General features: G+C 38.3%; 1 protein-coding gene and 1 pseudogene across 1 annotated transcript; one reads left to right on the plus strand and one right to left on the minus strand.

The window, feature by feature from the left end:
- Positions 1–22923: 22923 nt before the first annotated feature.
- On the plus strand, positions 22924–37104 carry LOC128362976 (solute carrier family 4 member 11-like). The gene is made up of 19 exons (XM_053323855.1): positions 22924–22966; positions 23881–23976; positions 24609–24652; positions 25025–25244; positions 25372–25453; positions 25625–25748; positions 26293–26502; positions 27623–27707; positions 27840–27965; positions 28139–28252; positions 30124–30256; positions 30571–30644; positions 31234–31486; positions 32568–32674; positions 33008–33173; positions 33358–33531; positions 34030–34225; positions 34584–34753; positions 36750–37104. Exons 1-19 carry the CDS (start codon positions 22963–22965, stop codon positions 36814–36816), a joined length of 2445 nt encoding a protein of 814 aa, XP_053179830.1. The 5' UTR covers positions 22924–22962; the 3' UTR covers positions 36817–37104.
- Positions 37105–54963: 17859 nt separating this feature from the next.
- Positions 54964–119083, minus strand: LOC128362816 (ecto-NOX disulfide-thiol exchanger 2-like; annotated as a pseudogene).
- Between the last annotated feature and the right edge of the window lie 2813 nt (positions 119084–121896).

Consider the following 121896-nt stretch of genomic DNA (forward strand, 5'->3'; position numbering starts at 1 on the left):
AAGAAGCCTTCATGTCCCTGAGCAGGACAGTGTCAGAGCGGGAGCAGCTGGACAGAAATAACTACCCACTATTCACCAATCCTTCACTTGCCTTTACCCCTATGGGCCTCGGCTGGGGCCTCATGGGAGACCACTAGATTGCTCGATACTTGAAATATTCCCTGTGGAGACCATTTTCTGAGCAAATTCCCCTCCTCCAGGGGCACTTTCACTAATACTGCCACAGTATTTCACAGTGGTGCTGGTTAACAATTTGTATACAATGCCATGACTCACGATCACAGTAACATGCAAACCTGAATTACTGCCTACAAGTAGAGAAATGTGGCGATATTCTAGACCAGTGTCCCAAGGAATTAGATTCAAATTGGACAATTTGGCACCCCATGAATTAATGTCCACTACAATGCAGAGAATAGTGTGCCCTTTATATAGTGAAGCCAAATGTAAAAGTGTGGAGATTGGGGTATTTTAGTGTACTCTAACTACAATTTTTCCATAACTTTAACTAATTTCTTCCATTGCCTAACATTATTGATCTCTTGGCCGCTTGGGGCAATGCGATAAGCTGTTAACACAACATTGACACATTATCACCATGTATAAAGTTGATATGGCAAACGTGTTAGCAAACAGTTGCTAATTCAAACATCCAGCAGACTAAGGCTGTCCGAAGCTGTAAACTTTTACAGTCCGTCCCTGACCACTAACTCAAAAGGGAAATATCCAGCTCTTTAACTTAAATGCTCTACTATGTTCACCAGCTAGTCACAAACTTTGTCTGCTGTTTGATGCTGGGCAGGATGCATATAATTGGCTTTATCAGTGACAACAGCTGCTTGCAACAGCTAGAAACAATGCTGATGTGAATGGTGAGAATGGACCATAAAAGTAAAGATGCAAGTAAAAATAACAACAAAAAAAAACAATGAGCTGAAAGAAGCTCAAATCCTCTGTAAAACCGAGGAGATCTGCAGAGTCAGAGTGATTTCGTCAGGGTTTCAGCACAACAAACAACACCTTTAAATTCAATTGTTGTTATTTGATCTATTCATATAAAAATACTGATGAGAGCATAGCACATATACTGCAGATGCAAATCTTAGCACTGAATTAAAAATAAATGTGATCACTCACCATAATCCAGGGGTCCCATATCAACATTCATGTCAATAAGGACACAATATTATTATAAGCTGAGAAAATAAAGCAAGTATCCAATATCAATTCCTCATCCCAAGGATGTGAAGATTTGAAAATTTATACTTCTTGATAATAGCTTGAAATCAACACAGGGAGTATAGCAGGTTATCAATAATATTTTGGTGGAACATAACAAATACAGTGCAGGCATATAATAGAAAAGTATCTCTGTAGGATGTATTCAGCCTCCGGATATTGGTTATTCTGCCACACATCGACTTTGAAGAGAGATTCTGAATAACACATAATTCTACTTTTATCTGAATGTGCAGTTACAGCATAAACAAAGACATGGTCTCTCTGAAATTCTCTTTTGTGTCCACAACAGCAGCGGCAGGAAGTATCCATTCCCCAATTCAAAACACAAAACCCCACTGAAATGAAATCCATACCCCTGATAGTCTGATACCACAGTACAGGGATGAACTAAAGATAAGCCAGCTGGAAGCTTTGCACTTCTCACCCCTTTTGACATTTCAAAAATGCCACCCCCAATCATCCCTTGGCTTAAATCATGTCCCACCACCATGAAGTCACTGCCGCCCCATAATCTCTATGGGACAGCTGTTTTACATAAGCGAATTATTGTGTAAGACATGAATTCGAAATATGGGCACTTTGGACTGCATTTTAAAACCATACATGCATAATAATAATAATAATAATAATAATAATAATAATAATAATAATAATAATAATAATTATTATTATTATTATTATTATTATTATTAATAATAATATTAATACTAATATTACTACTAATATTAATCATTAATAATTATAAAAAAATATTATTATTATTATTATTATTACAACAATACAATTTAGATTAATCAATCAAAAATCAAACTGAAAAAGCAACATTGATTTGCAGGCAACATAAATGAAGGCATAATGATAAATGCAGAATTTTAATCATTAAATTGCTGCTTCTTCCTTCAACCACAGTGGCTTTACAGTGAGTCAGTGTTGCACAGTTTGTATGTGCAGCTGCAGTTTGTATGTGCAGCTGGTGATCTCAAGTGATTCAGTGTACAAAATCTCAGGAACTAACCATTTCTCACTTATTATGAGAGGTAAAAACTATTTTCTAAAGTTTCCTATTGACCTCATGTACATCTTTACTGTCAGGGTTTAGGTGGGTATAATAATATTAAATCAGCCAGGGATCACAGCTCTCGCCTGTTCATCATGCTCAGCATATTTCACAGAAATACCCTGCCAACCATCGTATTTTTGCCTAAAAATACAATAAGTACAACATACTTATGTTTGAGAATGAACTTTCCTACCGAGGGTTAGTTTTTGGTTTCGTAATGAATACTGTGGTTGTTCTGCCTTATGTTGAAGTATATTCATGTATCAGTATATTTGACAGGTGCCTTCAGATTGTCTCTCTTTGAAAGGTCCTATAAACAGCAAACTGAAGTCCAGCTGAAGTGCAATAATTAAACAAAACTCTTCACCCATGGTTATTTCTAGGCCTGTGGGATTTAATTAGCGTGTGCTATGTTTTGAAAGAAAGACGGAAAGCAGAGGCAATAGAAGCATAGCCTCTGGTGCAATAAATCAGATGACCTGGTGATGAAAAAGAAAACCGCAACATTGTGAAACAGTGACTCTTGAGTGGCAGAGTGACGATTCCCAGACTAACTTCCATTAAACCACTCCATTACAAAATTTGTGCAGAGGGTTTGGGATGTGATTAATCATCCAGCATATTGTTAGACATTACAGAGCTAAACTTGTTGAAACACCCCATTACACATCATACCGCCAAATGACATGTGTGCATGTGCACTCTAGAAGTGATACACACACTTTCTGCGCGAACACATGCATACAATTGCGCACAAAAACACACAATCCCAGTGCTTCAAAGTGTTGACCTTGGACCAATTCGCTGACAGTAATCTTTCAGAGCATTTCTGCCTGTATTTCTGCTCTGTTGCTAAATGAGACGTTCTGAAGGCAACAGGCTGGTGGGTTGAGTGTATGAGGATGTCAGTTCATATCCACCTCTGATACCAGCTATGCCCTCACTCAGTCACTCTCATTGTAATAAAGCCGCTCAGACTAGAAGAAGCAGCAATTTGCCCTGAAGAAAAGTCTCTGCATGGGCAAAGATATGGGCGAGAGGTTGGCATGTTCTCTTTCTGTCTCTCCCTTTTTCTTGCAGACATCTGCTGAATAACTTTTCAGCAGCTTTAGTTCCAGATGTAAGTCAAGTTAACACCTGCCCGATGGCAGCGTATCACCTGATCCAGTCAGCCTTGAGAAAACCACCTTTGCATTCTTTCTCTTCATCTTTGCCCAAAACAACACAAAGGTATGAAAATCATCATGTGCAAAATTTTTACCATTATTGTTCCGTTCATTGTGAAGTATTTATTATTTATTTATTACATCTCTTCAAAGCCCAAAATATTCATTTTACTGTGCTATCATATTAAAGATTATTTCAGCTCTAATTATCATTACCAATTTGTTTTTAGCAAATCTTTAATGTTTTTGATAAACTATTGGTTTTATGATGTTCTACATTAATATTAACCAAAGCAAAAGTGCACTCTGGTTAAGTAGAGGTATGTGTGAAATGAAAACCAGTGTGAGTGGAGCAATTAGCAATCAAAACGCAAAGCAAAGCAATCAGTAGAGGACCTCACACAATCAACCACGCATAGTCGTCATGTGCTTAACAAAATGTTCTGTACCACTTCATGCTGCAGTCATTTCATCAGTATGACAGCAACAATAACATTAGCATATCTTCCTCTTATTATCTTCATATTCAGTTCAAAACATTGACAAACAAAACTAGAAATTAACCATTACTAGTTAATGTGGTAAAAAGCTTCTTGGAGAGACTCTGACCTGAGACAACACTGCCCCCTAATGCTTTGGACAAACAGTACATAGTGCATAAAAGCCCCCTTCACCCTTTGCAATTGCTGTTTACAGTACAGCTGCATTAGCATTGCTGTCACTCTTGGACTCACTACTAGTTAGTGCACTGACTGAGAGTTATCCTGTGTGTCTTTTGCGCTGCTGTTCTCTTGCAGCCGTCTCTGTGGGAGGTCTGGTGTTAGGAGTAGGCTACTTTGAGCAACCTGCCATAATTGAGGATCTCTGCAGTCATGGCAACCCTTCGGGACACATACAGAGAGTCTGCATACTTATAAAAGAAAATGTCAAGTTTCATACAGACCATGGGGGAAAATGGCAAATGCAAATGTCATATATTAAGTTATCCTAATACCTACTTCAGCATTTGACAGACTGAAATAAAATTAACACCTGAAAGAAGAAGAAAGCTCTTTTATAAGATAGAATATGTAAATATAAGCTGGCAATGGCAGTGAAAAGCACAGTTTAGTGACTTTAGGGCATCATACTGCATTGTGTTATACCTGTAAATTGAGCAATACAATGTGAATACCATGAGACAGAAAATTACTAAATATTTTATTAAATCACTTCCAGCATTTCCAGATGTTACTTTGGGAAAATGTCATGGAAAAGTTTAATGATAGTAAAAATGATTGTTAGCAGCAGCCCTAAAATACTTATTCTTTTGCATAGTTCATACAAGTACAGGAGATGAGTAAGGACTATCATCTTCGAGGACACGGTCAGGTGCTTATCTGTCATTATGAAGTCAAGCCTGCTTGCTCATGTTATCCTTGTAAGCAGTGCATTTTACTGCCTGAAAGGAAACCAAAGCCTCAACATAAAGCTTTTAATTAAAACCAAAAAGAGAGAAGCTGATAATGTTACCTTTGTACTTTATGGACAAAAGACTCTGGCGTTACAAACTTGACAGCAATTTCTCTAACATTTCTATGCAACTGAATAGTCTCTAACACAACCAAACTACCTTGATCCAAGTCCTCCCTGTCACCTTATTAGTGCAGCCTCACTGCCTCGGGCCCGCTCAACCAGAAAATATGTTACCTATCTGTGTCATTATGTCCCCATTTCTGTGAAGCTCACAGTTCACATCTCAGTATTGCCGTGGTCTATTATCCTGTTCAAGTTAGACTGCTGGAGACAGAGCAGTAACATCTCTGGCAGGGTCAACATAATCCAGGGTCATTCATTACCTAATTGTTGCTCATTAACTCCAAAGCACCTGTGACCTCTTCTGTCTTCAGAGCTCTTCTTCTTTCTTATCAGAATACCCAAAAAGATGCAATGTGGCCTTCAAGTCTCAATCCCGTGCTGATCACTGCCATGCTATGTGGTTATATGACCAGCTTTCTGTCATTACTAATATATGCAAACATATGAAATACTATAGACTTAAACCATACATTTTCTCTTTTATGTCTGAGTTTCAATTGTGTCACAACATTTTGTGAAATGTTCTTCAATTAACTCATCCATTCATTTTTTAACCAGCCAGCATTATTCTCAGCTAAAGTGGGTCAGCACCACTATGTGACACCACCTTGAACTAAATAGAGACAGAAATTGACCATGATCTCACGGGCCTGGATATAAGAGATTCTGTTGGTAAAGTTGTCATATGGGCACTGTTAGTTAGATAAAAACATGGGTCCATATGTGTTCTCAGTATGACCAGGCTGGAGTCATGAAATACTTGCAAGGTGTAAAGTATGAACACATTAAGAGAAGAGAATACAATAAAGCATTTCAATAATGACTGTGTGATCAAATTCCTTAACAATTCAAAATAGATAGGAGGATAGAATTAATTTAAAGAGACATTTCATTGATGCTTCTTGTAGTCTTTCATCAACATGATGTGTGTGTAATTACACACAGGGACACAGTTGTGTTTATGAAAGAAAGAGGGAGGGTAGAGAGTACAGTATGATTAAAAAATGTCTGATTTCATAGAAATATTGAATGAAACAGAATGAGTACAAAACATACCTCCAGGCTCAACTTCATAATGACAGATAAGCACCATACTGTCCTTAAAGGTATCAATCCTTCCTCATCTCCTGCACAGTAATTGACTTGTTTTGTCTCCACATCTTCGACTGGTTCTGACTGTTGTCCTTGTTTTTTCCCCAAAACATAGATGTTGCAGTGTCTTGTAGACTTTCACACACTCTTATCATATTTATCTGCACACATTATCTTGGATCACAGCTGACAGGTGTCACCAAGACTTTAAACTCTTTGTGACACAGTGTCATCATGATGCAACAGAACAAACAAAACATTGGATTGATATAAGTATTTCTTCTAGATTCATGCTGTAATATGGAGTATTTTTTCATTGAAATGCAAACTGATCTCACAGCTGCGGAGTGCAGGTGCAACCGTGGAAAAAGCTAAGTGAGGTCATTCTGTGCCAACTGTTTTCTTCAATCGCCACATGAATACTGCATTTTAATTATCTCCATGAACTGCACAGTGGCATTTAAAAACAAGTTATGCTCAAAAGCTGCAAGTTACTTTAAGACACAAATCTCCCCAAAAAGTCCAAAGATCATGTTCTGTTTACTTTTTAAGCTACAGGTGAGCACAGCCTGTATGTTATCTGTTCACTTGGCTGCTGTGTTTTGCAGGCATGTGGTTGTGGGCACAGTAACCTTATTGCTTCACTACCTGTGAAAAATTATTGGCTGGGATGAATTCTGTGGGCTTGGTGCACACTAAGTAACACTAATTAACCCCTTAGCATCCACCTGTTTTGGGTAATTTTCGCCTATTTGGCATACCCAAATGGAAAAGCTTATAACACAATAACTGCATTTTACAGTCTAAATAAGTCTAAATAATCAGGCCCCCTCCCCTCCCCTCCCCCACCACTCCTTGGCTACTGTGTTGTTTTGATTTAGTGGCTGGCAGCCATTTTGTGAAACGCTACTTTACTGTACTGTTTTCACTTTATTCTACTGTACTTCTGAATAAGCAGCCCCCACCCACTAACGTTGATTCAGCTTTCATTCATGGGTAAATGAATAAATAAATAAACAGATATAATCTATAAAGCATTATCAAAGATACCATTACTCACCGATCTAAGATGTAGTGAAGTCCGTCAGTAAACATCTCCTCTTTCTCAGAGTCATATTCACTATCTTCACTTTCTTCAGATACCATAACCATCTCCAAAAGCCTCCAAAGCCTCTTCCAGTACATACGTTGGTCCTCTTTGTAGCTTTCGGCGTCGTAAAATATCCAAAATAGCCGTAGAAAAAAGTTTAAATGTCCGGGCGAGCGTGCGTCACTACTACGCTCATGAGCTATGCTCTGAGAAGTGAGACTGCAAGACAGGTTACGCGACGTCATAATGTCTCTGGTCATACTAACCCCCCATGGACATGCCTACCATCGTTGGAAAGGTAAATTTATTGGCTACAATCCTGAATGATTGACATGTCAATAGCCAATAAGCCTAGGCTATACTAGGGCCTCAAAGAACAGAAGACCGAGCCTATTGGTCCTCCAAACTGGGAGCGCTTGGTGTCTTTCACGGGGTGTACCGGGATGAAAACTCAACAGAAAAAGATAGGGACACTTTTGTTTTGTAGGTAAGAAGATAAAGAAAACAAGCATACCCAACAACACTATACAGGAACTAAGAAAAATATCGCTAAGGCTCAGGAAAGTTTGGATTTTATTTGACGAACAAAGTTGGCAGACGGTGAACAATGGACTTTACAGGACAATATTCATAAGCTGGAATAATTTTATGAAAAACCATTTTGATACCTTTGATCAGTGGATTCTTATGAACAGAATGAATATAAACAATTGAGGAATGGACACATAATTGGGCTTCATGACCGCTTCAAAGGTAGGGAGTCGCTGTTTATTTTATGTACCTCACGTTTACCATGCCGGTAAATATGAATGATTTATAGTTTGGTGCTCATGATGTCTGTAAAATGAACTGGATGGTTGTCTTGTGGAGACTCTAACCTTTCTAACGATGTATAGCATGTCCATATTGACGGAAGTTGAAGCTGTATTGCTGCATATCATAATTTCAGCCGCGGGACGGGCAAATCGCCCGCCGGCGGGCGAAGGATGTTAAGGGGTTAAGAAATATATTCATGTGGACGTTGAGCATGTGAAAATAAAAAAGTGCTTTATGCTTTGATAAAAATCCAATGTTTGTTGCAAGCTGCCCTTTTCTCCTGTCAGCAAGCTTCACCAGAGTAGGGCAAAGCTCCTGAAGGTCTCAGCATGTGTATTTGCACCTATTAGCACCACACAGACAGTCAGGTCATTCATGTGAAACACTACTGGGCATCTATGGCTACCCATCACTAGTAGTGCCCATCCAACTCCCAGGGCACCAAATATTGTACGGTTTACTGTCATAACAATTTACCAGCTACAGCATAAGTTTGTGCAGTAAATAATATTGGGCTTACTACTAAAGCACCACGGCTTACCCCACAGACCTGCTGTAATTAAACCACTGCTAATGGACACATTCTGCCAACAGAAAATACAAACATAAGACCTCATTAAGACCAATGATGACCAATTAAGCAACAGTTCAAATCCAACAAGGGCAAACATTTGTGTTCACCTACTGGATTGGTTGTGCTCAGTGCTGCCACTACTGGCAGATAGTGATATAACAACAACATTATTGCCCACTTGTACCTATGTGGATTTTCTTCTGAGACCGACTGTATGTTTCAAGTTTCTACGGTTAGGGTTAGGGTTAGGGTTAATAATGGAAAATACAATCTGAGCACTTAACAACAATCAAACAATTAATATTTTACATTACAATATTTAACATTTTTGATGAACCCAGACCATGAAAAATGTTAATCCAGACCTCTACCCACATTCAACAAAAAAAAACAACATTAAAAAAATTGACTGTGGTAAAAAAATACTCAGTGTTTCTCTCCAAGGTATTCAAACCTTCATCTCAAACTCTTCCACTGGGAGTAGGCTTTCCAGTAGCAGCCACATCTGGACAATGAGTACTAATGACGTCAGGGTCCATTTAGAAGCAGAAGTCATCATACTTGGAGATAGAAGAATCAAACGCTTTTCAGGTTAGTTATTCATTCAATCTTTTTGGAGGAATTAAGGAATATGAGTATGCTGTTATGAAGCTGGAAATCTGCACTACATTCAAATGATCCATCTACAATATCTACAATATAAAATGTATATCAGCCTCCAAAAAATATACGGCAAGAGCCCCACAACAGTGAAATATATGCAGTCAAATATATTTTTACAAATACTGTGGAGCACTTAGACATGGAGAGGAATTTGATTTTGTGCGATCTCCTGGTTGTGCAACATGCATGCAGTTATAGTTTTTTACAAGATAAGAAAGACAAGATAAAATAGCTGCTTTACAGTGACCATTTTATAAACTCGAAGATTGTTTTATAACCAAACCCTGAAAAGGACAAAGGGCATCTACTGCAAGACAACATTTACTTTTTGGAAATAAAACTCACTGCTTACACCCCTGACAGACCCTGGATTACTCAGTTATCCATGAAATAAAAGTGTGGAAATCACTGTAAATCAAAACCCTGAAGAGATTATGTGCTCTGTATCACAGCAACTTACTTAGTTCTAAACTATGACTTAGAGAAATCCACTGCCAATTAATTATATAATGAGGGTGCTCGTTATCATGTGACAGGACAAACCATGTGATGCCAGGTCATTTCAATTCCCAGAGACGGATTAAATGAAAATCTATCCCAATGAATATCTCATCTGGTATGGTTGTCTGGTTAGATTTGTGCACATAAATCAGATGTGGAAACATGCTCTGAATATATCCAGCTGGGTAGAGACTAAAAGTTTGAGATGTTCTTTCGTAATGAGAAACGTGTACTATTGTACTAATGCACTTTGTAGTCACATTCATATTTATTCTTTATCTTTGCACTAAATGTTACCTGATTTATATTGTTTGATGTACTGTTGTTGTGTTATATGTGCCTTGTCAGGTGTCCTTGAGTGCTTTGAAAGACACCTTTAAATAAAATGCATTATTATTATTATTATTATTATTACTGCCCACAACCCGATTGTATGAGTCTGCAGAAGAAGTCACAACTTCATAAAAGGGTCTTTGATATTGTTTACAGTTGATCATGTCCTGATTGTCCTGAGATGATATGTAAAAACACACAACACGTTATATGTTACAATACATTACAGGTATCCACTTTTTAAACTGATATATTTCATGCATTCTCACATATTAACATACCATAATTTTTGTTCCAGACATTAGAAAAATATAATGAGGTACAAAACTCAATTGAAGAAATGAATAAGAAGGATATTTTCTGAGAGGAATGATTTTCTAGTGAAATTTCACAGTTTCTAGCTGGACTGCCTGACTCTGTGTGATGGCTTGCACCAAGAAAATGAAGCTGTAATAGCCAAAAGCAATAATCACATAATAGTTCAGATTTTAATACAGTCCCATGCAAACCTATATGGTCTGGTTGTACTGAATGTCTGTACTGTGTACTATAATCAGTTTTTTTAATGATTGCTCATATGCAATTGTGTGTTATAATTCATGCACATGTATTTTTTTACTGAAATTCTCGAGTTTCTTTTATTACCACACAGGTAAAATGGTAGAATTAACCTCAGTTCAGATGGAATAGCTGTAACAATGTGTCACATACATCACCAATGCAAACATAAAGTACATACATGTAAAAGAAAAAACAAGCAGTAGCCACATAGCTGCACATAACATACAATACAATCAGACCAGTATTTGTGTGTTCACCAACTGTACAGCTCTGGGTAAAAAACTCTGGTTAAGACGTTTTGTCCTGGCTCCCGGTGACCTGTACCTTCTGCTTGAGGGGAGTCACTGAAACAGATGGTGAGTTGGGAAAATGAATTGATTCATCATCTCGACCATTTTTAAGCAAAAATGCCAAACATTATCTAGTTCCAGCTTCTCAAATGTAAAGAATTGCTCATTTTCTTTGTCTAAGAAAGAATTTCATTCACTGCAAAAAAATGTTGCCCTCTTCTTAAACTGGTAAATTCAAGCATTCACTGAAGAGATTTTTAAATAATTGATGATTAATTCTGTTGGTACTCAATGAAACGTGCGTTCCTAGACAGGTGAGAGGAAATACAGTTCAAAATAAAAAATAAAAAGTGAGAATCAGGTATAACAAAAACAAACAAACAAACAAACAAACAAAAGTATTATTGGAATAACTTCTTAAACAGGGGTAATTTGATACAAAGGGATTTTAAATTAGTGGAAAATATGTGGGAATTCATTCACTTTGATGCATGTGATTTTTGTCTGGGGAAGCTGACACAATAAGTGACAGATTACACATGAAGGTAGATGATTGGTGTAAATTCCTGTGGAGAGTGCATATGGAACTATCATCTGTGTGACATGATGTATCTCATATTTCCATAGACTTTAATAACATGTACCACATACTGTGTATAAAGTACAATCTATGACCCACACTAACAGATGTTATCTGGCTGTGTATCAAGTGATGGTAAAGTTACATCCAACTGTGCATACATGTTCATAAGCAAAAACGTGTGTCTCATTTCTCACTACATGACCTGTTGTATTAACAACACATTTTCTATGAATACATTAAATAAGTCATCTTTCAAATGTTTTACATGTCTTTTTTTTTATTTTTTACCAAGGCTGTAGTAAAAGAAAATGTATTCTTGCTTTAAAGTAAAATGCTTTGTTGTTAAATGCTTACAGGGTCTATTTCTTTACAGAGTTGGCATTTCTGGAAAAAATTCTCTAACTTGCCAGTGGATGAAGTAGTGAAAAAAGTCTGAAGAAATCAAAACTCCAGCATCACTTATAGCATAAATCATTTTGAGGGCAAGGCATCACAGCGTCATGGCTTTGTGAGCCTAATGAAGGCCATAAAATCAAATGTGCCACTCTCACAATAAAGCTGTTCTTAAAACTACACATTTTGCTGGATAAAATGTTGTTTGATGGATAAAATTATATTTAAAATTCTACAAAATAACTAATAAACCTTCCACTTGTGATAATATGAACAAATGAATTATTTTCTTGCTTGAGAGACTTTACAAGGGACTCTTGTGCAACATGTGCCTTACTGTACTTTCATCTTTATGCAATATGTATAAAAGCTGTATATGTGTGTAGCCTGTCTTATCTGCAAGGTGCACACATATAGCTTCCCTGCAAAAAGTGTTTAAAGGTGTGAGTCAGCAGATCAGTTGCCAGGGATTAAAAAGGTGCGTTTGAGTACATGCCTGTTTAAATTGTTGAACCATTTACATAACATGAATACTGCAATGAATCTTAAAGGGAAACCCCTCAGGAGACTTTTCCATGCTTGCATTCATGATTTAGCATACCAGCCAAGTGGTAAACATGTTACAGGACAGTTACATTAAAATATCAAAGACTCCCAACAGGGGTTAAGAGCAGTTTCCTCGCACCTTCCTCCCCCATCGCTTTGTTTTTGCTTTCCCCAAAGCTCACCTTCCTTATTACCTTTTGCACATAAGCCAGCTTGACTGTGATTGGCAGAGAGGACATTAAGGTGTTATTCATTGGTAGTGACTTTGTCCCATCTACCTGTGGTTTTGCCTGCAGGACCACTCATGCTGTAACTCACACACAGAACCCACATTATCCCCTGCCTGCTCTCTACAGAGTTTCCCTTTATGTTAACATATCCAAAGTATCAGATTTTTGGTTGCACTGCAAGAAACTTCGCTCAATGAAGTCTAAAAAGGAAGCTGAGGAGACGTCAGGAGTCACAATGAATCATTTTGATGAAGGTAAGAGTGAAGAGAGACCTGATTCTAAATAGTATTTGTAGTATTTGGGCTTGGTTGGTGCACCAGATGTCAGGAAATCAAAATGAAAACTGTAGGTTGTAGATGTAAAGGCCTTCTTGGACAGAGGCCACAATGTGATTGTGATGGTCAGCAGTGTGAATTTATACATTCAGCCATGAACAGAAAAGCACTTATGAGGGGCCCATAGTCCAACTGTTGCATCACTACTATATAGTGGACTAAATTAAGTGTTTTAGTCATTTTTTGTCAGACAAATGTTTTTTAAAGTATGTCATATCTGTTAGATTTTAGATAATTTAAATTCATAACAATATTTCGAGAGTAAAATATATGTGCCCCGACAAATTCAGTTCTTCATTCAGTGTTAGCAGGACATGAGCAATGTAGATAACTCTTCATTCTAACAGTCACACATTTCTTGTTGGAGAATTTCTTCTGTTTCTTCAAAATGAGTAATAATCAAAATGCACAGCTTGTCTGCACATGTGCCCATATTTAATGTTTGACTACAAAAGAGAAAAACAGAACAGAAAGGGAAAAAAGACAGGATGACTGTAAGCTTTGCACCCTGTTGTACATTTATTGCTCTGTCAGTCAAATATTGTCAACAAATTCATTCAGTTGCTTTCATATGTCATCTACTACTGAATTATGGACTTGTGAGCCTGTTGCTACTACTGTTGATCACAGGCCTTTCTGTAGATTTTAATTAGGTGTCATTAAGGGGGATTATGTTGGTTGCTTTTATAACCAACAATGCAAACGTGATACTTGTGTTTGTGTTTTCTCTGATAATGGCCTCAAGTCTTCTCATGTGTGTGTTTTTGTGTTATCCCTAGTTATGCACCTGAGGCGTTCTTTGAGTTTGATTAATGTTTCACAGTAGAATAAGCAAAACCCAGTGCGTCCTTGCAATGGACCCTTTGACCGCAGAACATTTAGTTTCTTAATGCAGTGTTTCATTGCTTCCACAACTCCTTTGTGTGGTCACTGTTTGACCAGTACTGAAGATGAAAGTCCATGTTACATATCTTTGTGTATGAGTGGGACAGCCAGTTGAGATTTGGTTATTTGAGGGTAATGTGTGCTGCATTTTCCAGGTAAACAACAGAATACTAGAAAGCAGTGGTACATAAGCTCGGTGAGCTCAGAGCTGATCAGTAATTAAATGAGGATGAAGAAAAAAATGCAAAAAAAATAAAACTACTTTTGAAGTATGTTGTCATGTCGGATGATAGTCACAGCTAAAATCTTGCCAGGTTTACATGGCCAAGTGTTTACCTGTGGCGTGATCTATTCTGATCTGGACTTTACATGCGCCACCACATTTATTCAGAACAGACGTTTTGCAGCTGTGTGACATGCGCAGATTGATGTTAACATCACGTGATTGGCCAAAGATGATCTGTCAACTGATTAGCACAGTAGTTGCTGTTGTTGTGACATTTTTATTCAAGCATGTTTTTCTTCCATCTGAACGTGCAATAGTATTTAAGTCTTTTAGAGTTAGAAACAAGCTCTCTGCTGTGGACCAGTTGTGCTGCTTGGAAGCCACCATATCTACAAGTGAGGAAATGTCACTGCGCATTTAGGCTATGTCAAGGCCATGTCAAGGCATGATACATGATAAAATTTTACCTTTGATCCGTCTGGGGAAAGGAATATTGAAATATGAAATTCCGGTTTCGGTTTGGGCCTGTTTATTCCGATTGAGGTGTTTACATGGAGCATTTTCATTTGGTTTGTGCTTCTAATCCGATTCTAATCGGAATATTAGGCTCCATGTAAACCCAGCTACTGATGATTTAAGACCTGCATGTGGCTCTTAGTTTATTTATTTATTTTACAATAGTTTCTGTTATAAAAACTATTAACCAGTAGGTTTACAGTTACTCTATTTGGCCAAACATTTTAAAAAGTATAAACAAGCTAGTTAAATACTTTTTCTTTATTTTTGTGAACTAATACGACATAAAGCATATACGGACATACATGCATGTACACACACACACACACACACACACAGATGTAGTTGCATTACATCAGAGTATCTTCAGAGGGAGGTGACTCAAAGAACAAGAAAATAAAGAGAAAAAAGGGAGAAAAAATTAAATATATAATATCTATAGTCATAAAAAATATATAATTACACAATGTATAATTAGATAAATACATTCTCATTAATGCAATGAGGTCTGGAATAAGTAATATAAATTAAAAAGTATAATATAATATATAAAAGCATACCATTTTTGTCTTATTTTATTAATCAAAAATAGCATTTGTGACCACATGATAATTATTTATAAATGACAAAAAAACAAAAACAAAAAAAAACAACAACACATGAGTACATCCTCGAGTTATGGTACATTAAAATTACAAATCATTAAAATACTTTTCAAATTCAAATTACACTAAAATTCAGAAATTAGTTTTTGGTCACAACCTCAGAATATCAAGGACATGATTTGTCCTACAGCTCAGTTTCACAAGAGAGACATTTGAAATGCAGGGTTAGCCTGTATAACCTAACCATTTCCTTAATTGTAGGTTCTGTCCTCGTTCGCTTTAAAGGCTTTGCCATTATCCAATAGAGACTTAAAAATGGAAGGAAAAAGCACAACTTGTTTCAACAACCTAGATTAGACAGGCACACCAGTGAGAGAGAATTATGTTCACTTTCACTGTCAAGCATTTAATTGGCCTCTTTCACCAAGAGGACCACCGCTTCGATCCAGCTGAGAGACTGAGTAACCTTTAAAGTCAGTATACAACATAAGAAATAGAGTTTGTATTATTTAGTCCTCAGCAGAGTCAGGTTCTGACTGATGCTGCTTTTGAACATCAGACTGCGCTGCCATCTCATGGCAGACAAGGGAACAGTCGAGCCTGCGCTTCCACTTTCATCCTTGTTTTTGTCTTGAGGCCAAGTAGTGATTCACTGTTGTCCCAGTTCTCTTACCCATGTAATCAACATGCAAGAACTTTTCCTATCTGGAGACTTGGTTTGTTTTGTTTGCATCCACCCACCCATCAAACTCAAGCTGCTCAGTATAAATTTATTGAGCACCAAGGTGTGTCCTATAACTGCCTTTGATATCGATTAAAAAGAGCCTGTTAAGTTTTATAAGGCTTGTAACTTCTAGGAAAATAACAAGAAGGTATAATGTGAGTAATTACATCATGCAATTAGGAATTCAGGGAAAAGAGAATCACCAGCTTATACAACACTATTTGTTTTGGATGCAATGTTATTTCCCTGCAGAAAGTCACTTACTCTTGCAGAGTAAAATTTCTTTCTTCTGTTTTGATGCATGTATTAATATTCCACTCAGGCAATTAAATCTGTCTCTTAAATTGCCAGATAAAAACACAGCATTCCAATTCCTCGTACATTCCAGCCAGTCAAAAGAAATAAGTGGAGTTTTTTCCTTCAGGCTAAAATGAGCATTCCTCTGGGGTCAAACGCAATCAAAAACATCACAGTCTGCATAATAATAATAATAATAATAATGTATTTTATTTAAAGACGCCTTTCAAAGCACTCAAGGACACCTGACAAGGCACACATAACACAACAACAGTACATCAAACAATATAAATCAGATATGATGGTGCCATGTTGTGAAGGATCTTGAACGCATAAGCAAGTGATATTCATGTCACATTGCCTCCATCAGCTCAGCTTTTTTCAGTCAAACCAGCTCTTATAAGAACTGTTTGTCTTACACGTGTCACTTCTAGACTAAGAAGATGACAACATAACAAAAATGTGTGTTTTTACTCACGTCAGTATTACCATTTTTGTCTCACCTAACTGACAACTAAGAACAATAAAATTGTAACAATCATAAATGACAGAAAGCAACAACATTGGTCTTTTCTTGACATGGCAGAGTGTTGCGGGATCCTCACACAGTAGCTTAATCTGGCTTGAGTTAGGAGCTGAAATATTTATTTAATATTTATCAGAGGGAAAGATTAATTACTGAAATGAATAAAGTGTGGTGAATGAGTGAGCTTCTCAGTGTTTCTTGTAAAGGACTGAAGTGATATTTATAGTTAACTGTGGAGATGTCAACTTGTGGTGCAATATGATAATTTTAAGTGATTTTTATTCATTAAAAGGGGACATATTATATATTATTTGTGAATTTCTTTCTTTATATACTTTTATGATGTTGAATGTCAGTAAAAGTTCCAACACGTGAGGTGAGTGTATGAAAAAATGCTCAACGTGAGACAAAAGCCTCTGAACGCTTGCTTTCTTTAACTATAGATGAAGGAATATAGAAATCTATATCTTTATCACACTGAATATCTTGAAACTCATGCACACAATATGCGATACAGTCCTGCAGATGGTTGCTTTCTATTCAACTGTAAAAAAAAAACCCATAAAACATGCAATTTGAGAAATAAAAATAAAACCCAATAATAGTAAACACATGGAATCATTAAAACATACAATTAACCAACATTAAAACATACAATTCGGAGAAGTAGAGTCAGACTAGTGTAATACCACAACACTGAATCCTGTGTACTTCCTCATTTGACTCATGTTTCAGTTCACGGCACAAGGACCCAGCAGAAACAAACATCTCTCTCACCCTTCATGCCTTCTCTTCCTGCCCCTCCCTTTCTCTCCCCAAAACCCACGTGCTGCTGGAGGAGGTGATTTAACCTCAGCATGAGTGTGTATGTGTAGTATGTGTGTGTGTGGGAGGGAAAGATACTGAGAAGGAACTACCAGTGAGCGCAGGGTGTTAGGGAGCAGGGCAAAGAGAATGATGATGGGTTGACCTTTGAGAAAGCATCTTACCTGAAAACCTGGAGAACATGGAAGACAAAAAGGTCCTCCATTTTGTGCCAGCTGGTAAGTTTTACAGGGGTGGAGTGGGGTGAGGAGGTCTCTCATGGTGCAACCTGAGCCACCTTGTGTCAAACACGTGGAGAAACTCTCTCTACAGTATGTATGAGTGAGTGTGTGGTTGGGATTTCTAAAAATAGCTTCTTTTAAAGGTTTCACAGCACCTTATGGGCATTCATCTTTACAACAACAATGATTTAACAGCAACACTCTGTCTTCTTTTGTCCGCCTGCTTCTTTGAGTGCTTTTTCATTGTTAGTGTCTTCATGTTCTTGTCATTAAAGCCGCTGAGTAAGAGCAAGATGCCTGCATTGCCAAGAGAGCTAGAGAGTCAAAAGCAAATGATGTGGGTCAATATTTACAATATGGCAATAAATAGTGTCATGGGATATTTTAGTAACAGATCTGCAGTACATGTTTTAACTCTTGTAGGAGGGAAAGTTTCCAAAAGTACATTATTTTTGTCTTTTTTGATCAAACCTTTTCATTGTTGTATGAAGTAGGAAAGTTTAAAACTTTATAAAACTACAGTAAAAACACAGACTATCTAAACCTAGAGCTGAAAAATTGCCAACTATTTTAATTAATTTATGAATCAATCACCTTTTTATCAGTTCCAGCTTCACAGTTGTGAGGCTTTGCTGCTTTTCTTTGTCTTATGTCACAATTAACTGAATATTTCTGTTTTTGAAGATTTAACTTTGAGCTTTAGGAAATTATTTCCCCAAATTTCTGACCCACAAAATAAGTGGCAGATTGATCAATGATTAAAAACATCTGTATTTTCTATTCAGTGGCACTAACGGGTTAAAAAGTCCTGCTTGAATTTTCTCAGGTCAAGGATTAAGAAGATTATCTAGCACAAAAATGTCTTATATTCTAATCTGGCAATTTTCAAGGCTTTCCACTCTTGTTTAAATTCTGCATTCTGTGGTTGAAGTTGATCAAATACAGTTTTCCCATTCATTGTCACTGTATAATTATAGTTTTCGGGCTTTCAAGTTTTATCTTATCCACCAAAAACATTTGGTGTTTTAAAGACTTATGTCTCCCAGAAGATTAGTGCCATATGTCACACTGAATTCTCTGATGTCTATATGTAAAAACACTCCTTTCAAATGCGTGCTGTTGCTTGAAAAGAATAACTTGTGTGCATATGATTACTGTTGCTTCAGTGGCCATATTCATCGTACTGGATAAACAAACATAAGGTAGTCTTTATTGTCAGTCTTTGAGGTGTTGAAGTGGAATGAGCTGTAGTTCCTCCTTCCTGTTATTTGCTTTATTCCAATATATGAATGTGTACATTGCCACTGAAAGTACACACATTGTTCATGGTACAACTGATTTAAAATTCAGTCTTCCAAAAGGGTGATTGAGCTTAAACAGCATGTGTGAGAGTGTTATCTATTTGATAGCATAGCACTGAATAAATATTTTACTACTATGGCAAATCTGAAGTAACTTTGTATTTAAAAGAAAAGTTGCAGAGCCCACTAAAAACTTCTGAAGAACATCATGTCTCTTCTGCCTTGATGATTTGACCTTGTACAGTTCAGCACAGGAGAGTTTTCAGCTTTGTAGCGAGTTGTTTCTAGAGAACCAACATGTATTCTTCTGTTTCCTAAAGCTCAAGGACATCCTCTGCTCACAGATAAAAGGGTGGAAGTAGTTACTAAAACATGTCTTATTCAATTTTAAGTCAGCCTCGTTTATCCAATGAGAAAGTGGTATTAATAGAGCAGAGTTTCATTATCTTAGGGTTAAAGAACTGTAAGATATGAATTTTAGATTTGAAAATTGAGATTAAAATTCAACTGGTGATTCATATATTCAAGGACCATGGAAACATAGCAAGCTAACAACTATACAACTATTTTAATAATTTATTACATTTTGAGTCAGTCCTTAAAGAAAAAATACCAATATACTGAAGTTACAGCTTCTTAAATGTGAATATTTTCTGGTTTCTTTACTTTTCAACTGCTGGTCCGGACAAAACAAGACATTTGAGGTTGTACCTTTTGTTTTGATAAAACCTGTGATTGACATTTTCTTAATTTTCTGTCATTTTATACACCAAATGAATAATCAAGAAATTGAGAAAATAATCAAGAGATGAATCAATGATAATCATAATCATTAGTTGCAGCCCTAATCAGCATGCCAACATACTCAAAATGACAATGCTAACATGCTAATGTTTAGCAGGTATAATGTTTACCATGTTCACATCTTAGTTTAGCATATTGGCATGCTAATATTTGCTAATTAGCACTAAACACAAATTACAAGTTGATGGGAATGTGATTAGTTTTGCATTTATTTGAGTATAAACCAAAACATTGTACAAACTAATATTTTGGTCAAGTAGTAACCAAAGTTATTACAATGAATCCTGAGGGAGCATTAATGTGTGCTACTGTTGAATAGAAATCACGAAAAAAAGTATTATTTATATTGTCTGATGCACATTTTTAATCTCTAGAACATCAACAAAAACAATTATCTTACAATGAATCAATACAACTAAAGTTAAAAGGTAAACCTCTTTTGCAGTAGCTCACAAGCTAGGTCGGGGGGTTCAGAATGGAGACTATTTTGAGTAGTTGTTTTGGTGTCATAGTCACAGCGCTGCTTGCGGAAAAACTCCAGGCTTGACTTACAACAGTCTCTGTAACTGTCAGTTTGCTCTGTAAGGAAGAGGAAGTCAGTCCGCCTGCTGACAGGAAACTACCGTAACCCACAGGCCCACAGAAAGGTTGTAAAATATTTCTACTGCAGCAGTCCATACTAACTGAACAGTGACTGGTAGAGCAGACTAACTTCCAAATTTCCCACACTGGTTGTCCTGTCAGCTTTTATATGGAGCATAAATGTAATTGGTCTTCATACAGTTTTAGTGTTGGAAATGATAAGAAAAGTGGTCAGCGACTGGCTGAGTGACTATTGTTGATCATGCTGCTGATAAGATAAAGCTGAGAGTATTTATTCTTAAACTTGACCTTTATCTTTATGAGGCAAGACTGTAAAGGTCTCAATGAAGCAGACAAAATCATCCCCTAACACACTCTGCGGTGGTACAAACAGCTTATTGTATGAGCTGTGAAGCACCCTGGTGTCTGTGCAGACTCCTGTGAAGTGGAGGAGGCCTGGGAATGTTCTGTCTAATCTGCTCTGAGATATAGCCTCTCTCGGTAGCCCCTGGAGCCAAACTCTGCCTCAGGCAAGGAAAAAGCTCATCTGTACAGCTGCAGCAGCGTCTCAGAGATACATGACTGCCTATACAAACATTAGACACAGCTGGCGTCAGATTTTTGTTGTAACTGAGAGTGAGAGGATCTTTTTCCAGCTTCTTAATAGTGTTGTTTTTATTGTCCTCCTCAGCATGTCACTTTCTATAGCCATTTTCTATTGTATATTGTGTCGCCTCACTTTAAAGATCTTAAATGTCTTACCAACTCTGTCAGTTTTAAAATTTTATTAGAGTGCTGTATGTTTAGCAACAAAAATCAATCACTGTGTGCAGTGGGAGCAGCTGCAGGAACAGATTTCCACAGAGCAGAAAGCTGGTTTTCTCACTTGTTATATGAGAGCCACTGTTGCATAGGGCAGAAGCAACAGGGTCAAACTGTGTCAGTCCACAAAGAGTCCAGTTTCACACAGTTTTAGCACCATGTGCTGGTCGGTTTAACTGTGTCAAACGTCTACATCAAAACATAGTGAACAGTGGGTATGCAATGTAGGGATATCAGTGTGTTCATTCATGTGTTAAAGTCCTGCCGTCTCTCCTACACAGCAGACACCATAAAGAACGTTTCTAACAGTGTGAATCAATCTTTTTTTTAATTGGCCTAAAGGTAGTCACATTTTATACCCTTCTAAGTTTAAAATACTGGAATCAGCCTGTAAAATACTCACCAAGTTAAAGCTGCAATAATCTACATTTGTATAATAACAATATATGTGTAATGTGAAAGATGTCATTCATAGTGAAGATGGCAGGAATTATCATCCGAACTCTGCAGTTCCACTCTACAGAGCATTTTAGTGTCTTTCTGCTCATTGTTTTGATTTTATAGTCAACAACGTTACGGTTTGGTTAACTTTCACAGCTCTCACCAGTGTCATTTCCAGCAGCATCAGCAGTCGCAGACTGTTTTCAGTTAAAAAAAAAACTTTGATAAAAGCATATCAGCAGACTAAGCTTGCTTAGTCCAAAAGAATGCAAATTGTTTGCTTGATGTGTAGAGACACAACTGTTTCCTAAGAGGTTTGTCATATCATTTTTATTAAGTGACAATATATGTCTGTGCTGTGCTAAAAACTTGTTCCACTGCCCCCAAGTGGCACAAAAATGTATTTCCACCCAGAAATGTGTTTTTCTTGTTTGAGCTTCACTGTGCAGAATGATGAGTTTGACACCAGAAGCTGTTTTGACATTCATCTGTTGAAAGTGGAGCATTTTTTTGTGCTCACCTTCAATCTCCGTTTAACACATGTACCCACAAACATTTTTTGTGTCATCACAACTAGTTTGGAGCCAATCATGGTTCAGTATAGAACTTACACAAGTGTGATGTGAAAACTTGAAGCCTGCACTGCACAAACACTGAGAATAGATGTTTCATTGAAGTAGAAGACATCCCACAGTTAAACTTCAGAGATAAAATATATTTTCAAAGATTGAGTGAATTAGATTCTGTATTTTTCAATGATGGAGGAGGAGCAGATGTTATTTAAACAATTGTAACGAGGCAACTGAACTTTTATGGCATAAAACCATAAAAGAAAGAAATTATTATTCAAAGCAGAGTGTATTTAAAACTGTAGAGGGGGTATTTACATTTTTAATTTTCTGTACTCTGATATGACCCTCATAACTGTTTTTATTTCACATGATTAACATTTTCATAATGTGGTTGAAGTGCTAAAGAGCCTCTTTGTAAGTGGATACAAACCACTGCAGGAATAATGAAACACTTGATGTAAAATACTTAATCACAAAAAAAAATGGAAATGTCATGTTTTTTTTTCTCCCTGCAGAGGCTCCATCAGCCGGGAGGTCCAAGAATGGATATGTTTTCCAAGAGATGGGTTAGTAGCTGGAGTTATACATATGATCCCTACCTTGATTACTTTGCTCAGCATGGGTCCTGCTCCTTTCACGTACTAAATAAGATCTGCTTTGCAAACACACTGAAAACATTATTCAGGGTTTCCCCTTCAGGACACAGTACGAGGGGAGATTACAGCAGTTTTTCACATGGAAATGTATTGCAACAGTTATTTATGCTAATGCCAATGCTTCTCACTGATGATCTATTTCACATGCTGGTGAGCACAGCCAGTCCCTTTGCTGGTGTGTTGAGAGGTTAATTAATGGGTAAATAACGAGGCAGATGATCTCTGAGTCAATGATGGGAAGAGGGAATAATCATAGCACAAAGCTTTGCTCATAAAGGGTTAAGGTTAATTCTCTAATTCTTAGGCTGTTTCTTCTCCCCTCGTAAAACCTGTACCCGAGATGCCATATTTATCTTCTATAACAATGAAGGAATTTACGAGGAGCTGCTATTGTTATATTGCTTCAGGTCTGGTTTGAGGGGGATTTTTTAATGGGTCCCCCTCTCTCTCTCTCTCTCTCTCTCTCTCTCTCTCTCTCTCTCTCTCTCCCTCTCCCTCTCTCTCCCTCTCTCTCTCTCTCTTGCTGTGTGCTTGTCAACAGATGGCGAAGTGGTGGGAGGGCAAAATAAATTGTCCCCTACTGGAGACACTGTTAATGTGACTAGCAAAGCATTGTAACCTTGATACAAAGAACAGTTTTATCTCACAACAAGGCTGCAAATGACGTTGTTTGGCTGATCTATGAAAACGTCTTAAATATTACTGGTTATTTTATGTGATTCACTCAATTTTATCAAAGCATAACTGCAAAATCTGCTATTCTCACAAGAAACAGTGTCACATATGAACTGAGACTTGGCTCTGATCATCTATTTAATCCACAGAGCTGCAGGATGGGGAACAGGAGGATTATGGGCAGGATTCACCTGTCACTCACAAGGATCACAACTATGACAACCAAATCCAGATCAGTGCGTCAGGTGTGTTAAAATGAGTTCAATGTTATGTGTGTGGTGCCATTTATATTAGAAATACAAAGGATTAGCTCATTACAATGTGCAGCAATACAGGTTATGTTTAACTTGATGTTTTTTTAAAGGGCCATTATAGTGACTTTCATTGTCTGGGAATAATTTGCTGCCTCTGCAATTAGGAAATCATGTGTGTCGGCTCTCATTTCCTGAGTCAGGACAACTGAGACCGAGTTCATGGACATGAGCTGGCAGCTAGTGCTCCTTATTAACTATTAATACTATAGAGAAGTGAAACTATAGAAATATGAAGTGAGTGGGCAGTAGAGCATGGATAATGTGCTGGAGACTGAGTCTGAGAGCAATTACAGTGTGTTCACATAAAGATATTGTGAGTTTAAGTGCAAATGCAAAATCAGTGACATCTTTTAAATCACGTCCTTAAACCTACTTGCAAAGAAGCATTTCATTCATTGTTTATATATCTTCTTTTACTACATTTTGGGTATTTTATTCTCTTTCTTTAATTGCTGCATTTACTTTGTAAAGCACTTCATAATTATTTTTAAAGATGTTATATAAATAACGTTTATTATTAGTCTATTATTTGTTATAAATGTACACGTTGCTTTCATTCACAGATCCTGAAGGCCCTGGGTTTGGGCTTTTAAACACAACAAGAAAAGTAAGATCTGTTTTTCCAGTCATTCTTCCATTGACACGACGACAGAAAAAGAAGCATTTTGCATTTCTTTAACTTTTTTTATGCTGAATTTGCAGCCCAGAAAAGATCAATCCATTATTTCTAGCAGTTCTTTCTAATGTATGTTTCAAAGCTTGCCTCTACATTTCTATCCAGTTCACTGTTGACTGAGAACTGTGATAAATGATAAATAAAGTGTCTGCAGTAAGACATGTGGGGATTTAGTGCTGCTGTTTGGCACTGTAAGAAAATCACAAAGTGAACCTTTAACTTTTCATCTGTTTGGACAACTTTGCTTTACCAGCAATCAAACTTCCCTTTCACTTCAGTTTTTCCTGCTTTGTCTCTCACCAGTATGTGAAGCCAATGAACTTCCAGGATGAAGTTCGTGCCCACAGAGACCTGGACAGCTTCCTGGCCGAGGCAAGCATCCTCTTGGATGAGAAAGCTGCTACTCTGGATGAGGTCCTGAGACGAATGTTAACCCACGTGGCGGAGGACGGACACGGGGGCTATGATGTGGACGTGGTCATGAACTCGCTGTTCACAGACGCAGGAGGGAAGGAGTGTAACGGTAAGCACAAATGAAATGAGCAATATTAGGTACTGGTGATTTAGTTTATATACTGTTACCTCTAGATATATAAAAGCTATCTTGACTAGTCATTTGTTTGTGTTTATTGTTATTTATGCTCCCACAGTTCACCTTCTGTCAGAGACCATTCAGGGTGTGACTGCTACTTCCACTGGCATTCGTTACCAACAGTCCTGGCTTTGTATTCTGTAAGTTCATCTCCAATAAGATTTATGTGCAGTCTTTAATTGACTAGTTCTTTCAGGGTCCAGCTCAGTACATGCATTTTTTTTTGTCTTGGAAAATCTCTGTCAATTTGATGATGACTTGATCGATGCTGATACAGGGGCGCATTCATTTATCATTTTTCTATCAATCAGCTCTAATGTGAGGACACTACAGAGACGTCACATCTGTATTGCCCGTCTGGAGAGGCCGCAGAATTGGGGAGTCAACTGCTGTGAAGCTCGATATGTTGTCCTCATCCTGGCTCCTCCTAGAACGGTAAGGTGCAGGTCTTCCATACAGTTATTTAATGAGTTAGTTTATATTTTTTGGAACAAGTGGTTCGCTTGAGGAAGAAGACTTATAGTGTTAAATTTGAAGTTTTTAAAAATGTCACCCATACCCTCATCCTTTCTGCTACTCTTGGCAAAAATACTATAAAGTGAAAAAACATCCAATTTTCATTATGAGATCATTAATACTATGATATAAAATACATGTATTATTCCTTATTACATTATATCACCAAAATTAATATATTTCATACTCTACACAAACACAAAATGTCTCTACAAGATTTCATGAAAACATTTATATTTATAAATATTTCGAACCAAAGTAGTGGATAGACCGATTAACAGATAGCCATCCATTGAGCAATGCTGCTTGCATAGCTAAAAAGGATATTAAGTGTGCCATTTGGTAGGAGTTAGCCTAAAAATGCAAATTAGTGATGTAATACATCAAACATCCAGGCACAATCACACATCTTGCTATATATTTTTGGATCTGTCAAACTTCTCTTTAACATCATCCTTTGCAGAAAAGCACCAAGACGGCCATCGAACTCGGCAGAACATTTGCCACAATGTTCTCCGACATTTCCTTCAGACAGAAGCTTCTGGAGGCCAAGACGCAGGAGGAATTCAAACAAGAGCTGGTCTACCAGCGACAACAGCTATCCATAATCACTGAGAAGCCAGAAGTAGAGGAGGTGGAGGACTCCGATCCACGTAAAGGGAAACCACTTAAGGTGTGGAAAGACTAAAAGTTCATGCACTGCTCTGACAGCAGCTCGTTGGTTCTGTGCTATCATAAAAATATCAGTAAGAGGTTATACGACAAACACAGCTTTGGTGTTTTGTAAAATGTATTAAATAGTGGCAATACCCAAAAACATAAACCTGGAAAAGAAACACACCTCCATTCAGCAAAGGATACTCTCTTATAAAACCAACATTTAGATTCCCTACAGACTTTTAGGTTTCTCCACATGTGGAGACCACCCTTGTGTTTTCCAACTCCATCCAGGCATATAAAGATGCGGTGTAGTAAAATGAAGTAGTTGAGCCAGATTATCTGATTATCCTGTTTCCACACTTTATCAGCCCGGCCGGAGGAATGAGAGGCAGCTGGGCAACAGACTAAAAAAGCTGCCAGGTCTGCCATGGATCTGGCAGCAGAATGTGTGCAGCCCCATGTAATGATAAAGTACTTCATTATGTCCAGTGTTTAAAATAAGAGGAAATGTGTGTGCTCAGCAGGGGTTTGGAAAGGAGGGAACACCTAAATACTGCCTCCAGAGAAAGCATGTATTTAGGTTGTAAAAGACCAAAGTTAACAAGAGGGTTTTAGTTCCACCTGATGGCCTGTTTAAGTTCAAAACAGCATTTAAATGTTGGTTTGTTTCCAAACCAGCTATTTACTTATTATTATATAATAGTAAAACAAGACAATGGACAATTTTAGACTAGGTTTCAGCATTTTATTATTTATATGCAAATTCTGTTTACCTTCACAATAATTGAGACACGGGATAAAACAAGTGTCACAGGAGGTTTTTATAAAACTGTAAATCTGGCAAAGATATACCCGTAGAACCCCAGAATATAAATATAGACCAGAAAATTTGCATGATACATCCCCTTTAAAACACATCTCAATGTACTTACTACGCTGCTCCACCAGCTGCTGGACACTTCGGTCAACAGCACATTCCATGCAAGTTTCAGTACAATTTCAATAAAAAAAAGTTTTTTATTCTACAGTCCCATTACAGGACTCTCAATCTAGCTATATGAAAGTATGTATGCTCCTTCCCTCCCACTGACTAACTGACTGTGTTCCTGACTGAATTGTCTTTTTCTTAACAGTGCAAAGATTTCTTCAAGGTCGGTTATGGAGTTTACAAGGACCTCCGTCGGAGACTTCCTCTCTACCCATCAGACTTCACAGATGGTATTACATTACCTTACAATGCTGCTTTTTTAGTGGGCACATGTTTTCATTCATTTGTTCTTTTTTAAAACCGTTTTTTTGGTTGGTTTAGTTTCTATATCTTAAATAACCCTTTGAATATAATTCATTAAGGTATAACAGGGAAGGACCGCTGTCTGCTGAAGTATACTACCACTGCCATTTTCCTCTACATCGCTATTCTGCTGCCTGCTATTGCCTTTGGCTCACTGAATGATGAAAGCACCAGGGGAGAGATAGGTATGGACCTGTCTGTCATTATTGTCTTTATCTGGAACATCCTGTTATACTACAATACAATTACTTCAATGGAAGTGTACCAAAGTATGCTGGAAATAAACCACAAAATAATGTGATTCAGATGTCAAATAGCTTTCACAAACACAAGTTTTTTTTTGTTTTCTTTTTGACAGATGTTCAGAAGACCATTGTTGGACAGAGCATTGGTGGAGTGATCTATTCTTTGTTTGCTGGCTCGCCACTTGTTATACCACTGACCACTGCACCATTGGCCATTTTCATAAGCGGTGTGTGTATTGAGTGCTATTTTTTTCTTTTAAAAGGGGATAGAAGCCATATTTGTAATAGGTGGATACATCTGTGGATCACATTAAAATAAACAAAGGAAAATTAGAAAAAAATAGAAAATTAGAAAAAATATTATACATAGAGTATAACAGGACAGGTTCCCATTTTATACTGTTCAAAACAATAGTCACATGTCAAAAGAAATACTGACATGTTTTTGTTGCTGTAATCATTCCTCCTGACCATTAACAGATGTTGCATAATGCATTTTCAATGAAAGTGAAAATATGAAAAAATGTATTTAAAAGTTTGCTTTACTAATGTGATGTTTCAGTCTTCCAAATTAGTCAAATCAAGTGTTTCTATTTTAGCCTCACTGTCTTTTTAGTGGCACATTCCCTTTTGTTACAATCAAGGTCTGACTGGGGACGAAATTCGGTCATGGCCATTTTCGTCTGGACCAGCCCCATTTTTCCCCACTTATGAGTTCCATAAAGCAATATCAGGCTATTTATAACATATAGGCTAAGACATATGTAGCCTATCAAGTTGACACCCTAAACAAAGGTGTACTTAAAGGGTTTCATTAAATAATGTAATAAATAAATAAATAGCCAAGAAAGGCCTAAAAGAAACCACAAGGGGCGCTCTTATTTTATTTGTTTGACAACTGATATCGGCAACCCAGATCTCAGTGGACTTGTGCTACAATTCATACTTTCACAAATAGTATAATACAATTATATGTCATGAATGTAATATATGATTAAGACATGCAATGCTGTCATCATGAAACAAAATATAGCCAAAACTTAATGTTCACACCGGACAGAAGCTTTCCTATGATGATCAAGAAATGTCAGAGCATTTATAGTTAGTCATCCGAACATTATGTTCACAGCTGATCTCATGTAATTTTAAATCAAAAATCAGGATCACTGGTATCCTCTGCCCTAAAAATAGATGTCTCAGGACCAAGTCAATATGCAACTGCTATCGTGATGTTATCAGCAGGATCAAACTGAAAACACAAATGAATACTTAAATATAAGTGGGTTATCTCTCCAACCTGAAACAGCAGCATAAAAGCAGCAATGAGAATAAGGCAGGAATGTAGGTAAATCAGTCTAGATTGATCTGTAAATGAATGTGGGTGACCCTTTACTGCCCACAGCCGCTTAATACTATATGAAAATCCTCCTTCAGTTCATTAAATCCATTCAACATCTGAATGCACCAGAATGGATATGATGATAAATCCGCAGAGAACTAATGTGCCAGAGCGCAGTGCTGTTATGCACAGTGTTTCAGTTTAACTGGTGACTTTCACGTAGGCTAAGCTAATTGTAGTTTTTGAATACATACTCATCAGTGTTTAATATATATGTTACATTAACCATTTAAGTCAAACTATGTTCAGAAGACTCATGCATTCACCTATCCTAACGTATCTTGTAACGTGAGAAAGTCACCACTTAACACGGTCACCAGTTAAACCAAATGAATGATTATAGCCAGCAAATGCTCACATGGGTGCCTGACTGTCTAAAGTGAGAAATCTCCGTCTGTTTGTATGTATGTATGTCCTTCACAAGTCTTGAGAGCCGTTCCAACCTACGCTTTACCTGGAAGGTGTATTGCTGGAAGTGTAGTGTGTAGTGAGAAGTTGTGTGGATTGGGGGTTCTTATATATAATACATTGTAAACAACATTGCTTATGCTTCTTCTGCACATGGAGCCAACAAGCAGAAATACAGACAGCACCGCTCTGCAAATTGTAGTATAGACCAAGCAGTGCAAGAGGAGATGAGTGAAATAGTTGTTAATCCTAATGTGCCTGTGTCTGTGTGTTTTTATGTATGTTCTATAGTGATCAGGGGCATCTGCGATGACTATGACCTTGACTTTGATTCCTTCTATGCCTGCATCGGTTTATGGAACAGTTTGTTCCTCATCCTTGGAGGCCTATTCAATGTCAGCCTGCTGATGAAACTGTTCAAACGGTGAATACACAACACCTCTTTCAAATATTTGTTACTATGACATATCACAGACAGAAGCCCCCATACTTGCAACATTTTTTTTTAATCTACTTAAATACTGAACAGTGAGGCCAAGCACTAAAGTGAGGTCACTGATAAGAAAAGACAAATTTGTTATGACTTCCTGTTTTCAGCCATAGTCATCAAGACTCTTGTTATCTTCACCATCATTTCCCCTTGAATTGGTTGTTATGGCTGTGCTGGCATGAAAAAAACTTGTTTTGATAAAACATGAATGATCACACCATGGCTTCTTTATTTCCATTATCTCCCAGCTCAACAGAAGAAGTCATTGCATTGTTCATCTCCATTGCATTTGTTGGGGATGCAGTGAAAGGCACCGTCAAAAGTAAGTCAAATCAAGGTCAAACTATGTTTAACGTGTTTTGAATGCTTCTCCTGCAGAGCAATTTTACTTCACTGTAGGGGTATGTCTAACATCATCCTGTCTACAATTTGTTATAAGTACTGTAGCCTGGAAAATCTACAAATCCATCATACAGTCTTTAGAGGAACAACAAGCATGAAATCAAACTAGAACCCCTGTGTATTGTGTTATAATGCTAATGTGCTGTAGTCTTTCACATTACTTCTGTTTATTTCTTTTTCACAAGAGTTCGTCACAGGAAAGTAAAGAGCTTTCTTCTTTCCTCTGTGAGCCTAAGGCTGTTGTATGCTGCAACTAAACTACACCAAACTGAATGCAGCGCAATACCTGAATGCTTGAATGTGCTTACATGCAGTGCACTGTCTGAAAGAATGACAATGTAAAAGAGAGTTATATTGAAAAAGTGGTACAATATGAATTTGAAGGAGTCATACTGCGGTTTAATGTGTCCTGTCCTAGAGAAAGAATATTTATGTTGGATCTTTTCTGGAAATACTCATTCTTGTCCCCAGTGTCATTTTTTCTTTCTGCTTTCCTCCACACTTCCCAGTTTTTCAGCACTTCTACCACGGGCCCATACTGGCTACCACAAACAGCACGCTGGTGCTCCAGGAGATTACAGAGATTCTCGAGAAGATGAAGAACCAGACGCTTCATAATGAGACGGGACACACAGAAGGACATGCATCCGTCTTCCTGCCTGAGTCTCTGGTGTTGTGCACGAGAGAAAGGCCCATCCTCTGCCTGCTGCTCATGCTGGGGACTTTGTGGCTGGGTTATGCCCTCTACCTCATTAAGAGGAGGTACTTGCTTTATTTTACGGGTGCCTTAATTTTTTTTTTACTAATTTTGGAATACTTTTTGGGACATTTTACAGCCTACTGGTTACTTGCTTTAACACTTAAAGTTAATCTTGCTCCCACGACTTTCACATAAGAAAAAAGGACTTTTACATGTGATGGAGTATATTTAACATTGTGGTATTGCTACTTTTATTTAACCCTTACATACTGTTCAGGGTCAAATTTGACCCATTTTCACATCTGACATCAGTAAAAAAAAAAAAAATTAAAAGAAGGAAATATATTCAACACATATTCATCCAGAATATCAAATATGTTCATTCTTCACATTTAATATCTATTGTTGAAACAGTTTCTCCTGTCTCATGAAACATTAGTCCATTATATAGTGTTTACATATAGTTTTTTCCTCCATAAAAACTAAAGAATTAACTCTTTCTGTTGTCTGAAAGCTTAATTAAGGATTAATCTCACATTTATCTGTGACTGCTGAAGTTTTTCTGAATGATTTGTGGTTCAGAAGTTTTTTATTGAGTGTAATTATATGAGGAAATATTGTGACAGGTCAGAATATGAACAGTATGTGAGGGTTAAATAACGGATTAAGTATGAAGTTACAAGTAACAAAATTGGAGAACAGTATGTACAATAAGCTGCTTAAAATAGTACTTAAGTACTTGGGTGTAAAGTTAGTTTAGTTTCTCCCACTGCCTGTAGTAGCTGCATGTAAATGTACATATTGCAACTTGCATGAAACTTGATGGATCTGACAAAGAGGAAATGTTCACAACCCAAGAGTCAGGCACAAGGTTACAAATCTTGTACAATGTTTTGCACCCTTCAGGTATAATAATGTAATACAATAGGCGGGTAAATGTGACTCAGACATAGTACATTTCCACATCTGACTCCAGTGATGTCATCCTTCTTTCCCCTCAGCGGAAAACTTTCAGCATTTGACATGGATTATTTTTCAAGCTAAGAGACTAGCTCCTGTAAATATGGTAGTAATACTACCTGCAGGATGTATTACATCAGAGTTGCACCATATTGAAATATGTACTAATTCTTTTCCCCACAGCCCGTATCTGAATGGAAAAATCAGAGAGGTGGTGTCAGACTGCGCTTTGCCTATCTCTGTGGTGGTATTCTCCTTCATTGGCTCCTACCTTTTCCTTGATATACAGCGTGAGTACAGATCTCTCAAATAAAAGAACTGATAGAAGAGTTCTCTTGAGACTTGATGCAACAATTTTGGTACAGAGCACCTTTCACTCTTTATAAGTCCTCCATTGCAAAAACAAGGAAAATATATGCTTCCAGTGGGCTTTAAACCTAGTGTGGATTCTGGATCAATGTATGAAAGACACAGTTTCCTGTAAAAGAAAGCTTACCACCATCAAAGTTTCACTATTTCTTCTATATTTCTTTTATCAAGGGTGTGATGTCAACTTTTTGTAAAAAACTTGAGATGTCTATATTCTATTTTATGTTTTATCTTGTATGTTGCTATCTTGACAGTTCCTATGTTCAGTGTGCACGATGGCCCAATCTTCAAGTATCCTGCATTTGACAAGCTGACAGGAATGAACACACTAAGTGCTGTGGGGCTGGGTTTTCTCCTCGCATTGCTCATCTTCATAGACCAGAATATCGTCATTTCACTTACACATGTACCAGAACACAAGTAAGACCCTAATTTGTGTGTTTCAATTGCCAAATCATGTCAAGAAATGTACCAATCTACTTTTATGTTCTTTATCATCTGTAAACATCATCTCTGATGTTTCCATTTGAGGCTCATTAATAAGAATAGAAGTACTTTTGCCTGTTATTCACTGAAAACTCACTTGTGTGAATGTCTGTACCAGGCTGCTAAAAGGCACAGCATTCCATTGGGACTTAATGCTGACTGGCTTCATCAACATCCTCATGTCCTGTCTCGGGTTGCCATGGATGCACGCTGCCTTCCCACATTCCTCCCTACACGCCCGTCAGCTGGCCAAGGTGGAACAGCATGTAGAGAACGGACACCTCTACTCGACGTGAGTGAAGTTAAAACAAGGACGAAAAAAAGAAAACAAGCAAAGTTTTAAAAGACATTCAGTGTGCTTCTGAAAACAGCAGTTTGTCTAAATCCTCTAAAATAGGAGACAAAATGCTGACATCAAGGATTTAAACAGTTATTTAGTGACATTGACCTATCTAAATGAAGTTGGTACATTTATTTTAACTTGAGACATAAATATAAACCAACAGATCGAAGTTGGGTTTATTCTTCACAGCTCAAGTCACTTGCAGTTACTCTACTTTTTTTGTAACTGTTTCCACTTTTTTTGTGAAATGCTGAATACTTTTTCTTCTTTGAAGCCCCTCAGATGATTGGGATTAGGGGAAAAAAGCAAACATTACTTTATTTTAGGGTGTCAAAGGCTAAAAAAGTTGGGAAACAACACTCCATGGTAACTAATATGTTTTCTAGTCAGATAAGAAAGGTGCATGAATATCCTGACACTGTTCTTCTCTGCCTTTGTTCCCATCAGTATCGTCAGTGTAAAGGAAACACGTCTGACTTCACTTGTGGCCAACATCCTCATCGGCTTGTCCGCATTCATGCTGCCCATCCCTCTGCAGTGGATCCCCAAGCCTGTCCTCTACGGCCTCTTCCTCTACATCGCAGCCACTTCACTTGATGGGAACCAGATGGTGGACCGCATGGCCCTGTTGCTAAAGGAACAGGTGAGTGAGAAGGACATAAGAGACTGTGGTTTGATTGGTTGCCTGTTCGCTTGAATAAATTTCACATGGCAACAGCCCTTAAGATGAACTTCAGTATCAAGATATTATTAAAAACTGTGATTCAATGAGCAGAGAAAGCACAAAAACACGAACCAGAATTTAATTTGACCAAATATAGGGAAATCAGCAGGAAAAATGGGCATCTGTTTTACTTATGAGCTTGTAATTTATGCAGATACAACAGATGCATTTTCCACATATAAATCTTTTTTTATTACAGCTGCAATGTGCAAAATGTGAAGCAAAATGACACTTAAAGCAGCTTTTAAACATTTTGTACTCCCACTTCTCTGTGCAGACGTCCTATCCTCCCACGCACTACATTCGCCGGGTGCCTCAGAGGAAGGTCCACTGCTTCACAGGGCTGCAGATGATCCAGCTCATCATCCTGTGCGCCTTTGGGATGTATCCTCTGCCCTACATGAAGATGGTGTTCCCCCTCCTGATGATCCTGCTTGTCCCTATCAGGTAAGATGACCCAGGCCAACAGGACACAGTTGTCCAAAAAAACTCATGATATTCCTTTCACAGCAATGCTTCTCTGATTATGTATTTTGTACTCTTGATATTTATTGTATCTCATTATTTTATGGAAATGTAATATTTAGATCAAATTTTGTACAGTAGAATAATAGTTGCTATTGCCTATTAATACTGACTTTTTGAAGTGAATTTGAACCGGAAAATGAGATACTAATCACCACCTGATTATTTATAGTCACACCTAATGGCAATCCAGCACAGGGCATTCTGATGAAACAACATGCAATATGCGTAGTGTGCGCTTTTTGTTTTGATTTAATCTGTTAATAAAATGTGTCACTCCTAATATCCTGGTGTGCGCTGGAATATAAGAAGGTTTCCAGGGAGCAGAGTGGTGTCATGGAAACCAACACAGTACTTAGAGTGTGTGCAAACACTTCTTTAAGTTAAAATCTAAGCTGTGATGTTTAAAAAGAGATGGTTCACCGATTCTGCACACCAAAATCAGTTTACTAATCAAACAGAGTTATTGAGCAGAGCAGTCCTATTCTGCCTGAAAACAGTTGGATAAAACCTTCTGCAGCTCTAGAGAAAACTTTTTACAGTCAGAAGAAAATAACATGATATCTGGGTTATCTTAGATTGGACTTGGAGACTATAAATTTAAATGGAAAGTCTTTTTAAACTGGGGATGTGGAATTTGAAAGAAACTACCATCACCACTGAAGGAGGAAAACATGCATTGACTTGAAAGTGAAGGAACACACATTTTCAGGGATTGACCCACACAAACGACTAAGTCATGATATATTTCACTCTGTTGCCTTGATTTTGATTATTTTTCCAAACATCTGCCCCCCCCCCAAATTATTAAACTGCTAAAGATTATAGCATAAAAACATTGTTTCTATTCATGTTTCGCATTACACTCAAATTATAAATTATAGTGACTAGGCAAGGCAAGGCAAGGCAGTTTTATTTATATAGCGCATTTCATACAAAATGGCAACTCAATGTGCTTTACATAGAACAGACATTTAACAGTAAGAATTAGAAATAAAAAAACATAAAAACATGCAATTTGAGAAATAAAAACCCAATAATAGTAAACATATGGATACAGAAAAATAGAAAGAGAGAGAAATAAAATACTAGAATAGAGCATTAAATATAAGATTGCAGCATAAAATAATGATTTGCTTTAAAATCATTAAAAGGACATAGATTGCAAATGTAAATTGCTTTGAAAAAGCTCAATCATAAGCACAGCACAAGAGAAGTGTTTTTAACCTGGATTTAAAAATGTTCACAGTTGGGGCTGATTTCAGTTCTGCTGGTAGTTTGCTCCAGTTGTGTGCAGCATAACAGCTAAAAGCTGCTTCACCATGTTTAGTTTGAACTCTGGGCTCAACTATCTGACCTGAGTCAGTAGATCTCAGAGCTATACTGGGTTTATATTCTACTAACATGTCATTTATGTATTCTGGACCTAAACCATTCAGTGATTAGTAGACCAGTAGCAGAACTTTAAAATCTATTCTATAGCTGACTGGGAGCCAGTGTAAAGACTTTAGAACTGGAGTAATGTGCTCTGATCTCTTTGTTCTGGTTAAAACTCGAGCTGCAGCGTTCTGAATGAGTTGCAGCTGTTTAATGCTTTTTTGTGGGAGTCCAGTCAGAAGACCATTGCAGTAGTCGAGTCTACTTGAGATGAAAGCATGAATCAACTTCTCCTAGTCTGTTTAAGACATAAAACCCTTCACTCTGGATATGTTCTTAAGCTGATAGAAGGCTGTTTTGGTGATTGATTTGATATGACTGCTGAAGGTCACTACATAACTACATAATTATCAATTTTGTATTTTGGTTGTTGACAAATTATTCAAATGTTTGTTCTTTGAAGGATTTTACCTTTTTAAATACTGTTTCAGGTAAACAGTACACTGACTGCATTATGTATTATCTCTCTGCTTTATCTCAGGACCAGTCTGCTCCCTAAAGTAATCGATGCTAAGTATCTGGACATCATGGACGCCCAGCACATGTAGAACAACAGCCGCAACCTTATGAGAAGATTAATTACCTCCAGTACAAGGGAAACGGACTCAGAAGGATTGATTGTTAATGACTGAATGAAGTGCATTTGGACTGCAAGATTTCAATGCAAGCACTCTGCTGGTGGCAAAAGTGGTCGGATGACCATTTACACCCCTCATTTGCTTTTTCATTTACCGTCAGTGTAGCTGACTTTAATATGTAACATTCCTACATTGTATTCAGCTATATTTTCTTCTGTTTTGCTTCTTTTCACATAAACACACAGGTTTAGTTAGGTCACTTTTGGGGTATTCACATAGACTTATATTCATCTACCGAGACGTACCCTAACTTTAACCGTATCACTACCTTCCTAACCCTAAACTTAACCACTGACCCAAAATAAACGTTTTACTAATTGGGACTTTTATCCTCAATTGCATAAGCCATCCTCAATACGCCGTTCTTAAGTCTGGTTTGCGTCCCTGAAAGTGACTTAAGTCGTACCCACTCATATACACAGACACACAAAAGTTTGTGCAGCTATTCTCATTACAACATTGTTTTGACTTCTATTCATTGTGGACAGCCTAACCCAAACCCTAACCCTATATTTTTAACCGTAAATAATTCATGCCAAATCCTAACCTTGACCTACTGTAACCTCAATTCACACCCCACCCCTAACCATAACCAGGATCTCAGAAATGACATTATATGGTCCCCATTAGGACTACTGGTTCTGACAAGGTTATTGTTTATACTGGAAAAGGTCCCAATGAGGTGATAAAAATGTGCACACACACACAGACATACATCTGTCTTGAACTGGTAACTGACAGGTGTATGAGTTAATGTCATAGACATTTTTTCTAATATTTAAAAAATGTAAATCATTTTAGGCATCATTTGTTTAATAGAGAGCTGCTTGGTTTGTGTCCTCCATGAGTTTCAAGTGTAACATTGATGAGATGATCTGGGGTATGGCAATTTCAGTGTAAGTAATTTCACCAACACAGAAAAGCCATTAATCATAAACTGACTGAAAAGGAATTCTTCCCTGTTAAACATGCAGAGTGGAGTGTTATCCTACATCAGTAAAGTTTTAATCAATCACACTGACGCCAGGTTTCCCAAGATTCATGTCCCATTCTTTTAGATGTGAAAAACTGCTACTTTTATTTTAAGTAGTCACATAACATGATAAAGTATGTTATTATGAAGGTAATGTGGAGAATAAACCAACTGTTGTAAAACAAATAAAGCCTTTTAAAGGAACTGAATAAATATTTCTCTTTATACTGCACCGATTCCACTTTTAAAGCAAAATACATCAATTCAATTTATAACATCACACACAACATCAGCACAATGCCACCCATACATGAGTGGAGAGGACTGGCACATGTAAAAGCTATTAAAGTTACATTCCCACCAATAGATGGCAGTAGAAGCTCACCATCTGAGATCAGGTTCAGCTGATGACATATGTGAACTCCCCAGTACATTACAGAAAAAAATGAGCATGATTTTTATCATTAGGAATTGAAGCTTGAAAACATATGCAGTGTATACTCCAACATGATTTATTTTTGTCTTTTAAAAGTCACCACCCTTAGTTGTTTGTCCCTTTTGTGTTTCAACTGTTACCCTGAGTAAGTGGGCCCATTTTTGGCAGCAAACAAACCACCTGATGAATTTTATTACCTCTTTTTCCACTTGAGAATTCTGTGTTCAAATTTGTTATTCCACCATTAATGTATCAACTAGTTTATCATGACTGTTTTCCCAGCATGAAAGCTGGACGTGCTGAAAACATTTGCAGGAAAGAAAAACACCCAACTGTTTGACAAACAAAGAAAGCTCCTTTTCATATTCTGCGACAATAAAGTAATGAGCACAGTTAGTGTCTGTGGGTACGTGACAGAAAATATGAATGCAGCAGCAGAGGAGAGTTTGCTGTCAAAATATGTCAAAGTCAATCATTTAGAATTCAATTGCACAAAGAACATAGTTGTCTTTGCATAAGGCACCACATGAGCATTAATTCATAATAATGATAGAATAAGACATTTGCAGCATTTTAGGTTCCCATTCTGAGCTTCATTATTCTCTGCTTTTCATTGTCTGTTTTGCAGCTCACAGTGCAATCATGTGACACCAAATAGGACCACAATTCAACACTGAAACATGTAGAAATAAGTGAATCAACCTGATCACCGCACTTACACTTTTAATAGCTGACACAGAAAGTAGAAGGACATAATATAATTCATTTTACCTGATAGTACAAAACAGACGACCTTCCTGTGTACCCCTTAAAGTCCAGGCCCAGGCGAGTACAGTGAGTCAACTGTGGACCCGAGTATAAAAATACAACTGATCCCATGATGCAGCAGAAATTGAGTCTCTGAAGAGATTTTTAATTGAATCCCTTTAGTACAAAAAACAGAGAGAGAGATGTGGTGACTGTCACCATAGAGATACATCCACCTCTCGGTCACCATAGAGATGCTGCCAATTAATTTGCTATCACAAAAACCTGTATATTTATCTCTCTGCCACCTACGTAGAAAACCCTTTCCTGATATGAAATGTGTGGTGAATAATTAGTGTTTTTGTCTATACAGGTAAAGCCCATTGTCTCCATTAGTTGAGGGCTTCCTCCTCATTTTTAGAATGTCCTCATATTATCTCTGTTTTCTTGTCAATGTATCGTATCTTCATTGTCTCAGAAGTGTCACCAACAAAGTCTATGTGCTCTTGATGACCTAGAAACTGTAGAAGCTCCAGCATTTCTCTAGACTGATTCCCACTCCGGTTAGCTCCTGTCTGAAGGTGCAAGTCAGCCTCGACTTTGCTGAGGTTAATCTGCAAATACACACACACACACACACACACACACACACACACACACACACACACACACACACACACACACAGGTAACATTTAGATGCAACACAAAGCTACTTTCACACACAAATTAGCATAGACATTCTCACACCTCGATTATTTGCACATTTGCTCTTCATTTACATTATGCTCACACTTAGCTCTCACACCTTCACTCAAACCTGACAAGACAATATGAGTTACATGACAGGATTTATACTGGCTCACACCACTCGGGTGGGCTGAAGAAAATCAGAAAACTGAAAGAGTAAGGTGACAGAACAGGGACAATTCCACTGTACGAGCTGCTGTAGACTACCCACAGTGTCTTGCATTAATAACGAGGTTGTTACAGCCCTGCACTGATGTCAGGATGCATTAAGGTCCATCGTGGAGATAGGGCTGGTGTGTCATTACAGACAATGGAGCTGTGTGTGTGTGGAGCCACCAGATAAGCAGAGAGGATTGGGATTGTTGTTGGGGAGTCCAGCCAGTGTTATAGAAAAAAACTCTGTGGGCTGCTTCATGTGCATGACAGATGCACAGAAAAACAAACACACACAGAGACCTAAACAAAAACTTGATACACCCATCCACACTCATTTATAAAATGTCACAAATGCATACAAAAATTCACATGTACACCTATACAATAGCTCAACATTTTGAGAAATACTGAGTTAGATAAGACAAACAGTACCACTCTCACATCTGTTTGATAGCTGATTATTAACTGGAGCAAGCAGTCAGTTAGCTTGGCGTAGCTTTGCTTAGCAAGAAAGAGGTAAGTACTTCACCTGCATCTGTCTAAAGGGAACAAACTCTGGCTACCATCACCTCTAGAAAACTCTTTCTCATAAAGAAAGTTAGATTTCTAAGCAATAAAAACAATGCACCACACCCACCCAGGCTTTCTTTTTTGGCAGCAACAGCCTAATATTGAGTGTTTGGGTAGGACCACTTTCCAGATGTGTTCCATCACATAACATCTGTGTTTCCCAAACAACAAGGTGTAAACAAAGACACTGAGGGGACACCAAAAACACACTCTTTAGAATACGTCAGTTAATTTTTTACCAGCCACCGTGAAACATAAAAACATATTCGAGGAAATGCAACAGTTCCTATCCACCAGGATGTTGTTACAGATAACAGAGTATAGTGGGTCAGCGGGCCAAAAGAGAAAGTGACAAATGGCGGATTCAGACAAGAATAATCCTTCATGGTCCAGCAATAAGGTGATGGAAAGTAGCAGAGCAACAGCAGACTCTGAGATGTCCGTCTGCTTGACTTTTCACTGATAACCTAACTACTACACTCCTAACACTGGCTTCTTCTATGAGTTGGTTACTATGTTGAAATAGCAGTTTGGTGTAGGCATTCAATGTCAGAAGGGTGACAGCAACAAAGGAAACTATCATCACAGTACATTTTATTTAGCGGCACATAGGTAACATAAACTTCCTCTTAGACACATCCTACTTGCTTTCATTCTTCTGCCCTTCTGTCAATTACTGTCACTCATTAGCTCGTCAATTTGTAACGTAGCTCGTTATAAACAGAGCTACATTCTAGCAGCCATCAAACTGTATTTCCTGTGGTGTGTGAAAATCATGTGGAGCATAACATTTGTGGGACATATTCACATCTCTAGTGACTCACTTGCTGCCTGTTGTCATGGCCCCTACCGAGTCGAGGTCCTTGTCTGGTACAAGTCACTCAGTCAGTGGGTTTTCAGTGAGTAATGCTAGCTTTCGACACTTGAGTGTGAAAACAATTCAATTTATCAAATCAATTTAGTCTGAAAATAAGTGTTTCTTTGATACACCCTGAAGTGCATTTCTATATTATTGTAGCAAGACTAGAAATTAAACCACTGAAGGACAGCAAGGTTCTCAGCAATCAGACACAAACACATCTTCTTCTAATCAGAATTTGATATACAGTGCAAGTGTGTAAAAAAATACAATAATAATTTATTTATTTTTTGGTGTGCTGAGATCAAATTTAGGGGTACCCTAAAAAAGGTGTAAAATCACCCCTGCTGTTGAATGAGTTCCTGGTAAGAAAGCAATGACTACTATCATAATTGAATCAAGAGAAACAAGAATCATGCTGATCATCACCTTAACAATATTATATCAACTGTACGTTATTATCACAGACGTGCCGGTCAGATGGGCCAAAAAGCTGAAGAAAGAATGAGGGGCGGGAGGTAATGAGTGCACATTTAGAAATCAAGAACAGCCTTAGAGGGATGCTGAGAAGAAAAGCTCAGTTATGTATAAACCCGAAATCAGCTCAAAAATGTCGCCTCGTGCAGAGAAATCAGACCGACTAACAGCCTAACCTGGCAGTGGCAGGCAGCATTTATCAATAAGCTCTGCAAGTGGGGATATGTGATAAAATTAGAAAGCGATCACTGCAACAGGATAGAAACAAAGAGACTCTAACAGAGCAAAGAAACTCCCAAAGGGGACGTATCCCCTAGACACATTTTTATGCCGGAGCTCTACTGGAATATCTTTGCATGCTTTATCATTTTAAAAAATCCTTACTTATCTTATACTGGTTCTGTCTAAACGGTACATTTCACCTGCATTTTTTCATCTGTCTCAAATGCATCTGACACTTAAATTTGCTTCAAATCTATTTCCCTCCAGTTAACAAGTGTAACCACAGCGATTGTGTATTGGGTGCTTCAACTCAACTTCAACTTCAGTTTATTTAAAGTGCACATCACCTAGAGAGTCTCTGTGCACTTAACAAATCAATAAAAACAACAACAGAAAAACAACAACAGTAAAACACGGGTGACCAACACTGTACCTGATGCCTCCAGGGTAGACTCACAAATGGAGCATTTGTTGCTGCTGCTCTGCCAAATGTGCTGCTCAGGGTACGATTTCAGTATATACACATTGTTATGCAGTCCCTCAGTTCAGTCTCTGCCTGAAACACGCCATTCTAGCTCCTGCCTCTTTAAGGCCTCTCCTCCCAGTGAGCCTATTCTGATCTGATTGGTCAGTTTCTTACGGCGGCTCCGGAGGCCATGTAAACAGTTAACAGTAGAAGTTGGATTTCATTTATTTTTCTCATTGTTTACTTGATGTAATACATCCATAGTTGAAATCTGATCCCAAATATGCAAGTGGACATCACGAACAGCACACAGAACAACCTTAGTACGAACCATAACAGCAAAGACTATAGAATGGACAGTCATTTGTGGTCATGTAACCATAATCATGCATCAGTTCAATGGGAAAGTAGAGTTAACTTTACAAATGGAGCGTTTAGGTCAGGCTGAAGCCCTGGCTTTTGACTTGAAGGGGACATTTTAACATATGTTCAGCTCATGTTTTGTACACCTATGTTTAACATGGATACCCAACATTATAACAGTTTATGACTGAAAAACAAAAAAGCATGTCCCCTTTAAAAACATAGGAGCAGCTGTGGCCTAAAAGATTGAGACAGAAAAAAAACTTTGGCCTCAGGGAAAGTGAGTACTCCTGAATCCTGCATCAGTAGAAAAAAACTGTAGGGAATTCACCCGCATTCAACAATGCTTTAAGTGTGGGTTACTCTGCTGCCTACATTGGTTGATATGGTTGAATCAGGCAACTCCCAGTGTGACTGTGTTTGACTACAGGTATATGCATGTGAGGCAGTACTGCTTTAAATCAACACATTTATTCAGAAACCTTTGCTCAGACAAATAAAGGCAAAAAAAAGGCTCTCACTTGCACTACAGGCTTGTTGGCGTTCCGGGAGTCTAAAATGACACAGCGGGACCCTGGCATACAGCAGGCCCATATGTCAGCCCTGCAGGTAAATTTAATCTGTCACTATGTCTAGGATGTGTATATGTGTGTGTGTGCGCCTGTTACCTTGGTGTCCAAATGCTGCAGATAGGAACAGATGTAGTCAATGCTGGCTCCAAAAGGGTGAAATGTGCAGGAAGGCTGAAGTTCTCCCTGAGGTTAAACAGGTAGGGCATATTAAGACATGTTAATTAAACTGTCCAGATTCGAAGACAAACCTTGTCACAAAGCTCTAACCTTTGGAGTTTCCGACACCTGTCAAGCATAACATCAAACCGCCACAGAATATTACAGAAATCAGTTTGTATTATTGTTCCTCCCTTTGCCTAACAGAAAAACAAGCAAGGATGTGTCAAGTGGCTTTTCTGAGACTCCCAGATCAGTTAAGAACCTCTTGTACTATATATTGTGGCTCCAGATTAGAGGGAGTGTTTAATGACAGCTTTGATGCTGTTGTCTCTCATCAGAGCCATGTGGTACTGAAACTTTCCTCCAGCTCAACCAAACCATCTGCTCCTGACTCACTCACAGGGACAGGATAGTGATACTCCTTCACCTTTGCTTGTCTTTAGGACATCATGAGGGCAACAGAAGTAACAAAAACATAGTGAGCAACTATCTCTAAGTGGTGAGTCTTTTGACAATTTGACCTCTCCCTGTGCAAAGGATGCTCTGACAGGCTTTCTACAGTGAACAACTTGCGGGTTTTTTTCTTTTCTATCATCATTTATTTGCCATCATTTATTTTGGTTTCGACAACCTTTTAGTCCAAAAACTCATTAAATAAGTCATTGCTGCAAAGAAGAGCAAGAGATCACAAGCAGTCAGACAATTACAAGCAAGCCAACAGTTTAGCAAGATTATCTGAAAGCAATCACACCTGCAATATCAGTAAAAATGCTTTATTGCATAAATAAATTTGTGTAGCAAATAAATTCAGTCAAAGTTATACATTAAGGTCTTTTTATAAGCAGCTCTGGAGCAGGTGAGCTTCAGAGTTCACTGACCAATCAGATCACTGGATAAATGATCCTTCCTACATGATCCCAACATGGACAAATGTTCTGACTTTATAATTAAATGAGTACAAAGCAGCGATACATTTTTTTATAGATCAGTAGAAACATTTTATTGTTCCAGGATTTCTATATTCACTCTACATACAGAGAGACTGTTCATGACACCAAACACATAATGGTGATTATTGCTGCATTTTAGTTGTGCAAAGTTGATTTTATCCCCATGGTGAAAGCTGACAGTGTGGATTATTCTAAACGCTGATATCAGCACTGCAGTTCAGAATAACATGAGACACCTGTGTGATGATAATTGATGATAACTGGAAATAAAAATGAAAGATTGTCTTTTATTAGAAAAATAATGCACAGTCTGTCAATTGATTATACATGCAACATTGGGATAAGATGGACCTCATCAGTCATTAACTACTTTTTCACAGAAACAGTCAGGCTTTTACACCTTTAAATCATTACCTGTCTTCATTTTACGCAGTTACTCTTAGTAGATCACCGCAAAACTTGCGCAAAGAAACGCGCAATCTATTGCACCATGCATGCAATTTAGTACCTACTATTTGGGATCTTAGTAAATCAGGCCCTAATAGTAATAAAAATACAAAAAAATAAAAACATTAAATATAAGGTTGTAGCATATAATAATAATTTGATTTGCTTTAAAATCATTAAAAAGGACATAGAGTACAGTTCTACTAACATGTCATTCATGTATTCTGGACCTAAACCATTCAGTGATTTGTAGACAGTAGCAGAACTTTAAAATCCATTCTATAGCTGACTGGGAGCCAGTGTAAAGACTTTAGAACTGGAGTAATGTGCTCTGATCTCTTTGTTCTGGTTAAAACTCGAGCTGCAGTGTTCTGAATGAGCTGCAGCTGTTTAATGCTTTTTTTGTGGGAGTCCAGCCAGAAGACTGTTGCAGTAGTCGAGTCTACTTAAGACATAAATCCTGGTCTGTTTGAGACATAAAACCCTTCCTTCACTGGATATGTTCTTAAGCTGATAGAAGGCTGTTTTGGTGATTGATTTGACATGACTGCTGAAGGTCAGATCTGAGTCTATCAGCACGCCAAGGTTTCGGACTTGGTCCCTTGTTTTTAGAGAGAGTGACTTGAGATGTTTACTGACAGCAAATCTCTTCTCTTTGACCTGATTTTATTGAAGGAAATTGAATGGTTCATCCAATTTGCTACTTGCTCTAAACAGTGACACAATGACTGTATTGGACTGTAGTCATCTGGGGACAGTACTAGATATATCAGCATGTCATCTACATAACTATGATAGTCTACATTAGAGTTCTGCAGAATTTGACCCAAAGGCAGCGTATATAGACTGAACAGAAGGGGTCCTAGAACTGACCCCTGACGAACTCCATGTCATAGCTACTCGATCAGATTCCTAACTTCCAATGGTCACAAAATAACTCTGCTCCTCCAAGTAGGACCTGAACCATTCTCGGACTGTTCTGCTGAGTCCTGCCCAAATTTCCAACCTGTTCAACAGTATACTGTGATCCACAGTGTCAAACGCAGCACTGAGATCCAACAGGACAAGATCTGAGACCTCGCCTGAGTCAGTGTTCAACCTTATGTCATTTAACACTCTAATAAGAGCTGTTTCTGTACTGTGGTTATGTCGGAAGCCTGATTGAAATTTGTCAAAAAGGTCACTGGAGTTCAAGAAATGGCTGAGTTGACTAAAGACCACTTTCTCAATGATCTTGGCTATAAAAAGAAGATTTGAGATAGGTCTGTAGCTGGTCAACATGGAAGCCTCCAGCGTTCTCTTTTTTAAGAGTGGCTTAATGGCAGCTTATAATAAGCTTTGTTTATGTATTTAATGAATAAAATACTTCACAGCAACTTTGACTCTGAATGATGCTGTCTTGTTTCACAGAGGGCAGAATTATGGGGCTTTTCCACTATACAGTTTTAGCACTGCTTGGCTCGACTTGATTCAACTCCCGTTTTTTTTGCCTGGTACCTGGTACCTGGTACTTTTTTAGTACCTGCTCTGCCGAGGTTCCAAGAGAGCTGAGCCAATACTAAAATGTGATGTCAACATACTGCCAGCCACTGATTGGTCAGTGTGTCGTCACTGGAAGAGCCATGAGCCATCCCGCACAAGAATCAAACCTGGCATTTTTAAATACCGGCAACAGCGTTACAGCCATTCAGCTCTCTTCTCTTGCACAGACCGAACAGCAAGTACACCATGTCCTCCATGTCCTCCATTGTTTGTGTTTGTGTCACGTATAAAACAAAGTTCACAGCAGTTTCGTGCAGGATTAGGATTAGGGTTAGGGCTAACCCTGTTATGATGACCCCACCCATGTTGAAGAGGTACTATGAAGTAATGGAAAAGGTCATTCCTGGTACCAAACCGAGTTGAGTAGAGCCGAGTCAAGCCGAGTAGTGCTAGAACTGTATAGTGGAAAAGTGCCATTAGACCTAAATACTGTTGGAGAAATTCAAATCTGATCAGCTGCGCATAGGCAAGGTGTTATAAAATATGGCCCAAGCTATCCAAGCATATTAGAGCAGTGAGCTAAACTTGGTTTTTCATGCAGATGAAAGTGCTTGGAGAGAAAATAAGAATCTGTTGTTAGCCTTACCTCATAAATACTTTTATGCAAAACACAGTGATGATTGTACAAAGTGCAGTGCATTAAAAAGATCCAATTTTGGCTCACTCTCTCAATACATTATAATTATGCATCTCACTTTAAGTAGTGGATTTTCCTTTTAGTTTTTACTTTTAGACCCATTTGCCATGATATCAGATATAAGATTATTGCTGTTAGGAGTGGAGTAATTTCATTTACAGGAACTATCTTTTTCTCAAAATGAGAACATGAAACGTTCCCAGCTTTTCAATAGTGAGTTATATTTTGAAGGACATAATCAGACATTTACTCTACTTACTAACCTGATTATTTATGTCCAAGTATGTTAGCTTTTGGGCTGATGGCTGAGATCATAATAGCTAATGCTAACAGTAGATTAGCAATGATTAAAATACATTTCTATCCAAAATAAAGACATGACAGTGCAACATAACACTATGTATCTCATGTTTATAGTACACACAGAAATTAAAACTCACCTGGAAGTAAACATGGGTGCTTTTAATCCTATTTAGGACTAATAATGGCACACTTCAGCCTTTAGTGGCCAAAATGAGCATTACAACAAGAAACACTTTGATTCACTCAAATGTTACCGATGAAAAAAAGTCACCTGCCAAAACCTTTTTTTCCTCAAAGGTAGAAAAACATTCTTTTCACCGGTTCTTAAGTCATGAACGCAGGACAGAAAACAATTGAGATCAGACTCAGAAAATGGATCACCACTTTTTTTTTTAATCTCACTTGCCTCTTAGGACTTCCCCAGACAGGAGACAGAAGGCAAAGAGATTCATCCCTTTGTTTTTTGATGAAATATTTTCTTTTAGGCACAGAGTGTCACTTTTCCCCACAGTGCTCACTTCAGCTCAGCATCAAACAAGACGTCAAGAGGGATTCTGACAGAAAAGGGTGGCAGGATCTTTAACTGTGGCCCGTTTCTGCCTCAGCAAGCAGACAGACTGGGCATGAACAGAGGAGAAGCACCATTGACTACCTAACTACCTGGAAGACAATCACACAGTTGCTCTGCTATATGACAGAGGACACTGGTGCGTGTATATGTGTATTTATATATACATATATATACACAGAACTGCTATTCTTTAGTACAGTCTAGCACAGTTTACATTTTCTTTTAACTCCTTAACAAGATGCAGCAAGTTTAATCAGTCATGCTATGAGCCATCAAATGTCCTTGACAATGAAAATGCAGCATGCTGGAAAACAAGTAGCAAAATAGAACAAAGCTTTGTTTATGTCTATAAATAATGTAGTTTATTATACATGTGGGGGATAGATGTTGGCCATATTTCTCATTATCATAAAGTTACATTGTGTTATGTAATGTAATGAGTAAAGTGAGCTCTTTCTCTTTTCATATCTTCCCCCTCTCTTGCTCTAATGGCTATGTAATTATGTATAGTTATTACCTCAAAGTGACTGAAGCAAATCAGAAAAATTCAGCTGCAGTAGAGGCTGCGTTGGTAATGCATGTTGTGATTATGTTATACAATGGATGGACAATAGAAAAATGAAGAGCACATAAGAAAATAATGTAATCCAATTCAATAGTTGTGTAACTACCTTCGTGAAGCTTATAATATTTCTGTTGAGACTGTCAGTGAGGTGTTATTGCTTTTGAGGCCATGATTGTTGGCATTGTGGTATTGGATCTCTTCATACTGGAAGGTGTTTTTATTATTTTGTTCACGCCGTTAGCATTTTGACGGCAGGATTGCCTGATGTAATTACAGATTATCAAAAACAAAAGAAAAGCAGAATAAAAACTGGATAAAGCATGTAGAGCTGGCTCCACATTTGGGGATGCTTATCAGCATCCTTACAGAGAGATAGATGAGACAATTGATACGACTCACTTGTCTGTATGCTAAATAGGAACCTTGAACCAGGATCAGTTAGCTCAGCTTAATGTTTCTGTTCCAGCATGTGTCCCCCTCCCCCCAATAAAACCACAACTTGTTATTTTTATATTTCAGTTTTTGCATGTACTAAATAAATACAATATAATAGGTTTTAAAGAGCCTTTGAGGTGCTGGCAGGTAGATGTTGCCCTTTGGACAGGGCGTGGTTAGCTGTTTAACCCTGTTTCCAGTGTTTATGCTAATGTAACTTAAAGGTGCAGTGTGGAATTAGTAACATCTAGCAGTGAGGTTGGAGATTGCAAATTAATGAATACCCATCACATCCCCCTGCCTTCCAAGCGGGTAGGAGAATTTACGGTGGAGGCGAAAAACATGAAAGGTCCTCTGTAGAGCTGGTGTTTGACTTGTCTGATCTGGGCTACTATAGAAACATGGTGGTACAACATGGCAGGCTCCAAGGAAGAGGACCTGCTCCATATGTAGATATAAAGGGCTCATTCCAAGTTAACAAAAACACAATGATTCTTACTTTCAGGTGATTATACACTAAATAACACATATTATTTTCCCTTTCTGCCAAGTTTATTCTGCTAGATGCCGCTAAATTCTACACTTTGCCCCTTTATTGGAGCAAGCTTATTATTTAACAGACAGAAATGAGAGTGGTCAATCTTCAAATCTAACTCTTGGGAAAAAGTGAACATGAGCATTTCCCCAAAAGTCACACTATTCCTTTGATTCCTCTTTGATTGGCAGTGTCAGTGTCATAGGTCAAGGTTTGGGATCCACTGTCCTAAAGCACAACTACTTTTCCTTGGGCCCAAATTTAAATATATTAAATGTTACAGTCAACACAAATTGTAAACATAGTAATAGAGACATATATTAAAGAATAACATTGTCTCCATGGCTTCACCAATGTAAATGTGATGAGATCGTGGAGACACAGAAAGACAGCATACAGACTAGCAGTGCACCCCTCTTGGATCACAAAGGACTGAGCTGATTCTGTTCTGAAAGCCCTTTCTTCTCCTGACTGCATGAGACCACTGATGATGCTGTGACATCCTGAGGAATGACACACAAATTATTTTTGTATCAAACAGCAGAGGTCAGAACAGTTTTTAAACACCCACACATTATCTGAACAGAACAATCTGAACAGGGCTCTGGATGGTAACAGTCGTAGCAATATTTGAGGGTGTACTACATTCATTTGCTTGGTGATGCAAAAAGTGCAAACATCTATTAATTAACATGTAAAGCACTGTAAGCAAATCCAAACATAGAAAATTAACACAAAATAATCTACATAAAAAAAAGGACAAGGCAATGAGCGAGAATTAAGGAGTGGAAGAATTAAGCTAGCAGCTACACCTCTCACAAAGAGCCTAAACAAAGCAGGGGAGTGAGAGTGCTAACAATGCTAATGATCAAGCTGTTGTTTACTGAGAGCCACTGACAGCTTCATACACAGAAGTGCGGATAGATGAGGAAATCTGGGTGTTCATGGCAGAAAAAGAGCTCATGTTTGTTTTGCATGACTGAAGTTTCTTGAAGATCATTATTTTCTCAGCCGCATGTAGGGTGGCCTCCTCTGTAGAGTCTCACCTTGTCTTATCAGGACGCAGTTTCTTTCAAGTGGTATTCTACTCTTTCTCTCTCTCTGTCTCTGTCTCTCTCTCTCTCTCTCTCACTGTGTGTGTGTGTGTGTGTGCGTGTGTGTGTGAATTGAAGTGTGTACATTTACTGTAAATGTGTCTTTCTATGCCATGCCATAGGTCCATCATTTTCTAACTCAATTGTGTTTGGGTGATTTATTCAGTGACAAGTTCAGTCCCTGTGAAGATTGGCCTGTAATGATATGTCATGTCAGAGAAGAGAAGAGGAGAGGGGAGAGGAGAAGACAGGAAGGATAGGATTTGAGAGGAGAAGAGGAGAAATAAGTAAAGGAAACAGGTAGGAAAGGGGTAGATAAACATTTAGCATGTAATAGTGAGGTTTTTCCCACTCAAACTGACTTGATTAGCACTCTGTTCGCTTGCGCTGTCATCTTGCTTTAACGTCTCCGGCTAGAGTCAATTACAGAAATGAGAGGAAACGTCAATGAGAAACAAGTCACCCACTAATGCAATAAGACACACCAAACTCACACTCCATCCCTCTCTAACTCCCCTTCTCTCATACACACACCACAGCAGAGAGCATGAACAAGGACCAGTGTCTGTTCAGATTTTGGAGACAAAAGTAGATAAATAAAAGTCAATTAGTTTACAAGAATATATGACCCAAGAATAGTAACTAAAATCATTTAAACTGTTCCCTGCTCTGTTCTGCAGTGCTGTGTGGAAAGATTCAAGCAATTAAAGTTGTATCCACATTCCATGGCTGAAGGTGGCAGTAGCGTGACAACAGAAATGACAGGTGTGTGATGAAAGGTGACATCTTTAGAGTGGATTTGGGATAGTAGAGGTTGATATGGTAACTACATTATTAAACAGATACACAGTATTAAGAAATAATGCAGCAGTGACAGCTACAATCCAGCATGAACGCACATGGTGAAAGAATGCCTGCAAGACTAAACCATCCTGTCACATTATATACAATGAGCTGTACCTTAGTGTAAATTGCATACAGTACAGGACCTATAGTTGAGACACCTTTCAGCTGCATTAATTTACTACCCAATCTAATTAATACATGAATTATTTAAAGGTATTATTTATAAGATATCTACCCTTTTTTGTTGGTTTGCTTTATTCAAATACTTTTTCTGCTCCAATGAACCATTTTTCTAACAGGAAATGATCTACATGACATAATATTCTGCTGAATGACATGATAAGACAGTCAGTGTCACAGTGACCTGTCACCAGTACTTAGGTACATTAAAAATGCAATTGTGGAAACTGTGCTTCGCCCGACCATTTTATCTTAACCACAGTATTCTTTGGTGATGGGAGACTGATTGTTGGAACCATGCTAAGAACTTCTGATTCTTCATTGCAGCTGCGATAGGTCAGGAATACATTAACTTTCAATTGTTTGGCAGAGCCACATTTAGGGACACAGTAAGGGGAGTTACTGTTGTCCATGTCGCTGGGGCTGATGGCTGTGTTGAAAGGTGGGTGTATGGCTTCAATACCCCTTTCTTCTAAAGGCTCAGGTGTGGGTGTTCTCTGCAACACATGCTGGGAAAATGGGAATGTGGAACAGTGATATATTCCTTTCCTCTCTGTTGGCCAACAGTGTTCACGTTGCGACCCGCCAACCTCTCACTAAAATGCTTATGGAAAGTTAATATTATGCAGGGTTTATTTCTTCCTGACTCCAAGTGCAGTCCTTTTTTTCTTGATGATTCTCCTATGCACCTGTCTCTTTACCTCTCTTCAAACTCCAGTACAGTAACTCTTGTACACACAAGAAGTTGAACAACACACACATAAAAACAACTTGTACCAAGATGGCACAGCATTACTTAAACATTACAACTTGCAGGTCAGATATAGCAAATGATATAAGCTGTTGATTGAAATAATGTGGAAGCAGATTAAATCCAGAGGGAGGAAAAAGGTGTTTATTCTCCAGTGACATAAGCAGCTCGTAGTGAGATTGTCTCATGGGAGAGTACAGGAATAGTTGGACAGAAGGCGTTGTCATCTCCTTAACATCACCTGAGGACAAATATCCTTGCTGACGTCCAGATGATCAAGCATCTCCACTACTGTACAGCTCAGTTTGTGTGGAGATGTAATTCTCTTGAGAACATGGAGCGATGAATGCCAAACACAACAAATCTAGAAAGTCCTGGTCAGTAGAAGCGTTTCTACTGTAGAACTGCAGACTGTAACACAACTAGAGTAAAATCTACAGATTTTGTAATTGAATTACTAAACTAATGAAAAAAGAGGAATTGGTTGGGTCGTCCTCTCCACCAGGCTCCACCACTGGGGAGGGAGCCTAGGCCATAAGTAGTTAATGGCGGCCATCTCTCTAGTCCTCCCCTGAACAAGCTGCAGGTTCCTGGCTCATTAGTAGAGTATAATAGCGCCTTATAGGACTGTGCACCCATAGATCTGCCTCATGGTGCCAAGAACAAGAACACCTTCTATCAGTTTACAGCAGGCCAAATTGAGAAACTCTGCAGATTAAGAAAAATGGTGACTAACCTGAAAGAGGAAAGCAAGCTGCTGGAGTCCTCACGCACCACTTGACTAGTATTTCAGTATCACCATTATCATATTACATAGCTGATTGAACTTGAAGCTCATTCTCATGTCAGCCCTCTTCCCTCTAGCCATGCTTAGCCAAAATTGGCTGGCAAGAAATGAAAACATAAGAGGTAGTGGAGTATACCTGTACTTAAATAAGATCTTTGTTGCATTTCAATAGGTGACCTGCAATGACATGACATCTTTGTAGTATTTGAAAAATGTGCATCTTACAGAGTAGAATAGTGCTGAATTTTTTCCATTGAGCGTCATGACAATTTCGTCTCATCAAGGATTTTGAGTCTGCACTAGAATCTTATAAAATGTAAGGACATCCCACTGGGCAAACAGAAATAAACTGCTATACCTGCATACATACTGTATTTGTGAGTTGCACATTATTACCAAAAATCTTCTCCCGATAGCCTGTGAGAAGCTTCAGCTGTGTTATCACTTAGCTACCTCACTCAAGGCACCTTGAACAACAGAGAGTCTAGATGTACATATGTTTCCCATTTAAGCTTCCAATCAGGTCCAGAAACTCAACCAAAATACAAAGACTCAGTTCCCTTCTGGTTTTGCTTAAAAACCTTCCACTTACAGCTGACTCCCTTTAACCAGGTTATCCCATTTTTTCCCCTCTACACTCAAAAAAGTGTTTTGCATTTTTTGACGGTTGAAGAAAATCTTGAATGAGTGACCTGTTGTGTAGGATCCTGGACACACTTCCCACACAGCTGTGGACCATCATGCAATTATGGACTGTATTTAAGCACCATGCACATTTTTTAATGTCTTCTTTAATGTCTTTTAATGTTTTCCTTTGGAATTGGATCTTCGGGGGAACTGATTCCTTGCATCACAGGAAAGACAAAGCAAGTGCTGTGTGTAGTGCCTTCTACTTTCGTAACATTAACATACAACATAACAAAAAGTAAAAAGGAAGGGATGGTAATGACAGCAATAAATGCAACCAAGATGTGCAAGCATTTTCTGCTTTAGAACTGCATAACCCAAAATAAACCTCATTTGGGAGTTCATTCAATGATTTTATGAGCCCTGAAATGTCTTTGACTCACATACACAAGGAACAGTTGTTGGCTATATCTTGATAACTATACTGAAAGAAAAATCTAAATGTGCTAACTATAATCATTTGTCATTTAAGTTATTATGTAGAATTAACGACACAATTTAGATTTCAACCTTTTCTTCTCTTTCTTTCTTTGCTAGCCTGAATCTCAAATTCAAGGTTAAATTAAACAGTGTGACCTAGTGTTTCAGGTACTTCAAATGACCTGTCTCATTCAATTTTCTTTTTGTAAGGCATGGTTGATACCAAAGATTATGATTACTTGTTCATTATCCATGCCTTTAGGCAACCTTCCACCCATTCATTTACTCTGCGGAGTTGATTTAGGGACAAATCATTAGCCACCACTTTAAATGCACTAAAATCTTCACTAAAATGCAGCCAGCGGTGTATTGAATTATTTTCCCAATATTCGTCATGCACTGAAACTCATTATAAAGTAATTTCTAGAACACAAATTAGACACATGGCTTTTCAGATTCCATATTTCCATTTAAGCACACAGAAAGTCTTGGCTTAGTGTGTGCGTGTGTGTGCATGCATGCCTGTGTGTGTGCGTGTGTGTGTTTTTCTGTTAAGCTTTTATGTGTGTATGGCCTGCAGGTTGCGCAGTCTTGCCTTGAAGTTATCGATTTGGTTCTTCAGAAGCTGTTTGTCTTCAACACTTCTCTCAAGCTGTGCGTCGTGCTTTCTCATTCTCCAAAGTTGCTATACATAAAGAACAAAAGTGCTTAACCATTAAACTTCATGTTAGCCATGTTTCATTGGTGAAATCTTCAGTTTCTACAGATACAGGATTTGAATCTGTAATACACTGAATTTCTTTTTTTTTTATCACAAGACAAAATTCTTCTTGAGAAAAATCTACAATAAGGGTTCCTTCATCGGCTTCTTTTCATGAGATGCTGAACTATCCATCTGTTACAGTGGTGGTGTGCAGTCTGAGTCAAGTGAGGTGAAAATTGAGCGCTTGTCAGCAGACAGGGAGCGAGCAGTGATTCGACTGATCAGCAAGGCAGACGTGCACATAATGAGCTCCTCTGCATATCTAGAACCTCATGCATGCCCTATATTAAAAGATATCTTCTGCATATGTCATCTAGATAATGAATGAGCCAATTACACTCTAATATTTTTACATTATGCAGAATTATGGTCTGGAGTTCTGTCTGCATAGTATATTATTTTTGGCATGCACTTCAAAAAATCAGGTGTGCAGATAGGTAGCTGGAAAATAGCACAAATCAAGTAATCATTTCTGGCACTGTGGTGGCCTAGTGAGGAACTGGCTGTTCTCAAATCATGCCGAAATTGCAAGGACTGAAAAAGTGAATGCAAAACCATATTTTATTTGTTTTTAATACATAGCAATACTATGAAATACCTTTGAATATTGTTGTGTTGTGTTGCAAAGTTACTTTCAATATCTAGGTTTTTTTGTCTCACAAAAACTGATATCTGGGTTGGAGCTTGAGGAGATTAAGCTTAGTTAACCTTTAAAGTTAAACATTATTTAAACAACACCAGTCAACATTTTGAATATAACTTTCCATTCCCTTGAATGAGAAAGCTTGTCCAAACTTTTGACTGGTGCTGTACATAGTGTATACACACACACATACATCATGTCCTCATTAATGGACAGCACTTGAACTGCAAGGAAACTGATGAGTGAAGGTTATGGCCAGCAAGGGTAAACCTGAAATTGAAAATATGCATTTTGCATGTGTTGCAAGTTATTGCAATTTGAATATAATTGAACCATGTGATTTCACTCTCCATTGTGCTATCTATATTTCAGATAGGTGTAAATATAATCTGTGCAGCTCATGTTTGTGACAAACTAGAGACGATGTTGAGCTCATCCAGCTGCTTATGTAATTTTCCATAGAAAAACAGAATGAAAAATAATTAACAATATCCCGATGTAAATATGAGACCTATTAAATTAGATTATTTTCCAGATAACATAGTAAGATTAAGATTGTTGTTTCAGTGTAAGATGTAAATGAGGCCTTATCCTCCCATGGGAGGATATTTTCTTACTAAGGACAATCCTCTGCATAAATTGCATTCACACCTGGCTGCCTCTGAGATACTAAGGTCGTATTATAATGAAAACAAACACTGATGGAAGAGGTCTGACAGATCTAATCTAATCAAATTGCATGTTTAGATCTTGTATTAATATCTTCCTTTCCCAGGTAGGACAGCTTTAATTTAAAGTGTGTAAATGTTTGTCACAGTGGTGCCACAGAGAAGTTCAATGGCAGAGACACGGCAACAAGCCTGGTCAAATGAGGTTACGACTTAACAAATTATTAGAAGTAAGCCCAAAAGTGGAACATTCATTTAAAGCCTTGGCTTAAAACACTGAAACCAAAATAGTGACTGCAGCTCTCTTGCAATTTGTTATAATTTAGACTTGGTGCTGAATAGACTATTGGCAAGCACCAGAAGCAAATCTCCACATATGCTTCTCAGCCCCTCAGAGACTGAACCCTGTCAAAGTGATAAACAGAAGATTGTGGTTGCACTATGCAGCTCCCTAATGTAAACGTGTATGTGGGAAAAACAACAGATGTGCTCAGCCAACCTTTCATAGGTAAATATAATCTTAAGAAAAACATTTGAGCTTCCAGCATCATTCAGTTGAGGAAAAAATATGGTTTATGGTGATATTTTGCAACTTAAAAAATGAAAATACCCAATGATTCCCAAAATGACAGTGCCCTCACTTTCAGGATGGATGGGGACCAGAAGAACAGTCCTTGGAACCATGGTATAATGTTTATGATATTTTATGGTGTGACAAGGCTGTGGTTAAGGTCTAATTAGCAGAGGCGATTCTAGAGTCTGTTGGGGCCCTAAGCAAAAATTCCCAGGGGGCCCTTCCGACCAGTGTTCATCACCATTATATTATAAATAATCTGACACTGGTAAATGTATGAAATCAAAACTTTTTTATTCCAAATGTTCATATATCATACCATACATATTAGAATTAAAGCTATCAATTAAAGTACAATTTATTGATTTATTAAACTCACAGTCATCAGTATCATGACTTGGAATGGGGGCTCAATGTGCCTCTGGTGTCTCTTCCTGCTCATGACAACCACCAGGTGGAGCGGCCACTGTCCCACTGGAGGTGGATGTTGCTGGAACTGATGTGACAAAAAACAAAATTGTGTATATTGTCATAACAAATATTTTCAGGGCATGGCATATGTTATCAATTAGTGGGACACTGGACTTAAGGTTTTCATCGTCAGCATTTGGTCTCACGAGACACCCGCACAGCACATCTAAAGATATGTGCATGATCGCGCGATATTTCGACAATGTTTCCAGGTTTAGCAGTAGCCGCAGAGTAAAAGCCATCAGGTAAGTGTTCTTATGATTGAGCTCTTTTAAAGCACTTTACATTTTAATCTTTAATTTGCACTCTGTGTCCTTTTAATGATTTTAAAGCTAATTTCTACCCTATTTGTACTACTGTAGAAGTTTGATAACAATCCAGGCATTATTAGTGGGGTAATTTACGAGATACACTGGTGGTCCCGTTAGCGCCTGTACTAAGCCATTCGGCTGATGGCTCTAACTCCGCTATTTTCCAACCAAATGAAAACGAATGGCTAAGGTGGTGTTTAGATAGACCTCAGTTGCTAGCTGAGCGGCTAACTCGGTGGCTAACTCATCTGCTAACTTGGCGGCTAACTCAGCTAACTGGCTAACTGTAGACGGGATCATCCCTATGTTCCCCGGTCACATACAAAGCGGGGAACATAGGACCTGGGGAACATAAGACCCGGGGAACATAGGGATGGTCCCAATTATAAGTTAGCTTATTTACTTTCTGTTACCCTGTTAGTTAGCAAGTTAATAGAGTGCTGCTGCTTGCTGTCAAGGAGGACAGCAACTAACGTTAGGTTAACCTTGCATTTTTAAGTTTTAATTTGTAACTCGCTGGCCATAACCGTGTCCAGTGCCAGAGCCGCACTCAAGTCGGTCACGGCCAACGGAGTGCAGGTCCAGCTTTGCTTGCTAACTAACCAAAACGTGAAGTAATAAACGTAACAATGATACTGTTTTTACGTTTCAAACTTAACGTTAGACTAACGTACCGAGACACCTGAACAGCAGCTAACATTTGCGTAAGCTAGCGTTAGTGTAAGCTAGTGTTAGCGTCAGTTTAATGCAGAGGTCACCATAAACATATGTCTGATGCTAATGTTAGCTGCAATTCAAGTCTGTCTCCCTGTTAGTTAGACAAAGTAACAGCATTTGTTCAATAACAGCAGTCATTTACTGTTGATGTTATGCTTATATCATTATCTGCTAGCTCCTCTTCATTTTCCTTCAGCTTCATTTCCAATTTACAGAACGTTAATTTAGCATCACATAGGTTAACGTGAGGTGGGATCATGGGATTGACGTGGGGCCCCTTTAGGGAGGTTTCCTACTAAGAGGTCACTGCAAATCGGCCGTTATTGTTTAAGGGGGAAAGGGATGCGGTCACTGCGGTTTATACATTTTTGAGACATTTCGGTAAAAACAGCCCTCGGGGGCCCCCTAACGGCTCGGGGCCCCAAGCAGTTGCCTGCCTTGCCTGTTCACAAGCTGTGCGTCTGCTAATTAGGTTTAAGCACGAAAAACCACTTGGTTAGGGTTAGAGAAAGATCACAGTTTGGACACCCGAGCCACTGCGACTCACGTTGTGAACACCCATGAAATAGATTTGTGGGGAAAGACACTTGGCTGGAAGTGGGAAGTGATCAGCGGATTCTTGCAGCAAAAGACACTCTTTGAACAGCGTCACTTCCCTGGGTCATTGTTGCCAGCCTGAACTTTAGACCGAGACTATCATTTTTATTGTGAGGATGGGCTAAATGTTTTTATATTTGTGCTGGAGATATATTTCACAAAAAAATTGAGAGAAGTGGAGAAAAGCTCCTCAGCCTTGAAGACAGTATTTTATATGACATCTCTTCGCTTAAAGAAGAGTAACTGCAGACTGGGGCTATTTGACAACACAGCAGGTGATCAGAAAAGTGGATTCCTGCCTGAGGATATGTTTTCTTTTTTCAAGCGAATTGCTAAATGCTCCTAGGGGTAATATTCAATTAAAAATGGCCAGAAGCTGCGATTTTCAATGCTGGTCCTCGAGGTGCAAAGATGTATTCTTTTTTCATGTTTTTAAATATGTCTGTCTAAATGGACATTTCTATTGTGTAATCAAAACAACAACACATTGATTCACACCTTCACCTGCACACAAACAAATGCTTGCAGCTGCAGGTTGAGTCGGATTAGACGTCTTACTCAAATTTACAGTAATGCATGTACATTTTTAGTATGAAAAGGTGCAATACACAATTTTCTGCAAATCCAGCTACAGCAAAGAAAATAGATACTAGATACCAATCAGATAACACAATGGTGGCATGTGAATATAAAAGTGATTTATTGCATTTATTTATATGCAGACACTGCATGTGACTAGCTTTGATCATAGTCCACCCACACAGGTGTTTTCACTCAGTGTACTGGATTCAGTGTACCTGAAGGTCTTCTCAACACTGTGTAGTACCACAGACTGTGCTTGACTAACAATGTCCCCTACTCTCCTACTAATTGTACTGTGCCTAAGAACTGAAAAGAATAAGGCTCAAGTTAGGCTAGAAAAGAAGTTGTTTGTATGACATTCAACCTTGTGAAAAAAGTTGTATTGAGCAGCCACACTCAATGACAGACTAAAAGGCCAACCACCATAATACAACAATAACTCTCAGAAGGCATTCATAGAGTTGGACTCAGCTGCACATATCGAAAATTAGAGAAACTGTTGTAGGCAAAGATTTTTAAAAAAGAGAGCCAATGACCACCAGTACACTTGACTCAGTGACAGATTGACTCAGTAATTCTGGAGAAGAGTTGGAGTTTTTTGAATAGGGCTCAGTTAGAGCACAGATTAATCTCTGTGCAGAGCCTTCAAATATACCTGGAAGAAGTCAAGCCAGTTATGAACCATCCATCCCACATGTCCACCAGGCTCTTTAAAAAAACAGTGAACACACAAAGTGAAAAGAAGGTACACTGGGTACAGGGGTCATCAAAATGTTAAAAGTTTCACTTGCCTTATTTTTTACAGACTATGACTCAAATCATGACCTTAGAGTGAGAACAAGTTTCTTCCTCTACTTGGAAATGCCACAATAATCAAATTTAAACTATAATTTAAAGAGCACATTTAGTAGCAAATGCTGCCTGCTTCTCCCATTTCCTACACATAAAGGTTCATTTATTCTTGCCTACCTTTCAAACTCTTCAGCAGTTTTAGAGTGCACTGACAACACTGGCACACACCGACTTCTCTGAAAATCGTTGCCTCAGGTTGTTTCTGTTCATTCAGGTAATTCTGCATTGTCATAGACCAGAAGATGATATGCAATTTCTGGGATCAGTAAGTACAGTCCAGTTCAATATTTGATTGAATCACTGATTACTATCAGCTGTGATAAGCCAAAGCTGCAATGATTTACAATAAAAAAGTCCCTCCACCTCTTCTGAGGTTACAATTGTATAGTATAAGAAATAGAATAGAACAACAATAAAAATCTATGCTGATTGGAACCACGTTAAACTTTTTTTTTTGTTGTTCATTGGCTGTTAAAGCACTGTGTGTGACCGGAATGAGGCTTTTGTTTCACTCTTGTTTTTCCTGAAGTAAATAATTTCCCAGTATGATGACATAAGCAGGATAATATCACGTGTTGTCAATGATAAGCAATTTGTTTCAATGGATTTTTTGGAAAGATGTGACCGTGTTAATGTCAAGCTGATCTGTTATTTCTCTAGTAGCAGCAACATTCTCAAAACAGGAAATGCTGCACAGGAAACAAGTGGCATATACTGTTTGGTTTGGAGGTGAAAATGCAGATATTATAAAAACAGATATTTTCATTATCGATGAATCTGCTGTTTATTTTCTTTATTAAACAATTAGTTGTTTTGGCCATTAGATGACAAAAATAGCAAAAAAAACACCCCCACAGATAACTTACTTACAATCATGCAGAAAAGTTCATTGGTCATTTCTTTGTGTAAAAATATACTGAAATGACTAATTGAATGATTCACTAATTGTTGCAGCTCTATTTAAATCTAACTCTATTTTGTATGCATGTATATAACATTACCTTCTGCATGTCTTGCAAAGCCTGCGAAGCTGAGCTGCTGTGAATGTGTGTTGTCCTCCTCACTCCTGATCAGTTGGTTCTTGCCTTGCTCCTGTTTGAGCAGCTCTGCTTTGTTCCTGTAGGCGTCCAGCTGGCAGCGCAGGGAGTCATTCTCCTCCTTTAAGGCTTCTGTTTGGTAAACACCTACAGGTTCATACAATGCATGAAAACAAATACACACAATACAATATTGGTAACCAATTTAGTCATCAACACTAACAAAAGCATATTTCAGATTCAGAATAGCCAATTAATGATTGGGAAACAGATTCTAATAATTACACATTATAGTCATATATTCAGAAATGCTAGCACCAACAAATCACCTCATTTCTTTTCAAGTCAAGATTTATTGTCACAAAGAGATGTGACTTCTTTGAAGTGCTTGTTTGCCTCACTTTACACACATGTCCACTGACTTTATACTGTAACTTGCATTATCATCCATTTTTATTCTTTTACCTCATAAGGAAGCATTAAAAATACCATGACATATTTCATTAGGCTGCTGCAAAATTAATTTTCTGTTTAATCTCAATAACAGCAAAAGCACAAAGAAACCTCAAGAGAGTTTTAGACAAAGAATCATTCGCCTGCTTTTATATTTCTGAAGTAAATGGAGAGTATGAGAGCCTTTAAGAAATAATGTTCCCATGCAGGCACTGAAATACAATCCCTTTTGAAAAATGGCAAAGTGCCTTTTATCTCTGAATAGGCTTTTGACTTCAATAGGATTCTTCTTTTTCCTATTTTTTTCCCTATTAACTTTCCTGGAGAAATTGAATTCACATTGACCTCAGTGCAATTGAAAGCATAACAAAGCAGATTTATTGATTTTGATATGAATGCCACCAATAATATCCATAAATGCCCCAAATTAGATTTTTCTGTTCACTCAGATTGACTTTCAAAATGCTAATCATGGCTTGAAATCTATCCAAGTCTAAGGTGTCATACAAAATATGATGTGAAAAAGGTTTTTCAAATATAATGTGTTCTAGGCAAGGCAAGGCAGTTTTATTTATATAGCGCATTTCATACACAATGGCAACTCAACGTGCTTTACATAACTACTACAGGATAAATGAGTCATCTAGGATTAAGAAGCTTATTGTCGGGGTTAAATTTCCTCTCAGTAGTTTATAGCTGCTTTTTCACCGTCACTAAACCTACTAGAACATAAAGGGCTAAGGTCATTGGTTCTGTGTATGTTTTCCATAGTAACCAACTGAGAGGAAATGGATGTTCATGTTAAGTTGTAAATTGAAATTTCACTATGAAAGATGAATAGAAAGGACAAAGACAATAATAGGAAGAAAAAACACAATAGATAAAATACTACACTAAAATAAAACAATAAGTACAATCAGATTCAGTTCTTAATGTTTTCAAAAATGTAATTATAATAAAGACATTTTAGAGACTTTTGAAAAATATGTAGATAACGATCTTTTTATTTCAAAAATTTGAGAATTTAAAAAAAATCACATTATAACCATTGCATTTAAAATAAAATAAGTCTTAGGGTATTTGCAATATGTTACAACATCTTTAATACAGAGTTTATAATTAATTAGTTGGAAATGACAACTAAAATCTGACCAAAATTTGACTGTAAGAGTAAATGTAGTTCAAGGAACTTGTCTAATGGGTACACATGGGTAGAGGTAGGTATGTTTTTTATCAGAGGCAACATATTCTACATGGGGACTGAGTTTTAATAATCATGTCATATTAAATCTCAGGTAATTGGGTAATCTTTTATTGTGTCCATACATTTATTGACTAAATGGAGGTAAAATCAATTGTGGAAGTAAAGGAAAGGAAGTAAAATTAATATCAAGTCTGTAAAACCTTAGACCTTCAGGAACGAACAGACTGATCATCATCATCTGTGTACTGTTGGAGACGCTTTCACACTGCAGGTAGAAAGCTTTTGTCAGGAGCTACTTCAACATTATTACATCTGCTGAAGTCTGAACTTACTATCTGCTACTTGAATTAAATCAATTGTTTGGTGACCACACAGTCTTACCTATTATTGCTTCAGTTTGATGGCTTGCCCTCCACCTGTAGCCTATAACCTGCACTGCAGCTTCTGTGCAGCTTCTGTGCGCGCGACACCATCTCAGCAAGCAGGGGCGCGTGCACAACAAAGTGATCGATTGACTTGACGTGCAAATAATAGAAAACAGCTTCACGGTGTAAAGGATTTTTTTTTTCTTGAAGAGCTTGCCCCCCATGAGTCATGACAAAATGTCCAATTTGCTCATATGAGGGACCGCTACTGTGTATGTCTTGTAAGGTGTCCTTGAGTGCTTTAAAAGTCATCTTTAAATATAATGCATCATAATTATTATTATTATTATTTATTATTATTGTTATTATTCCCACCCAGCTGTTTCATGCAGCAGCATTATCATTCACACATGCTCTGTGAAGAACCACTTTTTCCTTGTTAGAAGCATCTAAGGCAAGGCAAGGCAGTTTTATTTATATAGCGCATTTCATACACAATGACATTAAAACATACAATTAACCCCACACCCCCCACATTAATAATAAAAGCAAAGTACAGAAAAATAGAAAAAGAGAAATAAAATACTAGAATAGAGCATTAAATATATGATTGTAGCATAAAATAATTATTTGCTTTAAAATCGTTAAAAAATATTTAAAAAATGGGGAAAATCCATTTTATTTGTAAATAATTATATTTTATAGATGTTATGTTTGAGTAACATTTCTCCTTTAAATTAATTATTGGATTTTTAGCTATTTTAAAGCTACTGTACATGTTCAAAAGTAGGTTTTTATGATACATCTTTAATTAGCATCATAAACTACTGAGGGTGGATATTTTACAAAATTGTCCTCTAACAGAAAGGCTTTTAATAGAATTCAAATGATGTGAGCAATTATACAATTTTGACATTACATTTTCAAATCAAATTCGACACCTATGTAAGCACATGGCTTTGGTCTTAATATTAGAAATATATTTTTAAAGTAAATATTAATTTGAATGAATTCTTGAATTAACAATGTTTTTTCTTGGGTTACAACATGGGACATATAAACTGAGCACTCAGCAACTAAGTCCAAAAAACGACTTCTAACCTTGTAGGGCAGCAGTTGTAATCAGGGGTCCTTGCCTTTAAAACCACTTCCTGTTATATGGCCGTTTTCACAATTTTAACAAAATGCCCTTTTAAATGGCGGTTACACTTTGAGACACTGCATGTGGTTCACATATCTAGAACAATTGTATTCAATTACCCTTTATTTAATATGAAATAGTGACAATGTAAGATTATGCCAAACTAGTTGGTGTGGTGTTTTATTGAGAATTTTAGCAGTGTAATTGTTCACATTTTAACCCCTTTAAATTTGACTAAACTACATGGAAACAAAAAAAGGAGCATCACGTCATTGACCCATAAAAATTCTTGGGTGTTGAGAAATACATTGAAAGGAGATTATTTTTCCCCCCTATGCCATGTGTGGAAACACGGTTAAATTACTGACTTGCTGAGATAAGAATATGGAACAGCTTGTGTGTTTGTTGTGATTTCTTCCAGCAGTATGCAGTGAGGCAGGCAAGGGGAGAGGGTAGTATTGATTATCAAGTCTTATTAACTTGCTGTCCAAGGAAAGCTAACAGTCAGTAGATTCTGTCCGATTTCGCCCACATTTGCTCTGTATTTTCCCAGCAGGGATTGTTATCAACAATAGCAGACACATGCACCTGCACACATGCATGCACACATACACTAGAAGAAGAAGAAGTGTTTATTCTCCCATTAATCTGTGTGCTGCAACAGCCATAATTTGAGCTTTTTTCAGCTCTATGTACTTATGTATCTGTACAGTATGTACACTGTATATATATGTCCAGCTCCATTTATCAATATATGCCTCAATATGACATATTTTTATTGGAGAAAGCATCGGAAATACTAGCAATATTCCCTGTTTAATTTTACAGGGTTTTCTGATCGTATTTATCTGTGCAGAGATTCTTGGTAGTAATAATAAAGCATCTTCCAGTATGAAGCCTAAGGGGCATGACTTTCATTTAGAAAAGACATTTCAAAAGATTAGTTCTATTTCCTGTTCTGCACAGCTTATTTATCTATTATTATTTGTATTTATATCTATTATTTATCATGTTGCCTGTCTAATATCAGATTAGTTCTTTCAAGTGTGTACAAGTTCCAATTCTTTGAATTGAAGAGATTTAGGGTTCAGTCCTGTTTAATGTGCTCCAGGGGCTCCATGTGACAAACAGTTGTAATACAATTTTTGGTAGAGCCAATTTAATTCACCCTCCTTTGTCTGTAATTGTATTAGTCAGAACGTCTTTCAAGAACACAGAGGCCTGTACATTCTTTGAAAAATCAAATGATGGTGTCAAGACATTTGACTTCATTTACCTTTGTGACCACAACAGCAATTTATCAAACTACAGACTTTGAAATACAGATGATGACAGATACAGTGCTTGGCCAGTTGTGTGAGCATTTGTTGGACTCACCAAGGTTGTTTTTCTGTTTCTAATCACAGTGATTTCTTTCACAGATATTTTTTCTGAAAAATAAAAATCACTTTAACAGATACTGAAGTGTAAACTGTGTCCAAACTGAATACTATATACTGATTGTAATTGTGGTTTGTGTCTCCTACACACTGGAAACAACAAAATTAAGTGTACTTGCCAGTGTCAACATGCACCCTTAAATCACTGGATTTTTGAGTATAAACAGCATGTTGACGGCCACTATTGTCCTGCAGTTCAATGCATAATCAAATACATGAAGGGGCTAAAGTGGAAGATGGCTTGATGGTGTTGCAATAGCTCACATCACAACCCAGTAAACCAAAACATAAAACTTGTCGGAAAAACACATTTTTGCATGCTATTCCTGAGGTGTCGAAAATTAAAAATTAAGAGCACTGTCTAACTTGCACTGCACTTTTAGAAGCTTCCTAACTAATGTTGTCTCACTCAAAAATGACTGAAACAGTCATTGCTGGCAACTCAGAGGATTCCAAGTGTTTATTCCAAGTGTTTATCTAGCACAGCTTTCAGTTATTTTGGTTGTAAAGAGTATGCTCCATTCTGCCAAAATACCAGGTACAGTATTGCCTGTGAAGATCACAGTAAACCCAGCTTGTCTGTGGCAAGGTACCTATCTCCCTAAGCATCTGCACACTGCTGAGTGTCATCCCAAAAAAACTTTACCTGAGTCATCATCAGGTCGATCTCCTCTTCTCCCCCAACGCCCCAAGCTGCTCGTTGTGCATGCTTCTAATCCACCCCCCATAGTATAAAAACCTAAAACAATGTAAAAATATCAAACACTATTACATTTTTATATATATGTATATATATATATAAATATAATCAAGCCCTTAGAGTTATGTACAGTTGTACTTTTGTTAAGTTGAATTTTGAATGCAGGCCTCTTACTTGTAATTGTGCATTTTAACAATGAGGTATTAGTACTTTTACTCAAGTTAAGGATCTATATTTCTTCCACTGCTGGGTAGACGTTACAATTTTAGCACTTGGTACTTTTACTAAGAATAAAAATACTGACGTCCACTCTGGAAACTATTCATGTGGCACAGCTTGACCTGAACAGAGGCACCTTCTACCTTACTATTAGTGCCTGGTAAACACACACACACACACACACACACACACACACACACACACACACACACACACACCCCTATGTGTGCACACAAAATGAGTGTGCATCTGTTCTATGACACACTGAAGGGCATAAGACCATTCTTCTGTGGTTAATGCAGTGTGAAATTATATAACAGATAAAAGACAGTGGGATTAAAACAGGCTATTGAGCATGTTAAGGTACTAAAGCTCAAAGAGCAATGTAATCCTTCATGAATCTAACTTTATGCTGTTAACACTGGGAACCCTTTGAATACTATCCCAGAGTGTTTCAAAGCAGCCGTGAATAAAACATTACAGAAAACATTTTTAACATCTGATTTTTACATACAAGAATTACTACTACTGAAAAATACATTGCATTACATTTTCCAAGAAAGCTTAAGGGTAGAATAGCTACATAAAAGATTGCACAGTGTTCAATAACTGCAATTTTTATGGTGGCTAAATCTCTACATTTGTTTTCCTGAAACAATTTCCCTTTCAATTCGTCCCCTTCAATTTCCAGTGCCATGTCAAAGGGGAAGAAAAACTGGTGCCCTTTTAAGAGGCATAACAAGTTTCACCTTACTGAAAGCAAGAGAGGATGTGACATGATGTCTGTGCCACTGATTTCCTCTGCAGCAGAAGAACCATGATGCTATGTTAAGGCTGATTCTCCACGGTTTTTCAGCACATCAAGCCTTTCCCTAAACTTACAAATGTGTTTTAATTAAAAACCAAGATGCCTAGTTTAAACCGAGCATGTCCACATATGATAACAGTGTAAATATTTAAGAATGAAAGACAATAAGAAACGTTAACAGTGGTAACAGTGAATCGATTTGATCACTTCCAACAAGCTTCAGCAGTGATTTGTTATATGTATATATGGAGAATAAACACAGGCATTACTGTAGGTGTTTTTTGTAGTAGGAGGCCTCAAAGTAATGGAAATTTAACTGAAACTGAGAAAGAAAAGAGGAAAAACAAATAAAATACAACTTAATGGCTTTTGATTTGCTTCATTTAGGAAACTAAAAAATGCATCAAGCAAAGATGTGTCACCCATGTTGCAATAGAGTTATCGGCATACTTCTGCTGTGGTCTGTCTGGTGTACAGATGGTGAGGCAGTTTGCTTGATTACAGATACAGTGATGGAAACAACACCCAGGCTGACTGAGGCATGGAGAATTATTCAGGAGCTGATTTGCACTTATGTTGAACACAAGAGGCTCTACAGCAGCAGCAGTAACAAACACTGAGATCTGAACATACTATCACCCTATGAGCTGCACCCTCTGATACAAAGGCTATTGTCTTTACACTGGGGAGTTAACAACAGTGTGCAGAGGCATAATGCTCCGCCTAACAGCAAATCAATATTAGTGGGTTAAAGTGTAAAGTGTGATTGTGATTAATGTATCAAAATTCTAATGCGGACAGCTCCCAGCAGCAGTTCTGAATGCTTGTTAATGTCATACATCTATTTATGGAAAGTTATTAGCATTTTTATAGTTCTGCAGGGGATGGAGCAGAATGAACACTATTCTCTTTTGTTACTGTACATGAATATTCACACAAAGAATAGGGCCTCAATGACATTCAACAGAGAAAAAGCTTTAGCAACTCGCGTTGCTGTGCTGTGACGAAGCTTGATTTGAAATAATGCTTGTCTTCCGTTTGTTGATATATCATATTATGAACAGTGTTTTTGTGAGTTGATGAATCTCTTTGTCTGCATGTGTATAATATCTAAAATCTAAATAAACAATTCCTACACTCAAGAGTTTCAGTAGATCAAACCAGATCTAAACTTAATGCAAATTAATACCAACTAATGCTGCACTCTCCATTGAAAACAGCACAGACTCCATTAAATACAAGTCTTCATCACTATTAATGTGGCATTTCTCTGACAATGAATAATACTGAAAAAAGGTAAACACTGCTCAAATAAAACATGCAATCATTTTCTATTTATATATGGCTACAAGCAGTGAATAATGAGACAGTTTAGAGCAGCAAAAAAGCAAATTTACTTTTAGAGCAGAATTAAGATACCAACCTCGGCTTGTTTGTACCACAAGTTCTTATGCTGAGCTTTGGACAAGTGGTCCCATGCCTTTCGTTTGGAAGCAGTGTGAATTACAGAAAAAATCTGTTGCACTGTGGTGAGGAAGACATATGTAGATGTAGAGAAGTGGAAGAAAAGGAGACAGAAAGAGGGCAGGGAGGAAGGAGCAAAAGGAGCAAAATAATGAAGTCAGGAGGGGACAAAAGTGTTTTCTATCCACAATATGCTTATGTTTCAGACTTGTGTCTGACAGTGTTAAATACACTATATTGTAATACTGAACACAGGGATTTTCCTGTTTTTTTTTATTTGAGACAAACGTGACTGGCTGGAGAACATGTGTGATTTGTGCATTCACCGTGTCTGTTTGTGGTGGCCACATTTCAAGTAATGACAGTAAAGTGAGAGTTGAGTGTTGGCTAATTTGAGTGCATGTATTTTGGTTAACATTCTGTCATTTAACATTTTATGTCTGCTTTAAATGAAGTTTTACCTTTTCGATAGGCCCCGGTACACAGCTCAGTATATGCCTTACAAAAACACAGCATTAATGAATGGATGTGGCAACTTTATCACACAATCAAGTACATTGCCATAGATTTAAATTCCACTAATTCCACTTGATAACAAAGAGAAGCTGTACTCACTCATTAGAAGCTCATCTTACGGGCATTGCGCTCAGCAAAGTCATTTACAACGCCGCTCAGGTCCAAAGTCCTCTCTTCTGATAGCCAGTCCACTGAGTCCGGAGAAGGGGGATGCAGCGGTAGGGTCAATGCCGCTTCAATTACAGAGCTAGCTGGTAAGCTACCGCTAGCCTCCAGCGGCACGCTAGCTTTTCCCTGGGTCTGAGTAAAAAAACGTGTCTAATTTGGTCATTTTAGCTTTACCCTCATCCTGCTTCTTTCTTTTCTTCCTCTTTTGCGCGCTGCTTTTTTGTTTGGGCTTGCTAAACATGATACTACCTTTTCTAGTCAACTTTCATCCACTCGCTTTTTTTTTTTTTCCTGCTGAAAGGAGAAACAACTACGTCACTTCATCGCGACTCATCATGACTGACAGCTATCAAGGTGATTGGACAAATTATCATTTCCTCCTCCCATACCAACCACTCAGCTAACCTACCTTACTGACCCACCCCCAGCTATTTCATTCACAAAAACAATACAGCTGCTGGACAGCTGCTTTTTTCCCCCTTCCTTCATGGGTCCCTGGCGGCATCTGAGCCCCGGTTGCACCATCAATATTTACGCCACTGCTTTTTTACCCTTTTTCATGGACCCAGCAAGTTCTCCCCTAGACAAAAAGAAGAGCCACCAGTAAAGATGGCCTCTTACACTGTGATAGACAGGTCCCTGACAAAGCGCTTAGGTGAAAAAGTGTCTATAGGGATTAAAATGTTTTACCAAGAAGGAACAAACAATGAAAAAGTGACAAATGAGAGTATTCTATAGGCCTGGGACAATATATCTCCCAATTCAATGCTATCACAATACCTGGGTGCAGATTCGATTCAGTATCAATTCTCAATTGAATGAATAGAAAAGCAGGCATTATTTTCACTCTTTTGCTCCAATTTATTGCATTCCAAACACAGCTGTGTTCCTTAGTCCACTGAAACACAACATGACACATAACTAGCAATTAAGATAAATGGACCAAAGCATTTTTATTTTAAAAAGTTAAGTGCATTATTTAATGAATTGATTAATTTGAAAGCATCTTACAGTCTCTTGCCTGAACAAGAATTGGGAACTGAGGGGGAGGCACTCTGCTGTGTGGTAATTAACATCATGCCTCCATCAGTGGAGAGTGGCCTCTCAGCTGAACTGTTAACTCCAGGAAAGACATTGATGTCCAACATGCTTAGCAAGTGTAGGGTTGTTGAGTTGAAACAGACTGAGCACCAAGTTATTTTCTTATTCTCAGAGTTGGTTTAAGTTGTTTAATACTACAGTGGGTGTAGGTCAGCCAGTCTAATTTGTTACTGCTGGAGTTGGCAGCTCCACTAACGTTAGCCTTGGAGTGAATGCCTAGAAAGTTTACAGTGTAGCCTACTTAACATTCGCTTCCCAAAGGTAATTATTTAGTTATTATGTCAAGACATATTTGAAATTGCTGCTATTTTTGAAGATGAACTAAAAGATAACTCTAGCTTGTATGTGCTTTAGACTGTCCAAGTGCTGCAATGCCCCCGCAGTTGAGTTCCACCTTTTTGTTCTATCAGCATCACATATTGTAATTTTCAACAAAGGCAACGGCCAACAATAAAAATAAGAACTGCCTTTGATTTAGATAGGCAGGGAAAACCCTGGTATGTATAGTAATGTCGCCACAGAGAAAGATTCAGAGGGTCCAATTAAAACAAATTTAATTTTCACAATCTCAAAAACTGACCACATGACATGATTTCCAACAATTTCATGCCCATAAGATATATTTCCTCATCCTGTCTAGGTCAGGTTTGGTCTGTTTTTATCATAAAAAGTTCCTGTCTCCCAAAAAGTCTTCTTGACAGATGCCTAAGAGACCTAAAAAATTCACAGAGGATTCTGATTTCTTCAGCATTTAATGGTATTACTGTATTTCTGTATTCTAGTGGCTTCCTAGAATACAACAAGGAGGCCACATTAATTGCAATTTTTAAATTGTTGTCGAATCTGGTTTATTATATTGTGGCTCCCAGAAGAGAGATAGGAGAAAACACAAGGTAAAACAAAAATGCAAGTCAGATCAGACAGTTGTCACATCATAAGACACTGTCATAGAGCATTTAAACAGACATATATTCAGCATACTGTATAAGGCTTTTGATGCTAATAATCATAATATAATTTACATATCATCATGTTCTCATTATAAAGTCCTTTTTAAGAAACCCTAACAACAAAGCAGTGAGAACAGAAGAAAAAAAGACACTTTTTATTAGATATTCTACTACTTGGCAGCTAAATTATTATTTTTTTGTCATGATGCTATCAATCTTTAATCTACTCACCTGTAACAGATGCCAGTAATGTCTCTACGGGCCAGCAGGCATTCATTTAGAATAATAAATACTTCACAAGTTGCCAAGATAAACTTTGTGATTACCCCTGTGGTTTTGGCTTGGGTTGGCTGTGTGATTCACCATTCTGCTCTGTTTTGCAGGTGGGTCATTAGTGTAACTGGGAACACCTGCGGGCCCCGGTGTTTCCCAGGTTAAAAAAGTTATGGCTTCAGTTAACCTCCCCCTGTGTTCATCCCCAAATGCACACATTCTGGTTTGGTTATGCTGCCTTTGTTTCTTTTTTTGCACCACACACACACACCCTGATGCTAATGATGTCAACACCTCACGCTTTACATATTGAATTAATTCTTTAATTCGTACACTTTGGTTTAACAAAATATATTTTCCTAAAACCTTGACATTGGTGTGTATTCCTTTTTATTGTGTCCTAAGAACCGGGTCATAACATTTTTTTTTTTTGCTGACTGGCTGCCTTCCCTCTCTGAAGAGACCATCATGGTTCTCTGGGGGCTATTTTGTTTGACTACAGCTGAAGACTCAGCATTTCATGTTAACAGATTCTCTCAATCACTCAGTGTAATAACATTATAAAAACAACAGGCTCGATGTTCGACTCAATGTATCTTGTCACCATCACATACCGCATACATTCTACCATTTATATGCGCAGGGTTAAGACTGAATCATCTCCAGGATAGATTATGGTGAATTGATATTGTCATTTCCCTCTAAGGTGCCTGTGTTCAAGTTATAGCTGTACACAGAGGCTCAGTTTAGCGTTAGAAAAGTGTGCAGCATGTATACTTGTGTGTATGACTGTGTGTATCAGCTAGCAATATTATTGATACGTTTATGGCAAGGATACTTCAATTTCATTGGTCAATGGGAAATAGGGCCACAGAGAGACACTGTGACTGTGACTGTAACTGTGAGTTATTTAGCCCTGATTCTAGTTGTTGGCAACTACAATCATCTGATCAAGGCCTTTTATCTTTTCCCTGTTCCTATTTTAAATCCAGTGGTTACGGTGCTCTTAAACTTTTGAGCAGCCTTTTCTTTTCCATCAAATCTTCTGAATCTGTTTTTTTGTTTTAAGTAGGTGCTGAAAACTCATTTCTACAGGTTAGTGTTTTTATATTTACTCTCTGTTCACTTTTGATTATCTTGGCCATGCGCTTATTTCTTGTCCATGTATCAGGCATATGTGTATGCATGTACAGTATGTAGATGCTTACATATGGTGTATGTAGGTGTGTACTTGTATCTGTATGTCTGTCTTTTATCCTGTATGAAGCATTTTATAACAGTGTTATTAAGAGCTATACAAAATAACAAAAATACAAACAACCATATTTTTCACTGTATACAGATTTTGGACCTAATCCTCAACAAATGAATCAGCATGGATGGTTAGACAACACGGGGGATTTGCTTAGGAAATGTTAAAAGGAAATTGACAGAACTATTTTAGAGTGACTCTAAGTTTGTTGTAAGAGGCCAGAAAACATTCTGTCAGCTGGAGGAGATAATTCAATTTAAGGATTTTAAGTGATTGAAACATTGGCAGAAAAAAACAAAAATCCATCTGCAACAAACTGAACCAATTGCAGACTCCCCAAGTATTTATACTATCACCCAATCCTACTGGTGGGAGCCAGATGGAGGCATAAAAGCTGAACCCACTATGGAGCACTTGCTCTTCCAAGGCAGAAGGATGGCAGGAAAACTCTAACAACATAGGGGGATGATGCTTTAAGCAGGCTTTTTCCTCCTCCTCTCTGGAAGCACTCAGTGGTGAAATAAGCCCTCTGGTGAGAGTGAAATACCCTGGAGATCTCCCCTATGTTTTTGATGGAAAGCAGTCATGCCTAGCAAGACGTGTCAGAAACTAGCTATGGTCAGGGCCACGCCACAGGCCACGGTAGTAACTACACTGCTGGTCAGGTGTTTTTTTCATTTTCATTGCTAAGAGGGACACCGTCATAAGGTTTCGTATTCCCTAACAGAACCAGGATTGGGCAGTTAGCGCTTCAAGTAAGGGAATCACTTGGAACAACCTAATAAGTGTGCCAATATACTAGCCAATATATACTATACTGGAGGACACCTCAACAAGTAAATGCTTGTTTGTCATGATTTTAGAGCAGGAAATGTTGCCACATAATGTAATGGTGAAAATCCCCCTGTCAAGATTATTTATGTTCATGTACAGTATCTGGTGCATAACATCCTGTTACATTTAATGGAGGGTGTGCAAAATCTGCTCCATTGAAAATGTAGCCCAATCTCTACATAGAGCACTACTGTATAAATCATACAGTACTTTTGAAAAGCTACAGAAATGGTTAGTCACAGCTCTACATAAATGAAGGGGTTTCAAGAGTTTGATTCAAGCATACTGCAACATTTCTTCTGTTTTACAAGCATATTGAGGGCCAGGAACAGGTATTTTGGGGGTGTTTTTACTCTTTATAATACTTAATGTGTATGACCCGATTATCTTTATTTTGTGCATGTATTTTCTGAACAGTGTATGAGGAGGGAAACTCTTGGAAACCATTGGTAGCACGGGAATAGGGTGTGCCGATCAGATTGGCAGCAGTGTATATCCGCAGCTTGATGAAATGAAAATTGGAATTTACAGGGAGAAGATTCTCCACTAAGAAACGCAGGAGGCTCTGGGCAAGGTGAGAAAAGATGATTATAGGAATGGGAGAAGCCCTGGGTCAAACGTAGCACATCCTAAGGAGGGACTTAGAAAGATACAACTGAAAGATTTATGACAATTCTATGAATTGTTGGTCCCCCCTCGTATATAAACAGAAAGAAAACCAGAGAAGCAGAGAAGTAAAATAAAGAAAAAAAGAAAAGCTAGTTTTACTATATATGTGTAAACAAATAACCAACAACAAATAAATTAAAGAATAATTTCATTTTACTTTCACATCAACAATTAATAAATACAGGCATGTATATACATATATAAAAGTGAATTTCAAGCTTAAAAGATGAGCTACTTAAGTAAAAACAGAGCAAGAGAAGAGAGCAACACATGAGCCTTGTACCCTCAGTTCACACATCTGGTGGAAGAAGGCAAACTTCGACTTTGATATCGACTTCAGCTGGTCTGATGAAGCCGCTGCCCAATACAGCTGTGTCCAGTGGACGTAAGAGGTGAGATGAATTTCTCAATCAATGAGGGATTTTTCCTCTCCCCTTTATTGAATCACCTTGACCAAAGTATGTCTGTCTCATTCCAGCTGTCTCACTCTTGCCAATTTATTTTCTTAAGTCTGAAAGGTTTATGTCAAATGTGCAAACAAAAAAATGTGTGGACTGCCCATTCTACTGTTAAAAACACAACTAGAAAATCCTGTGAAACCTTCACACTGTCCGTACTTGACAGTAATTTTACCAGATCACGTGTTTTGTTGCTACGGCATTCAGTAAATTAGACTAATTAAAATATTTAAAACAGGAACCATGACCAAGGCCTTTCAATAAAGGTAATGCTATTCATGTTGACAGAAGTGAATACATATAATAATACGTCCTTGGATGGCAGTCTCAGGCACTGACAAAAGCAGAGCCTAGTGAATATGGATGTCTTTTGTTCACAGGTGTTGTGTGTAAAACTGCCTCATGGGAGACCAATTTCGGTGTTGACATTTGCATGGGTGGGACCACAGCGAGCAAAAGACAAACTCATGAATAGAAATACGTGTTTGTATGGATTATTGTGTTGGATGTGGATAGCCTTTAATGAGAGAAAATCACAAGCAGAAAGACCAGAACGAAAAAGACAAGTGAGTGAAAGAGAATGATGGAGGGAAATAGGGAAATGGAAACATGTAATGTAAGAGAGGCAAAGAAAGAGGTTGTAACCCACTTCAATCTGCCATTTCAAAGCCAATACAATGTATACAGATATTAATACTAGCATCATTATAAATATGTATCAATCAGGACCAATGTTGGGGAAGTTACTCAAAAAATGTAATATATTACACATTACTCGTTACTTTAAAAAAAAAGTATGTTACGCAACTTAATTACTCCCTGTGGTAAGTAATTACACTACATTACTTTTGCGTTACTCCTTAGCAATACCGGTGATGTTGTGTAAAAATAATATATCAACAGATAAAATAATATGAGTCTTGACTATCATAATACCATGTTATACAAATAACAACAATAGTAATTACCTCAAAATAATACATATAGCCTACAACCTGTTTCTCCTCGGAGTCAGCACTAGACTGGCCAGGCTGAAGAGCCTCTACACGGGCACACTAGATGGCTCACCAAAGTTTTCCTGTCCATTCCATATTATCAGTACTTTGCCGAGTGTGTTTCTGAAAGACAGAGATAAACGAGCAACGCACAAGCTTTGGCTGCTTGGTTGGGGTCTATTAGCTTTGTGTTAGTTGTGCCTCAAACGTGCATGAAACACACCTTTGATTATTTTTTATCCGCCCAATTTATACATAATAATTGAAGAACTAATGTAAACCAACTGTAATGTGATTACTGACTGTAAACACTGTAACACATTACATTACTGCATTACAGGTAAATGTAATATGATAACAACACTGATCAGGACAGCATGACGGCCTAATCTCGGGTGACAGATCTTTATTATTGTTGTTTCCTGCCATTCAACTAAGCATTATATGTGTATATATATATATATATACATTCACACTATGGATTTGAATGACATATGGAGGTGAAGTGGAGTCGCTATGTTGACAGTCTTTTACTGTCTAGTGAATTATATTTGCATATTCATAGATTACAGATTTTTTTAATGAGGGCAAAGGAGTTGTCATTATATGGATTTTAAAAGGGGTAATTATATCTTACTACATGTCTGGAAGGGATTTTTTAATTTAATTCCTCACACTGTCTAAAGAAACATTTTGATTTAGGAGTTTTTATTCCAAGCTCTACAGCTGTGTCAATCTGTTTCATGCTTGTCATTATTTTTCTGACGCTATCTTTGATGAAATAGCTAAATAACTAGACAGCTATGTAGGAAGATTACGCCCCCACTCTTAATCCCACCTACTAAGGGAGGTAGTTGTCAGTAGGCACAACACAAGATCAGTATATGAATCTCTGAACAAATGTGAAAAATGGACGGCAATAAAACATTTTGCGAAGTGGAGAGAAAAGTTTGTTTAAAGTTTTGTGTTATGGTTAGCCTTTGCAATTTCACTTGCACCTGCATCTTATGTTTCTATAAAATTAATCTTTTTCCATCATTATTGTGTATCAAACAATGTGTATGTATTTTTCCTGTGAGTGTGAGTGTCGGTGTGTGTGTGTGTGTGAGAGAGAGAAAGAGAGAGAGACTGAGAGACATGTGAAGACCTGGCGTATGTTGGTAAGTGTATGTGTGAAGAGCGCATTTATGTCATGGTATTTCTCTCTGGATATTTCAGCATTTGATATGCCGTGTATAGAGTGGTGACCTGTGATAAAACGGCAGCCTGCAGTGTGTCATGGGAATTACTGTAGCATGGCGTGGTCGATTGAACTTGTTACCCAAGTAAAGCGCTAACTGAATGATAAATTCTGTATGATGGAGTGCTATTCTCTGGGGACTGTGACATAGAATAAATTGTTTACCGAGTGCATGTATGCGTGATCAGGAGAGACACACTCAAAGAGACCACATGCTCCTTAACCTGTAAATTCTCTGGTAATATCATGTTTCCATGACTGGTGGCAAGAGGCCAGAGCCAATTTCCCATGTTAAGACACAATTTTCCAACACAGAACCTAGCAGGATTTTGGTCAATTCTTTGTCATGGGTCAAGTAAAAAGGAGAGAACAGATGGAGCAACATTTTTGGATACAGTGTACATAGCCAGTAAGGCCTATTGCTGGAGTTAGAAAGAAATGGAACCTTAAAAATCATAGAGGACAAATTAGTTGGAGAATATAGACTGTGTACCAACTGAATGTACTGTATATCTCTGGTGCTTAAAGGAGACATAATGCGCCTTTTTGAGATGTGGGTGTATTTGAAAAGTTTATATTTTGAGTAAAGATTGAGATAAAGAACTGAAATCTTACTATTATTTGTTCAGGTAGCCTCCCGAGCCGGTGGAAGTCAGCTGATAGGCAGCGTCATGTAGCTAACCAATCAAAACCTCCAGAGGGATGCCCTAAAATTACAGGAGCTGATATATAGCCGGTTTCATACAGATGCTAAGTTGCTACACTTAAGATAAATGAGGTGTTTAAAAAAAAAAAATCATACAAAGATATGCCAGTAGAGCCCCACAATGTGAATATACTGTAGACCTGGAAATGTGTTTGGTACATTCCCATTAACATGTTAGACTCCAGAGAGGCATTCAATGCAGTAATTCATTAATCTCAAGCATACTTGACTCACAGTGTGGCAGACACAGTGGTCAAAGCTTTTATGACACTTGTCCTGAGTTCCCTCCTGTATATTAGCATGTGAAGCAAAGCATATCAGCTGCATTACTGGAAATTTAGATATCCTCAAATGGCTCAGCTTGCTCAAATCAATTAATGTTAAGTATATCACCAGTCATGTCAGTGTGACTTTTCTTTTTTTGTGTTATGTGGCCACAGTGAAGCAATAATTGTATTTAGTCTTTTTGTGTTTTTGATGACCTTGAAAATAAAGTGTTTGCTATTTTCTTAATCATAGCTCGACTCTAACTCCCTGCACTCATTGCTCAGTCTGACAACTGCTCTCTTGCAGGTGTGAAGCAGATTTATGCTGGTAAAGTCAAGTAATGAGGAGAGGATGTAAATATATGGGCTGGATTGTCCTGTTTATGGTGTGCCACATTTTAAAAATGTAAATTTCATGATAAACACTCCTAAAGGCCAGCAAATAACATATGTTCATGGAAGTTGTGTTTTATGTGTAAAACAGTGCAACAAACTGGAAGACTCACATAGAGTCAGTATGCTGGCCATTGCAGTCTTGAACTTGTCAAGAGAAGAGGAAAGTCAGAGTCAGTCAATTCAAGCATAGCAAAATAAAGAGCAAAATTCCTTGAATACTTTTCAATTTAAGAAGGCGTCTACAAAAGAAAGGTTTCATAAAGTGCTATATTTACAAACTCTGTTATTTGACTAAAACAGGAGGCAAGTAAAAGGGTACAGTAAGAAAGAGGACAAGAGAAATGGGGCCAAAATCAATACAACAGAAGTGCAATAACAGGACAGCCTCTGCCAACAAAGTTTTGTCTAGCCAAGAAGGGACAGAAGGGAAGAGTTAGGGTCACCATGAGCAAAGTGTGCTGCCTCTGCAAATTTACTCTAAACCCATCTGATGGTCAGGAACATGCAGGAGGCAACAAGTGCAACGGTGTGTTTCTACTGCAGGAACTTCAGGAAGTTCCTGGTTAAATTTAGGAGGTGGGACCTTTACAGGATCGTCCTCTCAGCTGTTGTGTTTCTACAGCAGAGTAGGACCTGGAAGTGGGACTCTGACCGTGACGTCACAGAGGCGACTCGCCGAAAACATAACAAAGAAAACGACCACGAGGAGGTAAACACGAAGGATGGTACAATTTAAAGTGAGGTAAGTTAGTTAATGGAGTAGTGCATTAAAACTTACGCATTGACTTGGGCAGCAATTTTCTCCCATGCCACTTCTCTCTCCTTAGCGTCTGCAGCGGTGTTACTTTTAGTGAAATATATGATCATATTCACCACAGGCCTGCAGGGGGAGTGCCAGTTACAGTGAGGTGATGTACCTTGATCTTTTTTTCTCAGTAGTTGCCATGGTGAATCAAGGTATCGGGGCTCCATTGATGATGGCTTTTTATAGCGATGGCGCACACACTAAACTCAAGGTGAACATACTCAGAGTTGATTGAACTAATTCAGATCAGCTGTTCTGGAACCGGATACTCAGAGTTTCACATCTCAGAGTACGTCAACTCAGAGTTCAGGGTTAGACTCAGAGTTTGTTGAAGAAAGAAAACATGAGGATATGATGATGATGAGGTGAAAATAACTTCCAAGATATACTGTCTTCTAAGGAGGCAACAGAACAGAACATATGAAATAAAAGTATAGCATGAGTAAAGAAAACAGTACAGCATGATTGCGGATAAAAAATTATCATATAAATATATGCTGCATATAAAACAGCAAGAGGTTAAATAACAAGAAGTTCAGTGTAAAATCAATCAGTTCTAGTCTTTTCTTTAAATACCTTCAGTAAACAACTCTTGCTAAATGTCTCTGGTGTCTACAGAAAAGGTGAGTGCCATGTTATATAGCCACTGTTTACAAAGCCCAAGTTGTTTAGCAATACTCCTGCTTTGTCTGGTGAATAATCAGATGATGTCAACAGACTTTATTGATTTCTATTGTTGTTATTCCACTGTGGCCGGCCTGTCCTCTGCTGTCTCGCTGTGCGCTCAGTCAGAAGAGCATAGGATGGAATTCGCTCCCACACACAGGCATCAGTTCACAACAAACTCCCTCATGTCTACACACACACACACACACACATACACACACACACACACACACACACACACAAATAGTATTGCACATGCATCATGTTCACACACATAAACATTACTTAGGGTCTTTGCAGATTGTGCAGCTGGACAGGTTTATATTTATTTAAGCCCAGTCCTGGGATGCTCTCAGTTTCTCTCTGTCACACACAAACACACACACACACACACACACACACACACACACACACACACACACACACACACACACACACACACACACACACACACACACACACACACACACACACACACACACACACACACACAGTGGCTTGCATGAATGATGATCTATCACAGCTACAGATATTGAATCAAGGTGTTATCTCATGAATCCCTGAGGTGCTCCTGTTTGTTTACAGGCAGACTCTGGTCCCATACATTATCCCCTGCAGTGGCATTATTAATAGACAATCTCGAGGAATATTAGTGGTATTTGATCACTGACAATGGCCTGAGGCCAGAGAAATTTGGATTCTCATTTAATGGGTCTTTAGCAGAGGCCTGAGCATATATAAAATCAAATATAAGAATTATGTGTATGTATTACCTTGGTTTGTCTGAAAAAACACATGATTAGCATCTAAAGCCTTCTCTGTTACTTTGTCATTTTCTTCAGTAAGAGCTATTCCGACAAACTCCAGGTAGGATTGTTATTTTAAGCATGCAGAAAAATATCCAGAACATACTGTGACATTTTTCCCATATTTTGCTGTCAAGTGTGTCATTTGGTAAATACAGTCAACCCCATAAACTCTGTGAGCAGCTGTATGAAATAAAAAGAAAAAAAGAAATTTTTCATTCAAGAAAAATTTGAGATCTTCCATTGGCTTCCCACTGTTAGTTTTGCTGCCACTTAAACAATCAAATAAATATTTGTAAAATCACTTAAAAAGGTAAAAAAAGAAAAACCTCCACAAACCAGCCAAATAGATGAGAAATAATTAATTAACAGTTACTTTAATTACAAGGGCTACACATATATCTATCATTTATTGTTAGTTTTATCTTTTTACACTTCTGTTATATGACTTGTTTTCCCCTGAGTACATTAAGGTTGTCTATATCTTATATATCTACAAAAGCATTACCAAAATTCCACATTGAGTGCCTTCCTAGCTTGGATGTTAAAAGTAAAGAGACGTGGTTAAGGACAGGAAATGTGCTCTGAACACTGATCAGAACTATGCTAGACCATAAAAAGCATTTTCATATTTCAGATTATTGTACTATTGTAAGTCCTTGCAGTCAAGAAAAAAATGATTAACACATATCAAGTCACTTTGAATTCCCAGTCAGAAGCAGAAGTGAAAGGCACTCACATAAGAAAGTCTCCACACACTAAAAGAACGCTTTATGAAATGTCAAGTGTGTTCAGATTACTGGCTGGACTAGCTCTCACACATTTTAAATTAGCATATTTTAAAGAGCATATTTTCATCTAACTGGTGACGTTATTAGGGCCCCAGCACTGCAGTGCAAACACCCTATTGAATCTGTAGGAATTCTTTATTATTCATCACCCAAAACAACGGCCTAAACATACCCCAAAACCCACGAAAATTTGCACACCTCAGATCTGGTGAAAAACTTGATATTTTATAGCCCCATCACACAATATTCAATAAAAGCCTGGGTGCCAAGATGTCTACGTACCCGCTGTGTCTACCCTTGATAATGAATTTATGGTTGAAGTTGTTGACAAAGCAAGTATGATAGCATCTATGACTAATATATAAGTGGCAGATTTCTACTGCAACACTAGTGGCTCTGTGAGGCTGTACTAACTCAAATCTCAGCCAATATCAACTTAATGGTGATGCTAAAGAAAGGAGCACAAAAACAACAAAACCATTAGGATTCATCATTTTGGAACCATGAATGTCTATACAAAATGTCCCATCAGTCTATCCCAGTGATGCCGCTTAGTACACGTGCATCAGGTGCTGTCATATAAGCCACCAAGTACCAGAGAGGGCACCGGCTAGCTCTTCGGTAAACTTGGAAATATATTGACAGATTGAAACTTCCTGGTTTAATAACTCATAAGTGAAATATTGTAAAAAACACAAAGGATGCCTCTTTCCTAAGGTAGACAATGACATAATTTTCACCCAAACGAGCCATCCTTTCTTGCTGGACTAATAACATTGGCCTGTGTGTACAGCTGGCTGATTTATCCAATAGTTGTTGAGATATTTCAGTCTGGATCAAAGTAAATGACAGCGACTTATGTGGCCAAAAAAAATAATTTAAAAAATGGCTGACTTGGTTGCAACTTCTCAGATGGGAGCATTTGCTGCTTTTCTGTGCTCTGTATGGTTGAGCAGTGAATAGTTACTCTTTCATGTTTTTGTCCAGTTGGCCACCCTTATTACCTACTGTAGCAACAAGTGTACTTGGCATATATGCATGTTTCATGTTTGTCTACAAACCTTTGACCTTGTCACCCAGCTTGCAGATTCATGCTCAGAGTAGTGGACAATTGGAGGAGGTAATGGTGGCCTGAGATGATTCTCCTCCATCTTCGTCTGGTGCCGCTCTGGCCAACACTTGCTGCTGACACTCCCACTCATAAAGGTCATCTCTGAATCATTGTGGAGATGGCCAGAGTCTTTTGTGTCTGTGCTGAAGCCCAAACGGATGCAGTAACTTCAGAAGACCAAAGAGAGGTTTGAGAAAATATGGGAGAACTTATGAAAGAGAGGGAGGTGGAGAGAAACTGGTGGGCTGTAGAGATGCATGGAAAATACAGGACACAGAAGACAGCAGACACATTTTATTGAATTAATGAGAGTGATAACATGGTGAAATATTAACCAATCAAACACCTTTGATCCAAACATACAGAGAATAGACAGTGATAAACACAAACAGAATAAGATATAGATATAGAAAGATAGGAAGTCAAAAAGATACCACACACACACGCACACAGGCAAGCATGCGCACACACACACACACACACACACACACACACACACACACACACACACACACACACACACACACACACACACACACACACGCATAGAGGTATGTGACAAGGTTAAATTGCTTGTCCTAATTTTTCCTCTACAGTATATAGGAAGGAACACACTTATCTACACATCCTCTTTGTTACTGCAACTACATTTAAGGCGTGCAGATAGACAAAATGTGAACAAGTTACTTGAGCTTTTTACTCTGTATGTGCAAGCATGCAAGCCCTAATTACAGCAATAGCCTTGGATCACTCCACAGCCTCCCACCTGACATTTAAAGTGCATTGTACATTGTCTGGTTGTCGTGAAGTGCAATCACACTTGTTTTGTTAATTGATTGATCTGAATGATCTGTGAAAGGCTGGGTGTTTGCATTAAAGTTTGCAATCATGAACCAGGAATTAAACTTGGAGAGTTTGTTCTTGCTGCTTCAGGCTCTTGGATTCCTTCAATATTTCATAAAGGGATACCTTGGTGTGCCAAGGCTACTGTAATGTGTATCTGTGTGTAAATGTGTGTGTGTGTGTGTGTGTGTGTGCATGTGTATATACATGTGTGTGTTTGGGGGAAGAGGCCACAGTGCACCGAAAGTTATATTTATGGGGAAGCTACATAGGTCTGTCATCTGGCTAATATATAGACTTATAACTCCACTCTTACTGTAGGGAAGAGGTGGATGAAAACACACACACACACACACACACACACACACACACACACACACACACACACACACACACACACACACACACACACACACACACACACACACACACACACACACACACACACACACACACACACAATAATGCATTAAATAATGCAGAGCGTATTATTGCAGTGCTGGGTGTTTTAAATGAGCTTTGTGAAGCAGGAATATATGGCCAGCAATCCACATAGATAGATTTAAGGCATCTGTTCAGGAAAAGCTGCTGGATGGAGATAAAATAAAGAAAGCTGGTGTCACATGATGTCCAGAAGGACCTCTTCTTCCCCAGGCAGCAGTTCAAACAGTGTCCCATTGGTCAAAGGAATTTAAATGTAAGCAAATTCATTTGTACAGTGTTGTGACCCCATAAGAATAAATTATGTTTATGTAAAAATTCATAAAAGCAGCTTATACTGTAAGTGAAGGGGCATGGAGCTAATTGAATTAGCAAATAAAACAGAAATTGTTTGACTAATTGTGTCGGTTGTGTTGCTAAGTAAATGTTTACTTAAGATATAATGCATAGTGCATAAAATAACACAAGATAAGTCCATTGATAATGTAGTGTTATGTAAAAGACACACTCCATTCGTGTTTGTAGGCTGATGATGTGAGTGACGCAAACAGATGACTCAATCTGTGCTCTACATGTATGAGTACAGCACCCTGAAAAGAATCTATGCTCATTAAAAGCCTTTATAACTCCTATTTATGAATATATAGACACACAAGGAAAAGCATAAAGCTGTAGTGAGAAATATCAAAAACATGTAAACACACTGGGCATTGAATCTGAAAGCACCTTAATTATTATGATTAACAATTATTATTTTCCCCCTACAAGTTGTGTAAACTGCTGCAGATTGTCGAAAGTGACCACTACACTACGCTACATTATGCTCAGTTACCTCTTTCAGTAACACACATCCACTGCAGATTTTCTGTTCCACTGCTTTCTATCACAGTGAAGGAAAGAGTGTAACTGCAGTGCTTGCATAGCGCAGTAGTAAAGCAAGGACATATAGGAGTGGAAACACAATTGATGTAAAAAAAATATATATAATTAAAGCATGATATGGCCTGATCATGTATGATTGTCCACTGTTATGATGTTAACAAGATTTTAAAAAACACTGTTTCTACAGTAGGACAGGATGGCCACAAACACATTGCATCTAGTATGCAAGCTTTGTTACATATTCAAAGTCATTTAACTGGTCAGGTCATGTGGCTCAGGTCCTATCTGGTGGCATCTGGCTGTCGCATGATGTCCTCCTATAAGATATTCCACATATGTTTTTAATGTATCATTTTGTCATCCTCCTTTTCCCTGGTGTATTTCTGTAATATTGCTTTATTGGTCTATTATGCGCACATAACATTTACTGTGTTAATGTCTGTCCTGGGAAAGGGATCCCTCTTCAGGCAGGGCAATAGCCTTGAGCTTTCTTTCCTTTGTTGTCCTCTGTTACAGGTTCTTTGGGGTGTGTAGGATGTTGTGAAGCCCTCAGCTTCATACAGTAAAAGTTGCACACCTTATGAATTTGAATATTTAAAAAAAGAAGCATCATGACTGATGAAATAGCAGGAGTCTTTTAATTTTGCTTTCTTCTGGCTTCAGGACCAACAGACCATATATCCAGTATCATACACCTCCAAACAATCAGTAAGGAGTGCAGTAACTTTCCATCTATCTGTCCATCCTTCCCCCTATCTATTCATCCATCTATTGAATGGTCCTGGGTGAACTTATGAGGCTTGAGAATTGTAGTGCTGAGTGATAGATATCATTCCGTTCACTTTCATCAGAGCAAAGGTTGACAGCCCATCATTCTTCCTCCACCTGAGCTGAAGCAGTGCTGGGGCACTGAGCAAAGGCTGCTTGCACTGATAGCAGTGGACAACTGACAATACGAGCGGTCTTTACAAATTCAATATTTTCCAGGTGAATAAGAAAGCCGTTATCCTCTGACCTTTAAGCCCAATGTAAAACAAATTATTCAAGAAAAACAAAGTTGTGTGGTTGTTGGGGATTCCAGCTCACAGTGGTAAGGGCTTGGCATAAACAAAACAAATGTGTGACAGTAAATTCCTCAGCAAATTACATATGGCAGAAGTTCTTCTTGCTCTTCCTGATGGCAGCGATATCCCTGAACTATCCTCTATGAGCCAGACCACCAATAATAAACACTGTCTTACACTCTGGAGGGTGTTCCCTCATGGCTGGAAAAGCTCTGTCAAACATGGAGGGAGAAATAAATAGAGACAACATTATTTCAATTGAAAGGTCAGCTGTTGTCGTAGCAGTCCCTCACACAGCATAACTGATGCGCTACAGGAAATCCACCTAAAATATTCATGTTACAGTTGGTTGGCTGGTCCTCAATCACTATAGCTACAAACATTGGTTTTGAGCCAAGTTTCAATCAAGAAACATCACCAGTACATGAAAAACAATAAGTCTTGTTCATAAGGGATGTTATATTGGATAAAGACATATGGATTCAGTATGCTTTTACATTGCATCCCAAGGATTCAACAATTTTCTCTTGCTCCTATATTTACAGTAATATGGGGCAGATAGTTTGCCTTCTGAGGTCTGATTTAAGATGCAGCTGCAGAGATTAGCTGATTAGCTGACTGACAGAAAATTAATCTGCAACCATTCTGAATTAAATTTACATTTTAGTCATTGTTTTAAAGCAAAAATGTCAACCAGTTGCTGCTTTTAGCTTCTCAAATGCTTTTCTTTTAATTTCGATAGAGTGATTAATCAATTAATCAAGGAAATAAGTGGCAGATTGATAATTAATTGATAATGAAAATAATCGGTACCTTGCAGCCCAAATTTAAAGTTAGAAACCCTGCCCAGTAGCTCAAGCATAGGATAGCGTTCCTGCCTTCTTAATAAGAAATAACTATTGAAAAACTGGCCTACAGTTATCATTCCAAGCTAGTAAGACTGGTCCAAAGTAATGCAATGTTATCCTAAATTTATGAGTGAAAAAGTCTTATGAAAACAGTTAAGTTTTAGTGTGATCTTCTCTCATTCAGCCAGTAAAGGATGTGTGTTTGCATGATAAAACACTGCCATAAAATGCATGAAACCAAGTTACTGAAAATTGCTACATTTAAGTCACATTATAGGAATGAAAACCGGATGCGATAAAGAATATTGCAGGAGAAATCAAATGAAGTGGTATCCACAGTTCCTAATGGTCAAACAGCCTCTTCTTGACATTTGTAGTACATTTAGTTCCACATATTTTCCTATCGTTGTAATGACATGCTCTCAGGCAGAGGAGTCTGCTGTGATAAACCAATGAAATCATCATAAAAGGTTAGCCAAGAAAAATGTTCTCTATGATGGAAATACAAAATGATAAGTGATAACATGGAACAATATGCTTCAATTCCTTTTATTAGAAATAGTCATGTTACACCATCCCTAACACGGAAATATAATCTTTCTGGCCAGAGAAAGGTTGATCCTCTCATGTCGATGGTTTGTGGCATGAAGGACATCACTGCCTGAACAAAGATAAATGTTGACCAATCTAATCTCAGCTAGATCAGGCTTTTCATGCTTGATGTGAGTGACTGGTTAAGTCTGCACAGAGGGAACTGGAAAATCAATGGATGCTAAATCACCTGGGCTTTGATGCTGGCACTGTTATCTAAACCAGAAAAGATAAAAATAAAGCTTAAAGCAGTGTTAGTAAGAGTCATGGTCAATTTTGTATATTCAGTATGCACATTAAATGTAGTGTTTGTTTCTTTTTGATTCAGCTCTTGGTGCAAAGATTGTAAGGTCAGTTTGGGGTTTGTCTCTGTAATAAAAAATGGATTTAAAAAGCTATATTTTGATGTTATGAAAGAAACTCACTAATGGGACTTTCAAATGAACTCTTGTGCATTTTGCCTGTTTGGTTTGGTTCATGCAGGCTGGTATGAACGCTGTAAGTTAGACTGCAGTAGCCTACATTTGTTCAGAGCAGTTCAAAGCAGACCAACCATAGGATTTTGTGATAGCAAGCTTGATATTTAACATTAATTCAATGATATTAAATCCATCTGCTGATTCTGGGAACTGTCAAGAAAGCTATAACCAAAGAGATATAATTATGCAAAAATGACCTGGTAACCATAGTAACGCATACACTATTCAGAACATGAGTGCATAGATTTTATGATATATCAGCAAGGGAAGTTATGCCTACATTCAGTGTTTCATACACCTTATGTTCATATTCAAGAAATAAAAAACACATCAAATAAATTTTCTCCCTCATAAAACACATATGCAGCCATTATACACAAAAAGGAGAAGAAGAAAAATAAGAAGTTTTTTCAAATAGTGTAACAATGTAATGTCATGTAAAAATGTAAAAACTCAACAAGAAACTGACCAGAACTAAAGGGAACCATGCATGATTTATTTAATTGGCTTGAAGCAATTATATAGCTTAAAATATTCCATATGCTCAAAGTGTCCACATATCTTCTTAGAAGTATAGTGACATAACAAAGTGGGACCAGCAGTAAAGTGAAAAGTACTACTTCAAACAGACCTAAAATGTAAGAGTCATTCATGTACATGTTTGAGCAGCTAAAATCACTTTCACATGGCTATAAAGCTGTGGCCTAAATCATACAACCTTCCGTCAATCATGTCCTACATGAGAAAAAAATGCAGAGCATTTTTCATTCTGTACTCAAAAGGTTGGACATGAAATTTTAAATTATGGGCCCAAGAGGAGCAATTATCCAGTCCTGTAGTTTTAGTGCTGGAGAGCCTGTAGCAAAGTTATGGTAAAACACATCAAAGGTACTTTATTGCTTTGTCCTCCTCATGTCACATCTTGCTCTGGCACATGGCCCAAATGCCTTTGTCCCCCGACCTTGGAGATCATGATGGCATTAAAACTGGAACATGCACATACTCACGGGCTTGCACACTGAAAGCCAGAGAGCACACAGACACACACGCAAACACACCGACTCTGGGACAGCACCAAGGTGATAGTTTGCCTCCCTTTGCTTTGCAGTCAGCTAAAACATGCTGCGGTTTATTGCACGATTCAGCATTAAATTACAATCTCTGACAGAGTTCATCTGATGAGCGAGGAGGAGGATATAAAAGGACAACAAGGAAACAATCTGGCATTTAGCTGACATCCTTGCTTCATAAAAGCCTGCCTTTAAAAAACAACATTTCATTTCCAGACACACTAGAGATGTGACTGCATTACCAAATGTTTGGCTTTGAAAGGATGATGAAATCCATACTGGGGACTTTTTTAGAAATGTAGGCACGTAGACAGGACTGTTCTGGAGGGCATCTTTGGTCTTTTACTGGAGGGTAATTACAGATGGACAAGCCTGACATTGATGAAAAAGTGTAGGAAAAGAGAAAGCCTAAGGAAGTGATGACCATTAAAGACACTCACAGAGTAATTCCCTGAAGCAGCAAATGAAATGTAGGGCTTCAACATTAAAGGGCCGGAGATGAAAATGGGTTTTTGTCTGTGTGTATGGGAGCCCTGGATTGAGAGAAAAAGAAATGAAGATGGTAGACAAAGTTGAATCAAAAAAAAAACCTTGAAAAAAAACTGGTGCTATTGGTCAAGCTGATTATCAACAGCATGCCATTTATTTTTAAACTATTACATATATATCAATAGATATTAATTTGACAATTAATAATAGACAATATAACTATTGTTCATTGTTTGTTTATTAATGTAATCTGATTTTTCCCTGTTGTGATGTAGTGGTGAAATGATAAGCAATTCAATCCTGACAATGAGAATAATAGTTAATAATCATTTTGTTAAAGCCAAAGTGACACAAACAAACAATTACAAGCATCATTTATACATTTGCCTTGTTTGTTGCTTCTGATTAAAGTGTCAAAATATCAAATGAGAAAATGTATAAAATGGCATGCAGTTCAGGATATTTCTTAAGGTAAAAAATGGAAAAACAATTGAGAATATTGAATGAAAGTCTAAATATAAGGGAATTTAATTCATGGTAATTATTATTTCCTCATGAATTTTACATTTCAGAAACATTTTGAGATGATTAAAAATTATCAGATTCGTGTCCTTAAAAATAAATATGTAGTAATATATGTAGTTGAAAAAAGGAAGAAAAAAAGACAATGACAGCTACAAAAAGTAGTCATAAGTATCAAAGTTGAGAGAAAGAGGTGAATGTTGTATCCAAAGTGGAGTAGCTGAGGGTGCTGCTTCTTGTGATAGCCACCATATGTAACCTGCTGCCCTCTATCACCATCACACTCACGCTTACTGCTAGTGCCTGCTGGACACATAACAAATACCTGAGGAAATAGAGCACTGACTCACAATCACAGCACACTATGTTATAAAGCTACATTTCTCTGCTCATTTTTCATCTTCTTGCAGTCTTTTGTTCTCCTGCACTCATCCTATACAATCACCCTGTGATATTTCTTTTTTATAATGAATGTAAAGAAAGATGCGTGTCAGCTTTTCCTGTTACCCTCTGCATTGCCCCATGGGGAGGAGTTTTGCCACGGTGTAATCCCCTTAAAGTGGCCCCTGAGGCTGCAATTACAATGGAAACCCTACCAATGAGGCAAAAAAAACCCCAAACAAACAAACAAAAACATTGCTATGCTTAGTTCTGGGTGAACATCTTCCTATCTGTTTGAATAAATTGCTGCATTAAATTTCTACCCTAAATATACACTTATTTTTTTTCTTTTTGTCCGCTTCTACTTACTGATTTCAAAGGACAATTTTGACACCCTCTCTTTCTATTGTAGAAGGCAACTTTCAAAAAGGGGGGGAAAAAGTGCAACTCTTTCATGTTGGGAGTAAATTGGCTTCCTCTGAAAACTCAGTTTCCGACCTTGCCTTAAAGGTGGCACGAAGAAAAGGAAATAAGGAGAAAGAGACAGGTGGTATGAGAGAAAAGAAGGGTGGGAGGGAAACTGTGGCAGGAAATAACACAAAGACATGTGAAGAAACTATTGCAGAGAAGATGGAGGGAAAGGTTAAAGCGAGAGGTTTCGTTCAAGCAGCTCAGTGCGCTCAACTGGTGCACCACATATTATCTTAACACGCCATTGGGTGGAAGCTTTTATCCAAAGTGGTTTACAAGTAGCATGAGTGCTTAAAATGTTAGTATGAATGGCTTTAACCTTAGTCGTATCTGCTAAGCTGCACCTGAATCCCTACTTATGATCTGTTTTCTAATCTAGCTTTAGCTTCTTGACTGTTTATTTCTTTTCCCTTGTCATATACGCAATCGCAGACTCTGAGGGTGAAGCAAGGGCTAGAATCCAAGAATAACTAACCTTTTACTAACACTGCTCTAAAGGATTTAAGAGCATAGCTAATTCTGTACCTGCTTGAAAACAAAAAGGAATGGAAATGTGTAAGTGTTCGCACTGGGAGAAACCTTAGGTCATCCAATGAGTGTTTATAACATGTTCTGGTGTAGTAACTTTGAGCAGTTAATGGGCCTACATGTCATTCAGCTCCAGGATTAGAATGAATTCTGTATAAAGTTAATGTTTTTCATCCATGTCTCTGATCAATAGTGAAGCTTGTGTGAATTTCTAAAAGGGTGAGGGAAAAAAATGTGCTAATTTTTACCTGTGATATATTTTTCTGTCTGGGTTAAAAAGCAACAGTGCTGCTTTGTATTAAAGGTGAACACTGAACTCAAACAAACTTGGTATCAAAGGCAGACACCCACTGGTTGTAGTGGGGAGCGCTCACTATAGTCTGGGTTGAAACTGATGTATTCTCAACCTGACATGTGAGGCTGCCTTGAAAAACCTCCAAGACAGACAGTTTTCTCGAACAGCAGGAAGAAAGTTCCTCCCAGAGAGACTGAATACTTGAATCATGTTTAATTATTTACAGAATGCAAGTGTGAAGAAGGAGTGTGAGCTCCAGTCATGTTCACTAGGAAATTTTATATTAGGCCTTTTTTGATATATCTTGATGTGGTAACTAGGAATGCAATTGAGAAATATTTTACACCATATTAACAGATGGTTCATTTAGTGACTGTACTGTAAATATTACCATGTATTACCATAAAGCATTCCAGATAATAGATTTTCAATGTTACAACAGAAAAATCATCTCACAATGCTGCCATATCATCCAGCAATATTTAAATCCTTTGAAGGTGAAACTATATTTAAAAAATTAAATAATACATCAGTGCAGAACTTTATGGAGGTAGAACAAGGGGGCAGACTTGTCACCAAGAAAATGGCTCCTGTGGGACCAGTCCCAGAATCCAACACTGGACTTCATGAGAATGGTGCGACGTTCTCCTGTCCGTTCAGTCTTTGGACTCCCATATTGCTGAGCTTTATATGATACTGGATGTTTAACTGAAGTTGACCTTCTATTACGTATGGTCAACATGCGCTGCCAACATTTTTTCCTGGTTGAGGTACTCCAACACTGAGACAAATTATCTTTTTATTCATTCAGAAAGAACACACTGAGAATTAGAATAACTCAAAGAATGAATAACCCAATTACCATGAATCACCAATAGTGGCCCACAGTGTACAGGGGCTATAAATAATAATGAAAATTTAACAAAAAATGTGAACTGTGTAAAATGCTTAAAAGAACAGCCAACTACTTTTTGCTCCTTCACACTTAGGTTAAAAGATATTGTTGCCAATATTAATGTCACAACCTTACGCAGAAACACAAAATTAGGATCTGGAGTGACAGGGTCTGGTGCACACAGCACCTTTGTCCATGTGCATGTATGTAAGAGAGTGTGTGTTTGTACCTATATGTCTGTAACAGACAGCCTGACAGAGACCTTTTGAACTGCAGCTAGTAGTTGGTAGACACAGAGGTGATCAGGTAATTAACTGGATTTGACCCCTTAAATGAGATGCGGAAGGGAAGGAGATGCCGTATATGATAGAGGGAGAAAGAGAGACATACTATACGTATATATCGTAGAGAACAGAGAGCAGGGGAGGAGGGATTAAGAACCGATAAAGTGATAAGGGTGAACTGAGCGAGGACAGAGTCCATCACCTCTTTGGCCTGGCATATTGAAGACAGCAACACAGTGTCATGTGTTCACAGAGGTCACTCCTCCAATTATACATTCACAGACATCACACAATGGCACGCCTGTATGCATACATACGCCCTCACACATCCTTTAATTCCTCCCCTCTTTTCCTGATGAAATGTGAATGCAAATCAGCTGTGCTCTGCTGGATTCAGGTACTAAGAGGTATTCAAGGTGACATTAAAGAAGAATGTTCTCGCTGAGTGGTGCATAGGTGCCTATCTCGAGCCCGAGTGTGAGGACTAGGACAGAGACAAGTCATAGGTAATGCACATTCACTACTGTATCGATAAATAAAACATGCCCCAGGCTTGCTGAAGATGGGTCATCTTGCAGTGTTGCACTCACAATGCTTATACAGCAGTGTTACAACAGCAGTGATAACTTACTATGAGACTTACTGTGGCTGGGAGGAAACAGCGTGCAGCTCTTACAATGGATGATCTCCTTGACAACTGGCACGTCCTGGGAGAAGGGTGGGGGCACCAGGCCCAGGCTGAGAATCATGGGATTTATGGGGGCAATGCCAGTCATCAGCCCGAGACTGGGGTCAAAATCTTGAGGCAGAAGAGAAACATGGATGAGAATACATAGCAAGTAACACAGCAGGTGTCGGGAGAGCAGTACAAACACATTAACACATTTGTTTCCATTTCCTATCTGCTATTCAGTCCCAGCTAACCTTTAGCATGGCATCATTTGAGCACACAGTGACTCTTTCATGTTCCATTTTACATCATGTACTATGTCCCTGAACACAGAGCCACACTTCTGCCAACAATGGTGACACACACAAGTGGTTTATAAATAACTGAAAATATCAGCTACTCATGAATAAATCATCTAATGAAAATCAGGAATACTAAAATCATTTTTACTTAGTTTGTCTTTTTTTAATGTCATTATCTCTCTCCCTCTCTCGCTCTCTCTCTCACACACACACACACACGCACACATACACACACACACACACAAACACACACACTTGCTTGCTCTCTGTCTCCCCATCCCTCCTTTTTAGTCTTTGAATGGTGACATGGAGCATTACAAAGAGATTTCAAAAAAACACAGCAGCTATAATCCGATTTAGACTGCACCTGGGCACACAAACACACACATTCATACTCACACACACTTATTCTCAGCCTTTTTTCTTTTTTTTTTGAAATGGAAATAAATTGCTGTCTCCACTGCACCTGCAGAAGACAACAGCAGAGAAGAGATGCCATTGTGTGCATATGTGTGTGTGTGTATTCAATGAGTACGCCAGGTCTCCATCCCCATGAGTGACGAAAACTTGGCTGAGACAAAACTGAAATGAATGAGCAACAAAACACTGATGCAATGTAAGCTCAAGAGGACTAGCATTGAGGGTTTGTTTTTGTGTGAAGTCAACTGAGGAAGAAAATCTATTTTGATGAGCTATTATGCAGTAATGGAGTAGTGGGAGGGATGGAAAAAGTTATCAGTGGCATGATGCTGCTGAACTACACACCATAAAGATAAAGAGCAGTGATACTGAGGTGGTTCACCTGGCTTTCTCTGTCTCCTGTTGATGACCCCTTCATCCGTCTTTAGCCAGGTGACAGAGGAAGGGGAGGCAGGTGATAATGAAAACACTGCTAGGTTGCCAAAGGGATGAATGACTTCTTCTGGTGAGGTGGAGGAGAGGAAGATGGATCACACAGAGGGGAAGAGATAAGTAATGCAGGGAGGAAGCAGCAAAAGAGAATCAGAGCTGTAAAATCCAATCCAATTATCACTCCAGTATACCAGGATGTACAGTTTTCCATTAAAACTGTATCTCTGTATCTGTCTGGGGTGTTCACAGATGTCACTAATTGTATTTTTATCTGTATTTGCTGAGATAGAAAAACAAGAGCTGGCTGCTGAATCACAATGTATTCTTTTCACAATATTCATGTTTTCTTATTGTCTGTCTGCTGTATTTGAATTTGCTCAGGATACACCTTTCATATTTTATAATAGTGTTTCATCAACACAAGGACAAACAATAAGTGACATCAAACAAGTCCGTGCTTTCAAAAGCTTTAGCTTTCAACAATAATGTAACTATGACAACAAGAAATGACGTATTTATTATACTGTAATAGATTATCTACAGGTTGGGCAAGTTAAATTTCATACTGTAGTGCAATTAACAAACACAGCTGTTTTGAAGTCAGGAAAATCTAACAAAATGATTGAAAATGTTCTACAGTAATGAACAGTAGTTTAGTTGAATTTAGTTAATTTATTTGTACAGAGGTAACAATGAAATATTACACAGTAAAACAGTTATATTAATTGTGCAAGAGAGGAAAGAAGCCAAGAGGGCTTATCCAAATGCTTCCCTTATTTCAACAAGTCATTGAAAATACTGAGTCATAAAAACAATACAACATATAATAGACAAAAACATATATAGCAGGCAATGAGAGGAAAAAAAGGAAAACAATACAAACAGAAATATGAACACTTTAAATGTGCAAGAGATTTAATACATACCCAATTACATAAAATTATATTTAGATAGAAGATATCTTTTTTTTTAATTTGCTTAGCTTTTTTCTATTAAAGAGGATGATAACTTCAAAGTTGTATTTAGTGAATTCCAGAGATGAGGATCTGTAAATCTGATGAAAAACTGTTTATTTGAAGTGTAGCTATACGATAAATGTACGTCATATGAGTGAATGTCTGACGATAAAAGGAAAAAAACAATGAAATGTAGCTGGAAGGTTTTGCTTGTGATATATGAATTTAAACATAAAGGCAAGGCAAGGTCTCCTAAACACACATGTTAGAAGGGTATTTACAGAATAAAGTGACAAAAGATTAAATTTCCTTAACAAAATGCAGAGTCTTGGCCAGTCGAGTTTTTAATTATTCTTAAAAAACCTTTTTTGGATTAAAAGTATCTGATTGAGGTATGACGGATATGTAGCAGCTCAAGAAATATTGGTCCACCAATAAACCAAAATACATTTTTTTAGTTCCTACACTTTTACTTATATTGTGCATTTTTCTTATTTTTTCATTGATAAAGCCATGTATTCTTCTTTTATTGCTATATGATTTTATTGTGCCTGCATTTATTCCATGTCTATACCTTGGCACCAGAAAAATTAGAGTTCTCCCTCAATGTGTCTTCCGAGGTTTTAAATAAATAAAATGATGATGATGATGATGAATTACAGTCCAGAGCACCTGCAGAGCAACATCATTCATGTAAAGTTGCACTTTTTAGGTGTCATGTTTTACATCATTTGATCATCATCTACATTGTAAAATCATCAGATGTGCATACAGTCACAAAGATAAAGACCCCAGTTTACACCTGGTATTAACATGTGATCTGTATCTGGATACATTTATACAGTTATCCTGTCTATGGGCCTTTACATTTACATCTGGTACTAATAAGCATTCTAGTTATCTCCAAGCTGCCAGTATTGTGATCCAATCACAACATGCAAATGAGTTTGGTGGGGCTGGCGGACAATGTTGTGATAGGTTTACTCTTTTCTTACAGAATGTGGTCATGCAGTCCGAGCACGATGCAAGGGAGCCTCCAGATGTGGTCTGGTTGATCCTATCACATTCGGATCACATCAGCCTTCTGTGTGCATTTACCCTTTGCACCGTAGTTCCACCTCTTCTGTGTGGCTGCTGACAGCTCTGTCAGCTGCTGTGGCATACAGTAGTAGAGAAAAAAGTGCTAGTGTCTGCTTCAAGAGTAGTTTAGCCAACTTTCCCCACATTCAGCACTAAATCTAAGAACATCGGAGCAGCAGGTAGAAATGAGGGTGAAGAAAGGGCATACATCGCACTGCTCTGAGCCGTCCACCTTTTCCACTACCCTTTTCTATTTTAATATAAATAAGGTTAGGTATTTTGGAGACAAGACTAAGATTCAAAAAATGTATAGTCTGTCATACTGTTTTATTGTGCTCTTCTGTGTACAATGATGTGACTTTTAAAAAAAGAAACAACTAAATGGATTTCTGTAGCAAGGCCTCTCTTTTACTTTGAATCTGGCTCCTGAATATGTGCTAACAGATGGGACAATAATACACTGTACACCACATTGTGGGAAGTAACTTTGAAGACAGAGACAATAGCGAGAGAGTTAAAGATTGGCTTCAGTTCAGTCGTAACTAAAAGGTGCCCTCCGTACCAGAAATGTGTTAAAACAAAGCCAGAGACCAAGAAAATGGACATACACATTACTGTTACTTTGCATGATGCTTCAACATTACTGACTGATTACTGTTCATACTGGGGATACGGGTAGGATACTCAATGGATATAAGCAATTGTCTGTAATTGTGAGATACTGTATGAGCAGCATTTAAAAGCAAATAAAGATAGGCTGCTGTGCAGCTGTATACATTCATCTGTACAATAGCATAAAATCACACACAGAGGTATTCACTCATATAGGTTTATGGCTGTCTACCAAAATGTGATTCTGATTGTGTGCCTGCTTCCGTATGTTTGTGTAAAGTATTAAATAAGGCTCTATCTGATCCAGGGAAACATTGAGATCAGACAAAAAGTCGCCTCCAGGGTTATATCCTGGCTTCACCTGCTTATAGCACTCTGAACCCTGGCCATACACTATCTCCATCAGACATGATCTGTCTTCTCAGGGCTGAGTTGCTCTGTGTGTATGTGCTTTCCTGTGTGCCTACATATCTCTGTATTGTTACTTTGTTTATCTGTTTTGCTGTGGTAATCCTATCCAACTCAGAGCTGGTATTCCTTTACATGTGCAAAAATGATTTTAGTTTTTTTATTTGTTTTGTTGTGTTTACAACTTCAGTGTTGACTGAGGGCAAATGAAGTTTGCATTTAGAATAGAACTAACCTGATTAGGAGCATGGCCGACTCACCTCAATTTAAGCCCATTTGTGTTTCATTTTTGCTTTGATTTTTTTTTAACCGCCTAATATGATTTTTTAAAAAACATGAATTTACTGATGGTAATTAGAAACATAATAAAACAAGACTCAGTATTGGCAAAATTGGGTCCAAATTAATTTTACACAGTTAGTACTGTAAAAATGGTGAAGTGGATTTCTGGGCATATTTTGTGGTGTTTTCCTTGTTTCTGCAGAAAGAATCAAATAAGTGATTTCTTGTTTATGCATTTCAAGCAGAACTGCTGTTGAGCATCAAGCTAAATGCCATGTTTTGGTCCAAGTCTATCAGAATCAAACAGCCAGGGCTTCTTTCAACAATCAGCAATCACACTGTTGAATCATACAATCAAAATCCATAATAGAAGACAGATTTTGTCACGCAACAGCCTTCTGACATTGCAGCTGAGGTTTGACTCTCACTAACTCGCTCTCAGACAAAAGTTGACAATAAAGAGAGAAATGTGCTGAAATCTTTGGTTGAATCTCTGTTTACCTCTGATCCCTTTTTTTCTTTTTATCTACAGTATTTCTCTGTGTGTTCCTTCATAACTGCACCAAAGCATTTCAGACATACAGCACAATACACCCCCATCTTGCTTCTTTATTTTCAGTGTAAAACCTTTCCTGGAGGTTTCTTGAATGTAATGCATTTCTGTCTGCCTGCATATGAGCAGCATAGACATGAAATTAAATTTAGAGAATATGAATCTGACTACAATAAGCTCCTGGCTATCAATGTAGTACTCCCCCCTTTTGCCTGAACACAACCTCTCCTCCCCTTTTTCCTCGCCACACTGTGATTTTCAGAGTAAATGTTCCCTCTCAGCAGAGTCAGTGATGGGTGGCGGTCGGGGGGACATGGGCAGCCGCTGTGAAGCATGCTGGGTAATATGGGTAATATTTTCTGATGAAGAGACAGGCAAGCCTCCTGGAACTTAGCCTTTTTCTCTCTCTGCCAAATGTCCCTCCATCTGCATCTCCCTCCTGATCATGACCAGATATCTCTTGGAAATCCACCAATCTGTAGTTACTATTAATAATTATTTATTTCAAATCTCCTGTATCATAATAGATGTAACTACATTACATTTGTTGTGTAAAATTTCTGTGGTAGCTAAAAACTCTCAGTTTCTGCCATTACTTTTTACACTTCGTTTTTCCTCATATTTAATCTTCCTTGACTTTATCATAAAAAACTTTAATGTCAGTTAGTCTCTTGATGATCGCTGCTGTAGATCAGATCACAGAGTATGAGAGCATATGTGTGCTTGTGTCTGTCTGTGTGCTCGTGTATAACTGATGTGTGCCAAGCAAACACAGTGGAGAGAGCTGTGGGAGACTCTCCTCCTCCTGTGAGCTATTTTGTTCATTCAAAAATACTGAGAACCAAGTGGATTCCACTTGTGTATTTGTTTGTGAAAAATACTGTGTGTGTGTGTGTGTGTGTGTGTGTGTGTGTGTGTGTGTGTGTGTGTGTGTGTGTGTGTGTGTGTGTGTGTGTGTGTGTGTGTGTGTGTGTGTGTGTGTGTGAACATAGTGTGTGTGTGTGTTTGTGTGTGTGACTGGGAGAAACAGAGTGAAACAGAGAGAGGGTAAATTCCTCCCCATATATGCCTTATGGCCACCATCCAATAACACAATCAAAATACAAACCAGCCAATCAATGCCATTATTGCTTGCAAAAGGAAGATCTATTTCTATGAGGAGAGCCTATCATAATGCTCTTGTTGTCTGTGGGCACAGTAAGTTAACTAAATTGCCATTTTGCAGTAAATAAAAATACAGTCCCATGACAGGCCAGCTGACTCTGGCCTCTGACCTCACAATAGATTAGGGCAAGCAAACATTGGATTCCCTGACTAGAATCTATATATCCTGTACTTTTGTATAAAGGGGCACTGCCTTTGCCCGAAACTTAGCAGGGAAATAATGAACAGCACTACACAATGTAAAGAGGTCGGCTATCTGCAGACTTCAGTTAGCCAAATTAAAAACCTTTCAATGCCTTTGTAATGTTTTGTGGAAATTAATTCAAGGCCAAGTTAAAAGGCAAAATAAACAAAGCTGTGAAACCAGCCTATTACTGATAGAGCATAACCAATTACATTGTGTATACCTGTGAATGGGCAGCAAAAAGAAACAAAAGACACCAAGAATATAATAAAAAGTACAAGATTTGCTTTGGTGCTTGTGTTGCAGGGAAAGAGAGACTACTCTGTATAATGTGGGAACACTGGTGCAGACTGGCTGCCGCCACTTTTTGCTAAACAGACAATTGACTATGAACTTTACTTCTCATGTGATATGGCATGGCGTTCCTGTATTTTATTTGAGTATTTTCTGTCTGTGTGTTTTGATTGCTGATGGTCCGTCCATCACTCACAAGCAGAGACATGTCTCAATGGGAAATACAGCTCAATGAGGAAATGCAATTCATACTTCGGCATATCCACGTGCAGCATGCACCTAGTTACAAAATTTCAGAGGTTTATTTGTAAACTCTATCCTTCTGGTTAGTGCTAGCTTAATCCCAGGACCCGCAGTTTATTTTTTGTGAAACCACCTTATGATGTGGTTTCACAGTGGAATACAGGAGCAAAACAAACTTGGGTGTCATCACTGAAACATTAGTTGACCACCCTATACCAAGCAAGATGCCTTATATGGTGTGAATCACATTGCACTCTGTTAGCAGGGACTTCCATCTTCAGTTCTGTCTACTGCCACCATGAAACTATTGAATGCATAATCTCTCATTGATAAATTCTTCCTCATACATGACAACATCTTGGACAAACTTGGCATGAACCAAGGGACAACTGTGTTTTAGTTACACAGAGAAAGCCTGCAGTACTGGTCGTGGTGTTTCTTTTTAGGAATCATACACGGGACTGAACTAAAACAGTCTCCCCTGCCAATGACTAATCTTTCTTTAAAGCCTTGCTCTGAAATATAAACCTCCATGACAGTGCTTCTCAGGTAGATGAGAGCAAACCAAACTTATCTTAGCAACATGTTGATGCCCCTTCTCAAACCAGTAGGCACACACTTGACCTGATCATCACTGACTCTGCCCCCATCAATAACCTAGAGGTCTATGATCTGGGTGTGTACAACCACAAGCTGGTCTTAACTTGATTTCCCTACTAAACCCAAGTGTCAAATGTGTTTTCAATGCTGGAAAAGCATTGACCTAGCCCTCATGACAATGACCACCATGTGGATGAACTAGTGGCACTCTACAACATATCTCTGAGCAGTGTCTTTGATCTTCATGCCCTTAACAAGATGTGTGAGGTCAGTTTTTCATGCTGTGGTTGCATGTTTACTCATGACCTGCGGAAAATAAAAACAGCTGGATGTGTGCTAGAACAATGCTTCAGACATTCTGGGCTCACTGTCCACGAACTGGCCTCCCATGAACATCACTTACTTAAGTCCCTTAAAGATGCTTGGTCACAGTTCTATTCCAACTAACTAATAATCCTGGCAACGCTGATCATCTTCCCTAGTTAAGGCTCCAGAAGAGATATGTCACAGCTTAATTTCAGAGCCAAGGTCAACAACATCAGCTCTCCCAGATCCAGATTCAGTTCATTTTACTGTACCCTTAGATAAATGTGGTTTACAGTGAGTGAGTTGTTGTTACGCCCACAGACAGACAGACAGTACAGGACAAGAACATGCTAGACAAAGTAACAACAGTGCTCAGACTAAAAGGACAAAAGAAGAAGAACTGCCCCAAGAAAATAAGATACAAGGATATCCAAGTTAAAAGATAAAATTTGTGCCATTAGCAAAAACAAGATAAAAGAAACAATACAAAACATGAATAAATAAATAAATAAATAAATAAATGAATAATGTTAAATTTTGCAGTTTCTTTCACTTGTTAATAGCACAGATGGCTGCTGGTACAAAACTGTTTTTGTATTGTTTGGTTTCACAAGCACGTACCATAAGCCTCCGTCCTGATGGGAGCAGCTCAAACTCACCATTAAGAGGGTGGAAGTTACCTTTTAAAATAAAGCCAGCTATCCTCTGTAATTGTCTACTATACAGGGATTCTGGATAAAGCTGAGACTCTCCAATCAGTTTGCCTGACGATTTCAAGATGTTTTAGAAAGGCACGTTTCCAAACGATGAAACAAGAACAATTCTATAAAAGCACAATAAAACAAGGTCAGCATGGTCTTGTCAATGTTAAAAGTGGACAGTTTTCTCAGGTGCTGCATGGTGTCCCTTTTTACGCACACCTTCACAATTTGCCTCAAAGTTCAGTTTGTTGTCGATGACAGTTCCAGGATATTTATATGTGCTGACACACTCCACAGTGTGACCTTTTAAAGTTGTTCCCTCGATTGTAAGCATGTCAATAATCATATCTTTTGTTCAGAAATGTTCATATAAAGGAAAGACTTATCGCACCAATCAAGGAAATCATTAACAACAGGGCCGTGGCTCTTCTAATTGCTTTGCAGCAGACTGACAATAGCAGTATCCTCTGCGTACTTTAAAATAGTTCTATCCTCTCTGTTGCTACGACACATGTTGGTATAGAGGATGAATGAAAGAGGAGAGAGCACGCATCCTTGTGGGGAGTCAGTGGAGGATGAAACCTGATCTGAAACAGTTTCATTCACTCTCATTCTATGTCAGTTAAAAAGTCCAGAATTCAGCCCACAAGATTACTGCTTAAATTAAAATGTTCTAAAAGCCTCAAGGCTACAACATGGGGTTGAATTGTATTAAAAGCAGATGAAAAATCAATGATGTCTCTCTGGTGTCCAACTCTTTCTCTCCGCTTCCTCCTGTCACCAACCCTCTGTCTGGGAACTTGCCATCTCTACTCTATTTTCTTGGCATCAGGTAGTCACATTATGGAAATCGTCAAGCAGGGTTTTAACCCCATTCCCACAGTTCTGCTCAAGTCATATATCCCCAAACTGTCAACCTCTGTCTTCAAACTCATAGTGTTCCACCTGCCACAGTCATCCGCCCCGTTCTCAAGAAGCCCACCATGTTCTTGCCAGCTACAGACCTATCGCAAACCTCCCTTTCCTGTCCAGTGTTTTGGAGAAGGTGGTTGCTTCTGAGCTTCAGGACCACCTTAAACACAACCTATTTGAAAAAGTTCCTAATTGCATTTCAACAGTACAGACAGTCTATAAAACTCATTGGGTTTTAAGGAAAAGTATAACTGGATGTCATCAGTGCACCAATGATAAGTGATGTTGCTGAAAGTACCAATAATCTGTCCAAGTGGAAGCATGTATATGGAGAATAAAATAGGCCCCAGCAACAATCCCGGGGATGCTACATGAGAAACCAGCAGTGTCCAATTTAAGTTCATACAGAGAGTAAGAAAATCATATCAGCAAGATAAGAGGAGAACTATTCCAATGCAACCCCAGAGAGGCCCAAAAGGTGTTTCAGCCTGTGTAGTAAGATATGGTGCTTTACGTTGGTTCATGATGGCTACAATATTGTAACTAGACTTGTGCACTTGCGCCATGTGAGGGCAAGGCTAGCTATCCCACATGCTAAAAAACTTAATTGCATGCACTGCAAGAAGAAGAACCAAGATGATGGTGAGGAAGATAATATAACTGGGAATAACATCTGGTGATTATCTACACTGTGGAGTTCAAAGTCTGTGTGTGAGTCTGACTGACTGCTGTTGAAAACGTTGAGGCACAGTGAGAAATATTGACTTTAGAGGTTTAAAATAATTTATTATGAAATTCTCTGGCTGAGGAATTAAACGATGTATGGTGGTGTGGAATAACATGAGCTTTAGGTGAATATTTCCAGACCCAGATGTTTATAATGGTCGTGGTCCATTTAGGTCACCTTGTTGCCTCAATCTTAATTTCAGGCAGTCAGTCTGAAATTTCATGTCAGTCATTTTGGCTGCTATATTGTATAGCCAACCTCCCATCAGATAAATGCTGTGCTGCAGGGATGCTATGGAAATCACTTGGCTTCAGGACGTGTATGATGGACTGTGTGCCAAGCTGTGTGTTAAACTTTGTGTTGGGATGGTAGGAGGGCAACAGGTGTTGAATGTTGCTGTCTGGACTGAAAAGATGTATTTAATGCCTCTGTGCTGCTATTGTCAGTGTATGTTGTGCAGTTGGTAGAGCACATGTTATAGGCGGTCAAATTGAAAATAGAGCAACTTCAGACTAGTCTATTGATCTGGCAAACCACAAGCCCGCCTGACTCAATCGTATTTTCCTCTATGTAATCTTCCTCCACTGATAACATTCACTGCAAACGATGGAGTCAGCGCCCATTAGAGGGTTCTCTCTCTTTAGTGCCACTAGCCAGTGCTGTTTTCGTTTTCTGTTTTGTCTTTGGCCATAACCCTATAAAAGTCATTTGCACTTTCAGTAGCAATACAATAGTGCCGTCCTTTATGTCTTCATCTGTCCTGTGGCTCACCACTCTTTATCTTTCAGTTTCTACTATAGGATCTTTTGAACTCAGCCACTCTATCTAATACTGTGCAGTCACAAGTCATATTTTTTTTCAAAAATGGTGATGCCCTTGTCACAAAATATATGTTTCTTTTTCTTTTATATGTGTTTATAGTTGTCATGTTTGTTACTCACATCTGATGTTTTCGTCACACGCTTCATGTTTGCCATTATTTATCCATTAAATCCGTTTCCATTGCACTTTGTAACATTTTGTTTTTATATTTACATCGTTGTCAGGTGTGCAAATTTTCTTTTTACCATACTTTGATTTCTTTTTTAACATTTCTGTCCAGGACCGGCCCTGACAGTGTTGGAGCCGTATAGGTATTATATTGCCCTCACTCCATCCCCAAAATCTGGGGGATGGAGTGACGCAAAAGCATAACTTACACTGTCCCACAGACACACAGACACTCATAATAGAGCTGCCAACTTAGCTACAACACTGGTACACAAAGGCTTCTACAAAGGGCCATGGATGTTCTTCTAGTTACTTTCAAATCTCCAGCGGACTCTGTGCTTCCAGTGAAGACACGCAGAGTCTGACAGCAGCTGGCCATGGCTGGTCATTTTGCTTGCATTTCTTCTTCGTTGTCACCCACAATTTCCGTCCATCTGACAAAATTCTGGCAGCCAGAGTTCCCAATAGTTCACTTAAAAACCAACAACAAAAAAACCTAACAACTTTATCTTGCAGGGTCCTGTGACATTTGAAGTAAAACCTGCAGCTAAATTAGCTTTTTTGGTCTGTTCAGACAGTAAATTACTGGCTAGGTTGACCAGAGGACGGAGAGACACAAGGATATAATCAGGACCCCCCAAATACATAAAAAATGCCTTAATCTTTCTTTGGAGGAGAATGTGAGTTATGAGTCCTAAAGTATCTTAAAAACTCTTAAAAAAGCTAAATTATATCCCTGAGATGAAGTGTCTTAGACATAGCCGCCAGAGTGAGTAAATCCTGCCAGATTTAAAGATAAGAGTGTCTGTGTGTCTGTGATAATAAGTGGTAGCTTGTAAGGTTGTAAGGTCACATACACAGAGAGAGAGAGAGAGAGAGAGAGAGAGAGAGAGAGAGAGAGAGAGAGAGAGAGAGAGAGAGAGAGAGAGAGAGAGAGAGAGAGAGAGAGAGAGAGAGAGAGAGAGAGAGAGAGAGAGAGAAATGTAATCATATTTGACAGAGAGGGTAGCGATGGAGAAGAACTATTCTTCTGGCTATTCCACAGTATTCTGCTGTCATCAGTGTGGGTGTATGACTCAGTGTTATAACAATCCCCATTCAATATCCCAATAATAACACTGCACCAACATACACAACCTCCGTTCACCAACTCCAACCATAAAGATATCCATCATGTAGAGATCAATAGGCTTCTTATCTTTATGGTCAACACAACTCAAACTGAATACAAGTATACCTTTTAGCTCAAAGCACTGTTGAGTCTAGGTGCAGCCACACAGAGCCGCTAGCATGGCTGTGTAGACTTTTAGCTGTCTTATGGTTGAGGCTAGTGTTAATCATAATCCCATGATATATACATTAAGCATGCAAAATAAAATGAAGGAGACCCTACTAAGAAAGTAAACATCCCATCCCACAAAAATAAGTAGAAAAAAAATCTGTGTACTGATCAAAAAAGGACTGAAACATGTTTGATTTTGGGTTTACAGTAAACTTAAGCACTTAATTGCTGATGTCACAGTACAACCAATAGAAAGAGCAAAACATTTTAGATACTGCTGATTTAGTCCTTTTGTAGACAAGCCAGTGACAAATATGTCGCTTTGCTTTGAACTCAAGTTGTTATCTAAATCAATAAAGATGAGCTCAGTGTTGAGTTGTATATTTTTTTTCAAGTGTAATCGAATCCAGCTCACCGATGTGATAACAGAGAAACAGAGCTGAGGTCAGATAAGGTAAAATAAAATTAAGTTATGTATGTTAAAATATGTTATGTTATGTATGTTAAAATATGTTATGTTATGTAACCAGTAATAATAATAATATAATGATAATAATAATAACAAATGTTATTTGTATTGCACTTTACATTTCAGCAATCTCAAAGTGCTACAGAGCAGAAAATAAATACTTGCATACATCATAACAATAATAGTCTTTATTCACATAGCACTTATCCAATAGCAGAATTGTCAAAGAGCTTCAAGGGCTGTTGATGCAGCTGTTGGACAATGCTGAGTTGATATCATTTTATTTGTCTGTTCACTAGGTAGGTCCAAGTCTTGTTTAGCCTGGCTTAGAACCAACACTGGAGAGCAGGAAGAACTGATTGTCCATCAAAGATGCCTTCCAAACAACTGCAAAGCTGTCATATAATTATATGTATATGTATATGTATATGTATATGTATATGTATATGTACATGTATATGCATGTGCATGTGCGTAGAAATAGAAAATTAGATGTTTAATGAGCACACTCATTGACAGCAAGCGGTATCTCCAAAGTCTTGTCAGTAGCACATGAGCTTCCAAGTTTGCCTCTGGGTTATGTGCACGCGTGTGTCTACAGCTGGTGTAGTCTCATTCGGCTCATGGGTTTTACACTGGGATATCACACTGTACACACCCTTCCTCTAGGAAAGTTTTTCAAATATAAAATAAAACATGATAATACAGTGATAACACCAGCTGGACCCAAACTGAGTTCACTTGAAGGCAGAGAGTACTGTATGCACTGTGGTAAGGGAAAAAAACAGAAATCATTTGATCCAAAGTAATTGCTGAAGCATAAAACTACCTCCAGTGTTGGTGTTCTCTTTCTTTTTGGGTCTCTATTTTTTGTCCAGTTGAATTAACCTTTGGGTTTATTCAGACCAGGTAATCAGGCCAGGACTATCTACGGCTTACTTTTGGATTAGCTCTCTGTAAAACAGAACCAAAAAAAAGAAATAACAGTGGTTTATACATATCTGTGCTACTTTGGTTTAGAGGGAAATACGACAACCACAGATTTCCTTTAGCCATGATGATGAGTCAATAGTAAATCCACCAGGATTAGTTCAAAGGCTCAAGCAGAAATGGTGACAAAGACAACACATCACGACATGTGACTGTGTGTCTATGCATCTTTTATTGCTTGTGTAACATTATGTTCTCCTTGTGTGTATGGGAGGAGTGGAGTATGTTCAGAGTGGTTCACAAGGTTCAGAGCTAACAGACTGGAAATATGACCAAACATCTCTTGCCAAAGTCGACTGAATCTATGGATTATGGATGGAGTTCAGCAAAGGTCAGGTTTACTGCTAGGAGGCATCCTTTTAGCTGCCTGTTTAAGTGCAGGCAGAACAGGGAGTGTGGACGCACAGTCATAACTCAGACCACTGTAAGTTGTCTGCCACATTCAACTTTGACTGACCTGAGATTTACTCTTCATGAATGGGTAAAGTGAGAGACATATCGATATTGTAGGAGTACAGTTAAAGAAATGAGCTGGTAGGAGTACTTCAAACAGAATAATTTAATCTTGTCTGATAAAGAGTCTGTCCTTAAGCCTGCTCCATTGAGACAAAAGTACAATGCTGATTTTGTAATGAGCCTGGACATTATATAATACAGCTTTGTTCCAAACTGAGATATGAATCATGTAAAAAAAAAAATTACCCATGCTCTCCCAAAAGTCCCCTCCGCTCAAAAATGACACACAATCTAAACTTCAGATTTGAAGGTTGAGTGAGAAACTGTAGGTTTTATTATGCTAACTTTCTAAATTGATATTTATTCAGTTTTCAGCACAGTCCAGTTTATCACACTGTTTTTAGTGCGGGCTAAAACTATGAAAGCCCTCATCTCTCTAAAATCCAAATGAACAGCGTGTGCTCCAATGTGGCTGTGGATTACAGAGGCTGACTCAGCTGTAATGAGACATTAATGAAGATGTTGGGTAATTTAGGCTGGCGAAGCAGAGAGAAAGGGAGGGGGAATAGGAGAGGAGAGAGGAGGAAGGAATAGGGAAAAGTAGGGAAGCACCAGCTGCTTTTCCAGATGATCCACGGGGGGAGACACAGCTGTCCTCTTCACCTGACTCTCCTCCCTCTCCATTTTTCGCTCCTGCCTTCCGTCCTCTCTGTCCCAACCTCCAGAACCTGTTTCAGCAAAATGACTTTAATGAAGATATATTACCACAACTAAGGCCTAATCCATTGTTTGCCACACAGATCTAGTCCCCCTACACACCTCTCTCTCTCCCTTAGCGCGTGGGCAAGAGCATTTCCCTGCATCTCCATCATGCTGGACAGCTCCCCACTCTGTCGGTAATGTTTATGATACTCTTGAAAGGAGAGCTGCCAGAGGCTGTTCTGAGCCTGAGAGCAGTAAATACCACAAATTAAATTCAATAGGCAAAGTGTGATAGTGAGGGGCAGCAAATTGCACATGTATTCATCATCAGTATGGACTAACAGATACTTGTATGCATGTGTGTGAATACACAAATGAAAAACATGCTCTGATACAACAGCCCCTCAAATAGCGAAAAAGAGACCAGAAACTGCCCTACCTGGAGAGAGGAGTCAGTGTGCAGCACTATCTACAAAATATATTCAATATTGTCATACACTAAGAGAAACTAGCTCTGTCTGTCTACATGTTTCAATGTGATTACATCTGTAATCACAAGAGAGAGAGAGAGAGAGTTGCTATTTTGTACTGTCCAAATATTTGAACAAACTGCATTTTAATGCTTTGGCAAAACGCTGCTCTCATAACGTTGATGCCAATAGAGCCCATTGAGTTGAATTGAAATTGAAGTGAGAAAAGACACAAATTGAGGGTGAGACAACAGAACTGAACCTAAAGTATTAATCAGAAAGTTCAATTTGTAAGACTGAATATGATGTTATCAGTGCAGAATACTTAACCAAAAGTGCTCTCTGAGGTTGTAATGACATTGGAAATAATAAACAGATGGACTCATGCTTTAATGCTTCATTAATCTTAAAATTCTTGGTTATAAAATATTCATCCAATCGTTCTTAAAGTAATGTTGAAGACTGTGTTGGTGCAACCTGACTTGTTTGAAGGAAATGGTCTGCGATCTCTTAAGGACATGTCAATGTCACAGCTCTCTGATTGGTTACATAATTATGCTCATGATGTTTCCTAAGCCTTACCCTCATTAACTACAACAGGAAAGCATCTTATGGCGGAAGATGGTTACTGACTCTACATTACTTGATTCTTTGGCAGGAAGCTGCCATAAGCTATTATTCATAATTTACTATCTGATGCCTGGTTAGCTTATCATTATAAAATCAAAGCTTGAGCCTTTTGCCTGTGAGTCAGAAAAGACCTAACCTCTAATCTACTGTTGGTGCCATGACACCGTAATCGGCAGTATGTATATTATGAGCAGTAACTGTTTAGTGTGTGTTCATATGAGGATCAGGTTAAACTTTTCTTTTCACATTTGACCCCCTTTTATATCACAGCAAACACAATGTACATCAAAATGTAAGTCAAGACTCACAGAAAAGGCACATATAGGCATTTTGTGATAATATTACAGGGAGATAAGTGACACAGTCAAGTGAAGGGGACATATCATGCTTTTTGTGATTTTCTGTTATGTGTTATGATGTTGGATGTCTGTGTTAAACAGTCAAGGTTCTAAACCTAGAGGTGAACAGATGTGAAAATGTTCACTGGAAATCAAAAGCCCAGGTTTCAGCCTGCTCTGAACACTCTGTTTGCAATGTTACCTCTACTTCATCAAGATTCAAGATTCAGACGTCAGATTGTTCGCAATCTGATGCCCATAACCTCAAACATGATGTATTTGAGAAGTTTCCATTTTGACTATAGAATGATAAAAAAGTGAAATTCTCCTACTGGTGTTTGTTTATGGAGCCTGCAGGTAACCAATCACAATGGAATGGGCTCATTGGGAGGGGGCTAAAATAGGAGACAGGAGTTAAAACAGCCTGTTTTAAACAGAGGCTGAACTGAGAAGCTGCATAAAGGGCCAGTATACTGTAAGTTAAACACGGGTTGTTGTTGTTGTTTTGTTTTTTACTTTAAATCATGAAAAGATATCCCAGTGGAGCCCCAGAATATAAATACAGACCTGAAATTGTGCATGACACGTCCCCTTTAAACTTTAAACTAATTCAGTGTCAAACTACTTAAACATATAGATAATTCTAGTTTAAAAACAGTCAGAAATATTAGCAACATGATTATTATTGATGTAATATATTTTATGTTTACACAAAGCTGGGCCCTCTTGAACATTGTTTAAACTCTGATATACTGCCTGCCTGGACACTGAGAGCAAGTTGGACAGCGTACTGCATGCAGTTTGTTCAGATGTGACTTCAGCACAGTCATAAATTATGCGCGGCACATGAATATACACCAGATGTCTGCACAGACCCTGGCAGACACAGGCAGATAACAAAATGCACATTATGTGGACCCTCGTGAACCCTCTGAGCTACATGGGAAGTATAAATTTAGCTTTAACCTGTGGTCCAAATTGTCCAGAGGAGTGAGGATACATTCTGTGGGGTGAACTAGGCTACTCTTGGTCTTATGGGCATTATTTACTCTGTGTATAGTGACACACACACACACACACACACACACACACACACACACACACACACACACACACACACACACACACACACACACATATGGAGTACAGTATACATTTTCTTAAGTTTGACAATGAGACATCGTCATTCAGAGAGGTGAGCTTTTAGTATTTTCAAACCCTCATTATTCAGGTTAAATGGTATCGCTTTAAAACATATGTCACAATAAATGTTACGCTACTTGTGACACTTGGCAAATGAATGTAGATTAGTTAAAAGGGTATCTAAAAAGCCTTAATGTGGACTAATTTCAGAGCAGTCACAAAACTGGCAGAAAAGAACAGCTCCTCTAAATTAACAACTGAAAAAATGCCTCATTTAGAGAGAATTTAGCACTTTCTAAGCGTATAACAATCCATTCAATTGTGATGTGTTGCCTGTGCTCTGTTTGAAACTGCCTGTAACATCAGTGCATTCTTGATGGAATAGCTTTAAATTGAGTCAGTTCAATAAAAAAAACTTTTAATTTATAATGGCATACACAGCATTATAGTATGTTCATGTAGTCTCATTTCAAAATGAGTCCATTATGTTTGCATCCTCTTGGTGTGAGCAGCGGTGTAAGCAGAACAGTGAAGAGTATAAACTGCTGTTTTGAGCACTGACGTTTATGGTTTTAGTATAAATAATTTCTCATATTGTTGACTACATCTTTATTTTTGCACTGTAACTGTGGCATTTGTGTTCTCAGGGCATAGCATATACTGGCTGAGTCACACTCCTCAACAAAAGAAGTCTGCTCATGCCTCAGTTGAGGTTGCGAACCTGAGATTAAGAAACCAGGCCTTAGAGGGATTACTGGGATGTTGATGTGTTTTCATATCTCGACTTCAAGCAAGCTAGGTTATACAGAAGGGATCAGCATACACAAACATTATCTGCTCTTAAACCCCTTTGTTGTAAACTTGGCTCATTTGATATGCCAACACACACGTACCGTAAGCTGGTACATTTCCAGCTGCTGACCCCATGTGACCTGACCAAAGCAGGATGCTAGTTATACATCACAACACTAGTTTCATGAATACACACTGAGCACTCTGACGGGTCTATTTAAAGGAATTGTAAACATTTTGGGGAAAAAACACTTATTAACACTTTCTTGCTAAGAATTAGTTGAAGTTTTGATACCACTATCTGTTGAAACCGTACAACCTTCTCTTTAATTCATGGATAAAACAAACCGTTTTAATCTCAAATTGAGGAGATGAAGAATCCAATGGGGTCCAATCCAGGGTTAGGGTAAGGGTTAGCTAACCCTTACCCTAACCCTGGATTAACCCTCGACCCCAAATGTACCTATTTTGGTGGGGATCTGACAACATGATATTGACAAAAGTTAAACACTGTGACAAAATAGAGGTTGAACAGACCTCCAGAGAGACCATGTATGACCAACAACAAAATTATGGTCAGAACTACATCCTGTTCTCATGTTCCCCAGATGAGAGTCATAAACTGTAACTCACATTCCTGGAGGACATTCCTTGAGTCTCTCTGCAAATCTGAGCCAAACCTGAATTTGTACGAATTGTTCCTCTGAGCTGCTTTCCAGAAACTCCTTAGCCAAGACACAATTCTTATTGAGGTGTCTCTTTTCTTCAATTTCAAGTATATGTATATTTAAATTTTTTTATTGAAACAAGTTCTGTTTGTTTCTTTTTTATTTGTAACTGACTTGTTTGCTTTTATATATAGTATTCCATTTTTGAAGTTTACACCTCCACTCAACTAAAATTACAAGAAGCCAAAACCTGAATTTTCAACTCAAACTGAAACATTGCTTGGAGGCAGATAACGATGCTTCAAACTGGAACACCACTACATTGCAAAGACTCAACCCGTCCCGAGCCAGGCTGCATTGCACCAAGCTGTAACTGCAACTAACTCCATCCAGTTAAATCCAAAATAACACTGGACCTCCTGAGACACATCTGTGCAGCAATGACGCAACATGTAACATGTAACAAGGGATGTGATCAAGGGTTGATGTCGAATAACATTAAGATAGAAAAATAATTTCTTTAGCTTAGCATTACCTGTTGCAATACATTAACCTTGAATTACACACTATTTCTAAGAAATATATTTTATTATGTTATTTTTCTTATCATTTATAAGCCTTATTATTCATTATCATGTATCCTCAACATGTTTAGCTATTAATACATTTCTCCCTACGAAGTGTTGTTGTGGTTTCTTTGAGCAGACCAGACAGAGGTCACTGCTTGTACAACTACTTAGAGCTATTAAACTGAATAATTGATTAAATTGCTTCCTCCTAGCACTAACAAACAGAGACAAGGTTTTATATTAATAAATGTATTAATTTTCCAATGCTGTCCATTCAATATGCAGCTCTAGCCATTAAGAAAGGAAATGGCTAGAAAAAACTCACCTAGTCCTGTACATGGTAACACAATCTGCATAGCAGCACATCTAAAATTCCCTATTGACTTGTTTGTTTGTTCCCTACAAAGTGTGTGCAAAGTGCAAAAACAACAATTTGTGGTTTAATAGGGTGATATGTGTAGGACTATTTCTTTGGCAAGAGCAGTAACTTTGTGGAGTCTTGTCATTACCGTGGCATTGTCAGGCAACAAGAAAGACCAATACAGCTTTAGAAGTGCTTGTAGTTGGATTTTGTTACCTATGGACCAAGTGAGACTAGCTGATAACTCTTATGCTAAGCTAAGCTAATTGGTTGCTGTATATTTGACACACAGATATGATAGTGGTATCGGTTTTACTCATCTAACTCTAAAAAGAGGCAAATAGGCATATTTCCCTCAAATGTTTCATTTTTATTAATCTTCACTGAACTGAAAACTGAATTTGCTTATGATGAACATACTCAGCACTACGGGGGCTGGATGAGGATTAGTAACTCCTTAGTGGAACAGCAGGGAAACTCCTTTAAGGGGTTACCTCATACACTGTAAACACTCTATGCTCCAGCTAGATTTTGTATAGTCAGACAAGGATAACTTCCAGCTTCCATAGGCCCACACAGGTATGAAAACACACACACATACACATACACACATCCTCTGGGCACATTTGCCATTTCAAAACCTTTACTTAAGGAAGCAAATGAGCTAACAGCCCATCCTTAATTATAACTGCCTGGGAGAGTGGATGCAGAGGAGGGAAGGCTCCAGACATTCAAACACTGACGCATTGGGAGCTGCCCAGTGCTATGAGTACAACTGATGCTCACCGCCTTCCTTGCTAAAGGGTACTTAGAGGGCAGCAGAGGGGGAGGATACATTGTTACTCATCTTGCCTCCTACACAGATTTTTCCAGCCAGTCTGTGTATTCAAGCCAACATCCAAAAAAAGGTTCTCTAACCTTTAGGCTTCTTTTGCTCCCACCTCTAAACATGTGGCCGCAATATCTTACTTACAGTACATCTCAAAAAAAGGCAAAAGTATATTATATCAAGACCAAAGTTTGGAAAAATGTTGCTATCACACTGGAGTGTCAACATAAATCTAATAAATTCAGTGTTTTATAGGATGCGGGATAGAAATTCCCACATCAATATATTCACTTTACAACACAATATATCTTTGTGGCACCTTGTGACCTGTTTGGCTGCATGTACTGTGGCAGGTCTTCTGTGGTACTTGGCATGAGTTGTTGTCCAGTCATGCTTATCCGACCCATCCCCAGGTTGCTCATGGCTGTTGCCCAGGCGTTGGGGTCTGACATGGGGAACATCATGGAGTTTAAGTCCATGGTCAGGTTCAGCTCACCATCTGGAGAAATATACACAAAAAGAGGGATGAAAAAGTGAGATTGAAATTCCTTTTAGGGACATTTTTGATTTAAATACTACAAAAGGATGTGTGCTGATTTAGATCAGTAAAGTAGAGGACAAGTTCAAAACCTTATTGACACAATTGCTTTGTGATCTCCAACCTAATGTATTATTGTTTAAATCTCAACTTCATCTTACAGGTTCAAAAGCCTGGCCTCTTGATACTTCCTGCCTCAGTGACCCGTGACCTCTACTCAGCGTGTGCAGCTGCTGACTTAAAATGCTGTAAAATGCAGACCGTGTTAGTCACTCAGTACGCTTCAAAATTACAAAGGTTTCTGAACAAAATCAGCATGTAAATATTTTGCCCAAGGACACTGACACATGTTTGACTTACTGTAAGTGAAAGATAAAACTAAAAATCCTTCAGATTTACTCCTACTCACAAACTTGAAAATAAAAGCTACTTTATTTATTTAATTGTTCATGCTTTCAGATTTAGTCAAGCTCCAGATGTCTCTTGGTTGCGGCACAGAGACAGAGGTAAGCCCACCTGAGACATGCTCTGGAGTGATTGTACAAAATATCATTGCATATAACAAATAACATGTTATCTGAAGCAGCATGTATAAACCTGAATGGGGTAGTTTAGGTCTATTATCTGAATCCAATGATCATTTCATAGGATATTACACCAATTTTTCTTTCTTTCTGCTTTCACTTTCCATGCATCATCATGTGCTAAAGTGGTACAAAATCTCCAGTTTCTCTTTGTTTTGGTTTCCAATTCAACCAATTTCCTATTACATTAACCCTATGTGTTATATATATTTATGTATTATGAATACATGATATTGTTAAGTATTTAAATTGTTGATTGCTAATTGAGGCAAAGTATTTCAAACAAAATAAAACCTTTTAAAAATCTATTACACGTGACAGATTATTTAAAGAATTAATCATTTAGTGGGTGTAATGTCTTTGATAGGCAATTCCTGCTATGATCATACATATGATCACTTCATGTTGTGCTTACCCACACTGGATAAATGTGTCTTATTCTTCACACATAGCATACAACCTTTTTTACTCCCAAGTTGGCTCTTTAGACCAGTCTGAAGTGAAAGTCTTAAATGTTTGATTGACAAATATGGTCCCTAACAGAAGTTCAACTTGACACACAATACACAAAGACATAAAGCAGAACAGATATAACATTACCTCAGAGCAAAGTGCAAATCCACATATTATTTTTTCTGAAATAAATACTGAAAATTCTCTAACCTACCACTACAAACGCACATATTGACTGCCACACAAAACCCCAGGCTCATGGTTCTCTGCCAGGTCTTGAGTCTTTCACTGCAAAGCAAGCATATTCAGATCCCCACAGAAAAAAACCCAGCAGTAAAGTCAACAGGCACATATCATACATCCACTGGTGGCTCATTCTCCCGATCTGGACTTAATTTCACAGCTATAAATACACTTACAACTCGTGTACGAGTACGAGTTGAGCTCTCACTGGCAGACCTGTAAATGGCAGTAGCTGGTGGCTGAGTCACAAGCCTACCCTACCCTTCCCTCACACAATGTTTAACTGTGATAGTAAACTAGCAATGAGTGTGATTCACAATGTGTGTATGGAGTTTATATTCATGTTTGCTTGTGTGTGAATATATACTGTACAAACGCAGTGGGCTAAGAAATGCATTATCCTGCTGATAAATCAACACAAAGAAGCCTCTTGTGCTGCTTCTCTAAAAATATGTAAGATGTTTATAAACAAAACAGCTGGACGTCTCCTACATTACTGCAAATATGACTGTTCAACCTAAGCGTAATTATGGGATTCAAAGCATGAACATTTCCCATAGCCTGGCCGCAGCTTGACTGTTTATATCCACATAATTGTCACAATTAGGACTGTGCTAGCTTTGCACTTTGCAAATAGGATTCTACAAAAGGGAAACCATCCTCCTGGCGTGCTTGTCATATAGCAACGAGTCTGTTTTGCAATGCCTTTCATTCAACTAATTAATATTCTTCTAAAAATTCCACTAACACAACAACAGCATCCCTGCTCAGAGCCACTCATTAAAAGTTGTCTGTGCGTTGCCATGGCGAGGCCTGATAATACATTCATTGTTGTAGCGCTGCTATGTTAATGTTCCTGACAACAACTTCACAGGCCTGTTAACCACTTACAATCCCACTGGCTGTCCTGCATGACTGGGTGGCAGTACACTCTGGGAGAGATATGAGAGCAGTGGTGAAATATAAAGGTTTACAACACTGTCATGATCATTCTAAAGGAGGTTTACGACAACAGCAACAAGGAATAATGTTTACACTCAGAATACTAATGCAGGGTTAAACAATACACTATCTACTGTACTGTCTTGTTTCTGGTAGAAATATGCTGATTTGGACTGGTAAAGCAGTCAGATATTGGCCCAATTGGGCCATTGCCCAGAGATACTTTCCTGACTACTATTTCTCACCCAGTGATGCTGTTATCTTTGTTCTGCAAACAGCCCACTCGCCACTTTCTTACATTTTTTAACAAATCAGATTAGATGCCAGCTCAGAGTTAGTCAGAGTGGAGTGTGGTGCATTTATGGGGGCTGCTACTGAATTACAAAGCAAGGAAAAGCATCAGTTACCCATTCGGTGAAAATGATGAGTCAGTCTTCACAAGGTTTGCACCATGTGTAAGCAATGAGGTGCTCAGAACAGGCTGATATTGGGTCTCACATGTTTCAAGACTCTAACAAATGGAGTCCTTAAGAAACTCAACTTTCCACAGTCCTAAGTTCAGAGGCGGTTCTGGCTACTTTTGCGCCCTGGGCGGACCGACTATCGGCGCCCCTCCCTACAAATCCTTCATCACACAAAAAATAAGATAAATAAATGAAATATAGTATGTAAACACCAAAGTACATTACACACATCCGTCATCATACAAATGAATAAAATAAAATAAATAAATGAAAAATACTAATAATTAACGTAATCTGACAGACTTTCACCCTTTTTACAACTGGCATTAAAATGTTTTGTGGGTGATTAGATTGCTATCAGGGAGTGCTTCACCACATGAAAGTGCAGGTGTAAAGTTATTTATTCATTTATTTATTGCATTTTCCAATAACTTAAATGTAGCTATAACGGGTCTGTATTAATTTTATAAATGCATTACTATTTATTTGGAAGCAGCAGTTTGTGTTGTGTGGCCTGGGCTCATAATCATCACAGGTCAGTCTATTCCCCCTCCCCCCTTGCTTTTCCTCTGAGAATGAGACTCACTCACAACCTGCTCACAGCCTCTGCAGTCGCAAGTTCACCCCCCGCCCCCTCCCCTTTGCCTTTTCTTCTGACACACAACCTGTATACATGACTCTTAGCAGCAAGTTGACATGATAGTAGGGGCGCCTCATCGCCCACTGCACCAACTGGATGTGGAAATGAGCGTATTAGTCTAGAAAACTGGCGATTTTTTTTTTGAGGGCGCGCTTTTCTTTTTTTGAGGACGGACTTTTTTTTCCTTTTTTTTTTTTTTTTGAGAGCGCTTGTGCGCCCCCAAGTAGATTGCGCCCTGGGCGGTTGCCCACATTGCCCATAGCAAAAACCGCCACTGCCTAAGTTGTTCACACCTCGGTGTGAACTCCACCCATGGACACAGGACAAAAAAAAGCCCTGTTTCCATTAAGGAAGTTCCTTGTCAAATTTAGGAGGCGGGAACTTTACAAAAATGTCTTCTCACTCTGACATTTAAGCCGCGGTGTCTCCATTGCAGAGTAGGACCCAGATAGGATCCACTGGACTGTACAGGCATTGTGCAACAGGAGCTGAGGTGGTTGCCATGTTTTTGGTTTGTGTATTTGTGTACATGGTGATGGACACTGTGAACAACAGGACAAAACATCTCAAAGAAGACTTCGACAGAGGTGAAAGGGCCAGGGAGGAAATTAGACAAATAATTATTTGGAGAATTACTTTGTTGGAGCATTCCTTAACAGAGGATGGATTTCAGCGTTGCAGACTAAGACGAAGGGTAAGCTACTTCAAATTAACCCAAACTAAGCATGTGTTCAAATTACGTTGTCATATTTCTCACTTTGGTTTAAACACATGACTGCACACCCACCCACAACACCAATGTCATCATTCAATTTGCAGATGACACAACAGTGGTGGGCCTGATCAGTGGAGCTGATGAGACAGCTTACAGGGAGGAGGTCCAGAGGCTGACTAAATGGTGTTCAGTAAACAACCTGGTTTTGAACATAAATGGGCTAAGTATGGAGAAGATGGCTACTTTTAAGTTCATGGGCACATACCTTTCTGAGGATCATGGACACAAAATACTCACTGCCTGATCGGTAAAGCACAGCAGTGACTATACTTTCTGAGGGCTCTCAGGAAGCTCAACCTCCCACAACACCTGCTGCTGTCCTTCTACCACTGTTCAGTGGAAAGTGTTCTGACTTATGGGATCCTTGTGTGGTATGGCAGCAGCTCTGCAGCTGATAAAAAGGCCCAGAGGGTTATCAAAGCTGCACAAAAAATAACAAAAACACACCTACCCACCCTGGAAGATATTTTCAACTCCCGCTTTCTTCAGAAAGCCACCAGCATTCTGCAGGATCCATCCCACCCAGCCCATCATCTGTTTGAACTCCTGCTGTTTAACAGCTTTTATTCCAAAGCCATCACCACATTGAACACAAGCTTATATACGCTTATATGCTTACATATACCGCACAAACACCAAAGTGCAATAAATCAACTTGTGTCAATGTGTAATATCTATGTTGGCACTTTTGTATGACTGAGTATGTATGTGTATGGTCACGTGTGTAGTATGTATTTTATCTCGCCCTATTATTTTACTATTTACTTTATTACTTTTTTAATTGAGCTCCGTTCTCTGCCTTGGGTTTTGAATTTTGTTGTATTCTATACAATGACAATAAAGGAATCTATCTATCTATCTATCTATCTATCTATCTATCTATCTATCTATCTGTGTTACATATTCTTCTACAACATGCTCAAGTACTGCGCCTATTGTTTGGGTTCATGAGAGAAGGGGGGAATGGTGGAAAGTTGTTGTGTCAACTTTCTTCTGATGAGCAGTGGGTGCAGAACTTCGGGATGTCGAGGGAAACCTTTCGGTATCTCTACGAGAGACTGCAACCAATGATGGAGAAGCAGGACACAAATTTTCGTTTGTGTGTTCCCCTCCAGCAAAGTGATGCTATAGCAGTCTAGAAACCTGCAACCAATGCAGACTACAAGAGTGTTGCCCACCTGTTTGGGGTAAGCCGCTCAACTGCCTGCAAGTGTTTGTGTTTCTGCTGTGGAGGATATACTGTGGCCTGAAGTTATCCAGTTTCCAAATGCTGACACACTTCAGGAAATGGCGAACTACTTTGATAACAGACAATGTGTCGATGCCATAGACGGTTCGCACATTCAAATCTTGGAACCGCAGGAGTACCACACTGAATACTTCAACAGGAAAGGCTGGTACTCTATTGTCCTGCAGGCAGTGGTTGGGAAAGGACCTTTTTGGCACGTGCTTGCAGAGCTCCATGGCAGCATGCACGATACCAGAGTTCTGTGTAGATCTGGAGGGATATGGTTGACAGTGAAGACAGGTTTACAGGACAACATTGCGTTTTTGAAGGCCATGACATGGGCTATTACATCTTGGGTGATGCCATGTGTCCCCAGATGATCTGGCTCATGAAACCTTTTATGGACAATGACCACCTAACTGAAGAGCAGACCAATTACAATGTCAAGTTCAGCTGAGCTAGGGTGGTGGTGCAGAATGCATTTGGGTGACTGAAGGGAAGATGGCGATGTCATCTCAAAAGAAATGACTGCAGCACAGACTTGGTCAAGTCAATGGTTGTCACATGCTGTATACTCCATAATCTGTGCGAGCCATGGCGAGGATTTTAGAGTAGAATGGGCTAATCCCATTCACCTCAACCAGCCTGATGTGCAGCTGCCAGGTGATTTTGATATAGGTGTGGCGGCATGTGCTGCTCTAATGCACCACCCTAATAACCTTTTACAACTTTGCAGGGTTGCAATTTTGTGTTTGTTAGACAATACTATTGTGTAGTATAGAAACACAGCAATAGCAAAGTGCAAAAAAACAATGTAAATAACGCTACACAGTGTATTTTTGTTTTGTGTAGTGTTGTTGTGCACTTTGTATTTGCACTTGTGAATATGTTTGCCTTTGGTTATGTGCACAGTCTACTGATTTTGTTGAATATTAATAAAGACAAGAATATCAACTGTTGGTTTGCAAATGTGTATTATTATGCATATAGAAACAG

This window comes from Scomber japonicus, chromosome 8, assembly GCF_027409825.1.
Source record: "Scomber japonicus isolate fScoJap1 chromosome 8, fScoJap1.pri, whole genome shotgun sequence".
Classification (NCBI taxonomy): Eukaryota; Metazoa; Chordata; class Actinopteri; order Scombriformes; family Scombridae; genus Scomber; species Scomber japonicus.

What these genes read in the sequence shown, in the direction of transcription:
- LOC128362976 (XM_053323855.1), top strand. An exon ending in AATCCAGATCAGTGCGTCAG is followed by an intron (nt 23,977 to 24,608) that starts GTGTGTTAAAAT and finishes TTTCATTCACAG; the next exon opens with ATCCTGAAGGCCCTGGGTTT. An exon ending in AGTGAAAGGCACCGTCAAAA is followed by an intron (nt 30,645 to 31,233) that starts GTAAGTCAAATC and finishes CACACTTCCCAG; the next exon opens with TTTTTCAGCACTTCTACCAC.